Source organism: Carcharhinus amblyrhynchos, chromosome 6 (genome assembly GCF_965287045.1).
Source record: "Carcharhinus amblyrhynchos chromosome 6, sCarAmb.v2.hapA, whole genome shotgun sequence".
In the NCBI taxonomy this organism is placed as follows: domain Eukaryota; kingdom Metazoa; phylum Chordata; class Chondrichthyes; order Carcharhiniformes; family Carcharhinidae; genus Carcharhinus; species Carcharhinus amblyrhynchos.
In genome coordinates, this window is record NC_137329.1 from 56,018,480 (window position 1) to 56,137,673 (window position 119,194).

The window sequence follows — 119,194 nt, forward strand, 5'->3', positions numbered from 1 at the left end:
AAATGGCTGATCCTGGGAATCACTGTCATCTGCTTATCAGAATGCCTCGCAAACACTAACGTCAGAAACGTTTAAAGCCATCGAGTTTGGTTTCTGAACCAATTCCTTTCAGTCTGTGTCCTTTCAAAATCAAATACCAGTGCTCAACCTTTCCCAGAGCATTAGGGGCAAGGAACGGCCCTCAGTCACCTCAGAAAGCACACGTGTAGAAGTTTATAAAAAGATTTTATTGAAAAAACCTCTAGTCCAAGATCTCTTCAGTGAATGTCAAACATTTAGGACAGGAAATGCATTATTTTTCATGAACTACATTGTGCCTTCCAAATCTCCAAATCATGGCTTTGAAAAAGGAAAAGGGGATTTCAGAGTTTAGTTGTGCTACATTTTGTCACATCATTGTCAGAGTTACAATGCAATCCCCCTGTCAGGAATACAATATTGTCAGCAAAGCAAAATGGCCGTTTCTCTTCTGATCAACCAACCAACACAAGGTGTAGCTCAAATCTAAAACAGGTTACCTGTTCTTGCAAAAAGAATGCATTCAGCGCACATAGGCTGGGGAAACTAAAGGCCTAGAATTCTGCAAAGGCAGGCGATGTCGGCATTTTGAATGTGGTTAAAAAGGGACGAGATACACGATAATAACACCACTACAAGCCTAGAGATTTGCAAGGCATTCTACATGGAAATTATATAGTTGCAGAAATGTACTGTACACATGCCAAAGTCTCAGGTTTATAAGCAATAAGAGACTAAAAAAAAAGCAACCATTTTAAAAAGGCAGTTCTTTTACATTAAATTCTACAGATTAGAAGATTACAACAAAGCTTGGTGAAAGGTATTTTGGTGAGGGGTGGCTGTATAGATTGTGCTGCAGCTCAGATCGACAAGAAGGTGGGTTATACTGTCAAGTTGCTAGGAACTTCTCACATGCCCTTCTTTCCCTTCTTACCTGTTCAAAAAGATAGAAAACAGCAAGATTGTTACATACATGTTCACAAGTCAACATTGTCTTTTTCGCTCATGAGACTTCTTACCTTTTGGAGCACATGACAACCTCGCCCAGACTGTCAAGTTAATCAGTGCCGAACATTCTTCTGCCAAATTTTTCCACCCCTTTCTCCCTGAAACTAAAGAATCTGAGCATTGTGCACACTCCACAAATCCATTTGCCACAGTTTTTCCCATTCAGTAGGATTTCTGGTGGTAGCATTCCTGCCGCTGAACCAGAAGCTCTGGGTTCGAGTTCCACCCCAAGACTTCATGGCCAAGAAAGGCGCTTTCATAACACGGGCAAACAAGTTGTGCGTCAAACTACAAATCCTTCCAAACACACCAATGGCTGGTGGTAAGAGCGGGAGAGACTCCTTGGTGGACGACACTTGATGTGAATTGAGGCCCCTCAAGCTAAAAGCTACTGGTAAGAGATGAGTGACTTGTTCGGGAAATTACTAGCCATGGAAACAGACAAAAGTTTGCCTCAATACACCATAAGATCAATAGAATGGAATTTCCCATTCACTTAATCTATCAACATCTCTTTGTAATGTTTCACTTCCATACAGGTGAATAATTGGTGTCCTGGCAGCAGCGATATCTTTGTTCTGTGCCAGTCCACCCTACCATCAGCCACCACATCAACCCACTGGCTGCTGGGCGACTGGCTGACTGCCTGGAGTATGACTTCAGTGTCCAACCCAGTCACACGCAACATGCACTTAATGAGGGCCAATGCAACAGAGCAGATTGTTGGGACACTGAAGCAGCACTTCCATTTTACTGGACCTGCTCATAAAGAGCCCTGCCGTGTTTTCCAGGTGTGTTGCCCTCGTTCATCAGATCGGCTGCATTCTGCACGTCCTCGCCACGGTAAGGGGATTGCTTTTGCCAACAAGTGTACAGCGAGCAGCTGAGGAGGCGGTGGAGCAAGAGGAAGATGGAGGCCACCTACATAGCACCTCTCAGGCCAGGGTTTTCCACCATCTATTCATCTGGGATGGTGTGGTGGTCAGCACTACTGCCTCACGGAGCCAGGGACCTGAGTTCAATTCCTGGCTTGGGTCACTATCTGCGCAGAGTCTGCACATTCTCCCCGTATCTGCGTTGGTTTTCTACGGGTGCTCCCAGTTTCCTCCCACAGTCCAAAGATGTGTGCATTAGGTGCACTGGCCATGCTAAATTCTCCCTCAGTGTACTCGAACAGGCACCGGAGTGTGGCAACTAGGGGATTTTCACAGTAACTTCATTGCAGAGTTAATGTAAACCTATTTGTGACTAATAAATAAACTTTAACTCCATCCGACTGTGACCACATGTGCAGTTTGCCATTCACCAAGAATTACCTTCTCTCTGCTTCTCATCAACGCAGAATTCTCTTGGTCACAATGGTGAAATAAAAGTAATTAAAACCATTCCAAATCAACATTATCCAACATTCCAAACCAAATCACCCTTGTGTGTGTTGCTAAGTGCCTGTCTTGCTATGCCTTTGCTTTACCTCATTCTCCTATGCAATGCTAACCCAGTGCCTGCAGCGGGGTTGATGGAATGGAAACTGATCCTGGAATGAAAATTCATCCCCTGGAATTTAAGGGGTGAACTGCGAGGAGAGGCAAACTAGGTTTTATTCCCCAGAATTCAGATAGCTAAGGGGTCATTTGATCGAATGATTTAAAATATTGAGAACCAATAGAGATGACAAAGAGAAACTATTTTCACTGGTTGGGGAATCTAGGACTTGGGGTCATAATGTAAATACTCCAATCAGATTTAAGAAACACTTCACACTAAAATACTGGTAGAAGTTTGCGATTCTCTGTCACAATTATCCGTTAATACTTATCTCAAGACCCTGGGTGAGTGTGAGTTAGTTTTTTTTTAGATTACATATGAGTCACAAGTAGGCTTACATTAACACTGCAATGAAGTTACTGTGAAAATCCCCTAGTTGCCACACTTCGGCACCTGTTCGGATACACTGAGGGAGAATTTAGCATGGCCAATGCACCTAACCAGCACGTCTTTCTGACTGTGGGAGGAAACCGGAGCACCCGGAAGAAACCCAAGCACACACATGAAGAATGTGCAAACTCCACACAGACAGCAACCCAAGCCGTGAATCAAACTCAGGCCCCCGGTGTGCTCTGAGGTAGCAGTGTTAAGCACTGTGCCACCATGTTGCCCCCCCACTCCCCCCAGCTCAGAAAGGCTTCAGCCCATTCAGTCTGCACTGACAATAACTACCATTAAAAATCCCATTTTCCAGCACTTGTCCCATATCCTTGAATGTTGTGATATTTCAAGTTCTCACCCAAATGCTTTTTAAAGGTTGTCTCTGGCCTCCACTATCTTCCCAGGCAGTGCATCCCAGATTCCCACCTCCTTTCGAGTAATTTATCTCAAATTCCCTCTGAATCTCCCACCCCTCATCCTAAAACTCTGCCCCTTCATAATTTCATCCCCTTTATTCTGCTTACCAAAATGGAATGTCTCATTTATCAATACTGAAATTCATTTGCCAATTATGTGACCATGTTGCAAGTTTGTTCAGATCTGCTTATAATTTGTTGCAACATTTCTCAGTACTGACTATACAACCACATCCTCCCCAGCACCCCAGACCAAATGGTGTCATCTGCAAATATAGAAGTTGTGATTCCAAGGTCCAAATCATTAATATCAATTGTGAACAGCAGCGATCCCAGCACTGGTCCTTGAGGAACACCATTTCCCACCTGAACACGCTGAATAACTATCCCTTACTCCCATTCTACTTTCTGCCTTGAATCCAGCCTGTAGTCTGCATTCTCTGACATTTATCATTAGCCTATCATGTGCATTCACAAATCTATTGTATTCAGTCCTGGATCTATTCTGTATGTGCATCCACCTTAAGCCTGCACTTCCTGCATCAACTCACAAAGATTTTTGAAGTAGAGAGTGAATCCAGGTCAGATTTGGTCATTTATTGCCATTTTCCAGCACATATTCAGTTCAGTATCTGGACTCCTTACCACCTTCACAGAGCTACCCATGAAGACACAACCCCGAGCATTATCTTGCCAGGTCAACATATCTATTTTTAGCAACCAAAATTAGCTACCACATTAGAACTATACTGAGCGAAGAAGGGCAGGCAAGGAATTCCCAAGGCTCTCTTTGGCTATGAAGAAGTACCTATTCAAACTTTTCTCCTGCTGCACCCTCTACAGACTATGCACGAAGAGGTCAATCTCTCCAGGTGGAATCCATCTGTAAGGCTGTCTTTGCTGTCTTTTCTTGACAGGATTCAGGACAAAGCAGCCCGCTTGTTTGGTACCACCTTCAACATTCACTTTCTCTATGCTGGTGGTGGAGTGGCAGCAGTGTGTACCTCTCCAAGATGCACTGCAGTGACTCACCGAGGCTCATTCGACAGCACCTTCCAAACCTACAACCATTACCATCTAGAAGGACAAGGGCAGCGGATACCTGGGAACACCACCTGCAAGTTCTCCTCCAAAGGGGAACTTACCACCCTGACTTGGAACTATACTGCCATTCCTTCACTGTCACTGGGTTAAAATACTGGAACTCCTTAGCAGCACTGTGGAATGCATCTATACTTCAGGTGACTGCAGTGGTTCAAGAAGGCAACTCACCACCACCTTCTGAAGGACAATTAGGGATGGGCAATAAATGGTGGCCAGCTAACTACGTCCACATCTCGTGAAAAAGAAGTTAAGAAGACCTGAGGGAAGACTATGCCAATATTGATCCCGTGTATTTACACAAGTTGGAAATGTTTTCGAGGATATTTTCTTCATTAACTTTCACTCCCCCAACATCAACATGTGGCGTTGCTGATCATTCCTGGAAAGGGTTGCATAAGTAGTACTGCTCTCACCCAAGTTGTTTATGTGAGCATGACGTTTGATATCCGATAGCACCTCGCTCTTTGATGGCTTCTCAGTTAACTCCATTTCTGTCCTTCCCACCTCCCTTGGTATTCTTTAGTTTTACCTCCCCGTGTGACCAGAAAATCAAGGGTCATCTTCAGATTTACCTATGGTGGACCGTTTAGTTCTTGACTGGGTACATTTGAGAAAACGGGCATCCGTACAGTTCATACGGACTGTTGGGCGAAACCACAAAATCTTTCCCTGAAATTTACACAGGCTATCACCATCCTCAGCATGATTTCAGATGAAGGAGTGTTCTATTCGATCTTCCGCCTGGCTGAGTAAGTCACATTCCTCACTGAATTCAAAAGGTGGGAGTAACCATCATCAAATATACAGGAGAGTGTGGATACAATTTATAAAGCACTCTAGGTAGACCAACAACTTAGGCACACAAGAACAGCCATTATTCCTTCACAATTACTTTCTTTAAGATGGTGTTCAGCTGCTGGTTTAAAGACAGGACCCCTAGTTATCATGTGACTGGCACAGATCCTGAAGTTTCACTTTTTAAGTTGCAATTGCCCAAAAGCTTGCAGATACTGACAAGAGGTAGTTGGCCATTTAATTCCTCTCTCTAAGAGAGGTACTGACCTTTTGATTTTGACTTGGATTTATCACAGGACTTTGTGACCTTCACTGACTGCTCACACTCAGCGTTGAAGAGTGCCTTCTTTAGGGTTCCATTGCGGGTTTTTAAGCCGGTCTCGGTGTCACATTCACCCCAGTTTCCAAACTTGTACTTGCAGTCACCTGTAAAGATATGTTGAAGTCAGAAACACAAACAAATGATGCTTTCAGTCCTTTGTTTCTGAGGGTCAGTAAATTAAGTTAAGGAGCTCTCCAAACTGGCTGGTACCTAAAAGGCATCTAAGTCTAATAGTCCAAATTCAGTCTTTGGCCAGTAACACTTTTACTGATTCGGATTTTCATTCTTCTTGTCTCCTGCCTAACATGAAATGCAAATGGATGTATAGAAGCAAAAAAAGAACGGGCGAGATTTTCTGGCTCTGAGTGCGGCGGGCATTGTTGCAGGCGGGACCGGAAATTTTAGAGAGCTGTTGACTTACAATGCCTCTCCAAATTTTCCCACCCTACCAACAACAATGCCCGCTGCTGTCAGCGCCATAAAGTCCCACCAAGACATGCATTTATATGGTTCTTTGCATGACCACTGGATGTCCCAAAGACAGCAAATGCCTTCGCAAGTGTAGCCACTGTTGTAATGAGGGGACTAGGCAGCTAATTTGTGCACAGCAAGCTCCCACAAACAGCAATGTGATAATTGTGGTATAAGGGTGTGGCACATATAGGGTTAATGTGGGGCTCTGTACAGTACTGCCCATGCAATGATACAAGGAAGCACATGATCATATCCAGGATCAATTTAATGTTGGATGGAGCCATGTGCACCAGCCAGCATGTAGATAGCTCCTAGCATGTATCCTTTACTGTATATTTGGAAATCAAAGTCAATAAAGATTTATAGTTAAAGTGCATATGCCTATAAAAACCTACTGAACTGTAGCCAACACCCTACCACAATAAATGATCAGATAATTGTTTTTTGTGATCCTGATTGACGGATAGATGCTGGCCAGGAACTGGGGAAAATTTCCCTTGCTTTTGAGATAGTACCATAGAATCTTTCACATCCAGAGCAGGCTGCTGGGGCCTCGGTTTGACATCTTGTCCAAAAGCCAGCACCGCCATCAATGTAGCAGAACTCCAGCATCAGCCTTCATTTGTGTGTCCAAGTCATGGAGTGGGACTTGAATCTGGAACCTTGTGGCTCAGAGGCGAGAGTGCAACCGATCATAACAAGGGAGAAATTAAGGCAATTCATGCACAAAAGGGAGCAGGGATGAAAGAATGGAAGCCTGACCTGTGAGGAAAAGAGTGTGTGAAAAAGAAGTGAGAACATAGAATGCCAAAGAGACGAATGATTTCAATAATTTACTAATGACTATATATGTGTGTATATATAAGTGAATGTATGAGTAACCTGCATAATTGAAATGTAGAAATAATAAAAGCAATTTTCTTACAGACAAGAAAAAAAGTGTAATGATAGCCTAAAATTACCCCATTACAGTAACTGCCATGCATTGAACACTCGGCTCAAAGTTGTTCTGTTCCAGGAGTGAGCAATTTAAAATAGCCAATGAAAGTTTTGCACTGGAAATAATGTACAATAGACGTCTATGACTCTGTAATAGAAACCAGATGGTTAAGTGCATCCATGAACATATGGCTTTAGTATACTAAAACACATTTTTACTTTGAGTAAAGGAGCCAGGGGCAACTAATCCAATAATAAAGTGCGCCACACGGTACTTGATGCATTTCTGTGCCTCCGGAATAATCATTAGGTTATTAGGGGGATTCCTGTGGCTCTTTTCACCCCACTGTAGCCTGTTAAATATTGCCATAGGCTATGGGTTGGGATCATTCCCACAGCGGACACGGGATCTATGTTTTTTTTACTGAGTGAGGGCAGATAGATAACAATAAAGGGTCACTAAAAAAGATGATGCGATATTAAACTCAACTCTAAGAACAAAATGCTCACCTCCAAATTGCTTCTTCCAGTTACAAGGCACTTTGCACTTCACAATCTTGGTCTCCTCCTTCTCCTTACAGGTTCCCTCACGAAGTCCAGTACCACAGTCACCAGAGGCCGGCTCACATGTTCCCCACTGCCATTCTTTGCAGGCTGAGCTAGATTTCTTCCCTTTCTCTGCAACAGAATATGATTACTGTCAGAGGATACGCACTTCAGGGAAAAGGTGGTGAATGGAAGGGAAAGAGATTCACATTTCTGAAAGAAATGGCGGAGGTGATAGTGGATGCCTTGGTGGTTATTTTCCAGACGTCGCTGGATTCCGGGGAAGTGCCGGATGATTGGAAAACGGCTAATGTTACGCCGTTGTTTAAGAAGGGTGCCAGGCAAAAGGCGGGGAGTTATAGGCCGGTTAGTTTAACGTCTGTGGTAGGTAAAATGTTAGAATCCGTCATTAAGGAGGAAATTGCGAGGCATCTTGAAGGGAATTGCTTGATACGGCAGACGCAGCACGGTTTCATTAAAGGGAAGTCGTGTCTGACAAATTTACTGGAGTTCTATGAGGATGTGTCTAGGGCGGTGGATAGAGGAGAGCCAGTGGATGTGGCCTTTCTAGATTTTCAGAAGGCGTTTGACAAAGTACCTCACAAGAGGTTATTGCAGAAGGTCGAGGGACATGGAGATGGGGGTAGGGTGTTAGCGTGGATAGAGGATTGGTTGTCAAATAGGAGGCAGAGAGTGGGGGTCAACGGGTGCTATTCGGATTGGCGGATGGTGACTAGTGGAGTGCCCCAGGGGTCGGTGCTGGGGCCTCAGCTTTTTACCATTTATATAGATGATCTGGAGGAGGGAACCGAGTGTAGGGTGTCGAAATTTGCTGATGACACCAAGATTGGGGGAACGGCAAATTGTGCGGAGGGTGTGGAGAGTCTACAGAAGGATCTAGATAGGCTGGGCGAATGGGCCAGGAAATGGCAAATGGAATTTAATGTTGGCAAATGTGAGGTGGTCCACTTTGGTAGGAAGAATGGTAGGAAGGACTATTACTTACGGGGCGAAAAACTGCAGCAGGCGACGGTGCAGAGGGACCTCGGGGTCCTTGTGCATGAGTCACAAAAACCCAGCTCGCAGGTGCAGCAGGTGGTCAGGAAGGTGAATGGGATGCTGGCCTTCATAGAGAGGGGGATTGAATATAAAAGTAGGGAGGTCTTGCTGCAGCTGTATAGGGCATTGGTGAGGCCGCAGCTGGAGTACTGTGTTCAGTTTTGGGCGCCGCACCTGCGCAAAGATATTTTGGCCTTGGAGGGAGTGCAGAGGAGGTTTACTAGGCTGATACCGGAGTTGAGGGGGTTGAGCTATGAGGAGAGGCTGAATAAACTGGGCTTGTACTCGTTAGAGTTTAGAAGAATGAGGGGAGATCTCATTGAGACGTATAAAATGATGAATGGGATGGATAGGATAGAGGTGGAGAGACTCTTCCCGCTCAAAAAAGACAGTAGGACTAGGGGGCACAGCCTCAAGATAAAGGGGGGGCGTTTTAGAACGGAGTTGAGGAAGAACTTCTTCACTCAAAGGGTGGTGAATCTCTGGAATTCTCTGCCCGTTGAAGTGGTGGAGGCTGCCTCGATAAATATTTTTAAGACGCGGATTGATGGGTTTTTGATAAGAGAGGGGATTAAGGGTTATGGGGAGAAAGCGGGAAAGTGGAACTGAGCAGCGACAGAGCAGCCATGATCTTATGGAATGGCGGGGCAGGCTCAAAGGGCTAGATGGCCTACTCCTGCTCCTATTTCTTATGTTCTTATGTTCTAGTTCAAAGCCCAGTCTTTAGCATTGGCTCTAAATTTACAAGTAGTTGGACTCTAACTTTCTTCTGCAGTTTGAGTACATGACTCATATGGAACACAAAAATCAGATAAGAAGCCAGGCCATTCAGCCCATTTTGGGCTATCAACATGGTTATGAACCAAGGCCACTCAGCCCATTTTGGGCTATCCACATAGTTATGAACCAAGGCCACTCAGCCCATTTTGTGTCATCCATACAGATATGTAGCCAGGCCATTCGGTCCATTTTGCATCATCAATGTGGATATGAAACCAGGCCACTTGGCCTATTTTGGGCCATCACAGAGATGCAAAGGAAGGCCATCCAACATACATTGAGTCCATCGAGAAGGAACATGCAAATCCAATGTGACACAGTCTCCTTCACCCTACCTGGAAGTGTGCTCCATATGCTGAAGCTTGGTTTCAGAATTAGTCTCTGGAGAATGTACAATTTTATTTCACAAAAAGCATCCCATAAAAGCCTGAGGCCTTTCTGACGCCATTTGGTTTAAAAAGACCTCACAATTATAGTCACATCTATTCAAAAGTCCTTTTATTTTTCTGCTACTCTTTTGACTAGTTTGATAATCACTTCTGCCCACTGCATCTCACGCCCAGCTCTTGCAGAGAATGCGATAAAGCAAAGCTCCAAATGGCCAACCACAAACTCATAGTCACATTAACTCTTAACCAAGATACAAAAGAAAATAATTCAAGAAACTAGGGGTGGGTGTGACATTGTTCATTTGAGCTTAACAAAAAATCGGTGATTCGAATGGCCATTAGTTGAATTTGTTGAAGAAATGAGTAGAGCATGATGGTAGCATTATAGAAATTGTTTACCTGAATTTCCAGAAGGCCTCTGATTAAGTGTCACACTGAAGACTATTAACAAACACAAGACTTCCTTTCTTTTTATGAGACTGATACACAGGTTCTTGAGTCACTATTTGTGTGGAGTTTGCACATTCTCCCCATGTGTCTGCGTGGGTTTCCTCCAGGTGTTCCAGTTTACTCCCACAGTCCAGAGATGCGCTAGTTAGGTGATTTGTTGATGGTAAATTGCCCCTTAGTGTCAGGGGGACTAGCTAGTGTAAATACATGGGGTTATGGGGATAGGGCCTGGGTGGGATTGTGGTCAGTGCAGACTCAATTGGCCAAATGGCCTCCTTCTGGACTTTAGCATTCTATGACATGGTGTAATGTGGGTCATCGTGAGTCTACAACATAAGAACACAAGAAATAGGAGCAGGAGTAGGCCATCTAGCCCTTTGAGCCTGCCCCGCCATTCAATAAGATCATGGCTGATCTGTCGCTGCTCAGTTCCACATTCCCGCCCTCTCCCCATAACCCTTAATCCCCTCTCTTATCAAAAACCTATCAACCCGCGTCTTAAAAATATTTAGCGAGGCAGCCTCCACCACTTCAACGGGCAGAGAATTCCAGAGATTCACCAGCCTTTGAGTGAAGAAGTTCCTCCTCAACTCCGTTCTAAACCGCCCCCCCTTTATCTTGAGGCTATGCCCCCTAGTCCTACTATCCTTTCTGAGCGGGAAGAGTCTCTCCACCTCTATCTTATCCATCCCATTCATCATCTTATACGTCTCAATGAGATCTCCCCTCATTCTTCTAAACTCTAATGAGTACAAGCCTAGTTTATTCAGCCTCTCCTCATAGCTCAACCCCCTCAACTCTGGCATCAGCCTAGTAAACCTCCTCTGCACTCCCTCCAAGGCCAAAATATCCTTGCGTAAGTACGGCGCCCAAAACTGCACACAGTACTCCAGCTGCGGCCTCACCAATGCCCTATATAGCCGCAGCAAGACCTCCCTACTTTTATATTCAATTCCCCTCGCTATGAAGGCCAGCATCCCATTCGCCTTCCTGGCCACCTGCAGGCTGGGTTTTTGCGACTCATGCACAAGGACCCTGAGGTCCCTCTGCACCGTCGCCTGCTGCAGTTTTTCTCCACGTAAGTAATAATCCTTCCTACCATTATTCCTACCAAAGTGGACCACCTCGCACTTGCCAACATTAAATTCCATTTGCCATTTCCTGGCCCATTCGCCCAGCCTATCTAGATCCTTCTGTAGACTCTCCCCACCCTCCGCACAATTTGCCTTTCCACCAATTTATTTTACATTTCTGCTGATTTTGATTTCTGTTACAGTTGGCCTGCCCATGACCCCAGAGGGTTAATGGGGTTGCAACTCATTAGCCCCTCAGGAGTAAAGGATGTGGTCTATTTCATCTGCGTGCCTGTTCACCTGGCAGTAAGGATATTCCAGTAGCAAGCAATCAAGAACTAACATCAAAGTAAATCAAAGAAAAAGTTTAATAAAGAAACTTCATTACACCATCACTTGGGCCACGCCCTGGGCCAAAAGTGCTCCCATCTGATCTTATCTGTGCGCATTGCCAATTTAACTGTCCTATCATACTCCTTAAAAGTGCAAACTGAGTTCAGTCTCTGAGGGAGACAGCCAAATAACAGATAGGAGTCCACTGTTATCATTTGTCAAGTGCCATGGAAACGCTTCCTTTGTCGCAGACATCAAACAGAGCAGGTAGCAGCTCTATTACTCCCCAGCTCAGTGACTGATAGTTACCATCACACCAGCTATCAGTGAACATCCAGACCTAGAGCTATTTATAATGGAAACAGCAAGAGGCAACCAGTAAGGAGAAAAGTGGTAGCACAGTGGGATTGTCACTGAACTAGTAATCCTAAAATCAGGGGGTAATGCTCTGGGAGTCAAACCCCAGCACACAGAGAGTGAAATTTGAATTCAATAAAAATCTGGAATAAAACCATTGTCGATTGTCATTAAAAAAAAACTTATGGTTCATTAATGCCCTGTTAGGGAAGATAATGTGTCACTCTCTTATATGGTCTGGCCTACATGTGACTCCAGATCCACAGCAAAGTGATTGGTTCTGAAATGACTCAGCAATTAGGGATGGGCAATAAATGCTGGCCCAGCCTGCCATGTCAATGAATAAAAAAAAAGAGGTGACCACTTCTCAGCAACGTGCAATAAGCATTGAGCTGCCACCTCAGATCACCGTGCAAGTGGCACTGGGCTCCCACCTCAGAGCACCATGCAAGTTGCATCGAGCTTCCAAGTTGGTAGTTCCAGTGTTGTAACCTGCTTTCGGTCCTGAGTTGAGGGTCGAGCTGCCATTAATCTTTTGCTCCACATGAGCAGCCAGCATCTAGCCATCAGGAAAAGCTCAGGATTAAGAGAAAGGGGGTCGCATTTAGGCCTCGAGTGGAATCTCAGGCGTTAAATCCAAACTTTACTTTTCACTGCCGAACAGGGGTTGATTAAAATGGTGTCCTTGTTGAGTTGAGATAACAATAGCCTGGATTTTAGCAGCAATGATTGGGGGTAGTGCTTGACAATACTACCACAAGGTGGGAGAACAGTTTTGGAATGAAACACTGCTCAAGAAGCAGATCAAGGATCCACATTTCCAGGTTTAACCAAAACGTTTCCTCACGTCAACACTGGAGCCCAAATTTGGAACATGCACAGCACACTTCCCTAATCTGATTTAGCTGTTACATCTCACTCACCTTTCTTGTTCTTGCCAGCTTCAGAGCACCCTGTCATCAGGACAACAAACAGCACGAGTACCAGCAAGAAAAGGACACGCAGCTGCATTCTGGGAAGGAAAGAAACGATACAGCGTCATTGCCTTATTGATTCATAGGATATGGCTTCAGTCATGTCAATCTAGTGCAATGACGGAGGACATTTTCATTGCATTAGGGGCACGATCAAGTGGAAATGTTTGCCTTTCTCTGAACAGTGAAAATCTTGCAACACTTTCTGAAGTGTATGGGTAACAAGGGGAACAGGGGAATTAGGAGCGGGAGTAGGCAATTGAACCCTTTGAGCCCACTCTGACATTTAACATGATTATGGCTGATCTTATCCTGGTTTTAACTCCACTTTCCTGCCTGCTCCCCCCTGCGTCCTTTATCCCACTTTCCATCAGAAGTCTATCTACCTCATCTGAGCCTGTTGACTGATTCTGTCCCCACTGCACTCTGGGGCAGAGAGTTCCACAGATTCACAACCCTCTGAGAGAAGTAGTTTCTCCTCATCAGTTATAAACCTGCCTCCTCTTACTCTATTCTGTTCAATAATCACATCTACATCTATTCAACAAGCACCTTATCAATCCCTTTCAGCATTTTCCATACCTCAATCAAATCCCCCCTCATTCTTCTGAGCTCCAGCAAGTACAAGCCCGAGTTATTCAACTGCTCCTCACATGACAGCCCTTTCATGCCTGGAGTCGATCTGGTGAACCTCCTCTGAACTGCCTCCAGTGGCACCACATCCTGCCTCAGGCAAGGAGAGCAAAACTGGACACAACACGCCAGCTGTGGTCTTACCAACATCCTGTGCAATTGTCACAAAACTCTTTACTTTTAAAAGTGGTGGTAAAATGGTAACGTCACTGGACTAGCAATCCAGAGGCCTACATCAATCCTCATGTGTTCAAATTCCACCATGGCACCTGGTGCAATTTAAATTCAATTGACAAATCTGGAATTAAAAGTGAGTCGCCAGTAATGGTAACCATGAAACCGCTGTCGTTAAAAGTTCATGTAGCTCACAAATGACCTTTTAGGGAAGGAAATCTTTACCTGGTTTAGCCTGCATGAAAAACTTTAGACACACAACAATATGGCTGCCTCTGAGATGGCCTGGCAAACTGTTCAGTTGGATCGAACCGTTACCAAGCCTAAAAGGAATGAGACTGAATGGACCATCTGTCATTAACCTAGGCACCAGACAGAACAATGTCAAAACCAATCCTGTTGACCCTGCAAAGTCCCCCTTATGGATGTGGGTTTGTGACAAAATTGGGTGCACTGTTCCACAGGCTAGCAAGCTTGACATAGTCACATTCACCTCAGACAATGTTACAGACACCACCAGATCTATGTCTTATTGCACTGGCAGGATAGACCCAATGGAGGCAGAAGCACAGTGCTATATAGTTGGAAGCGAGTTGCTCTGGGAGTCCTCAACATTGACTGTGAACCTCATGAAGTCTCAGGGCACCAGGTCAAACATGATTACCACGTACTGTTCCCCCCTCAGCTGATGAATCAATACTCCTCCACATTGAATACCACTTGGAAAAATTGGTATCTAGGGCATAGAACATATTCTGGATGGGGACTTCAATGTCCATCAGCAATTGTGGCTTAATAGCACCACAGCAGACAAAGCTGGTTGATCCTAAAGGACATAGCTGCCAGACCGGGACTGTAGCAGATGGCAAGGGAACCAACAAGAAGGAAAAACATTTTTGACCCCATCCTCACAAACCTACTTAGCACAGACGTATCTTGTCAATGACAGTATTAGTAAGAGTGACCACCGCACAGTCCTTGTGGAAACAAAGTTCTGCCTTCTCACTGATGATACCCTCTATCATGCTGTGTGGCACTACCACCAAATGGTAGTGCTAAATGGAATAGACTTTGAACGGATCATGCAACTCAAGACTGGGCATCCATGAAGCACTGTGGGCCACCAGCAGCACCAGGCATACCTAAAAACGTGTCAATCTGGTGAAGCTACAACACAGACTCTCTGCATGCCAGTAGAGAGAGCTAAGCAATTCTATAACCAACGCATCAGATCTAAGCTCTGTCGTCTTGCTACACCCAGTCGTGAATGGTGGTGGACTCACTGGAGGGGGAAGTTCCACAAAGATCCCAATCCTCAATGATGGAGGAGCCCAGCACATCAATGCAAAAGATAAGGCTGAAGCATTTACAACAATCTTCAACCAGAAGGCTAGATGGTCCATCTCAGTCTCCCAGCATCACGTGCCAGTCTTCAGCAAATTTGATTCACTCTATGTGACATCAAGAAATGGCTGAAGGCACTGGATACTGCAAAGACTATGGGCCCAGACAATATTCCAGCAACAGTACTGAAGACTTGTATTCCAGAACTTGCTGCACCCCTAGCTAAGTTGGCCCCAGTGAAAACTACCCATCAATGTGGAACATCGTCTAGGTAGGTCCTGTACACAAGAAACAGGACAAATCCAATTACCACCCCATCAGTCTCTCCATCATCAACGCTATCAAGTGACACTTACTCAGCAACAATCCGCTCATCTGTAAACCTGCCGGAACTGGTGAAGGGCCATCCAGACTCGAAACGTTGGCTCTGTTCTCTCTCCACAGATGCTGTGAGACCTGCAATTTTCCAGCATTTTCTGTTTTCCTCTCAGATTCCAGCATCCGCAGTAAATTGCTTTTCTCCTTTTCTCCACGTGGCTGAGTCCACCAATACTCTGGATGAAGTTTTCCAAAGTCTGCATCCTACCTTTTCACAACCGGATATCAGCATCACATTTCACTCCAGCCAGTTCAATATCAACAACTCCCTGATGAGAATTGTTTCATTCGGAGAAAACCAGTCTATATTTAAGACTATATTTCAGATTTGCTGAGAATCATTGCATTTGAACCTTCTGCGAGACCGATTGGACTTTTTAAAAAAAATATTTAACTGACAAAAGCCCAGCTGGGCCTCTTGGTTTAAATGGTCAGTAAGTTCCGTAAGAAACTAAGAAAAGCTTATTAGATTTCAAGAGCAGTTTACACTGAGCAACAGCCTTACTTTTGCACCACAAGTGGTCAGAATTTACAATGGACTTTCATTGGTGGCCATTACAATGCCACCCAGAAAGCAGGGTTCACAACAGAGCTTGCCAACTTTTCAGCTCGTAAAGAATTCTTCTTTCAGCCCAGATCAAATGAACAGCAAGTCTCCTGACTTTGTGCAGAGGGATATATTCCACTGATCCAAAGTAGTCATTATGCTGAATGACAGGTGATAAATTCAGCTACCCCGATACGCAAGTGGAGTCTCTCTCCACATACAACACTGAATGCATAATTGCCAGTAAATGACACAGAGTACTGAGGTCGCCAATAAACTACCAACAATTGCCGTCTGTACCACTTCACACAATGACTGCACTGATTGTCCCCGAAACACCTGGAAGTGGATAAACGACAGCTCAGACGCTGGAAACGGATCCTTTCAAAATTAGCCCATCTGCATCTTTGTCAGTAAAGCTGACACTAATCGTTCTTGCGGACATGAAGGACATTTAATCAGCAGTCGCAGCCGATAGGCTTTATGAAGAATGTAGCTGAACTGCCAGGTCTCCCCTCTGCATGTCAATGCCGAACAAGTCCCTGTTGTTCAGAAGGAATCCAGAACAAGACCAGTTTGGCAGCAGTCAACTCCTGATTCCTCCTCTTAAAAAGGAGCCGATTCAACACATCACACTAGTTAAAGTTTTCAAGTTTATTTATTAGTGTCACAAATAGGCTTACATTAACACTGCAATGAAGTTCCCATGAAAATCCCCTAGTCACCACACTCTAGTACCTGTTGGAGATTTGAGAGAGAATTTAGCATGGCCAATGTACCTAACCAGGACGCCTTTCAGACAGAGGGAGGAAACCCATGCAGACACGGGGAGAACATGCAGACTCTGCACAGTGACCCAAGCCAGGAATTGAACCTGAGATCCTGGCACTGTGAGGCAGCAGTGCTAACCACTCTGCCACTTTTCCACCCACTACAACTTGCATCACTCCTTTCGCCTGTTGATATGTTTCAATGATTTCGACCAGAAGTCCCAACAGAGCAACAGGCAGTATTTTGGGGAGGGGGTAAGAAGACAATTCCCCTCCCTCACTCATATTAATGAAGAAAGGAAGGCTGACAAGTTGCCTTGTTCAAATGATCAGAGAAGCAAATAATAGAAAAGGGGGCCAGAAAGGTAACTCACAGTTAAAAATTCATGATCCTTTCTCCAACTCCTTCTCCTTCCTTTCTTCTTCCTTCCTACCAGGCCACTCACCATCCTGACTTGGAAATATATTGCCACTTCTTCGTAGTCGCTGGGTCAAAACCCTGAAATTCCCTCCTAACAGCATTGTGGGTCAACCCACGGTACTTGGACTGCAACGATTCAAGAAGGCAGCTCACCACGACCTTCTCACGAGCAACCAGCGATGGGCAATAAATGCTGGCCAGCCAGCAATGCCCATGTCCCAAGAATGAATAAAGAAAACTGGAAACCAGGCCACTTATGGACTCGATGGCATTTGGTTTTCAAACTACAGGACTCACAGTCTCGGCATCATTCTTGCTAATAGTCAAACCTTTTAAGTCATGTAGTTTGCCATTTTGGCACAATAAGTGTCCAATTTTAACCCAACATACCACAATGGGAACGAAGGATTTTTACTTCAGTCGCCTGTCTTATATGTCACTCAATTTTCACGCCCCTATTCCATGCAAACTGTTTCCAAGGTGAACCTGTCCCATTCTCACTGGGAGGAATAAGTTCAAATCAGAACAGTGCCAGTGGGCTGTGTACTAAGCACTTACTTTTCTCTTCATTTTTAGGCACAGCAACATCTCTGACCTCAGGCCATGCAAACAAAGATGTACCGTGCAGAGGATGGAAGATTGGCGCCAGGAGAAGCCTAAGGAGAATCAGTCTGCCTGCTCCTCCAAAAGAAATGGATGCAGAATAGAGGGAGGTTCAAAATACCATGCAGCGAGGATAGTAAAGAATGTGTTCGTCACATATATTCTTGGAAATATTGTCATCATTGGCAAAGCTGCCATTTATTGCTCAACTCTTGATGGTGATGGTGGGTCATCTTCTTTGGACACCGCAGTTCAGGTGCTGAAACTATTCGCCCAGTAATATTAGATAGGGCATTCCAGGTTAAAGATATTGAGGGCAAAGGGGCTTTGTTGACTTGCTGCATTTTGTAGATAGGGAACACTATAATCCTGATCTGCTGATGGTCGTGGAAATTCATGTTTAAACTGCAGGATGATGATGACTGCAATTATAAGGTTGCACAAGGTGCAGAACAGCAAACTTGGAGACCAATGTTAGGCATGCCAGTTTGGGGAAATCAAAACTAAAAGATCATCAACCTCAAACGTTAACTTGGTTTCTCTCTCCACAGATGATGCTAGTGCTGCTAAATGCCATCAAACCATAGAATCCCTCCAATGCCATTCAGCCCATTGGGTCTACACCAACTCTCCATCCAGGTCCTCCTCTATACCTACCCAAACAATATCCTTGACTGAACTGGTTCCAAACCTTTTGCATTAAATACTGTGACCAGCACAAGAGACAAGAGAACCTTTTCGTCGTCCCAGTCAGTATTTATTCCACGACTGCTACCATCTAGAAGGACAAGGGTAGCAGCTTTATAGAAACACCAGCATTTGCAAGTTCCCTTCCAAGGCAGTCACCATCCTGACTTGGAAATATAATCGCAGTTCCTTTGCACTCATTGGATAAAAATCCTGGGACTCCCTCCCTGTGGGTACACCTACACTGCATGGACTGCAACAGTTCAACAAGGCAGTTCATTACCACTCTCTCAAAGTCAATTAAAGATGGGTGATTAATGCCTGCAACACTCACAGCCCATGAACAAATAAATATATTTATCCCTTGGTATCAGCTAAATGGATATGATCGTTATCACATGACTTTGAGAGATCTTGCTGTGTACAAATTGGCTGCTGCATTTCCTACATGACGACAGTGAGTTTACCTCTGAACTATTTCACTGATTGTCAGGTTCACAGCACTTTGGGGCGGCACGATAGCACAGTGGTTTGCATTGGTGCTTCACAGCGCCAGGAACTCAGGTTGTTCCCAGCTTGGGTCACTGTCTGTGCGGAGTCTGAATGTTCTCTCCATGTCTACGTGTGTTTCCTCCAGGTGCTCTGTTTCCTCCCACAGCCCAAAAGACGTGCTGGTTAGGTGGATTGGTCATGCTAAATTTTCCTTCAGTGTACCAGAACAAGGCGCCGGAGTGTGGCAACTAGGGGATTTTCATAATAACGTCATTGCCGCCTTAATGTCAGCCGATTTGCATCACTAATAAATAAAACTTTGAAACATTTTGGGATGTCCTTAGGTCATTGTTTTTCTTCGTCCTCTTTCTTGCCCATCACCCTACCCTACCCCATTCAATGGGTAATTATGAATCATTGGTTAAAAACATGAAATAGGTTTACAATGACGTGATTATCAGTATACACAACAGAGTGAGCCAGCAGCGGGGGTGTTTGTACAAACAGATCCAGGACCAAACCCCCAAGGCAGCAAAACCATCACCAATCGATCTAAACTCTGATTATCAACACAACATACAGTCCAGACTGTACGACCAAATTCCTTGGTGTCTCCTCCTCCATTTCTCTCTCTCTCTCCCCCCCACCAAGCCACTTTGTCAAATTCTAAAAGTTTCCTTTCTTAAAACAAGCCTTGCAGCAAAACGCTCAACAGCTGTGACCCCTGAACCCTCTCCCCCTGGCTTTTTCCCACATGTCGGACATGATGGCAGTTTGCGCTCGTTAAGGCTGGAAATAAAAGGCAATAGAGAATTTGAAACGCCTGAATTGCAGGGCAGGAAGGTAGTATCCATCACTAATAGGACTGCCTGTGGCAACGGGGTTACCTCCATCCTCCCTCCTCATACCCCTAACACCCCCCCTACTGTTTCCAGTGTCAACTGTTATCATTTAACAGATACTGTTCACTGCAGATCCTTAACACTTTGGACTGGAACGTAATGCTGAGTACAAAAGGGTAATCATGAAAGGCATTTAGCAAGGCCAACCTTACCGCACACTGATCCTGTTCTCCATGTAGCAACTGGACATTAACTCTTGAAGTGCTAACTGTATATGTTATGTCCGCCCCAGATGCGCAAAATATCAGAATTTACATGAAACGTACAACTACTTGAGTGTCATATAGATTATGCATGAATCTAATCCTCTCCCCTGCAGATTCTTAACACACAAGATCACACACAGTGACAGCCTGTGTTCTGCAGCCATCTAACGCTGCATTCCAAAGAAAGACCAAACTTGCATTTATACTGCTGCACTTTTCACGACATTACAACAACATGAAGTGCTTTTGACGTGCAGTCACTGTTGTAATGTAGGGAGCGTGACAGACAATTTTGCCCAGCAAGCTCCCACAAAAAAGGGTAATGAGATATTGGCCAGCTCATGTGTTTTGTTGATGTTGCTTGAGGGATCAACATTGGCCAGGGCATCAGGACATACTCCTTAAGAATGGGATCTTTCACCTCCACTTGAGGGGACAGTCGGAACCTTGGGTTTGAAAGACGGCACCTACAACAATGCAGTACTTCCCTCCGAACTGGCGAATCCGCCCGGAAAGAAACTTGGAATCTTGTTAAGGCTGTAAGATTCTTGCCGGTTCCACAGTGTCAGCTGGCTGAGACAGCCAACGTTCTCAGGAGTGGGCATTTCTTAAAAGTTGCACTTCTATCAGTGTTTTCAGTGAAGGCTTGTGCAGGACCAGGGGCATATTTCGGATACAAGGGAAGATGCACGTGACTGCAGATTGTTTGAAAATTGCATTTTTAGGATAAGAGTGTCACTGGCAAGGTCAGCATTCATCATCCATCCTAAGTTGCCCTTTAGAGAAGTGGCACCTTCATACAGTTCATGTGGTGAAACACTCCCCTCAGAGCTGCAAAGCACATCGTTCCAGGAGTTTGGTCCAGCCAAGATGAAGTTCTTTTAGTTTGTTTATTAATGTTACAAGTAGGCTTACATTAACACTGCAATGAAGTTACTGTGAAAATCCCCTTGTTGCCACACTCTGGCGCCTGTTCAGGTACACTGAGGGAGAATTTAGTATGGCCAATGCATCTAATCAGTACGCCTTTCAGACTGTGGAAGGAAACTGGAGCACCTGGAGGAAACCCACACAGACATGGGGAGAATGTGTAGACTCCCCACAGGAGGTGACCCAAGCCAGGAATCAAACCCAGGTCCTTGGCGCTGTGAGGCAGCAGTGCACCACTGTGCCACCCTAAAAGACGTGGAAAATGTCTGTGTACTTCAACACTCCTGTGTTTGTATAATCATTCTTGTTTACCAGTTTGGGGAAAAACAACACGTTTATTTACAAGTAAAAGCTTTACACAGACTTGCAGCTCTCAAGAAGGTTCTCGAACAGAAACCACTGCTTCCCAAGCTGATTCCCTGAACCTCACCACTCCCTGATTGGCACTCATGATCATGTGATCCTTACACTGCGTTCTGATCCTTAAAGGGACAATCACCACAACTTGTGAGGAAAATTTCACCACCAGATGTAGTCAGTTAGTGAGCTGGATCAGTGTTATTCTACCATATGTATAAGCTATCTTTATTTCCTGAGCCTGCCAATGGATTGTTATACAGAAAGACCCGAAAAAATGGCTTGTATATGACGTATTTTGTTGCTCCTCTCTGGGCTTTGTGAGACACGGAACTTGTAAGAGTTGTTCACCAATGTGAAAAATGCAATGGAGTCTGTCAATGTTGGCTTTCTGAGAGCCATAAAGCCTACAAGAAGTTTGGAGCCTAAATAGGGCCTCAAGTTTCTTTTGAAAACAACACAGAATGGCTCGAAGAGTCACAATTTTCCGAGAACAGGCTGCCCATCACTCAGTTAGCTGTAAGGATAGTATTTCCAAGTCTAAGAGAGGAGCTTTGTTTCTTAATTATTCATGGGACATGGGCATCGCTGACTAGCCAGCATTTACTGCCCATCCCTAGTTGCCCTTGAGAAGGTGGTGGTGAGCTGCAATCCATGTGCTGTGGGTTGACCCACAATGCCATTAGGGTGGGAATTCCAGGATTTTGACCCTGTGACTGCGAAGAAATGGCGATATATTTCCAAGTCAGCATGGCGAGTGGCTTGGAGGGGAACTGGCAGGTGGTGGTGTTCCCATTTACCTGCTGCCCTTGTCCTTCTAACTAGAAATGGTCATGGGTTTGGAAGGTGCTGTCTAAGGATCTTTGGTGAATTGTTGCAGTGCATCTTGTAGATAGTAACACTGCTGCTATTCAGCGTTGGTGGTGGAGGGATTGAATGTTTGTAGATGTGGTGTCAATGAAGCAGGCTGCTTTATCCTGGATGGTGTCAAGCTTCTTGAATATTGTTGGAGCTGCACCCATCCAGGCAAGTGGTGAGTATTCCATCACAGCCCTGACTTAGCCTTGTAGATGGTGGATATGCTCTGGGGAGTCAGGTGGTGTACTTGCTGCAGTATTCCTAGCCTCTGACCTCCCCTTGTAGCCACTATGTTTATGTGATGAGTCCAGTCGAGTTCCTGGTCAATGGTAACCCCAAGGATGTTGATAGTGGAAGATTCAGTGGTGGTAACATCATTAAATGTTAAGGGGCGATGGTTGGACTGTCTCTTATTGGTGATGGTCATTGCCTGGCATTTGTATGATGCAAATGTTACTTGCCACCTGTCAGCCCAAGTCTACATATTGTCCAGGTTTTGTTGCATTTGAACATGGACTCCTTCAGTATCTGAGAAGTCGCAAATGGTGCTGAACATTGTGCAACCATTGGCGAACATCCCCACTTCTGACCTTATGATGGAGGGATGGTCATCGATGAAGCAGCTGAAGACTGTTGGGTCTAGGACACTACCCTGAGAGACTCCTGCAGTGATGTCCTGGAGCTGAGATGACTGACCCTTGACAACCATCTTCCTATGTAACAGGTATGACTCCAACCAGTGGAGAGTTTGCCCCCAATACCCATTGGTTGCAGTTTTGCTAGGACTCCTTGATGCAACACTTGGTCAAATGCAGGCCTGTTGGCAAGGGCTGACACTCTTGAGCTCCACTTGAACTCATTTTGAACCTCTCTGTCCAATTGGAGGAGACAAACATTGAAACAGTCAGGGGGCAATTTTCAATGAATACTTTAGGTGTTAAAGATTCTCTGCAATGCCCAGCTTTGGGTTTTAAATTGCTGGTTCAGCTGATGTTTTAACACAAATCACCACCTTGGTAAAGTAAGAAGTCTCACAACACCAGGTTAAAGTCCATTCAACTGATGAAGGAACACACTCTGAAAGCTTGTAATTCCAAATAAACCTGTTGGACTTCAACCTAGCATTGAGAGACTTCTTACTATGCCCACCCCAGTCCAACACTGGCATCTCCACACCTTGGTAAAGGAACTGAAGCCTGCATCAGAGGCCTGTTGAATAGCTGAGCTCCTAACAATCATTATAGAGGCAGCATAGCATCCTGACGGCTAGTATGTCTCCTAAAGCCCTCTCGACTGGCTGTCTGGAAATAAACATGGTGTTGATATCAATTTCCAGCCATATTTAAAGGGATACTCACCATTTTATGTTCATCTGCAGCTGTGGTCTCAAAGACATCAGAAGACTTTGAGACATTTTGTCAAGACTTCGCCAAAACTCAAACAACATTTATTCCAAAAATGCCTGAGGATTTCACCTAAAAAGATACGCCACCTGACTGGATATCTTATAGGAGTCACCAGCAGAAAGGATGTATGATTGGAGACACCAGCATCTTGCTAGGTGGGTCCTGTGGTCCGGATGAAGAATGGGAGATGAATATAAGGACAAGCCAACACCAGTTGAGCCAAGAGGTGATATCCTTCCCTCTTGTTGGTACAGGGCAACCCTCCTTCACCACGATCTCCAGTGTCCCTAACCTCTGCGGCCTCTCCTTTGGACCCTGAGCCATCCAGCAACACGTTGGGTGGGTTCTTCCGGCAATGCTCATCCCAAGATTGGAAAATTCTGCCTGAGGTCAATGGATCTTTGCATGGCCCTGTCTTGCCCACTACGATTCCCGTGGTTGGCAAATGTTACCCGTTGTGTGTCAGCCAGCACGTTGGAAGTGCTGTTCCTATTTTCTATGTTTCCATCGAATGGGATGACGCAGATGAAAGAATATGGGCAGGAAAGATGGGATCTGGCTATTGAGTTGGATGATCAGCCATGATCAGAGTGAATAGTGGAACAGGCTCAAAGGGCTGGATGACCTATTCCTGTTCCTACTTTTTATGTTCCACAAAAAAAAAGTCTAACGAGTGTTGAACTTGCAGGTTAATGCATCTCCAAGTAAGTTCAAATGAAGGTAATCAGCAATTATTACCATAATTATGTACTAAATTCAGACATTCAAACAGGCGTATCTTATTAGCATTGCACACATTTAGCGATTGTTTTCACCTCTTGGCCTAAAAAAGCCCCTTTTGTTCCGACCGAACCTTTCCTTCCGTGGTAAGAATCAAAAATAAATAGTAATCTGATCTTTCTCCTGAAGCTCAGTGGCAGAGATCAAATGGTGCAGATGGAAAACATGTTCAGTGGCTGATCACGCTGCAACTTATCTTCCAGATTCAATAATCAACAGCATGCTGTGTGACCGGGTGTCACAGCTGGATTGGAGTTCCGACACATCCATATCCGAGACCCTCAAGATGTTTCGGAGTGGGGGGGGGCAACATTCTTACCACCATACGCAGCTAGCTGCCTGAGGCCGAGTAACAGCTGGGACAGATGCTTTCAAGGAGCAAGGCTCCGGCTTCAAATGAAAGGCAGGCTGTCTTTTCTTAAATTCTTGACGCACAAAATATGGAACAACTTTATCACATGATTATCTTTAAATATACGGTTTGGGTGTCTTTCTTGCAAAGCAATTAACAGCTCATAAATCAGTTCAGCACACCACTAGTTTTGAAGTGGTTTGGTTCGTATATTGGCTTGGGGTGTTCGAATAGGATAATAAAGCCAACTCCTTCAATCTGATCTACCATTCAATTAAATCAGGGCTGACTGAGGCTCAGTTTCATTCACTGCCTTGGTTCAATATCCCATTATGACATTACCTGATAACTATTCATCAAATAAAAGCAAAAATACCTCAGATGCTAAAGACCTGAAGTGAAATCAGAAAGTGCCGGAAACACTCAGCAGGTCTAGCAGCATCTGTGGAGAAAGAAACAGAGCAGTATTTTGCATTTACCTTAAATGTTTCAAGTCAGAGATGACTCTTGTCGAAAGACTCTGTTTCTCTCACCAGAGATGCTGCCAGACCTGCTGAGTTTTTCTGACGATCGATCAATCTCAGTTTATTTTCCCCCAGCTCCAGCAGCTTTTTGGGTTCCAGTGTTCCGGATTTCCATTACCCTTTGTTTGACGATGTGCTACATTATGGGCAGGATTTTCTGGCCATGTGCACCCCAACACTGGAAAATCCTGTCCAAGGTGAACGGAGCTTTGCATGGTCCACCCCTGCCCCCCCCAACCTTACCTGATACAATTACCGTAACGGACAGGATGGGAAAATTGCCCCCTTTGTTTGGTCACTGGATGTGGGCGTCACTGGCTAGGCCAGCATTTATAGCCCACCTTTAATTGCCATTGAGAAGGTAAGTTGAGCTGTCTTCTTGAATCGCCGTAGGATACGCCCACAGTGCTGTTAGGAGGGAATTCCTGGATTTTGACCCAATGGTAGTGAAGGAACAGTGATACATTTCCAAGTCAGGATGGTGTGTGTCTTGGAGGGGAACTTGCAGGCAATGGTGTTCCCATGCTGCCCTTGTCCTTCTGCAAAGTAGGGAGCATGGGTTTGGAAGGAGCTATCGAAAGAGCATTGGCGAGTTCTTCTGTTCTATTTTTCCTGAAAAATCCTTTGCTACCTTTCAGCCAACTGGGATCAAAATTGGGAGAGATGCAAAATGGACACTTGCTATTAATGATTCAAACAATGTCATCATGATGGATCCAAACTGTTGATTCTGTTTTATTCATTAGGCCAGCATTTATCACCCTTCCTAATTCCCCTTGAGAAATTGCTGGCGTGCTGCCTTTTTGAATATCACACAAGGAGGCCATCATTTCCGAGGGTAGTTAAGAGTCAACCACATTGTTGTGTGGCAGGAGTCACATGTAGGACATACATAGGACAGGTTATTTCCTTCCCTAAAGGACAGCTGGATTTGTACAACAATTCAATTGTTATACAATCACCATTACCAAGACGAGCTTCTAATTCTGGGCTGCTTTCACTGACTGAATTTAAATTTCCCAATTGCAGCGGTGGGATTTAAGCTCACATTGCCTGATCAATAAGGGACCTGGCTTTCAAGTCCAGTGACGTTATTACTGGTCCACTGCATCAATTACGCAGGCAGACCTGCAAATCAAGTCAAACTACAAGGGCTTTATTCCGCAAGAATATTTGAATTAGGGGCCTCTCAAAGGGCAATGGACATTACAATTATAGACCTGATTGGTTTGCAAACACAAGTAAAACCATCAGATATCCCCAAGGTTGCTGCTCACATTTAGTAATTTATGTTAGAAATGATTAATATTTGAATTGACTGATCATCGATTAAGTTTAGTTTCACCTTCAAGAATGTTCACTTCAATAATCAAAAAACATTGACATATAAATGCAGATCAACACATCTACAACAATTTGCATTGATACAGTGCTTTTAATGTAATAAGAATATTCCCACCTAAGCACTTCATAGAAACATTATAAAATAAATTTTGTCCCAGAGTCACATAGGGAGCTAATAAGATAGTCAAAAACTTGGTCAAGGTTTCAAAGGAGGAATGAGAGGCATGAGTGCGCAGAGGTTACGGGAGGAAATTCCAGCACTTGGGGTGCAGGCACAGCCAGCACTGGTGTATTTTTCAGTGCGTTGCACAGTTAGTTCTACTTGAAGCTGGTGTACTTAGTCCCTGTCTGTGTCCCTCTGACACAGCTTGCTTGGCCAGGTCCCCGGGCAGCGGCAGGCACAAGGTAGTCTGGATCTCCCGGCAGCTGACGGTGCCAGATGGGAAGCCTCGTCCGCCACACGCTGGTGTGAGTGATTAAAATCAGGGATGTTCAAGTAGTCAGAAGTGTAGATATTGCAGAGGGTTGTCAGGTCGGAGGAAATTACAGAGTTAAAGAAAGGTAGGGTACTTGTAAACAAGGATGAAAATTTTAAAAGCAACACCTTGCTTAACTAGGAGACAACGCAGATCAGAGAGCACAGTGTTGACGAGTGAACAGGATTTTGTGCGAGTTATAACACAAGCAGCAGCGTTTTCGACGACCTCAGTTTTACAGAGGGGAGAATTCAGTTACGCTTTGGAGTTGTGGAGTCTAGTGGCAACAAAGGTATGGATGAGGACTTCTGTAGAAGATGAACTGAATCAGGTAATTGAGAGGTGGAAATAGGGACTGTTACTGATGGCATGTGGTTGGCAGCTCACTCTTGGGTCAAAAGGTGACGTTCCAAGGTTGCACCTCAGACAATTTCCAGGGAGAGGAATGGAGGCAGTGGCTAGAGAAGGGAGTTTATCACAGAGGCAGAAAACAAAGGGCTTCAGGCTTCCCAATATTTAACTGGAAGGCCAGTACTTGATGTTGAATAAACAGTCTGACAATTTAGAGACACTAAAGCCTCGCGTTTCTAAATCCATAAGAGGCTACAGTCAAAATTACTGAAAATGATTACCAAGATTTTAAACTCCAGGATGAAAATACCTCTGTTAAAAGTGATATCCACCACCACTCATCCATTCCCTGAAGTAAGACAAGTCTTCACAGCTTGGTGAATACCCAAATGTTATGTCTTGTGGGCTTTCTCACAAGAGGATAAACTTATGGAGCTGAATTTTCCAGCCTTTCCTGCCAGCAGGATTTCCCGATCCTGCCAAATGTGACGGGTTCCCTAGCAGCTAGACAGGCGAGTCATACAAAACACCAGACAGACAGACAGACAGACAATCAGCAAGACCGGAAGATCCCATCGGCAGTCAGTGGCGATCCAGCTCCACCACTGGAAAACACATCGCAGGGGGACTGGAAAATCTCATACATTGTTGATGTTTTCTACATTTTCTTTACTCCAGAATGTTAAATGTACATGTTTGTATGAAAATGCCTTCCATCCAAGAACCAGTTTACAAAATGACATCTATATTTTGCATAATGTCATTTCGCATAGCGAACCTTGCATTTTACAAGAATTGTTAAGAGAAGTTTCTGTATTTCATTGAACCGGTTCCATTTTGTGTTCATTTCTCATTGCTGAATGAGAGGTGATCAGTTTATAATCACTGTATAGTGGAGACCTTAATCCATCTTTCAAACCAGAGCATCGACTAGACCACCTCTGGGCTAGAATACAACATTGAACTCCTATCCCATCCCCATTCTGCTCGGTGAGGAGATCATTCCTGCAAGGCTGTAGCTCTGCTCAGAGTCCTACAGCGCTTGGGAAGGTAATAAGGCATCAGGAGTATCGCTTTCAGCTTTTCCTCTTCTTCATCTTTTAAAATAATCCAGCAAGGGAAACAAGGGCAACTTGGATGTGGACAGAATGTTTGATACATGATTAGTTCTCAGTTTAAAGCCTAGGAATGGTATTCTCTGACCTAATTTGTCCCCACCCCATTGCCAATGAGAACGGAAAATTTGGCACTCAACCAAAACTTAATTCACTGCAGCAGGACCGGAGAACACCAGCCAGGGATGAGATCGGAGATTTCTGGCGTTGACGTCCAATGTGAGAAACAAAGAAATTAGTTGCATGTGGACACTCCAGAGAAACCTCAACTGGAGTCAGCCAACCTGCCAGAGATCCCGAAGTGTGATACAATAAGGATCAAAGGTCTAAAAAATAATCTTTTTTATCTGCAATGTCATGGCTTCACTTATTAGGTGGCATCTCCAGAACCTATAAAATGAGGCTACACTGCCATAGTGCATGGGTGGTATTAGAATGAATGGTGCAAGGATAGGACTTCTGTAAAGGGCCAGCAACTGAGAGAAACAGATAAAACATTAGTGAAATTAGCCACTGCTAACAGTGAGGAGGTAAAGTCAAAACATTGTCTGCTTGGGAAAGATGAGAAGCCCTACAAAGCCACAGCATCAGTGGCGCGCGCGCGCGTGTGTGTGTGTGTGTGTGTGTGTGTGTCTCGGTTTTGCAGAACAGAGCACAACAATGGACACTAAACATTCCTACTTAGCTCATCGGTGGTAGATGATGAAGGTGGCAAAGGCAGCAATGCAGCCTTTGTTAATGAGTACACAGCTATGAAGAACTGAAGTTAAAGTCCAACAGGTTTCTTTGGCAGCAAATGCCACTAGCTTTCGGAGCGTTGCTCCTTCGTCAGTGTTTGTGAACAGAACTCCCACTCACCTGACGAAGGAGCAGTCCTCCAAAAGCTAGTGGCTTGTGCTACCAAATAAACCTGTTGGACTTTAACCTGGTGTTGTGAGACTTCTTACTGTATTTACAACAGTGATGATATTTCTGTTGCTCTTTATTTATCATATGATGCTTTAAGAAAGTCTTGAGGTTGAGTATAATGCTGTTCCTCCCTTTCATTCTTGGCATCTGCCCATTGCCAGCTAGCCATGTTTTAAAAATAAGCTGGTTCATTGAGATGTGGGCCAGAATTTTATGCCATGCCTTATTGACAGCAGGGAGTGGGGAGGGAGATGGGCATGTGTAAAATGATTCTATATGAGCAGACACTCCAAGTCCATCATTGGAAGTGAGCTACATGGAAGCACTGCACACTTTGGGGAGGGAGCAACATTGGTATCAGTGCAGACATCTGTGGAAAAATGTAACTCACAGAAAAATAGTCACAGATTCCTTCATTGGTAACTAGATTTTTGGTACAAATCTTTTGATACAGCTCTGGTTTGCTAACTTGTGCCAAAATGTGTTCAAAGTCTAAACCATTAAACCAGCTGATAGCAAGGATACATGAAAAAAGCAAAACTCAAACCAAATCATAACTATGGTTTTAGAGGTCAAACTCTTTGGTCACTGAGAGGCCAGTGATAATGGTTGGTCTGGTCACTTAGCCTTTTCCTCTCAGCCTATAAAATTCCTTTGAGCATTGTGGACAATCCTTATCAAGACTACAGTTGGTGCATCAAAGCAGTCCTGTCACATTTCATTATGCAATGCAACAACTTAAATTTACAAAGAGCAACAATGTAACTGGCAAGCCAATGCGAACATTCACAGCAATCTCTAGGCTGCAGGCTTTCAGGAAAAACAGATTGCAACAAATATTGTGCTGTCAACTATTAAGGTGACAAAAATGCCACAGGTATAATTTAGGAAGCTTAAAGTATGAGCAATGCTTCCAACTAAGTCGACCAACACCAATAACAGGCCTAAAGGGTCTCACGCTCTATATCTCCAAACATTTGATGCCAGCCACCAAATGTGATATTTATATACAATACGCATGTCAAACTGTGCTCCCCAATGGGGACATTTGACTAACTTCTGGCAAAAGAGTTCACTACACTAGAACTAAATCCAAAATGACAATCTGTGCTCAAAATTGGTTCCCCTGCCCCACACCCAATTTCCTCATGTTTACAACTTGATTGGCCCCCCGCTTCTCCCTTTTCAGCAAATACACCCTTACTCCAAATACAGGACCAGTAACCTGGTCAAATTTTATAGGCGGACAGGAATCTGGCATGCAACTGCTGCACATTTGCATCAGCCCTCAATATCTCAGCAAAAATAACTCACATGGTGCTGCACAAGTTGAAAATCAAATTGAGTATCATTGTTCAATTGAGGCTTTAGATGATTATTTCAATAGAAACAATGTGCAGGGGCACATAGAAAAGGCAGAAGAATTTGGATGGCACGGTGGCACAGTGGTTGGCACAGCTGCCTTACAGCTCCAAGGACCTGGGTTCGATTCTGGGCTTGGGTCACTGTCTGTGTGGAGTTTGCACATTCTCTCTGTGTCTGCAGGGTTTCCTCCGTTTGCTCCGGTTTCCTCCCACAGTCCAAAGGTGTGCTGGTTGGTTGATTGGCCATGCTAAATTGCCCCTTAGTGTCCTGAGATGTGTAGGTTAGAGGGATTAGTGGGGGTAAGGCCTAGGTGGGATTGTTGTCAGCGCAGACTTGATGGGCCGAATGGCCTCCTTCTGCACTGTAGGGTTTCTATGAATTACACTATGTCAGAATACTCAGGTGGAGAGCTGGTGCAGACACGATGGACCAAATGGTCTCCTTCTGCACCTTATTAATTCTGTGATTCTGCAGAACTTCAAGTAATCTTTCTCAGAGGCTACTTTAACAGTTTTACACCCAACCTTTACAGATATAACATGATCAGACACGTATGTATCAACTACAGCTCAGCCTTCAACACTATTATTCCTATGAAACTGATCTCCAAATTCCGTGGTCTGGGGCTCGGCTCCTCCCTTTGCGACTGGATTCTAACTTCCAATCCCACAGAACGCAATCAGTAAGGATAGACAACAATACCGCCTCCACAATTACCCTCAACACCAGTACTCTACAAAGCTGTGTCCTCAGCCCTTCACTATACTCTTTATACACCCATGACTGTGTGACCAAATCCCCCTCTATTTTCAAGTTTGCTGATGTCACCACCGTAGTGGGTTGGCTCTCAAACAATGAGAAGATGGAGTACAGAAAAGGGACAGAGAACGCGATGAACTGGTGCAATGACATTAATCTCTCCGTCAACGCCAACAAAACAAAGGAGATAGTAATCGACCTCAGGAAGCATAATGAAGAACAGAACCCCATCTACGTCAATGGGGACGAAGTAGAAATGGCAAGAAGTTTTTATGTGTCTAGATCATCAACTACCTGTCCTGATGCCCCCATGCTGATGCTATAATTAAGAAAACCCACAAGCGTCTCTACTTTCTCAGAAGACTAAGGAAATTTGGCATGTCCACTCTGGCTCTCACCAACTTTTACAGATACCCCATAGAAAGCATTCTTTCTGGCTGTATCACAACATAGTATGGCTCCTGCTCTGCCCAAGACCACAAGAAACTACCAAGGGTCATGAACAAAGCTCTGTCCATCACTCAAACCACTCATTGACACTGTCTACACTTCCTGCTGCCTCAGAAAAGCAGCCAACATAACGAAGAACCCCACACACACAGGCCTTCTTCCGTTGGGAAAAAGATACAAAAGTCTGAAGTCACGTACCAACTGACTCAAAAACAGGTTCTTTCCTGCTGCCATCAGACTATTGAATGAACCTGCCTTGCATTAAATTGAGCTTTCTCTACACCCTAGCTATGACTGTAACATTACATTCTGCACTCTCTCCTTTCCTTCTGTATGAACGATATGCTTTGTCTGTATCGCACGCAAGAAACAATACTTTTCACTCTTTCCAATACATGGGACAATAATAAATCAAATCAACATGGGCAGACATCACATGGTGAAACATCAGAGCTAAGAATGGAAGAGAAAGCAGAATGTAAAACAAAATGCTCCAGAGTAGAACCGGGTGGTAGATCAATGCTTTTCACTCAGCAACTCCAGGAGAAGAGTTTTCTTGTGAAGATCCTGCATGGGATAAGGGGAAGGAAGAATGTCACAAATGTGAAAGCAAAGAGGAGAAGGAAGGTAGCAGACAGGGATGGCATTATCAGTATGTCCACTGGATACCATGATTATTACATTGACTTCCTTATCTAACCACAAGAGGACTACTTTCCCACAGCACAGTAGTCACAAATGAATATTTCAGATCATGGAGCATAGCGCATATGTCTCAAATACAATTGTTAATCATCCTTTAACCAAGAAAAAACTTGCACCAGGCAACAACGTGAAAAGTTGCTCTATGGGAAAATTATCAGTGGGATTTACTTTTACTGATTAGCACCCTTCCTACACGTTGGGGTGAATTGTTTTACTTTCAAAGGACTGAACAAATACTGTAGTGGGTTGCTCATTCATTCTAGACACTGCATGGCTTTGGTTTCCATTGACTTCAAGGGATAAGTATAAAAGTAGGTGGTGGCGTGTTAGTTCTCTCAGGGAGTCCAGGTTACCATGACAACATGGATTTTTGCTTACATGCTGTAGACTAGAGCTATGGAAAGTGATACTAGAGGCTTCAGAATTCTTTCCATCAAATGGCTAACCAGGAGTCGCTCCCGCTCTTACTGCCTCACATTGGGGTAACTGGAAAGAATTGCAGATTGGTTGCACTCTGAACACACCTTCCTCAGCCATCAGGTCCTGGGGTGGGACTCGAACCTGGGGTTTTAGTCAGGGACTGTTTGGCAGTGCAGTCCTCCAGGAGCAAGGTGTAAATCATTTGTAGGATTTGGTCATTGCTGACAAGGCCAGCATTATTACCCACCCCTCATGGAGGTGATGGCAAGCCACCTCATTGAACCACTGCAGTCTGTGATGACATTAAGTAAAGAATTCCAGGATTTTGACCCAGCAACATAGAAGCAAGATAGTTCCAAGTCAGCCCGGTGTGCAACTTCGAACCATAGAATCCCTATAGTGCAGAAAAAGGCCATTTGACCCATCTAGTCTACATTATCTCCCTGAAAAAAACATCTTACCCATGTCTACGATCCTGCCCTATCCCTTTATTCCTATGCATTCACCATGGCTGATCCACCTAACACTTGGGACACTAAGGGGCAATTTAGCATGGCCCATCAACCTAACCTGCACATCTTTGGAGTGTGGGAGGAAACCGGAGCACCTGGAGGAAACCCATGCAAACACAGAGAGAATGTGCAAACTCCACCTCGTCACCCGAGAATGAAATTGAACTCAGGTCCCTGGCGTTGTGAGGCAGTAGTGCTAACCACTGTGCCATCACGTAGAGGAATTTGGAAATGTTAATGTTCGATTCTGTTGACTACCCTTGTCCTTCTAGATGGTAGAGGTCTGGGTGGTACTACCAAAGAAATCTCAGCGAGTTGTTGCAGTGCATTTTGCAGATGATATACTCTGAAGCCGTGTTACATCAATGATAGAGCGAATGAATTTTTAATTTGGTGGAAGGCACACTGATCAAGTGAGTTGGTTTGTCCTTGATGGTGTTCAGCTTCTTTAGTGTTTCTGGAGTTGCACTCAGCCAGGCAAATGGAAAGTATTCCAATACACTCCTGACTTGTATTTTATCAATGATGGGCAGGCTTTAGGGGGTCAGGATGTAAACCTATCGCCACAGAATTCCCAGCCTCTGACCTGCTCTTGTATGTTTTTGGTTGTTAACTTTCTGGTCAATAGTAAACCCCCAAATGTTGATGGGAGCAATGGTAATGCCAATAAACATCAAGTGGAGGTAATTAGATTCTCTGTTGTTGAAGATGGTTATAGTTTGATACTGGAATTGACTGATGTCAATTCTGAATGATGTCCAGGCCTTGCTCCATATGGACATGGGCTGCTTTAGTACACTAGAAGTCGCAAATGGTGAAGATTGTGCAATCATCAGTGACCATCCTCACTTCTGACCTTAAGGAAGGAAGGTTGTTGATGAAACAGTTGAAGATGGCTGGGCCTAGGACACTAGTCTGAGAAAGTCCTGCATTGATGTCCTGGAGCCAAAATGATTAATCTCCAGCTACCAAAACCATCTTGCTTTGTGCCAAGTATGACTCCAGTTGGGAGGTTTTCCCCCTGAATGCACCGACTTCAAATTTTACTTAAGCTCTTTTTTGCCACACGTGACGAAATGGCATGATAACGTCAAGGGATTGACTTAAAAGTGAAATTTCACCGCATTGACTCATATTGAACCACAAACTCTGAGATCTCAGATACATCTCACTCTTCAGGGTAACCTGGATTCTAAGCAAATGTAGGCTGTTCAACTGACTGCAAGGATGGGGGCAGCAGGGGAGGAGAAAAGCAGAAAAAAAAACTAATTTTATTCACACCCACATATTCAATCCAGAACAACCATAGTCAGGTTGCAGGCCTGGAGTCACATGTCGACCAGACCAGGTAAGGACGGTGGATTTCCTTCCTTAAAAGGGGCATAAGTGAACAAGATGGATTTTTACAACAATCAACAATGGTTTCATGATCACCATCACTATGATAAGCTTTTCAATTCCAGATTATTTATTGAATTTAAATTCTCTGCTTTGGTGGGATTTAAGTTTATTTATTAGTATCACAAGTAGGTAAGGCCACACATGGAATATAGTGTTCAATTCTGGTCACCACACTGCCAGAAGGATGTAGAACTTTGGAGAGGGTAGAGAAAAGATTTACCAGGACGTTGCCCGGTATGGAGGGCATTAGCTATGGAGGAGAGGTTGGAGAAACTTGGTTTGTTCTCATTGGAGTGATGGAGGTTGAGGGGCGACCTGATAGAAGTCTACAAGATTATGAGAGGCATGGACAGAGTGGATAGTCAGAAGCTTTTTCCCAGGGTGGAAGAGTCAATTACTATGGGGCACAGATATAAGATGCGAAAGACAAAGTTTAAAAGGGGATGTACGAGGCAAATTTTTTACATAGAGAGCAGTGGATGCCTGGAACTCGTTGCCAAGGGAGGTAGTGGAAGTGGGTATAGTGGTGATTTTTAAGAGATGTCTTGACAAATACAATAGAATGGGAATAGAGGGATTATGGTCCCCAAAAGGGAAGAGGGTTTTAGTTAGTCGGGCAGAATGGTCGGTGTAGGCTTGGAGGGCTGAAGGGCCTGTTCCTGTGCTGTAATTTTCTTTGTTCTTTCGGCTTACATTAACACTACAATGAAGTTACTGTGAAAATCCCCTAGTCACCTCATTTCTTGTGGGTACACTGAGGGAGAATTTAGCATGGCCAATGCATGTAACCTTTGGACTGTGGGAGGAAACTGGAGCACCTGGAGCTAAGCCACACAGACACAGGATGAACATGCAGACTTTGCACAGACAGTACCTAAGCCGGGAATCGAACCCAGGCCCCTGGTGCTGTGAGGCAGCAGCACTAACCACTGTGCCACCGTGACGCCATTTTTTGAACCTTTATTGCTAGAACAAGATTAGATTACCAGTCCTGTGATATATCACCATTACATCCCACCCTCAAGACAACCATCTACAGCCAAGGAAGACCTAATTAGAGCCTTGAATCTGATCCAACCCTTTCAATAAATCACTGTTTCTACTAACCTCACCCCTGCCATGGGTTACACTGTTGTGAAGAGTGATGCCTTTGGCTGACCCCAGTTAGATCAGCTCCAATATGTCAAAGAGGCAATGATATTTGAAACATTTCAGGGGGCATTTTTATAAGAAGATAACATCGGGGTAGGGAGGAGCTGAATAAACTTTGACAGAACAATTTCATCAGAAGAGCTTCAAAGGGGCCTGAAATTATTTTAAACCCATCCCCTTCAAATTCTATTGTCCATGAACTCCCATTGCGGAATCGTTTCAAAGAAAACCCTGGAAGTGGTTCAGAAGTGCTTATTAAAAGCACATTTTGATGAACTCCCCATTATTTTTTCTAAATTCCTGAGAATAAAAGTGTCCTTTCTATTCAATCACTCCTCATTGGACATTACTTTTATACTAGTTGCTGGGCTTTGAAAGAGTAACTGATCTTGCTGCTTGCAATCAGCTCTGCCGAGCCTGTAGGTCCAGCATCACATACAGAGCCATTCATTCCAAAAATCACCTCGCTAACATTCCTGCAAATGCATAACTCATCCATTATCAGTACTTTGCAGACACACATTAAATCACTTCCAGGAATTTACTTCCAGAAGTATAAACAGCAACCAAACTTAAAAACTATACCTTCAGTTCACTTAATGGGAGAATTGAGAGAAAACAAAGCACTCTTCCATCACTCCGTCAGCTTTTATAGAGACATTACAATGCACTTACATCATCCCACATTGAGTCATATAGAACATAAGAACTAGGAGCAGGAGGAGGCAATTCAACCCCTTGAGCTTTGTTTTTATTCATTTGTGGGATTTACCATTTATATAGATGATCTGGAGGAGGGAACCGAGTGCAGGGTGTCGAAATTTGCTGATGACACCAAGATTGGTGGAACGGCAAATTGTGCAGAGGGTGTGGAGAGTCTGCAGAAGGATCTAGATAGGCTGGGCGAATGGGCCAGGAAATGGCAAATGGAATTTAATGTTGGCAAGTGTGAGGTGGTCCACTTTGGTAGGAAGAATGGTAGGAAGGACTATTACTTACGGGGCGAAAAACTGCAGCAGGCGACGGTGCAGAGGGACCTCGGGGTCCTTGTGCATGAGTCACAAAAACCCAGCTTGCAGGTACAGCAGGTGGTCAGGAAGGCGAATGGGATGCTGGCCTTCATAGCGAGGGGGATTGAATATAAAAGTAGGGAGGTCTTGCTGCAGCTGTATAGGGCATTGGTGAGGCCGCAGCTGGAGTACTGTGTGCAGTTTTGGGCGCCGCACCTGCGCAAGGATATTTTGGCCCTGGAGGGAGTGCAGAGGAGGTTTACTAGGCTGATACCGGAGTTGAGGGGGTTGAGCTATGAGGAGAGGCTGAATAAACTAGGCTTGTACTCGCTAGAGTTTAGAAGAATGAGGGGAGATCTCATTGAGACGTATAAGATGATGAATGGGATGGATAGGATAGAGGTGGAGAGACTCTTCCCGCTCAAAAAAGACAGTAGGACTAGGGGGCACAGCCTCAAGATAAAGGGGGGGCGGTTTAGAACAGAGTTGAGGAGGAACTTCTTCACTCAAAGGGTGGTGAATCTCTGGAATTCTCTGCCCGTTGAAGTGGTGGAGGCTGCCTCGCTAAATATTTTTAAGAAGCGGGTTGATGGGTTCTTGATAAGAGAGGGGATTAAGGGTTATGGGGAGAGGGCGGGAAAGTGGAACTGAGCCACGACAGATCAGCCATGATCTTATTGAATGGCGGGGCAGGCTCGAAGGGCTAGATGGCCTACTCCTGCTCCTATTTCTTATGTTCTTATGTTCTTATATGGGCATCGCTGGCTGGTTAGCACTTATTGTCCTTGGAGGACAGTTGAGAGTCAATCACATTGCTGGAGTTCTGGAGTCACATGTAGGCCAGACCAGGTAAGGACAGCAGATTTCTTTCTCTAAAAGGACATTAGTGAACCACGGAGCTTTCCGACAATGGTTTCATGGTCATCAGTAGATTTCTAATTCCAGATATTTTTTATTGAATTCAAATTCCACCATCTGCTGTGGCAGGATTCGCATGTGGCTCCCCGGAACATGAGCAGAGTTTCTGGATTAATAGTCCAATGAAAATACCGCTTCTCTGGGGACACAAATTCAAATCTGCCAAGGCAGATGGTGGGATTTGAATTCAACAAGAAAAGAGAGCCTGCTTCGCCATTCAATACGAAGACGGCTGGTCTTGACTCAGCCTCAATTTCACTTTCCTGCCCATTCTCCATAACCCTTCAACCCATTACTAATCAAAAATCTGTCCATCCCCTTAAATTTACTCAAAATCCCGGCATCCACCACACTCTGAGATACTAAATTCCACAGATTCAAGACCCTTTGAGAGTAATAGTTTCTCCTCATCTCTGCCAATCCTTATCCTAAAACTATGACCCCTCATTCTAATTGCCCCACACAAGACAATATCCTCTCTATGGCACAATGGTTAGCACTGTTGCCTCACTGCACTGGGGACCTGGACTCAATTCTTGGCTTGGGTCACTGTCTGTGTGGAATCTGCATGTTCTCTCCGTGTCTGTGTGGGTTTCCTCCAGGTGATCCAGTTTCCTCCCACAGTCTGAAAGACATGTTGGTTAGGTAGATTGAGGGAGAATTTAGCATGGCCAGTGTACCCAAACAGATGCCGGAGTGTGGTGAATAGAGAATTTTCATAATAACTTCATTGCAGTGTTAATGCAAACCTACTCGTGACTAATTAATAAATTTTAACTTTACCCTGTCAATCCCTTTTAACATCTTATATATCTCCATTAGATCTCCACTGATTCTTCTAAACTCTAGAAGAGAATAGGCCTAAACTACTCAACCTCTCTTCATAAGACAAGCTCCTCATCTCTGGAATCAATCTAATGAACCTACTGAAGAGCAATGAATGCTCAGGAAGGCACAGGGAGATCTCCGTTGGGAAAGAAGGGAACTGGGACTCAGGAAAACAGAGATGTGTTGGTTTGAACAGTGTAGGGAGGCTTGCTGGACTTCATCGAGGAGGGAGAGGAATATTAGGAGTGTGAATTGCATGTGAAAATAGCATTTCTGCAAAGGGTGAGAAGTTAGTTGAATGTGAAATGATGGCTGTCAAGTTAGTTGCTTTCTTGATCAGGTGTAAATTCAAATGTCACGTCCCCTATTCATTGTGAAAGATCAAGAGACCTAAATTAACTGGAATGCATCCTTTTTAAACACGAACATTCAAGGCCTGCTGGTGGGATGTATGTGCTTGACCCCAGCCCTAGAAATATTAGTGTCAATTTTGCCCTTTACCATCAACTGGATTTCAGCATTCTGGCTACTTACTTTGTTTAAAGAAATGTTAGTTGTACCCACAGTTCAAGTTCAGTTAATGATGTGTTCTCTCCCATGTCATGAGCTTGAAATGAATGTTCATTCTTCAGTGGTCAGGTTTTCATAAAATCTCTTCTGGAGCAGAAAGAGGTCATTCAGCCCATCGAGTCTGCACTGATTCTCCAACAGAGCATTCCACTCAGGCCCTATCCTCATAGCCCCACATATTTACCCTACTAATTCCCCTAACCTACATAAATTTGGACACTAAGGAGCAATATAGCATGGCCAATCCACTTAACCTATGTGTCTTTGGAGTGTGGGAGGAAACTGGAGAGAACGTGCAAACTCCACACAGACTGTCATCCAAGGCTGGAATCAAATTAGGGTCCCTGGCACTGTGAGGCAGCAGCGCTAACAACTGTGCTACCACGGAGGACAATTCTGTTAAGCTATTGTGACAAAAGGAGATGGCAGCCTAATGGTAGTGTGACTGGACTATTAACCTGGCAGCCTAATGGTGGTGTGACTGGACTAGTAATCCTGAGAACCAGGATAAAGCTCTGGGGGCATGGGTTCAAATCTCACTGCAGTGTCTACTGGAATTTGAATCCAGTTAACAAAACTCTGGAATTGAAAGCTGGCATCAGGAATGGTGAAACTATTGTGAAACATCATTTCAAACAAAAAGTTCCCCAATTATCCTTGAGGGAAGAAAATCTGGCCGACATGTGACTTAACTGCCCTCTGAAATGGTGTGACAAGTCACTCGGCTCAGGGGTAGTTAGGGATGCTGGCCTGTCAGTGATGTTCTTTCATGGGGATGTAGACAAAGAGAAAGCCAGTTTTCTGGACCAGCCTAAATGGAGTTCAGCATAGAAGCACAAATTCACATCAGCACTTAGGATTAACAAAGAGAGACAGCCCCAATCAGTGTTCAAGGGTTTCTGCTGGGAAAGAAAATGTGAAAGCTCAGAGCTCAGTTTACTGAACCGTGCCCTGAAAGAGAATCAGTGTAAGAGTGGGGAGTAGAATATCTAATTACACGAGGGTTTAAGTACAGGTCAACCAAAGAGCAGAACGACAATTGTTTATGGCCTTGAAACGAATACTGAAAGGGAAATTTGAGGGGGAAGATAAGGACTTAATAACAAATGGCTGACACAGTAGTCAAACTGAGTTGCATTTTGTGATACTCAAATTAAATTTATGTACAGCTGTGGTGGTATGCGAAAATGAAGGGGGCAGAAGGGGTACAAATCAAGTGTTTCCCAACATTTGATCCATCTGAACTGTTTTAATTATGCGCCAATGTGCATCCAGCTATCAGGTCCTCAGCCCTTTCACCTAGTCAAGTAAATCTTCCAAGCATTCAATGGAGTTAGCCACTGTAAACAATTGGCAAAACCCCAGCTGGCCAGATCCTCCCACTACACAAATCTTAACAGTCCTGTTTAAAATGAAGGACATGTCACGGTTTGAAATAATGTTAATGGGCAGTCAACTCTGAACTCGCATTCTTCCTTCTCCTACCACCCACCACCCCCTCTGCTCCCCACCACCCCTCCCCATCTCCCCCAGGACCACAACATCTCTTTGTGCAAATTGGTGAGTTAGCCTGTTGCGCTTACACAAATTCCTGCACTGCTGGCTTGAAGCACCCACACAGCTCCATCAGAACTGAGTACCGGGATGCCTCTCTGTGAGGCCTCAGATTTTTTTTTTAAGAGAGAGGAAGGTTACTCTTTAAGTTATAGTTCACAGCAACAAACTGATGTGGTGTTTCGGAAAATAGCCTAGTGGCGTGTAAATGTGTCAAACAGTTTTAAATGAAACAAAAAGAGAAGTTGTGTTCAAGGAAATAAGCCCTCATGAATGCCACCTTTTGGCTGTGTTCCTTCAAGGGCTGTGTATTTTTTTAAATCCCCGCTGACTTGTTTCCAGTAATGGTTTTAGTATTTTCATTTACCAAGAACGGCCCTTTCTCCTTAAAACAAATGTGTTTGAATGGGAATAGAGTGCACTTCTAAATATGCCTTGGAGGGCATATCTTTATTTCTAAGCCTGGAAGAGAGATTGCTCACTAATTAAGGCACAGAAACTAATACAGTACAATTCTCAGATGCCAATCTTGCTATCCTTGAAGAGAAAAAAGTTGATGAGATGGTTTCAACATTAAATCTTACCAAGATCCAAGGAAACCTGTTGATGGGATCCATTTTTCACTTGTCCGAGAAAATGAGACTACAGAATTCAGCAAAGTTTATGCTAAAGTCTCCTTTTAAAGGAGGGTGCTTTGACTTGAGACTAAAGTGCCAACCATAATTTATATCCATTGTGAACATGTTTGAATACCAGAGGCACTTTGGCACAAAAGATACTGACATCAATCCATATTCACTTCAAGTTTGATCTGCTCTGTCCTATTTCCTGGTGGCTTATAGTCAGGGGAGGGGAGGGAGGCGTCGGTAGAAAGGGGAACAGTAAGAAAGCCTTTTGTAGCTCAGCAGCTCTGCATTTCTGTTTACATTGAGTTGGGCTGTCATGGACATTAATTTATTGAACCCAAAACAGTGGCAGACCCCAGACTCAGTGTCCAATCCATTAATAAACTAAAGCTGACAAAAAAGGGAGCAATTCTTCATGAGCTGATTTGATTTGGTGCTCCTTCTCACGGTCTGTGTGCTTTTTGCATCTTTCCCAGCTCTATGGTCTTCCATTCACCCACTGCTTCTAGTCACCTTCCTGGTCCCAAATCAACCAACACTCCAGCCTGAACGTTCAGGTGAACAGGGTGGCGTACTTTAACAGAATTTATCAAGCTCAATTGTATGTACACACACAACCTTACTAAAGATATTTACATCATAGGGAGAGATAGTATCTGGGTGCTGTTCTCCTCCATAATATTGTAATCAACTTTTTCATGTAAAGAATCTGTAACTACTTCTGTGGTACAACTTCTGTTCAGTGCAGAATGAGATTTCTCTCGGCCTCTCTCTCTTCATTCACTTTTAAATTAATGACCTCCTTCCACAAGCCAGAAGAAGTAATCTTTTTCAAACCACTTTATCAAAACCCTTCATCACATCCTTGAGCCTTCTCTTCGAGTGAAAATAATCCTGGGGGATAATTAACATCCCCCTCAACTTTTCTTACATAAGAATATAGTCAAAATGACGGATAGTCAATCCCATCCAATTGGAATGCTTCGTGCACACAATACATAACCCGCCTTCCAAACCAAAGGCCTGTAATCTCCTCAGAGATAAACAATGGAAAATAAATACAGAAAGAAGCTTAGTCAGCTGGTTTGTTTGATGTGCATCCAGCAGCAGGAGATATTTTCCTCAGGCACAGATTACGAGATGCATTGGATTCATCAAATGATGTTGGCCATTACAAGCCAACACCCTACCATCCAAGTAATGGGGAACCATTATGGGAATTGAGGTTTCAGCCCTACTCAAACATCAAGTGTTGCCCGATGCCTCACTGCAACGTTAATTATTATCTTGTTGCTTTTTGAAAGATAAAGGCGTTTGAGTGTGTACGGTTTACCGACTACAGCCAAACTGGCTGTATTCCCAAGTGCTGTTGTCTCTTCACCTTCTCAGGAAATAAATTTATGGAATTTTTTTTCCACTTGCGCTCAAAAATGAGGGAAAATGATGAGGGATTAGAGTTATCGACTGGGCCAGGCCTAACACTCTAAACCACTTCCTGTGTAATCAGATCAGCTGGATAGGAAAGTAGTGTGAATAATCGAGCCATATTACTGATGGTAGTGGCCTTTCATATGGATGAATTGTGTTCCTGCTGAGGAGATCTAGCTTTAATCTCTTTTAGCAGTGATGCGATAGCTGAATTTAAAGGAACACGCATTCATCTATTTGGTCTGCACAGCACTGCGTGAACTTTTAATGAATATTCTGGGATAGATGGTAAAAGAACACTGATCTGTAGAAACTGCATTTGTTTTAAAAAGGTTTATCCAAGAAAAGCCGGGCCTTTCAGCAAAATTCACCGAAAGCTACATTTTCTAGCCAAGCAACGTGCAACTTGGAGAGCAGCAGGGGGCCACTTTAATCTTCACTTGTGTATACTTTCCACTGCGACTCAACGAACAGACTAAGCAGCAGTCCTTGAAGACAATCCCTGCTGAGTGGCTGCACTCAGAAGCTTGCTCGTTTACCTCCATGAAGCAAATGGTGGGTGGCTGGGAGGTGGAGGAGATGAAGGAAAATGAGGGATAAACAGAAGCCAGCTTTCACTAAAGTTTACATTTATTTATTCATGTCACAAGTAGGTTTACATTAACACCACAATGAAATTACTGTGAAAATTAGCACGGCCAACGCATCTAGCCAGCACATCTTTCGGACTGTGGGAGGAAACTAGAGCACGAGGAAGAAACCCATGCAGACATGGGGAGAACACGCAGACTCTGCACAGACAGTGACCCCAGCCAGGAATTGAACCTAGGTCCCTGGTGCTGTGAGGCAGCAGTGCTAACCACTGTGCTACCCAATATGCCAAGCAAATTCATCACTAGCTGATGTGACAACAGCCTTAGTGCAGGCATAAAGTTAACAAGTAAGACACACAAAAGCGTTCTTCACCCAGAACCTTACAGATGAATGGTAGGGTGGACAGGGGTTGGAGGGGTTTGCAGGAAAAAGAAAGGTTGGCTAATACACAAGATGCTGCAACTTATGGAGCACCATATACATTCAAACTAAAAAAAGGTTTGTCACAGCTTACACTGGAAGAAGCTTCTATTATTGACAGCGACTGTTCCCACAACTGAAAGAAGTAATCAGATGTAGTTTGAGCTGGACTCAGAAGGCCACTGCTGACTTTCTGCTACCATTGACACACAGCAGTAAAGTTTCACATCAGGTACTAATCGCAGAGGGAGACTGTAATCCAGAAATAATCAATTCCAATATTACGATGGCAAGTTTTAAAATTTACTTCAATAAATCTGGCAAAACCCCTCACTAGTTGGCTAATGTTAACCTGGGAAGGAAGCCTTCTGACCCTAACTGGTATGACCTTAATGTGTACCCATTGTCCACAGTGGCTCGTTCCTCATGAACTCAAGGTAGCAAGAGTTGGATATTAAATGCAGCCCCATCAGTGCCCTCCACAACTCAGGACTAAAGACAAAGAATATCAAATCTTTATTCCTCCTCACCAGAAACTATTCTCTGTCAGGCATTATGGGTATGGTGCTGCTGCAGTTATTTTACTGGACCAGATATCTAGAGGCCTAGTCTAGTGGTCCAGTGAATGGGAGCTCACAAATGCAAATAAGAATTGGAATTCAATTTTCATTCAATCAGAAATGGAGAGCTGGCTATAAGTAAAAGTGACCAGAAAACCTTTGAACTGTCATAAGCTTGTTTGCTAAAATTCTCTATGGTAGGATAGCAACTGGTCTTAGCTGGTCTGAATATATAAGTGTTGTCTGATGCCAATGTGGTTGAAACTTCCTTTTGAAGTGGCCTAGTGAGCCATTCAGTTGTTCTCAAACTGCTAACTCTGGGCAACTAAGGATGGACAATCAATGCCTTTTGGACAAGTTGCTTCTCAGTCTTTTGGCTAAGAACAGTGGCAGATCAATCCCAAGGTGGGATGCAATTCCTCATCATGTCAGCTTGGATCTTGTTTGTCTGTTTTATGGGGACCTTGAATTGGATTCAATTGGAATTTGAATTTTTTGGGGGGGGCAAGCAAGGAACGGATATGGGTTTGCCTGGTCCATTCTGAGCACTGGCTTTGTAACTTTAAGGATTGAGTGAATTTTTTTTTAAAAAACAGTGCTAGTCCCGATAGTGGCATAAATTCTAAGGACACATTTAGACAAATAGTTTTGACTTACTTCAGAAATGCTGACACCCCCTCCTATTACCTTTAGATGTACAGCCAATGAAAGAGGCACCAACAGTAACTCGCAAAACAAGAATTTGGTGAATATATGACAAGGATGCTAGGAGGATTTGCAAACCATTAGAAAATTGAATTGCAACTGATTTGTGCAGATCTGATTCAGGTGAAAGGAGGTATTTTAAAAGAATGCGTTGGTCAGTGACCATTTCCCTTTACACCACTTTGCTCTCTTTATTCACTGGGTTGTACATCAGAAGACCCATCTATATTTTCTCAGCATTAACAATCAGAATCACAGAGAACAGCACAGTCTGAATGACCCCCTGTGCTGTTCCCCGTGATTAATACCACCGACCGCTCACCTTCCAACATACTCTTATGCACTACTCTTCTAGAAGGAAATGAGCTGTGTGCACTCATCTGAGATTTGTACACCCTGCTCTCAGTAAGAGCTACTCACTCGTCATTCAAATAAAAAATTACAATTGAAGCCCTTCACCTTTTTTTGGTGGGGTAAGGGGCAGGATTAGCACAATATTGTCCACATTTCTTGAAAAGGACGCAGCCAACCATTTGGATGGGGCTCGTTCTTTAAGGATGGCGACCTTTGAAGTTTGACTTGAGCTTTCTCCTTTTTAATGAAAATCTGGGGAGATTAGTTCTACGTCAGTATGTGCAGTTCACCTTTGTGCGTTCACATAAAGAATCCCACAAACTGAGTGCTGCACTGTAAGACACCACTGCGGGGCAATGGTTTACAAAATACAAAACGGAAACAGGACCAGCAAAATTCTTTTCTAAATGATTTTTGTAAAAATCATACAGGACAAACATGACACAGAAAATATTGCAATTGAAAGATTGGTAAACGCTCCAATCTTTGAAATAAAGTTCCTTTTGAACCATTTTGTGAAGTAAAATCTGCACCAGTCCAAGACAAGACTCTAATTTGAAATGAGACAAATAAGGTCATTTTAACTGGGTCAATCACATCACCATTCTCGTAAATCAGTAAATTGAATCAACCTCTTAAAATAGAGCCTCTGGCAAGATGCAACAAAGTAAGGAAGTCGGGTGATCACCATGCTGAGGAGAGCATTTGAAGTTAAGGAGGTATTTATGATTTTTGATTAAAAACTTCAATTAGCGAAGCAGTCATGTTTCAAATGTTATTTTTTCAAGGATTAGCTCAAAAAGCTCAGCAAGTCTCCGCTGAATAGATCTTAAGAAGCTACCTACTCAGAGGTACAAAGCAAAGCACAGCTCAGCAGAGGCAGGCGGGTGGACACACGGGTGGGTGGTGTCATTGATCTGCGTCATAGTTCAAACTGGGATCCCAGTAAACATCAATCTATCTTAAATGTTCCTCTTCCATTATTTCCATGAAACAGAAAATTAGCGTAGACCAATTTCAACCCTGAACCTTTCTTAAACTTTTCAACTTGAAGATATAAATGACACATACAAAAAAAAACTTTCCTTTTTGGGAGGCTTTCTCAGCGTAGATCCTTCAATCAGTTATGAGTTTTGCATAGATATGCAGTTAGCTTAGGAAAGCTTTCAATATTCCATAATTCTACCACCACCTTCCCAAGCCCTCCCTCCCGCAAACCCTGCACACAATTCAGCTCAGTAAGCCTCATGGAAATGCAAAAAGCTTTAGAGTTGCTTTGTCTTTAATATGCCCCCAACTCAGGCCCTTTTTATTTCTCAACTGCAGGCCTCGGGGGCTGCAAAGAATAGATATTTCAACTTTCTGTCTCTCTCTCTGAGATACAATGTGACAGCGCCAAGCTGGAAAAGCTACTTTTAACCGTAAGGCCACTGCCAGCACAGTTAATTTTGAGTGTCTGGAAACCAGCACCAGGGAAACCTTGATACAGATGAAAACCATTTCACGCTCAAAGGAGTTCTCTAATCTGGAGACTGTCAGGAGTATATTCAAGCACACAGTCAATTATATTACAATAGTCACTTTTAATTAACTTCAGAATCAACAGGACAAAATGACAGTCAACCCTTTCATATCTGCTCAAAGTTCGATTTCAGAAGAGTTAATCGTACCACACCAGCCTTGAGCAATGGCACAAGATTTTAGTGGGAGGACCACTGTTATTTTAATCTCCTTTTAAGGCTGCTTCTTCCCTCCATGCGGATGGCAAATTTAAAGAGGTCAAAATTAAATGAGCACAAAAACAGTAACTGCCCCTTGGGGGCATATTTCAAGTTAATGACTCAGGGAAAAATAAGCACCCAGACATGATTAGATAAAAGATGGAAAAGCAAGCATTCACCATTAAGTACCAGGGTAAGGGGCATTTTACACTACTCTGTATCCAGAAGGCAGTACGTCTGCAAAAACTATTTTAAAAGATCAAACACACTGCCAGAGGCAAAAGTGCACCATGTCAAAGTGCAAACAGGATGGGATATGCAAAGACACTGGGCAAAATCAGAACCAGCCAAGTAACTCCCCATTACAGCACAATTCAACATAGTACAAGGTTTCATAGAATCCCTATAGTATAGAAAGAGGACATTCAGCCCATTGAGTCTGTACTGACCACAATCCCACCTAGTATCTACTCCCATAACCCCACACCATTACCCTGCTAATCCCCCTCACAGAAGAGTCAATTTAGCATGGCAATCAACCTAACCCACACATCTTTGGACTGTGGGAAGAAACTGGAGCACCCGGAGGAAACGCACACAGTCATGGGGAGAAAATGCAAACTCCATACAGACAGTAACCCAAGGCCAGAATTGAATCCGGGGCCTTGAGGCTGTGAGGAGCTGTACTTATCACTGTACCACCTTGCCTCCCAGTATGAGGTTCACAGCCATATCACTATGATAAGTGGGTACCGTGCATGAAGGGTCCCTGAATGGAAGATCCCAGCCGCCTGTCTCAAGTGCAGTGGAAAGCTGTGCCAGGGTTTTCTGCCGAGGTTACAATGGGAAAATCCCTGAAGAAATTCCAGGGTGTTATTTTTTTGAAGTACGACAGAGAAATAGAAATAAGTCTGCGGATGAGACAAGAAGGCATGCAATCCTCTCCAGTCTGAACCCAAAACAAAATGACTGAACTATCCAGAATAATATTGATAAATTTCCATTCCACATGGGACTACATAGGGCAACAAGTGAGGTGTTCAGTGTTAGTACCTCTCGTTGGGTGTAATACTGGAGGTTTCATTTAGTGACCCCTGCTTCCAATTGCCCCACCCAGTCAAGCATTCTTCTGTTCCTAATCTGATATATTCATAATCTAACAAGCAAAATGCTAAAAGAAAATTGAAAACTAACAACACAATTTATTTTAATGCACCAATGATTCCCCCTTCCCATTCTCCCAGGTTGCTTGCAACAATGTCTGGAAGATTCATTTTCAATTCCAGGGGACTTCAAGGATATCCTTGAAGATTGGAGACTCTGAGTACTTTGGGAAGGCATTGGCCTAGTGGTATTATCTCCAGACTATTAATCCAGGAACTCAGTGAATGCCCTGGGGACCCGGGTTCGAATCCCCCACCATGCAGATGGTGGAATTTGAATTCAATAAAAAAAATCTGGAATTAAGAATTTACTGATGACCATGAAACCATTGTCGATTATCAGGAAAAACCTACCTGGTTAGGGAAGGAAATCTGCCATCTTTACCTGGTCTGGCCTACATGTGACTCCAGAGCTGCAACCATGTGGATGATTCTCAACTGCCCTCTAAAATGCCCTTGCAAGCCACTCAGGTCAAAGCCAACTAGGGATGGGCAATAAATGCATATCCCATGATTGAATTTTAAAAAACTAGGAAAACTGGTGCATTGGGATCGTGTTGATTCCAACTCCTCTGGATAGTCAATCCACCCATTGGTTCCCTCACGCTGGGCATTCGTGCATTTAATTTAGACATCAAGAGAGAAGCCAGATTCACAGCAATGCTACACCCCACAAAGCAAGGCCTCAGTAGTCATGCACAGGAAGGGGCAATTTCAGACCTAAACAAACAAACAGTCATTGCAAGTTGCAGCCTGCATTGGTAATGAGAACAATTTTAATAAAGCTTAATTCGCGGTTTCAACTGCAGGTCCTGGTTAATCATTCACTGAACAAATCAAGTAAAATAAAACAGACCATACATTAAGCAAAGTGCACGGATTTCAAAAGCATCCTGCTGTCTCCCCAGGGAGACATTTAGTGGTGAATTGCCGAAAGTGATGTACTGAGCATCAAAAGCCAGACAACAGGGAATAATGGATAATTGGACTCAGCCAAGAGAAAAAAACCTGCAGTTCCTCTCGCTTGGTGTCATTAACTCGGGATAGGTCAAAGTGGCAGCTCGTGTCCAAACATCTATCTACAAAATTATAATCAATCAACTGAGGTTCTCAGGCCAATGCTCCTCAATAAATGGCTGTTCACGCTCGATGTTATTTGGATTGAGATGATCTGACAGCAAGATTTGGTATATTCCTAGTTGAAGAAAAACATGACCGCTCTCTAGATCAACTCTTGAATTCCCTCAACGTATGCGCAAAGTAGGGCAGCACAGTGGCACAGTGGTTAGCCCTGCTACCTCACAGCACCAGGGACCCAGGTTCAATTCCCAGCTTGGGTCACTGTCTGTGTGAAGTTTGCACATTCTCTCCGTGTCTGCATGGGTTTCCTCCGGGTGCTCTGGTTTCCTTCTACAGTCTGAAAGACATGCTGGTTAGGTGCGTCGGCCATGATAAATTCTCCCTCAGTGTACCCGAACAGGTACTGGAGTGTGGCGACTTGGGGATCTTCACAGTAACTTCATTGGAAGTCAGTACCTGATGCAGCTGTGTAACCTTTCCAGCCAAGTTAGTGAGGTGTATTATTCCACTGACAATTTTTCAAAAAATACTTCAATGAGGAGATTCAGCACACCAAATATTACGATAAACTTATTACAAGTTAGCAGAACTAACAGTGCGAAAGGTAGGTTGTGATTATCTGCCTCAGATCTACGTGAATACTACGATCGACCATTAGTAATAAATAAGGAAGTTAATGGGGAGGCCTGATTTCTAATAAAGTGATGTGACAAGGTGTGCTAGCTACACTATGGGTATAGTAGACTAAAAAACTGTACTGGTGTGTAAAGTTTCCAAGTTCCTTCTTTGCTCAAATGAAGATATAGAACTGTACAAGGAAAAAGGGGGTTATCAGTTTTATTGGGCAGGATTTAATGCCATCCCATGTGGCGAGTTAGTGGCGGGGGGGCATTTAATCAGGTAGGAGAATGGCAGATCAGAACCCTGCCATCTTCCTGTCTCTGCCCTGATTAAGTCTGCGCCAGGAAGGCCTATAAAAAGAGGTAATTAATGCCCAATTAAGGGCCTCATCCCAGCAGCAGGCAGAAGATTCGCCATAAGGAAAGCTTGTATTCGCTAGCAGTGCGGCGCAGGTCCCTTGTTTTCATGTAGTCAGTGAGCGATTGAGGGCCCCAGCATTGAGAAGAGGGTTCCCATTGAGAGCGACACCCTGTTGCCAATCCCTTCCCCATACCTTCCATTCCACGACTATATTCCCACCATCACTCACTTGTGCCTGGGTCCCTCCTCAGTCCGAGGCCCTGGGTGGCTGTCCGACACGCAGCAGCTTCCCTGGTAGTACTGCAGAGTACAGGAAAAAAAACAGCTGGCCTGCGAATGGCTGGCAGTTCTCAGTGAGCGTGTCTTCAACCACAAATCCCGGAGAAGATTAGGGTGCCATAGTGGCACAGTGATTAGCACTGCTGCCTCACTGCACCAGGGACACAGGTTCAATTCCAGCCTTGGGTCACTGCCTGTATGGAATTTACACATTCTCCCCGTGTCTGTGTGGGTTTCCTCGCACAGTCCAAAGATGTGCAGGTTAGGTTGACTGGCCATCCTAAGTTGACCTTCGTGTCAGGGGATTAACAGGGTATGTATGTGGGTTATGGGAATAGAACCTAGGAGGCATTGTGGTTGGTGCAGACTTGATAGGCCGAATGGCCTCCTTCTGCACTGTAAAGATTCTAATGTCTAGCTAAGTACCTGACTGACACTTAACAGGGTGGACTTTCCCTCAAAAGGTGGCAATGGTGGACTCTCGCTTCCTTTCCAAACAGTGAGCGAGCCCCCCATCGCCTCCATTAAATTCAAAACTAATTCCACTCCCTACCCTCTCCACATAGCCCTGCAAATTCCTTTGTTTCCAATGCTCATCTCAATTTTCCTTTTGCCTCTACACCCAATGCAATTACACTCCAATTAACATTCTAGTGATAACACCACTAGGCCAGATTCTCTGGTGCCGCTGCAGTGAATGGAGTTTTGGTTGACAGCCAAATTCTCCATTCCTGTTGGGGGAAGAGGGGGAGGGTGGGAATGGATAAGATCGGAGATTTCTGCCCTTCGTTTCTCTTCTATAATGGGGTTATCTAAACACTCAGATTGTGCTCTGTGGCCTAACTAGGCACAGATGTATCCTTTCATCATGTACTTTACGGTCTAAAATGTTATTGGTCTTTTAAGATTTTATCTGACTATGGGCATCCTTTCACAAAATTACACATTTGGACCCGTGGATCTCTATTCCTCCACATGCTACAGCACCCTCCCATTGAAGGACTTTGGAAAGATATATTGGAGTCTTTTGATAAGAAAAACACCAGACTGTGCTTAGCTTTAGCTATATCCTATCCAACACGAGTCATGCGTCAGCCATAGCTTGGTTTCTGCCAGCCCTCTCATCCAAGTCACAAGACTGCTGATTTGAGTCTCACTCCAGGGACCACAGACATCAAGGCTAACATGCCAGTGCAGAACTGAGGGAACGCTGCACCTTCGGAGATGACACCTTTTGGATGAAATGTTAAAGCAAGGCCCCATCTGCCCTCTCGAGTGGGTATAAAAATCCCAAATGGTACTATTTCAAAGATTAAAAGAGTCGTCCTTGGAGTCTTGGCCAATATTTATCTTTCAATCAACATTACAAAGACAGTTTATTCAATTATTAGCTCCTTGTGGCATATTGGAGCTTGCTATGCTGCAAATCAGTTACTGCATTTCCATTTAATTGACCGTAAAGCACTTAGGGATGGCTTGAAGTCATGAAACGTGAGCCTTTGTTTTGGCTGGAAGACCTATGCGATATTAGTTACTGAGGAGTGCCCGACTGTGCAGCAGCTACCTGGGCAGGTAAGAGCTACTGCAATTCACAAAAATGAAAGGAATGGGGAAAAGGCTGAAACAACACTTCACCCAAATGGTTGTGACTCACACTGAACCAACAGCCATTTAAGATCCCATCCAAGGCCAATGGAGAATGCCATTCTGAGAGCTTCACCCACCCCAATTCTAGGGTGGGTGAAGCGGTAAAATTCTGGCCCTAGAGTGGGCACTGCTGATGAACTTAATCCTATCTTCAGCCCACAATGCACACAGCAGGGCCAGTGCAAGAACATTAGGCACCCTGTGTAAGTCTACATCCTTGCACGCATCACAACCACCAATGCCACATGACCCATTTATTTACTTCTCAGGGACCTTATATTAACAAACAAGTACACGCATTAACAAACTCATGTGCCTAGAGAAATACGAGGCTCCTTTAGTAACAAAAAGTATTTTCAATTAAGGACCATTTTCTCCAAAATGATTCTATGAAGCATATCCACACAATAAAAGAGAGTCAGTGACCAGCAATGCAATGGACACGGTACAACAAAAAAACTGATGAAAGAAGCTGTTAAACTTCGAAGCTAATTAAAGCATGATTCCAGATTCAGATTTTGAAGCTACTTTTATATGTGCTAGTGCTGCCAACACCCAACATACTTGTCAACCGGCATTATTAATGGGCTGTAAAAGCAATTTAAACATGCCTCAGGAGATAATGTCTTGGGTTTTACCTTAGTCTCACTCATAAACGAAATTTCCTAGCAATAATAACAGCAAGGAAGATACTACCTAAATATTAATGAGAGTAATAACCAAAGTCACTGACAATTTACTGAACTCAGTAACTGATTGTTGAAAACGATACTTCAAAATGAAGGCAGAAAGTGGGTGCTCCCAGCACTCAGTCCACCCGGAGAGTTGCTTCAACATTAACAAGAGGGCTCACTCCAAGAATAAGTAGCCACTGTGGCCACAGACTGCGACATTGCTATATGACAAGGGTAAGGTTCCTCAGGGGGTTGAGAGCGGGGTGGTGAACTTCCCACTTCAGCCACTGCTTTGGGCGGTTTGGTAGCTGGTGAGAAAGCCCCCTGAGACCAGCCAAGAGCAGTGATTGAAGGAATAGCAGGCAGGGGGGAGATGGAGCTACAGCTACTGATCACCAGGCTTGCAGTTATAGAGCCCCACAATCTCATCACTATTGGATCAGACAAGATGAGGAGAGAAATTCATTGATATCAACAAAGGACACATCACAGTCAGCTTACCCTCCCACCACCTCCCCACTTGGGAAGCCGACTTGCGCCATGCAAGCATGCCTCACAGGCGCAACACGCTCCAGGCCGGCTGAATTGGTGAAGAGTGGGACCTCCACCCCTCACTGCAGAAGAAATCCTACTAAGGGGTGAAGGTCCCACTCTCCAACTCAAAGCGTTCAACAGTGGACATGGTTGGGACTGTAACCAAGAGTCACATAATCCCTACAGTACAGGAGATCATTCGGCCCATCGAATCTGTGCTGACCATAGTCCCAGGATCCAATCCCAAGAAGAAGGTCCAATGGGTCCCGGAATGAGGTATGTCCAGAGAATTAGGCAGTGAGGGTTTGGCCAGAGGGCAAGTGGATGGGTTAAGGACCATGACATTGTTTATCATACATCCACTGAGGCATTGCAGCTAACTACATTTACTGGGTAGAGGCGCTAAGGTGATGCCATCTCTATGTGTCTTGTGAAGTCACTCTAAGTGCTTCAGTGTAGTCACAGAATCATCCTGAAGTGCAGTCAACCATTTCACCCAATAAGTCTGCACCAGCTCACCAACACAGCTTCTTTCCCATGTCCATCCCTGCCCTATTCCCTGAACCTCATGTATTTACCCCATTAATCCTCTTAACTTACACACCTTGGGACACTAAGGGGCAATTTAGCATAGCCAATCCAGCTAACTAGCACATCTTTGGAATGTGGGAGGAAAACAGAGCACCCAGGAGAAACACACGCAGACACGGGGGAGAACATGCAAACTCCACCCCACACAGACAGTCACCAAAGGTTGGAATCAAACCCCGGTCCCTGATGCTGTGAGACAGCAGTGCTAACCCACAGTGTCACCTTTCCACTCTGTGAATAGGCAGCAAACACTACTTTTTTCTGGAGAAAGCCCACGGTAGGCCATCCATTCCAGGGTCAGCTAACAGTTGGGCAGCATTTACAGAGCTCCCACTCACCTGACATCGATGTGATGTCTCTGCTGAGGTGCAGGGACTGTACCATGCAGCCACAACCCCATAAATGAGACTTGCTGAACGAGCACTCTTTATATCCATGTGGGTGGCCCTACACATCTCCGACTCCACACTAATTCCATTGTCGTCCATCACAATTCCTATTATAGCACCACCTCCAACTCCAATGCACCCCGGACCAAAAATCAGAAGCTCAGGGCCACTTTTATGAACATCGGGTTACAGGAACTCTAGAGCTCCCCCAACTCTGAACACCTGATGTTAAGAGCGAAAATTCAGGCTAAAGTTTCTTTGGTACTAAAAGCGACAGCAACACGGGAACAGGCCATTTCACCTAAAAGCCTGATACATCATGCAGTGAGGCCATGGTTGATCTACAACCTAACTCCATATATCTGTTTTTGCCCCATATCCCCTTAAACCTGGGGCTAACAAAAATCTATCAGCCTCGGATTTATAGTTAAGAACTGGTCGGGCATTTCCACAGTGAGTTCCGAACTTCTATCATTCTTTGCAGGTAGAAGTGTTCCTGACTGCTGTCTGTAATGTTGAGGCTAGATTCACTAACTAACAGAAGTAGCTTTTTCTCTATCCACTCTCCATCTGTTCCCCGAAATATCCTACAAACTTTGATCAATGCACCCTTTAACCTACTGAATTCCAGGGAATACAACCTTTGGCTCTCGCCATTCTTCAGAGTTCAGAGAGCTGACCTCTACAAAAGCACACCTGAAACAAGTTAAACAGCTTCAAGAATGAACAAAAGACCCCATTGGCTAAAGCGCAACCTGAGACTGACACCACCTGATGTGGCTGCTCCCACTTTGTTGACCGTGACTTTGTAACGTGGCTTGTTCTGGGAAATAACTGACTCGGCTGGCTTCACCCTTGCGCCTAGTGATATTTTATCATTCCTGCACTGAATGCAATCCAGCAACTTTTAATATCTGCATTCTCCTCCACTACACCTCCAAATGAAAAAAACATACATTAAATAGTAAGGAGCTCGAGCCCCAGAAGAACTTTTAAAACAAATCATTAAACACTGAGTCCCAGACCACCGATACCCAACTCTGGGGGTACGAACTACCTAATGTCAGAGCAACTCCAGTTTCTGTTACGCATCGCTGTCTCTTGGTACAAGGAGGAGGTGGGGGATTGTCGTGGAAACATACAAGGACAAAACCCATTTTCTAGCCGCTTTGTACAACAATAAAAAGATTTCAACAAAAGACATCCGTCTGCCTGTCATTTTAACACTTTTCTCGACAACTGAAAGGCAAATCAGACACCAAAAGTGTGATTCAAATCCTCACAGCTGCAATTTTCACCATTTCTGACCAGTAAATTAAAGAAAGACTATGTTGTTGGGTATGTGACCTCAAATGATTATAATCACACCACTTTTGTATGTGCACTTTTAACCTTTTTGTGTGTTTGTTGATGAAGCAGGGAGACAAAGTGGAGTGTGTGAGTGTTTTCTGATTGTCATGAGTGCTTTGTTACCTTGGTTACCATGGTAGTAAACGTTTGCTAAATAAATATACACATGTGCAGTATACTTCCAGGACTGTAAGATTGTAAGGGAACAAAATTAATCTATTTGCTTAAATGTCAGCATAGCAATTACTATGGCTAGTCAGTGCCTTTTAATGAGCAACACTGGGTTAAATGAAGGTGTCAGCTATTACAGTACTGCCCTGGTTGAGATGAGTTGTTTAAACTACTTCGGAGACAGGTTGTTGCAATGGTTTCTCAAAACTGGAACCTATGTCATTCAAACATACAAATTGGGAACAGAGGCCATTCAGCCCTTCGAGCCTGCTCTGCCATTTAGTAAGAACATGATCTGATTGTGGTCTCAACTCCACTTTCCTACCTCCCCACGACCTTACCCCTGCACCCTTTAACTCTCGTCAATCAAGAATCAAATTCAGCCTTAAAAATATTCAGTGGTCCAGCCTTCACTGCTCTCTGAGAAAGAGAATTCCACAAATTAACAACCTTCCAAGGAGAAAAAAAGTCTCCTCGCCTCCATCTTAAAGGAAGACTCCATTCAAGTCCATTTCTATGTAGATCTGTGAAAGATATTCCAACTCTCACTCTGGGGGCTCTCACACTATAAATGCAGAGGTACTTTTATTTGGGTAGTTGTAAATCATTTGGTCTTTTGAAAAAGGGTATCAATGGGGATTACACACAGCGCAAATGGCAGATATATCTCACCTGCAGTACATTATTGGCCCTCTCCACTTTCACGAGTCTTATTTCAAATCTAGATTCAGAAACTCAGGGCAGAATTGAATGCTTTTCCTTCAGACAGGTTTGGTGGGGGGGGTGGTCAGGGATATTTAATCAGGTCAGAGGGTTTCGGGACCCCACCACCTTTCTAGCTTTTCCCTGACTGAGTCTAGGGTGGGAAAGCATGTGGACAGCCTTTTCACCCGCTCCTTATGGAAGCCCCTTGCCCACTTAAAAGGTCTCATCCTGTTACCATTGGTTTTCAAACAGTGGCAAGTGGCACAGTTGCTACATTGGGAGCCTGAAAAACAAAGCGTGGTGTGTTTGCTTGAGTTCTTGGGAGGTTGGGGGAGGGGGTGAGTGTCTTGTTGTCAGCCTCTCAGCAGCTAAAGAAAGGAGCCCGCAATGGGAAAGGGGCTGGGTCACTGACAGTCACTCTCCTGCCCTTGACTACGATGCCCCCCCTCCCAACTATGCAATGAACTCCACTCCACTACCTCCATCTCATCCTCACTCACCAGTGGCCTGGATCCGTCGTTGATTCTGAGTCTTTAGGGCTGTGTCACCAGGGGCTTCCACTGCAAACCCCAATGGCCCTGATGGCAGTGAACAGCTGCTAGCACCTCTCTGTCCCAGGTGCCCTTAAGAAGGGCCTGTTGCTGGCCACTTAAGCCTTTCACTCAGCCAGCCTTCTCCAAAAAGGTGAAGGAAGGCTCTCACCAGCTCTCTGGCTGGTGGCAAAGGACGCTGTCACTTGGATTAAATTTTGCTCTCAATCTCGTAGTAGCCATACAAGTTTTGTGATGCTTACAAGCATTGGAAAAAATTTGGCAAATCCAATAATTCACCATTTAAATGCCAGAATTTGGATTATAACAGAAAGCCAAAAGCAAATTCAAAGGAAATATTTTTGCCCAGAGAGTCATCATAATCTGGAACTCACAATCGAAAAGAATAGTTCAGATGACGAACATAGATGCATTTAAGAGCGCATTATCGGGACAAATACATGAAGGAGAAAGAAATGGCGGGGGGGTGGAAAAATGTGTTGTTGGGTTTAGAAAAATAAATTGGGAGGACCATCAAGACGGGCATGGAACTGTCAGGCTGAATGGCCTGTTTCCGTCCTGTAAATACTATTTAATATTAAGTAAAAGAAGGTTAAAGGCCATGGCCAGATACATTGTCAAACAACAAGTCTTAGCTTTTGGGTCCTGCACCAAGAATAGATCTGAGGGTAGGAGTGTATGATTCACCTTAGCCTCCTGTTAAGGTCCCTGCCATCAAAAATGCCAGACTTCAGTCAATTTGATTCACTCTTCATAATAGCAAGGAACAGCTGTGCATACTGGATGAAACAAAGGCAATGATCCTTGACAACATCACCACTACAGTGCTAAAGACTTGTGCTCCAGAATTAGACATGCCTCTATCCAAGCTGTTTTAATACAGTTACATACAGGCATCTACCTGGAAATTGCCCAGGTATGTCCAATCCAAAAAAAAAACTGGACCAAACCAATCCGGCCAATGACCATCCCATCAGTCTGCTCATGGCTCCAGATCTCATTACGGCTTTGGTTCAAAACATGGACAAAGAAACTGAAAGAGGTGAGGTTAAAGTGGCTGCCATTGACATCAAGGAAGCATTTGACAAGAGTGTGGAATCAAGGAACCTCAGTAAAATTGATGTCAATGGGATTGAAAGGGTAAAGGCTCCCCTTGCTGGAATCATATCCACTACAAAAGGAAGATGGTTGCATTTGTTGGAGACCAATTGTCTCAGCTCCAGGACATTTCTGCAGAAGTTCCCCAGGCCACTCTTGGCCCAACCATCTTCAGCTGTTTTACCAATGGTTTTCCCTGTAACTGAAGATCAGAGACATCTCTTCAGACAATGGCTGTTTAAATGACTAGAACACATGTTGATAGTCTTCCTGCAATACACAAGGGATAGTTTTCCTTAGCAGTGACGATGCTCCAGCAATGTTAGGTATGTAAAATGCTAAGGAATCAAACAATTCAAGGCAACCCTGCAAGCCCTCTCTGCCCTCGGGCGTGGGCATGTGTTATACACCATTGAGTCTGCCTGCTAAAAGATGGATCCCGACACTCAAATAAATTAGACCCAAAAAGGTTAAGGTGACTCACATTCACCTGACATTTCCTGCTGTTGAAGACAAGTCCTTCATGACAAGCTGCTGCCGTTCATGAGTTTAGATTTCAATCATGCTCCTCGGTTTTGCAATCAATACAATAATCAGTGATGCATATACATCTAGGGATATATTCTGTAATTCTGCTGCTGCAACATACACTGATTAATAATCAACCAAAAGCAACATCTTACCAATGGTGTCTTGAAATGTAGTGATCTCTTGAGATCCCTCTGCCAAAACAGCCAACCAACATTTGTGCTTGGCGTCAAATCTGGAGATTAACTTCTCTCCTAGGAATAATGGAATCTTGTGCAGGCATATCTTTAGGGTGAGATTTGGACATCTTGTGAATGGCAAAGCCACATTATGCAATCTTTTTAATCACGCATGAGATAAAGTTTATGAATAATGCTGTACACTCCATACCATCCAACTCACTCATGCGCTTCTCCTGTATACACAGTAATCATTCCAGGAGAATCGATTGACAGGATTCCATTATGTCAAGAGATGTGGTACAGCATCACCTCTGAAATTTCCTATTGGGTCAAATCGAGGAGATTTTCACAGTAACTTTACTGCAGTGTTAATGTAAGCCTACTTGTGACACTAACAAATAAACTTATCTGTCTGGATATATCTGTCGTAGGTCAAGGACTGAGCGATGTGATTATTTTTGGTATTTTCTACCATAATTGGTGCATTGGTAATTTTGTGTAGGCTCAACGTTGTCCCGTACACACCGGTAACCCTGTTCTTGCTGGTTCACTCATTGTCAAACAGGTAAAATGCCTGTGGTTTCCATGCAGTATTATTGAGGCCATAGTCAGTTGGGCTGAAGATTTTATCATTGATTTCCTCTGACCCAAATATACATCATTCTGGATTCTGATGGGTGAGATATTCATTTTTGCCCCCTTCGGCTGGGAGCACAAGTTTGCTGCTTTTCTTCAGGCAGATGATGCAGGAAGTAGCAAAAACCTCTAACTGTTCGACTTCATTCACAAACTGTGTCACATTCATGGAGTGAAAAGCATGTTCACTTTCCGGCTGAAGATTTCTCCACGCTGAATCTTCACCAGGTCTGTTTGCCCGCTAACTTCACTTATCTGGGTCGCCAGCACACTCCAGTATGCTGCGTACTGCTGGTTTGACTGCATGTTATTGTAATCTCCGGTCACACCTCCGGAACCACAATTCCAACACTGGGCTCTCCAATGTTCTCTTCAATCAGCTTACAAAAAGGTCTTGGAAAACAGGGCAGCTTTGCAGTGGGTACAGGGCACTACGCTCCCCGCATGGTTTGCTTGCTTTGTGTATCCTGGTTACCACATCAACACTGGTAGCTGTACCTGATGAGTGCAGGAATTGTTACCCAGCCATTTTCCGCCATCGTTTCATATTATGTCAATATTGTGACCTTTCTTTTTTTTCCAAAAGGTCTTTTTGGAAGGCTTCAAACAACATTGAAGCTATAACAAGCTCTATTATCCATTCAGACAACTCAGCTTCTGCAACATCACAGTCCTTGCCCTTATCAAGGTGCTTGAATGATCGATTGATTCTTGACTGTCAGTCTGAAGTTCACCTTTACATGAAGCTGACCCTTCAGCACGTTCCACAGCTTGGCAGGAAACTTCTGATCCTCCTCAAACAGGTCCAAAATGTGGTCTCCATGCAATCCCCCATTTCCAGTAGCTTTCTTTTATTTTCTCTTTTTGTTTATCTGGTTCTGTGACGGATAAATCTATAGCATAATTCCACCCTGTTTCAAAGAGTCTAATTTCAGATATAGGACGTCTTCGCCTTCCGATTCACGCTGGGAAATTTGGTGATCACCTTCCTGCTGTTCCTTATATTTTACAAACGCTCTGGACATGTAGGGGATTTGTAAGCTCTCTACTCCAAGGAGAGATTCATCAATGCAACTGCCGGTTTTTAAATTCCATTTCCTCTTTTTTCTGAATGTGGTTCAGGCTTCTGCCACACTCATCCCAATGTGCTGATTTTCTACTTGCACATTTTTGCCTTTTACATGGGAATGAAATCTGAGGATGTCACAATGGCCCCGTAGCTTTCCTGTTTGATTCAAAAACTTACTGTACAACTCGACTCTGAACTGATTCATTGCTTCCATTCACCACTAATCTGGCTATGTCACAAATCAAGTACTAAAGTACTATCAATAGAGGGACTCTGCTTCCAGGGGGTTTTATGTACGTACAGCCTCTGTATTGCATCAAATCTTGTCAGGCTTCCTCCTGTTGTCTTCAAACTCATATCGCTGCCACCATGTTGTGTTTCTGGCTCCTTGATTGAAACTCACCAATCTCACACACAGCATTAGGAAACTATAAGTAGGTTTGAAGACTGTAACTAATATATACACACATTACAAGATAGCTCAACAAAATGATATACTCTACAAATTCAAAAACCACCATTACTCACGGCCCTGTAGCTGCAACCATTCACACACACCATTAACTGGCTGCTCGTCACATACTGCTGTACACCCCGATTCTTTGATTATTTGCATATTCATTAAAATGACACAAAAGGCATGTTCACTGATGAATGCATAGCATTTAGTCCCATTTGTAACTCGAGAAGCCTATGCCTACAAGCAGAAAGGCCTGGACAGCATTCAGATTTGGATGGTATGGAGCAAATAACGTTCACAGTATGTAAGTATCAAGCAATGACCACCTCCAACAAGGGAGTTTAAACATCTCCTCTTGATATTCAATGGTATTTCCATTACTACTTCTTCACTCTGGGGGCACCACTAGCCAGAAACTAGGTGAACCACATTAGTATTGTGGCTGCAAAAGCAGCTCGGAGGCTGGATATTCTACAGTAAGTAAATCATCTCCTTACTCCCAAAGCCTGCCCACAAGGCACAAGTCAGAAGTGCGGTGGAATACTCTACACTTGCCTGGCTGAGTACAACTGCAATAACATACAGGAAGCTCAACACCATCCAAAACAAAGCAGCCCTCTTGACTGGTGCCTCATTTGTCTCCATGAAAGTTCACTCCCTCCAAGAGTGATACCAGTACCATCTACAAAATGCACTGCAACAACTCAATAAGTCTCTTCCGACAGTACCTCCCAAACTGACAACCTCTACCACCCTGAAGAACAAGATGCAAGCAAACATCACCACTTCGAAGTTCCACTCACCGTCCTGACTTCATTGTCACTGAGTCAACATACTGGAACTCTCTCCCTTAACGACACTGTGGGTGTGCCTACATCACATGGACTGTGGTGGTTCAAGAAGGTGGCTCACCACCAACTTCTCAAGGGCAATTAGGGATTGACAATAAATGCTGTCTTGACAGCAAAACTCATAGCCCATCAAGCTGTTCTTCAAAGAGAAAAAGGAGCAGAGGAAATGATCTGCTTGAGTTCTACCTACCTGAAGGGTTTCACTGAACTTGAGTGATATACAAGTTATAAAGTGGGGTAAGCCAAGGTGTGAAGTACAATAATTGCAGCCATTATCCAGCTATTCACTGCCATTTCTGCCTCAGTTTAAGATTTTGAAACAGCGATGGTCGTCACCTTTTTAAAACTCAGGATGAAACAGCATTTTGTAATATACCAAGCATTAGAATCTTTTAGTTTGAGTAAATCCCTCAGTAAAAACTCACAATAACTCTCCAAATCTGGTGGCACCATGGTTAGCACTGCTGCCTCACAGTTCCAGGGACCCAAGTTCAACTTCCAGCTTGGGTCACTGTCTGTGTGGAGTCTGCACATTCTCCCCATGTCAGTGTGGGTTTCCTCCAGGAGCTCAGGTTTCCTTCCACAGTCCAAAAGACGTGCTAGTTAGGTGGATTGCCCGTGCTAAGTTCTCTCTGTGTACCCATATAGAGTTTGGCGACGAGGGGATTTTCACAGTAACTTCTTTAGTGTTAATGTCAACCTATTTGTGACACTAATAAATAAACTTAAAATTTCTTTAGAGACCTGGGGAACATTACGATCAGAGAAATGCTTCCCAAGTGGAAAGCTTTCATAGCTCCTTTTCTCCGAGAAGTTTTACTGACTCCAGTGCTTCTGAAGAGCAATTTGATTTTCCTCAGCAAGGATCAATAATTCCCCCATGAGACTTGGTTTTGCTTTTCTTTTAAATCAAGCCCCCACCATACCACTGATGTCAACGCCAACCTTTCAACCTTAAGCCTGGCTTTATGAGAGAAAGCACTTTCGTTCCAAGGCAGACATAAACAAAAGACTCGAAGAGAGAACTGCACACAGGCAATCTGAAAGTACCAGCGCTGATGGGAACAGGACTTTAAAAGGGGCCGAGGGTCAGCTGGAAAATCTCTTCCAAGACGGCTCACCAATTTGTAAACACAGAGACATGTATTATGACAATAGGATGAATCACTCGCAAGCCCCAGACACTTACAAAAATACACCGCAGACATTCTGACATTTCCACATTCGAGTCAAAGTCAAGCCTAATGCCTACTATCCCAAGGGCCTGGCTGGATCCAAAAAAACTCCCAATATGTCAGCAGCATTCTTTCACCAAGAATTTCTTCCTTTATTATCACAAGGATAAGATCTTGTGGGGAGGCCTATTGCTGAGATGAGTTGGCAAATTAGTTGTAATTGTATATTCAGACAAAATATGTGTCGTGATAAAGTTCATCCAACACATTGAAAGTTAAATGCATCCATGGGGTGCAGAATTGTTAACCGTCTAGTGGTTCTGTTTTACATGGAATTCAAGTCAGAGCTGCTGGGGCCCTTTCTCACTTTTTTTTTGTCCAAGATGGCACCGGAGCGAGGCAACTTCTAACAAGTTGTGCCCAGCATACCCTCTATCTTTTACTCTCGTTCTAAGCTTTTCAAACTCTATTCTTTTAAACTCTCTAACAAGCTTTAATTCAAGCTCTTACAGATTTGATGCCATCAGAATTTTGAATGAATCTATCTCATATTAAGTTGATCTTCCTCTTCACCCCAGCTATGATTGCAACACCACATTCTGCAGCCTTTCCTTTCCTTCTCAATGTACGGTATGCTTTGTCTGTATAGTATGCAAGAAACAATACTTTTCACTGTGTACTAAAACATGTGACAATAATAAATCAAAATCGCTAAGGCAACTCTTCTTGCTAAGTCCATCAGTCTGCGTCCAACCCCCCTGACCATTGAACCCTTTATCAATTGTCCACAACACCCACCTTTGGAAGTTGTTTTCAAACACACAAAGGATAAATGTGAGGCAAACCCTCTTAGCTGCCTAGACCTACAACTTTTTTCCACGGCATAAATAATTCTGATAACAGACCATTTGTTGCAATCTACAGGGAGGCAATGGTTAGTGAACTGAGTTTCCAAGCAACGGAGCTTTTTTTTCCCTTTAAAAAAACCTAGTTTTCAGCAGTAAAGTATCCCAGGTGCCATATAATGGACGAAGAAACAAAGCAGATTTCAAAGTAAACATGTCATCCATTACACTGATGTTAAAGCACTGCCAGTACACAACACAGTTATCTTCACTGCTCCTTAAAGTTGGGTCCCATCACAAATCTAAGAGTCAGAACTCCTCTGAGCACAACCAGCAACAGGACAGACCAGTTGGGTCAAATGTCCTGTTTCTATATTATGCACTATGTAAAGAACAAAAATTTGAAGAAAAGATTTGGAGTTATCACAGTAGTTGATGCAATATCTCCACCTGGTATATGGGGGTCTACATGATCTAAGAGGCAATCCAGCAGACAGCCCTTTTGCTTGTGGCTGTGTGAGAGTAAGGTTCAGAATTACAGATTCAATGTGTGTGTATGTGTTTGTGTGTGTGGGGCGGGGGGGGGTGGTGGTGGGATGCAGAACAGCTTCATTTTGCTCGTTGGCATACATTTTGGTGCAAGGAGCTTGTGCATGACCCAGTTAGTCAGGTCTGCTTCAATCCGGCTCAAACTTGTATTCCCTTTTTGCAGTCGATTAGTCGGGAGTTTCAATTTGCTGGCGAGAAACGCAAAAACCTAACATTGTTATCCGAACTTGGAAGATAACGTAAGAATGAACCAACAGGGCAGTAAACACCAACAAATTCAACATTCAAGTTCCATTTGAGGATTTTCAGATGTTAAAAATCTGGTAAAATTTCAGAGGAAGTCAGTGGATTTCTGTTCACTTTTTTTAAGCTATAAAGTTATATCTTTATAACAAGTTCCCAATGTCAACTGTGTAACTTTAATTTTTTCCACAGTGGTGGGGGGGAAACAAACCTTGTCTCCCTCAACCACCTCCAAAAATCTCATTCTCACAAACAGCATTTATACATCCACCTGTTCAATTATAGCCAGAGAGAAAATGTACAAGTAGTTTAAAATGTAGTACTTAATTAATCACAAGCCCTTGAGATTAATTTGACATAAAGCTGCAATTCTTTTGAAAAAGGCTATTGCAGTTACTCACTAAAGCCATGCATTCAAAGCTTTCATTATCTTCTGTCTTCCTTTGCTAAGTGAAGTCTATATCTTTGTAGCTTGCACCTCTTAAAATGTAACTTCACCAGCCACAAAGGCAAACTTTTCAGTGTTACAGCAAAGCATCAATCATATCACATTAGAAAACTCACAAAGGAACACCAATTATTTCCTATTTCGTATCAATGGCCCCATTGCTAAAGTACTTCATTTGGTTGTAAAGCACTTCAGAAGATCCTGAAGATGTGAAAGGCAGTATATAAAAGCAAATCTTTCTTTATGTTACATGAGCAAGCCTCAGTGCCATTTGAATAGAGAAACCCACGGCAACAGCTCTGCAAGAAGCCTGAATTATTTTAAACAGTGCATTCTCAGAATCACTGCCCACTGCTGAAAGAGCTTTCAGCTTCCCATGACATCCACTTCCCTTCTCATTTCCAATCAAATGGCTAAGATGGGTTCATATCAGCTCCCCTGGTCTGCACAGTGATCTGAGTCAGGGCAACATTGGGGTAGAGTGGTTAGTGTACCTATGGGTGTCAAAGTGGGGTAAAAGAAGGCTCCCATTGATGATTGCTACCCAATAACATTACTGAAAAGTACAAGTGCTGGCAGGACTTGGCTCCACTGTGTGTAATCTACACTGAATGATTAGCTTCTGGCAGCAAGCCTTACCCCAGCAGGAGGGTAATCCTTAGTGGGGTGAGGGCAAAGGGGAGGGGGGAGGGGAGGCATTAAACAAAACTTGATTTTTCTTCAGCTAACTACACCCCAAACTGGCTTACACATAATTAAATTATTTATTTGTGAAAGTGTAGTCAAGGTTTCTGCATAGGCAGCTGCTGCAGCCCAAAGTGTCCAGTGAGTTCCTGCCATCAGGCATAATAATGGCCAGTTCATCTGTTACTGATGGATGTTTATTTTCTTCTCTCTGTGAATCTTCCTCTGAAACCAGCAGCACCTCACTCATCCAGTGGAGTGAAACATCAAAGATGTTTATGTTTCTGGTCACTTAAATGCATGAAGAAAGCAGCATCCATTTCAAACCAATCTCCACATTCCTTTGTTCATTACAGAGCTCTAACACTCAGTGACACAGCCCATTCTCTGCCCTTGCTGTGATATGTTGTCCCAGGCCTAGGTCGAATCCTGTGCCAACTCCTGCACTTAAGTCACTGATCTTCACTACTCTCCATCCATCTTCATGATTTGTTTCCCATCCCCTCCAGTTGCTTTCTCCTCCTCTCCATGTATTACCTCTCTTGTTATCTGCCTTCTTCCTCTTCTTTGTCTCACTCATCTATTTGTCTCTCCTTTCCATTTGTTTCTCCTCTATGTCCCTTTCCCCTCTATCCCCTTTCTCAGCTATTCTCTTTCTCCTCTGTACCCGCTTTCCCCTCTATGCCCCCTTTCCCCTCTATTGCCCTCACTGGCAGGCTGGCATTAACCTGCTCCCAAACTGCAATGTTATTGGAGGCAGCTTTCCGGCTAGCTGGGGTCCAAGGTCTGTGGGCCAGGGTCACCAAATCAAGCCTCAGGAGCTCAACGAGTTGATGACTTTGGACAAATCCATCAGCGACTCAGAGCAGGGACTCCCTGCGCATCCCCCTCCTCTCCATTCCCCGGGTGTAGCAGAGCAACTGGACGGCGGTGCCGGATGGAGGGTACTGGTGGCAGAGGCATCGGGACTGCTGACCTGAGTCAAATGAACCACTGCCCCTCAGTTCCATACCAAACCAGACCCAGATCCAAACTCTCCATCTTCTGTCCCTTTCCTAGACCCCAACCCCCAATCTAATATCCCTAAACTCCCCAATACCACCGCAAACTCCCCATCTAAAACCCCAAAACATTCCCACCTAATACCCCCACACTCCCCCACCTAACACCCCCACAACTCCCCCACCTATAGCCTCAATCCACCAACTACTATCCCCAAACCTCCTAATACCCCCAAACTCCCCCTAACTAATACTCCCAAACTCTCCATGAAATACCCCCAAAACTCCCCCCATCTAATACCCCCAAAACTCCCCCCTTCCATAACTCCACCTCAAACCATTCCATGCAAAGTCCTAGCACTCTGCTTGCAGTCTCGCCGCCACCCCTTCATTCATCTCAACACCAACAGCTTGATCGATTGAACCCGAATACCCATTCGTCCAGCACTCAATCTCTCTCATCCTTCTCCCTACACCAACCCATTTCTCTCTTCTCACCCTCCTCTAGCACCTTACTAACTTTGTTCATCAGTTCAATCGGGTAAGTGTTCCCATCAGAGCCATCCCACTCCAGCACGGAAAAAGACTAAAGCTCTTCCACATGTCACTTCTTTCCCTCTTATTCATACAGCGATTGGTAAGTGCCCCCCTCCCTCCCCAGTACCCCACTGCCTTGACGAGGCTGAGAGATAATGCATTACCATCCGCGACCCCTTCTCAGGGTATCCATCCATCCGTCTCCCAGTTTTCCCAGGGCACCTTCCCATTGAAACTTCCAATCCCACATGGATTCAATCCAATTCCATTGTTCAAACTCCAACCCCCCGGGATCGCTCCTTGGAAATACAGAACTGGGAATTGTTGCAGAGTTCTCTTGTGTCCCTAAAGTCCTCTGTTCCCACCCCCCACCTCCCCAAAGCCACAATGTAACCCGTGCAATCCCCAGTCTCATGGGTCAGGTTCTGTAATTTTGTTTAAAAGCTTGAAGATGCAGCAAGGGACCGACATTCCAATCAAATATAAAACCATCCACTCGATCACTGACTTACTTGTAAGGGTTTCTGGTGCTGTGCTTCAGTTCAGGATCTCTGCAGTCTCTCCTTCCTTCTCTCTCTCTCTGCAGTCTCTCCAAGTCTTTTGTAACTAATTGAAGCTGAGAAATAACATTTAAATTACCCCGACAGCGACGTCACGCTCACGTGACGGAAACACCTTTCAAAATAATGGATTGCAAAGTTGAGCAAAATGCTGTGAGAGTTGCTGTGGACGCAGCCTTTGATTAGGCTGCAGAGATATAGCTTTCATTTGATATTTCTGACCATTACATTGCATCTGACCTGACCCCCGCTTCACTTTCTTTATCTTGTTCCAAGACACACAAGGTCGCAATGTTGTAGTTCGAAGAGGGGGTGTACTTCGTGCAGCCTTCACAAGTTGGTAGTGGGGGAGGTGAGGAATTCACAACATTTGGATCCGTTGGTGCACTGATAGTGAAGTGTTCTGGACTAACAAAAGATTATGAAGTGATGAGTACATCAGCCTAACTCAGAGAGTAACATTCTGGCTTCTCTCTCTGGAAGGCTGAGGGTTCAAACTTTACTCCAGACACCTGAATGCCTAATCTGGGCTATCCTCTGATGAAATACTGAGGGAGTCCTGCACTGTTGTTGAGTGCAGTCTCACACCAGATAGGAAAGTAAGCTCCAACCTCCTTGCTTTCATGGAATCCTTACGGTGCAGAAGGAGGCCATTTGGCCCATTGAGTCTGCACCAACAACTGTCCCACCCAAGCTCTCTTCCACCTTCTTCTGTCAGGAAAAAGATACAAGAGTCTGAGATCATGTATCAGTTGACTCAAAAACAGCTTCTTCCCTGCTGCCATCAGACTTTTAAATGGACGTACCTTGCGTTAAGTTGATCATTATCTGCCCTAGCTATGACCTTAATGGCCTGGATGGCCATAAAACATTAGACAGGGGTTGTGGGTGGAGGGGGGGACTGGTGGTGTTGAGATGGCGGCGTGGGCTCATTGGGCCGAAGGGCCTGTTTCCCGGGCTGATTTTGTTCTTTAACAGCATGTTCTGCACTCCTTCCTTATGTACAGTATACTTTGTCAGTATAGTGTGCAAGAAACAATACTTTTCACTGTATACTAATACAATTGACAATAATAAATTAACCCCATGTATTTGACACCAAGGGACAATTTATTATGGCCAGATCAACTAACTTACACATCTTTGGACTGTGGTACGAAACCGGAGCACCTGGAGGAAGCCCAGGTAGAGACACAACACAAACTTGCAAATTTCACACAATCAGTCACCTGATGCCAGAATTGAACCCAGGTCCTTGGCGCTGCTAACCACTCTGCCACCATGCCTTCCTTTCAACCCTCCCAAGTGTTTGTGAAATATCCCAAGGCATTTTTCGAGGAAGGGTAACAGAGTTCCCCTTTATGCTCTGGCTAATGTTTTATCCCTCAGCCAATCTCACTCTCTCAGGTTATCTGTTTGAGTATCTCCTTATAGTTACACTTCCTACATTCCAACAGTGACTGCACTTCAAATATGCACTTCACTGTCTGGAGAGTCTGAGGTTGGGAAAAGTGGATAAATTTATGTCCTTTCCCTTTCCTACTGGGAGAGGGGAAAATTAACTTATAGAATGGTTACAGCACACAAGGAGGCTATTCAACCCATTGTATGTGTGTGGACTCTCTCAAGGGACAATTCAACCTTGTGCCATTCCACCGCCTTCTCCCCATAGCTCTGCACATTTTTTTTTCCTTTTGAAAATGATAATCCCTTTTGAATGCCTTGATTGAACCTACCTTCACCACACCCACAGGCAATGTCTTTCAGATGGAGTATTGGCCACATCTTCACAACCCAATTCACACTGGTTCAATATGGGGTGTTTGTATTAACCCTCAGCCAGTGATAAGTGTAAGGCACAGACAGCATTAAGAAAAGACAATGTGGAAAAACTTTTCTTTTGTTATGAAGTATTTTGAATGGTAAAATATGGCACTCATGGAAAGAGGAAGAATAGCGTTGGGTAGTTACCCATAGCACGATCCTTTGCTCTCTGTGAATGGTTACTGCAAGCTACATTCCAGTGTACTTGGGTATCATTGATCCAATTGTAATTCCTGCCCAACACCTGGACCCCAAATGCAACCTCCCTCAGTTAATCCAGTTGGGTTCAGAAGCTCAGATGTATGTTTAACAGTGGTTTGGATGCCTAACCAATGGATAGTAAACCTTAGGGAAAACGAAAGGATTTAATTTGATTTATTATTGTCACATGTACTGATGTACAGTGAAAAGTATTATTTCTTGTGCGCTGTACTTTCAAAACATACCATCATAGAGGAGGAAAGGAGAGGGTGCAGAATTAGTGTTACAGTTATAGTTGGAATGTAGAGAAAGAACAACTTAAGGTAAGGTAGGTCCATTCAAATGTCTGATAGGAGCAGGGAGGAAGTTGTTCTTGAGTCGGTTGGTATGTGACCTCAGACTTCTGTATCTTTTTCCCGACAGAAGAAGGTGGAAGAGTAAACCTGGGGTACATGGGGTCCTTGATAATGCTGGCTGCTTTCCCAAGGCAGTGGGATGTGTAGACAGAATCAGTGGATGGGAGGCTGGTTTGTGTGTTGGAACGCTAAGGAGTGTCCACTTGGGTTATTTCCTGTTGGGTGACTTAGCTCCATCGTCAATCCTTAAATTTCACAACTAAAACCAAGCTTTTTACATTTTGGTTAATGGCTTCTTGTTGTTTGACTCCAATTGTATCTCTCTGACACTAGTATTTGCACACTCATTCCTTCTAGGTGAATGGTTAGAGTAGTCTGGTTGGGTTCTGTATTGTAGAGCACTCTACCTGTTTGGCAGTTTAGATCAAATCTGTTACCATTAATTTGGTATTGAGGGCTTATGAATCATTTCCATGAAAGTGATTATTCGTACTATATAAAAAAAGGAAAACTTGCAACTAAAAAGCACCTTTCACAAGCTCTGGATGCTCTAAACTGCTTTACAGCCAATGAAATGCTGTCTTTTTTTGAAGTGCACTCATTACTGTATTGTAGAAAGCACAGCAGACAAATTGGACATAACAATTTGTCCTGCAAAATAGACTGAGAAAATGGCCAGATAATCCTTTTTAGTGATGTTGGTTGAAGGATAAAGGTTGGACTGGACACGAGGGAGATTTCCCCTGCTCTTCTTCAAATTGTGCAGTGGAATCTTTTACTGACTGCTTTCTTAACCTGTCCAGCCACCTTCAATGATTTATGCACATATACACCAAAGTCCCTTTGCTCCTGTCCTCTTTTAGAGTTGAACCTTTTCTTTCATATATTATCCCCATTTTCTTCCTACAGAAATAAATCACCTCATACTACTCCATGTTGAACTTCATCTGCCACCTGTCTGCCCAACTTGTCTATGTCTTTTTGAGGTTCTACACTACCTTCTTCACAGTTCACAATGCTTCCAAGTTTTGTATCATCCACAAACTTTGAAATTGTGTCCTGTACACCAAGTTCTATGTGATTAAAAATATTAGGAAAAGCATGGGTCCCACCACTAACCCCCAGGGAAGTCCACTACAAACCTTCCTCCTTAACCGCTGACTGGCACAGTGACACAGTGGTTAGCACTTCTGCCTTACAGCATTAGGGACCTAGGTTCAATTCTGGCCTTGGGTGACTGACTGTGAGGAGTTTGCAAGTTCTCCCCATATCTGCGTGGGTTTCCTTCCACACTCCAAAGATGTGCAGATTAGGTGGATAGGCCATGCTAAATTGCCCCTTAGTATCCCAAAATGTGTAGGTTAGGTAGATTCAGCATGGTGAATGCATGGGGACAGGGTGGAGGGGTGGGCATGAGTTGAATGCTCTTTCGGAGAGTTGGTGCAGATTTAACGGGCCAAATGACCTCCTTATGCATTGTAGGGATTCTGTGGTTCCATGGTACCCTACTGACATTCAGGCACTTTTGTATCCATGTTTATTCCATGAGTGACAACTTTGATCACAAGTCTGTTATGTGGCATCATTTTGAATATCTTTTGAAAGTCCATGTACACCACATCAACAGCATTATCCTCACTGACCCTTTCCGTTATCTCCTCAAAAGCACCAGCAAGTTAGCCAAGCATGGGCTGGAATTCTTTGGTCAGTCTCACCCTGCTGCCACTGCCAGTGAGAACGGAGAATTTGGCGCTCAGCCAAATCTCTGTTCACTACCGCAGGACCAGAGAATCCCAGCCGTGAGTCAGGTTAGAGAATCTGACCCATGGTATTTGCTTAAGAAATCCATATTGGCTTTTCTTAATGAACCTACGCCTGTCAATGTGACTATTAATTTTGTTCTTGTTTCTTCCCCACTGTAGAAGTTAAGGTGACTAACCTTGCTCCCTCTTTTGAACAAGGGTGTAACATTTCCAATCTCCAGTCCTTCAGAACCGCTCCTGAGTTTAAGGAAGACTGAGAAATTATGGCCAGTGCCTCCACAATTTCCCCTCTCGCCACCTTCAGTATCTCATCGGTGTCTTGTCAATTATAAGTACAAATATCCAATACTTACTCCTTTTCAATTTCAAACTCATCTAGTGTCTGAATTATCTTACCTTTCACTATGGTTTGGGTAGCGTCTTTTTCCCTTGGTAAAGAGAGATTCAAAATATTTATTTACTACCTCAGCCAATACTCCTTTCTCCATGTGCTTTCTTCTTTTTGGTCCCTACTCAGCCTTAGTCCATTTACCACTCTTTTACTAATAATGTGCATAGTAAACTTTGGGATTCCTTTTTATGTTAGCTGCTAGTCATTTTTCATATTCCCTTTTTGATCCTCTTATTTGTTTCTTCATCTCTCCTCTGAACTTTCTTTATTCAGCTTGGTTTTCAACTATATTTTCTACTTGGCACCTGTCATAAGCACATTTTTCTTCTTTATCTTAATTACCATCTCCTTTGTCACCCAGGGAGATCCTACTTTTCCCTGTAGGCAGACATACCTTGACAATGCTCAAACCATCTCTTCTTTGTCAGTAGCCCAGTAGGGTAGCACGGTGGCACAGTGGTTAGCACTGCTGCCTCAGAGCACCAGGGACCAGGGTTCAAATCCTGGCTTGGGTCACTATCTTTGCAGAGTCTGCATGTTCTCCCTGTGTCTGTGTGCTCCAGTTTCCCTCCACAGTCTGAAAGATCTGCTGGTTAGTTGCATTGGCCATGCTAAGTTCTCCCTCAGTGTACCTGAACAGGCACTGGAGTGTGGTGACTAGGGGATTTTCACAGTAACTTCACTGCAGTGTGAATGTAAGCCTACTTGTGACACTAATAAATAAATGATCAACAACCATTTTCCCTTACCAACCTTTGACTCAAATCTATTTGGTCCAGATACGTTCTTACAACTTTTGACTGTGCAGCACACCATCATGACTATCATGCGATATCTGTCTGGATTTTGGGATCGAGTGTCTGCAATGGAACTTGAAGTTATGACCTTTTGTTTCAGACAGGAGAGCCATAGGGGACACGGCAGAAGACTTGGAATGGCTGGCAAGGGTAAACCCAATGGCTGAGTGTAAACAATCTCAAAAGTTTTTTTTGATCTATAGCCTATGTTAAACTGGTTAATCATATCTAAGATGGTACAGGGGGCCATAGATCCTTGATTTTCAAATGCTTTTAGGTAGGGCAGTTCATGTGTAGATGCCAAGTGGTTAAGGGTCTGAATGGCCTTTTGGCACCTTGCAGAAAATCCACTAAATTTATCCATTTTACAGGATGTGGGTGTCACTGATTAGGCCAGCATTGATTGCCCATCCATCCATAAGTTGCCCTTCAGAAATTGATGGGGAGTCCCCTTCTTGAACCACTGCTGTTCCTGGATTGCTGTTAGGGAGGGATTTCCAGGATTTTGACCCAGCGACAGTGAAGGAACAGCGATATATTTCCAAGTCAGGATGGTGAGTGACTTGGAGGGGAATGTTCGGGTGGTGTTGCTCCCGGGCTTCTGCGGCTCTTGTCCTTCCAGATGGCAGTGTTTGTGGGTTTGGAAGATGCTGCCTAAGGAACAGTAGTGAGTTCCTGCAATGCATATTGCAGATGGTACACACGGCTGCCACTGTTCGTCAGTGGTGGAGGAATTGAATCATAGAATCATAGAAACTCTACAGTGCAAAAGGAGGCATTCAGCCCATTAAGTCTGCACCGATAATAATCCCACCCAGGCCCTATCTCCGCTTAGTTACCTGCTGATCCCGTTAATCTTTAACATCCCAGGACACTAAGGGTTAATTTAGCACGTCCAATCAACCTAACCCACACATCTTTGGCCTGTAGGAGGAAACTGGAGCACCCAGAGGAAACCCACGCAGACACAGAGAGAACGTGCAAACTCCCCACAGACAATGACAGGCCGAAATTGAACCCAGGCCTCTGGAGCTGTAAGGCAACAGTGCTAACCACTGTGCCACCGAATGTTTGTGGGAGGGGTAGCAATCAAGAGGGCTGCTTTGTTCTAGATAGTTTTGAGCTTCTTGAATGTTGCTGGAGCTGCACTCATCCAGGCAAGTTACATGTTCCATGATTTCATACTCCTTTAACCTATGAATCATGTCAACAATGAACTGCTGGCAATACCTTTTATTTCAAGTGTTCAGTAAAATGGATGACAGTAATAATTGGTGTTAGGTCTGCCTCTCTGAAGGCAGTTTTAAAAGAAACCCCTGTTCTCAGTATATGTATGTTACTGACAAAGCCCCACTTATTACCTCATACAACATTAACTGTGTGGACTGGAGTTATGTGGAGACAGCAGAGAGGGACATAAGTATTTAAGCCTTCCCAATTGGTGTATTTCCTTCCCTAAAGGACATTAAAGAACCAGCTGGAATTTATATAACAATCTGGCATCTTTCATGCTCTTTTCGCTGTACACTGAATTCAATTTTCACAACATGTCAGCACCAAAAACTATTAAACCACACCTTACATACCAAACCCAGAAACACTTAGTCAAAGTTGGAATTGATTAAGTGGCCACAGAAGAGAAAGGTCCTGATAACCTTCCTCTGCAAGAAATTCAGTTTATATTGACTCTTCATGGACATCCTCAGGGGGTCACACACGGATCTGCAATCCAGCACACTGGCTCTGAGCTTTGGAGGTCACTGCCAGTGTGAGATATAAATAAGGCACTAAGTCTCACTGATAGGTGCCCATCCATCAACGGTTTCATTAGGTTGCATTAAAGGCAAGAGGATAACTAGGGAGAGGGTAGGACCACACAAGGATAAAGAAGTGAACTTGTGCTTGGTGGGAGAGGATGTGGGCAAGATCCTAAATTAATACTTTGTGTTGGTATTCACCAAGGAGAAGGGCTTTTTGAGTTCAAGGAAGCAATGGTGTTGGGTCTCTTGAAAAGCATTGAGGTGGATAAGTCCCAAGGTCCCGATGGGATCTATTCCAGGTTATTGAGAGAGGCAATAGAGGAGTTTGCTTGGGCCCTACAAAGATCTCTGTGTCCTTGTTAGCCACTGAAGAGGTCTCGGAGGACTGCCAAGTAGCTAATGTTGTTCCGCTGTTCAAGAAAGGAAACAGGAATAATCCAGGAAATTATAGATGAGTGAGTCTCACGTCAGTGGTTGGAAAGCCATCGGAGAGGATTCTTAGGGATAGGATTTATATGCATTTGAAAAAGCATGGCCTAATTAGGGAAGTCAGCATGGCTTTGTGTGGGATAAGTCATGTCTTACTAACTTGATTGATTTTTTTTCGAGGAGGTGATGAAGGTGATTGATAAGGGTAGAGCAGTGGATGTTATCTACATGGATTTTTGTAAGGCTTTCGACAAAGTGCCCCATGGTAGGCTCATCCAGAAGATTAAGATGCATGGGATCCATGGCAACTTGGTCACTTGGATTCAGAATTGGCTTGCCCGTGGAAGTCAGAGAGTAGTGGTGGAAGGGTGTTTTTCTGGCTGGAGGTCCGTGACTAGTGGTGTTCCACAGGGATCTGTACTGGGACCTTTGCTGTTTGTGCTATATACAAATAACTTAAATGAAAATGTAGATAGTGGGTTAGTAAATTTGCAGACAACACAAAGATAGGTAGAGTTGTGGATAGTGTAAGAGGCTGTCAAAAGGTACAGTGGGACATAGTTCAGTTGCTGATATGCGCGGAGAAATGGCTGGTGGAATTTAATCCAGGCAAGTGTGAGGTGCTGCACTTCGGGAGATCGAATGTTTAAGGTAAATATACAGTTAATGGCAGAACCCTGAACAGCATTGATGTACAGAGGAATCTTGGGGTTCAAATCTATAGCTCCATGAAAGTGGTCATACAAGTAGATAGGGTGGTAAAGAAGGCTTATTCAATGCTTGCCTTTGTTGGTCGGGGCAGTGAGTACAAGAGTCAGGATGTCATGTTGCAGCTTTCTAAAACTTTAGTTCGGCCGTCCTTAAGAGCATTGCGTTCAATTCTGGACACCACATTACCGGAAGGATGTGGAAGCTTTGGAGAGGGTGCATAAAAGGTTTACCAGGATGCTGCTGGATTAGAAGGAATGTGCTATAAGAAAAGCGTGGACAAACTAGGGTTGTTTCTCTGGAGTGGTAGAGACTGAGGGGAAACCTGATAGAAGTTTATAAAGTTATGAGAGGCATCAATAGCTTTGACAGTTGGAATCTTTTTTCCAGAGTTGAAATGTCTAATACTAGGAGGCACGCACTTATGATGAGAGAGGGAAAGTTCAAAGGAGATTTGAGGGGCAAGTTTTTTACACAGAGAGTGGGAGCTGTCTGGAACGCGCTGCCAGGGTTGGTGGTGGAGGCAGGTACGATAGGGGTGTTTAAAGAGCTTTTAGATAAGCACATTAATATACAACGAACAGAAGGATATGAACCAAATGCAAACAGCAGGGATTAGTTTAATTTGGCATCACGTTCAGCACAACATTGTGGGCCAAAGGGCCTGTTCTTACACTGTACTGTTCTATGTTCTTGGGTGCTAGATGCAGCACAGATTAGTAACTGTATTACTTTGTGTGCTGACAGGAGTTTTGGGTTGGTCAAGCAAATCACAATTGTTTGTAAAGGAGACAGGGTCATTGGAATGAGAAAATATCGATGCCTTGGATATCTAGCTGAAGGTTCACAGGATCAAGGCATCCCTGGTGGCCCTGCCTACCTGAAGGTTTCTCTCATCTAGTTCCACATCCTTGTTCTGTGCCTCACAAGGCTCCTCAACAGACCCATCACTGAAAGCATCCTCCCTGGTCTGTGGAGCTACCCCGCTTTCCTCAGCCTCCAGAGTCCCCCCTCACCAGCAGCAGGTTGGACAGGGCGCAGCATGACAGGCTCTTTTCCTCTGAAAACTGTAAAATTACACTTCTATCTCATCATTTTAGGCTCATGTATGTAGCAGGTTCCCTGTATCTGTGACAGGTGCAAACCTCTTCTCATCTTGACTACTTAATCCTGTAACCTATGACCAGTTTTGCTGACCACAAGAAATGATTATATATTGTGAAACAAACGTAGGGAACCTTTGATCTTTTATTTATATCTTCCTACCGATTTAAAGGTCATTCCCATCTGGTCAGCAGAGTGATTTAGAAGAGTTTGATCACAGCCAGTAGCACTGCCACTCAGTGCCTGACTGATCCATTCTTTACCATTAACTATCACCTTACTGAAAACCGATGAAAAGTGTGGTTATCAGGGCACAAAACAAAATGGTTCCATTTTACTCAGACTATTTTATTTTTCATCACCCCCATTCCTCTTGTTTCCCTCTTTCCTGAATGTAGGCCTCCTTGGACATTCCTCAGATACATAGGTCGGAGTTTCCTGTGCAATCAGATGGAATTGTGTTGGATGAAGGAGTGAAACCGTACAATGAGATTAACTGTCACTCCACCAGTCTGGCCACATGCCCACACTCTCTCTCTTCCTCTTAACACCTCACACACATTGTCTTTCTCCCCCACCCCTCGCATACTCTTTCTCTTCACCTCAACCCCTCACACACCCTTTCCCTCTCCCACCACCCCCCACACACTCTCTCTTTTCCCCTCAACCCTTCACACACTCACTCTCTCTTCCCCACCACCCCCAAACACACACACCCTTCCCCCCACCCCTCACATTCATTCTCTCTCCCCCACCCCTCACACACTCTCTTCTCTTCAACCCCTCACACACTCTTTCCCTCTCCCACCACCCCCCACACACTCTCTCTTTTCCCCTCAACCCTTCACACACTCACTCTCTCTTCCCCACCACCCCCAAACACACACACCCTTCCCCCCATCCCTCACATTCATTCTTTCTTCCCCCCCCATGCCTCATACACTCTCTCTTTCTCAATCGTCACACTCACTCTATCGCTCTGCCACCACCAATGGTGTAATCAGCAATTTTGAGATGCAGAAGCTGCAAGAAATGTTTTGGCCATATAGTTTCTCAACCTTCTATTACATTGCTTTCCTATGTTTAATCATTTGTGTGCCCAAATGTTAATGAAACTATGTTTTTAACTGAAGAATATTAGCGCCAGTAGGCATTTTATTTCGAACCATGAATCATTGAATCATGAGTCTTTAGCATAGCTGGGATTTCATTATGCAATAGTTTCATTATATAATTCAAATCTGATATAAAAATGAATTAAAGAGCTTTATTTACATGATATGGAACAAAACTGGGGAAACAGAGTTAAGATACAGATCAGCCAAAATGGCAGAACAAGCTCAAGGGGCTGAATGGCTAATTTGTTTGCATGTTCCTATCTAGATATCCATGAATGGGGCTCGGCACATAGAATGATAGAATCCCTACAGTGTGGAAGGAGACCAACGAGTCTGTACTGACACTCCAACGGAGCATCTTATCCAGGTCCTCTCCCCTGTTCCAGCCCTGTAACCTCACACATTTATCATGGCTAATCCATCTAACTTGCACATCTTGGGACACTAAGGGAGAATTTAGCATGGCCAATCCACCAAACTGGCACAACTGAACAGTGGGAGGAAATCGGAGCACCCAAAGGAAACCTATGCAAGTACAGGGAGAACATGCAAACTCCACACACAGTGTGGAATAGATCCCTGGTGCTGTGAGGTAGCACTGTACCACCTTGCCACTCCACATGTAAAGCATTCACACACCAAACCCTCTCTTACGTCAATTCAAACTAGTCCAGATTTCAAAGAACTATTAGTCAACTAAATGAACGGTTAACATAATACCGCACTGATTTTCTCCAATATTCCAGGTTAAGTGCTATCAGGTCCAGTAACCTGATCAATCTTCACTGCCTCAAACCAAACAAAGGCCATTTAGCATGGCGAATCAACCTAACCAAACATCTTTGGAGTGTGAGAGGAAACTGGAGCACCAGGAGGAAACCCAAGCAGACACAGGGAGAACGCGCAGACTCAGTGCAGACAAAGCCACGAATTGAACACAGGTTCCTGGTGCTGTGAGGCCCTGGATGGATTTTTTTCTATTCCATCAAACACCATCAAACACTTTTAACAAATAGAGAAGTATGGGAAATAGGATGATGAAGGAGATGAGCATCAACTTCAGGAAACCTAGTGGAGGATATGGCCCTGTCTACATCAATGGGGATGAAGTGAAAATGGTCACAAGCTTCAGGTTTCTGTCTGTCCAGATCACCAACAACCTCTCCTGGTCCATGCACACCAACAACCTCTCCTGGTCCACGCACACCAATGCTATATTTAAGAAAGCCCACCTACACTCTACCTTCTCAAAAGCTGAGGAAATTTGACATTTCCACTACAACTCTCACCAATTTTTACAGATGCACCATAGAAAGCATCCTTCACAGCTTGGTATGACTCTTGCTTTGACCAAGACCTCATGAAACTACAAAGAGTTTTGAACATAGTCCAATCCATCACACAAATCAGCCACACATCCATTGACTCCACTACACTTCCTGCTGCCTCAGAAAAGCAGCCAGCATAAGTAAGGACTCCATGCATTCCAGACATACTCTCTTACACCTTCTTCCGGCGAGAAAAAATTACAAAAATCTGAGATCACATACTAACGACTCAAAAACAGATTCTTCCCTGCTGCCATCAGACTTTTGAATGGACCTACCACATATTAAGTTGACCTTACACCACACACTAGCTATGACTGTAAAACTATATTCTCCACCCTCTCCTTTCCTTCTCTTCTATGAACTCCATGAATAGTATGTTTTGTCTGTATAGTGCACAAAAAATAATACCTTTCACTGCATCCCAATACATGTGACAATAATAAATCAAATCAAATCAAATGAAACGTGGATCGTTTTTTCTGAGATCTGTGCAATTACAATGATAGACTGAGTAGCTTCCTACTGTTCTGTAGAATTCTACAGTTCCCACATGGAAATCCCATATCAGAATCCATTACTTCCTAGCACATTGAGTAGCAAACAAATTCTTGCTCTACCTTCAACTATCTTTTCCCCTCCCATGCTGTCTATTGAATAAGCGTAACACACTCTAATTTCTGATCAATTATCAGCATTTTAAATCTACATAGCTAATTTTATGTATTATGATTATGTTTCAAATCGGATAAATGATGTTAATGACAAAACTTCTGGGGTCGAAAAAAACTCTGTACTCTTAGATAATTTTGCTTAATGTGAGCCAAGTCCTGATCCTTATAAAATGTTTATTAGGTTGAGAAGCCTAAAGAGATCACAGCTCTGATGCTGAAAATCTATAATAAAAGCTATTGCATTGATTTACTCCTGATTGCAATACCAGAAAGGGAGAAAGGACCTTAATCGAAGGGAATATGGGTTTAAAGTGGACTGGCTTGGCATCAGCTCAGTGCCAGGGTGAGGGATTTCACTGCAGGGTGTGCTTCTTTATCCTGGTGAGTCGGTGGTACACTCCCGTATCCCACATCCTACTGTGATGGTGGCTTGCTCCTTGAACACTTCCAGTAGCCAACTTCATTACAATGCCAGGGAGTACCTCCCTGAATGGAGGCTGCTGTCAGAATCAGCTCACTGTCGAATGAGTCTGGATAGAAAAAGGTCACCACATGCATACACATATATGTACACTCATTCTGTCACTCCCAAAAATGTTTTCTTACAGCAGAATGGGGTTGGGTGATGGGATGTGGAGATGAAGGGAGGGATGGGGTGAAGGAAGTGGCATGGGTGGTGAAACAGGGCGATGGAATTAAAGGATGGAGTGGTGTGAAGGATGGGGGGTGGGGGGAAGGATTGCATAGAGTGAGAGATGGAGGGCATGGGGTGGGAGATGGGGCGCACTGGTGTGAGGGAAGGGGGATGGGAATGAAGGAGGGTTTTGGGATGAAGAGGTGATGGGGTGAAGGTGGAGGTTTGAGGTCGAGGGAGTTAAACATCTGTGATCCTGCTTGCTATAGCAATGGACTGGGATGCTGATTATCCAATCACCAGCTTGCACTGGTAAATTATTTGATCAACCAGGCCCAGTTGACATGGCTTTAAAGCAATTTGAAAGTCTGCCTCAGTCACAAACTCCTCCTCACTCGGGACATCGGCTAACAGAGACACAGGAAGAGGACTTCTCCGCCTTGGTTTCAGGGCTAGCCTCAAAGCAAGGTCTCAAGATAATAAGCATGTACCTACCTTAAAAGAGAAGCCATGCATGTCTGAGTATACATTATGATCCCTCTGGTTATTCAAGTATCGCCAAGAAGACAGTCAAAAAAGACAGTAGGACTAGGGGGCACAGCCTCAAGATAAAGGGGAGGCGGTTTAGAACGGAGTTGAGGAGGAACTTCTTCACTCAAAGGGTGGTGAATCTCTGGAATTCTCTGCCCGTTGAAGTGGTGGAGGCTGCCTCGCTAAATATTTTTAAGAAGCAGGTTGATGGGTTCTTGATAAGAGAGGGGATTAAGGGTTATGGGGAGAGGGCGGGAAAGTGGAACTGAGCCACGACAGATCAGCCATGATCTTATTGAATGGCGGGGCAGGCTCGAAGGGCTAGATGGCCTACTCCTGCTCCTATTTCTTATGTTCTTATGTTCTTATGTTTAAGAAACTAGATTGGAGTGGAGGGCCAGAATTTTACACTCCCCCCACTCCCCTCAATTTCTAGGCTGGTGAGCAGTTGATGACTCAAGACCCCAATTAGCCTCACTCACGACCCCCTCAAAGACTCCCTAGCCTCCTTATTCCCTTACCTCTTACCTGTCCTCCAGCTCCCAGGACTTAGTTCCAGAGAGCTTCCTCCACTGCCTCTTCCATGATGTGGAGATGCCGGCATTGGACTGGGGTAAACACAGTAAGAAGCCTCATAACACCAGGTTAAAGTCCAACAGGTTTATTTGGTCGCACATGCCACTTGCTTTCGGACTGCTGCTCCTTCATCAGGTGAGTGGAAGTTCTGTTCACAAACAGGGCATATAAAGACACAAACTCAATTTACAAAATAATGGTTGGAATGCGAGTCTTTACAGGTAATCAAGTCTTAAAGATACAGACAATGTGAGTGGAGAGAGAGTTAAGCACAGGTTAAAGGGATGTGTATTTTCTACAGCCAGGACAGTTAGTGAGATTTTGCACGCCATTGCACAACTGTGCCTGGAGGACTGACAGCTGCTGGCCTATCTGATTGGTTGGCAGCTCTCCAAGGTGGGGTTTGCTCCTGAGTGAGGGGCAGGAGCCCTATCTTCTGCCAATCAACACTCCGTTAGAGTGTAATATGGAAACAAGGCTGCCGGAGTTAGCAGGGCTCTTAATCACATTTTGATTTAATGTTTGACGTTTCATTTTTGATTTGTCCTTGTTCTGGGCAGTTCCCCTTGAAGGGTCTGCCCCTTTTATTTTGTCCCTCTGTTTATTTCATTTAGTTTATATCTGTTGCACAGTAGAGTGGAGTTGGCAGGGATGGCAAGGGGCCAGGATCCTGTCATCCAAAAAATTCAGCCCATGAACTCATAATTCTCAAACTGATACCAAAGAGGAATCACAACATTAGGAAGCATAAGGTGTGCTTTCTCTCTCACACACACACACACACACACACACACACATACACACACTGGCTGGCAAGGATATTGTGGTTTTACTCAAGTTATTGTTAGAAAGCTGTAGAAGTTGCTTTCATTTGGTATTGTGAGTTGGAGTTTTGGGAATTGCTGAATGCAGAAGGGGTTTGTCAATAATAGGAAGACTGCATTGGGTGTTTGAGATGGTCTCCCCGATGATGGTAGGACACATTTTTCTTTCAGGCAGCAGTGCTTCTTCCCCCCCCATTCCACAGCCTTTTCGTACTCTGATGTGTGTAATGGTCCTCTTCCTCTGGATCTGCTACATTGTTAATCTCCATTAGGCAAAGTTATGTAACATAAACCAAATTATGTAACCAAAAAAACAAGCATTCTTAAAACCATTGCCAGCTTTAATGGTCTCAGATTAATCCAGGCACCTGAATGTAGAGTGAAAAATACCATTAGGACATCCAGTCATGACTGGTTGCTGCATAGCCCTCATTAAAACACTGCTCAGCCCATCTCCTGGGAAACATCAACCATAGTCTCAGAGGGCAACATTAATCAGTACCAACTGGCACTAAGCTAGCAAGCTTATTTAGATAGATCACAAACATTAGCCTGATACTGAAAATGCAAAAATCCACAGTAGTGAAGCAAACTGTTCTCTATTAACGTTAAAATTAAGAGCCTGGATTTTAATCGCACTGTAATTGCCAGCATTAAATTAACACTGATTTAAAATCTTTATAAGGGTGGATTATTTAAATGAGAGTAGATGGATCTTTACTCAGCATCTAATCAGCCTGGTTCCTGACCTGGCTATGTTAGCCGCTGACCCTGGGTGCACAACATGGGAAATTCATTTCATTTCACAGCACTGGCATGTCTCATTACAATGAGCACAGAACTTCATCCAAAAGCTATATATACATTTTGTCTTCATCTTTCAGTAGATGTACAGAGACAAGCCACAGAACAAGACAGCAAAGTGCAGAGTAGCACAATGTGTGCAATGAATGAAACAACAATTACTTGGCAGAAACTTGAGAAGACAATGAGAACAAATTGTGCTTCCAATTGGTGTGTGTGAAACAGGAAGGAATGTTGGCGAGGGGTGCATGTTGGTATAGGGTTTACAGGTGGTATGGTGAGGAACACATCACATAACATTATAAAATGTGGAACAGCAGCCCATCTTATATCACAGGCTACTGTGTACATCAAAGTGCCAAATTATGAGATATAGTAAATGGAGAAAGCCATATGCAATGGAAGAGAAAGGTGCCAGAAGTTGAAGTCCTGAAAGTTTATTCTTATAATCAGCTGTACCTGTTGTTTAAATATCAGAGTTATTGTTTGAGATTACATTTGTCTTTCGTACTGTGGGACAGACTTTAGCTGCTGTGCACACTGGGGTTAGCTTTAATCTAATTCATTGAGGGGTTCAGTCTGCCTGTTAATTTAAACCCTACCTGGTTTTATTCCCATTGGTGTGAATCTCCGGATTAGGTTAAAATTGCACGCACTGTCTCATGTAGGCGACACCTTTGCATAGCTGCACTGGAAACTGGGCTGTGGGGGAACAAGTTCAAAAGCCCTTTATTTCCTTTTCATTCCACTTTATAAGGAGAATTTGGTCAGCTCCTTGAATCTTGAAATCACTGTTCCTCGGAACAGCTCTTTGAGTTGGAAGAAATCCCCATGGGTTGTGCCTGTGTTGAGCTCCTTTGGTGTATTACACGTTGGGCTAAACCCATTAAGGAAGTTTATTGACTGTGTGGTAAGTAAAAAGTAACTTATATTCATTCAATACTTTTCACAACCTCAAGATATTCAATGGCATGTTGTAACCAATTAATTTTCTTATGAAGTGCTGTCACTTTTATAAGATAGGAAGGATGACAGTTATATTGCTTGCAGCAATATACTTCAAATAGCTATATGCTAAGATCTATTAGTAAGGAAGTTTTACAATGAATGTAAGGAAGTATGGCACAATTAGAAGAAATCAGCATGGTTTTACTACAGGGAAATCCTGGTTGATAAATTTATTAGTTTTTTTTTTGAGGATGCACCGAGTAGGGTAAATAATAGAGAACCAGTAGATGTAGTATACCAGTACTTAGGTTTCAAAAAGGCTTTTGGTAACGTGTCACACAAAAGGTGTCACACAAGATAAAGGCCATAGCTTTTGGGGTGATATATCAGCATAGATAGAGGGTTGGTTTATAGACATTGCTTAATTGTGTGATTGTGTGGGCATGATGACATGGCTGTTAACTTACACTGTCTATTACAAAGGTCCTCAATTGCTCTTACATGCTATGCCTGTAGCCACTCAGGAGTAATCTCCACGACCCTCCCACATATCGCATATCACTACCAGTGCATAGACCATTTGGCAATATGTGAATAGATGCACATTCTCCATACAGGAATGGATAAATGGAGCATTTTTAAGTTGGTCGGCTGTGACTGCAAGGATCAGTGTTGGTGCCTCAACTGTTGACAGTCCATATTCATGACTTAGATAAAGAGACAAAGTGTAACATATCTAGATTTGCTGACAATACAAAGCTAGGTGGGAATGCAAGCTGTGAGGAGGATACAGCATCTGTAAAGGGACATAGACAGATTAAGTGAGTGAGCATCAAGGTAGCAGGTCGAGTATAATGTGGGGGAGTGCAAGCTTTTTCACTTTGGTCTTGAGAATAGAGAAAGCGAATATTTTTTTAAATACCTGAAACTTATAAATTTTGATGTTTAGAAAAACTTGCATGTACTCCTACAAAGAACACAAAAAATTAACATGCAGGTACTACAAGGAATTAGGAAAGCAAATGGTATGTTGGCCTTCATTGCAAAGTGATTGGAGTACAGAATAAAAGAAATTTGCTTCAATAGTATGAGGCTTTGGTTAAGACCACACCAGCTATGTTTCATGCAGATTTGGTCTCCTTGTTTAAGGATATATTGGCATTGGGGATGTTAGAGTGAAGTTTCATTAGGTTGTCACTAGGATGAGAGTGTTGTCCTCTTTTGCGAGACTGAGTAAATTAGATCAAAGTCTTGGGAGTTTAGAAGAATGAAAGATGATCTCATTGAAACATTGACGATATTGGGCAGGATGTTCCTCTGTTTCACAATGGCAGGAAGTGGCATGCTGCCCGCTGGTGGTGGGATCTTATGATCCTACCATTATCAATGAGGTTTCCTTTGAACACATCCCTTGCTGCTGGGAAACCCGCTGTGGGGGTGCACCGTCGGTGGGATCTTAAACGGTGGCAAGATTCTGGTGTATGAAAAACTTGACAGGGTAGTTACTGAGAGGTTGCTTCCTCTGGCTGGGGACTCTAGGATAGGACACAGGTTCAGGACAAAAGATTGATCATTTAGGTTTGAGAGGAGGAGAAATTTCTTCACTCAAAGAGTTGTAGAATCTTTGGAATCTCCATCACCGAATGTATTTAAAGTGAAAATGGACATGTTTTTGTGTCCAGACTTTCACTGCTGTGTCAGGCGATTTTCCAGCTCAGCAAACCCAACCTTTAAAAATGTCTACCCGCAGGTCAGATTTCTAAGTGGGGGAAGGGGTGGGCTGAAACAGGAATCGGGCTGGTGGCCCTGGGTCAAATGCATAGGTTGCTGGGTTTAGAGGCAGGCTGGGAGCATGGCCTCTGTGTTCCAGCACTGTGCTCACGTAAATTCAAAATAATGCAACAAAAAACGTATCTTCAACCCTCACCCATCACCCTCACAAACTCCTTATGCCAATCTATGCCAACTTATCCACCCATGCCCAAGGTCCCTCATACCCCTATGCTCCACCTACCTCCATTTTCTCATACCCCCTTCCAGTTTACTGCCTCTCTCTCCACTGCCAATTGCCCCCATAGCCCCCATGCCAACTTAGTGCCTTTCTACCCACCCCCCATTTCCCCATGCCCCACTGCCAAGTTATTTTCCCTGCTCCAATTTTCTATGTCTTTATAGGATACGGAGGAAAAGTGGGATCAAGCTATTGATGATTTGCCATGAATACAACAAATGGTGGAGCAGTCATGAAGAGCTGAATGGTCTATTCCCGCTCCTATTTTCTATGTTTAACCATTACCAATTAACCACACAACCCCAATGCGAGCCTAGTGCCTGCCTAACCATTACCTATTGTTCCATGTCCCAATGCTAAGTTAATTCCCCTCTACTCACTTCACATTGTTCCTATAATCCCTTGGTCAACTTATGTCAACCTGTGATCCCATCCACCCTTGCCTTTACCTCTCCTATGCCAACTCACCTTGGGCAGTTCCTTGACATGTTTGACACTTCCTGGACAGTGTTGACAGTTTTAACACTTTCTTGACAGGTATGAAGCCGGGCAGTTGTTTAACATTTCCTTGACAGCTCTTTGACAGCTTGACAGTTACAGTGAGTTTGTGCATACAAAGTGAAGTATCATGTTCACTTTTAGCACTCAAAGGATGCCTTATCTCATCCAAAGATGTTCTAAGTGGGCATCCAAATGGGGTACTCTGGCTATCCAAATACATCCACCAAGTTCAGACCTCCTCTTTCCTATTCTAATCTGCACAGTTCAGATTCCACACTCCTGTTCTTACAAAATCCCTCTACATGAAGGCTGCAGGATGACTCAAATGGCCAACTGCCTCTGTGAATTACATATGTGAGAGCACTGGCCCAGCTCCAATTCTGCTCCAGTGAAAATGGGAAATGTTGAGCTCAGGGATGGGACTTAAAATTTTCATCCATTTTCACAACTATGGAGGGGCTCTCCATTGTGGTGAAAATCCAGGCTGTGGTATCTCGGGTATCATTGGATATGGGGAGTAGGCAGGCTTGACAGGCTGTATGATTTACTCTAGCTCGCATTTCTTATGTTCTTGTGTCAGTGAATGCATCTTCAATTGCCACATCTAACTGACAGCACCATAAGCCTCACATTCTATCAATGCGCCACATTCCTATTACTCACCTTTCAACAGTCACTATCAACATGACTCACACTTAACATCCAGAGCTAAATATCACCTTCACGCTCTTAACACTGCTACAGTCCTCACACCCACAGCTGACAGCTTGCACACCCTGTTGACTATTCAGCCACAATAGCCACATCAGCTAAACAGATCCCACCACACTCAGCAACGTATTTCACTCTTTCTTGCAGTCATCCACAACTATTGTCAAAGGCAGTGACTGAAAGGAATTGGCATGCCTGAATCCCCCACCCCCACATTGGAGAAGACAGTCTTTGTAATGCTCTAGGCTGATTTCACAGCCATAAGTGGAGCTGAAGTGATTGCAGATAGCTGTATCCTCATATCTAATCTTTCTCCTAATCGTACACTCTCTTCTGATTTATAAACTCAGATAGTTTAATCATGCAACTCTGACTTCCTCCCCACCATCCTCCCCATATCCCCGCTGCCCTTCCTACACCACAAGAATTTACTTATGATACACAGATGTGCCATTTGTCCAGACAGTGGAGGAACATCAAGGAAAGCATGATGATGAAGATCACTTGACTCCACATTCATAAGAACATAACATAAGAACATAAGAACGTAAGAACATAAGAAATAGGAGCAGGAGTAGGCCATCTAGCCCTTCGAGCCTGCCCCGCCATTCAATAAGATCATGGCTGATCTGTCGCTGCTCAGTTCCACTTTCCCGCCCTCTCCCCATAACCCTTAATCCCCTCTCTTATCAAAAACCCATCAACCCGCGTCTTAAAAATATTTAGCAAGGCAGCCTCCACCACTTCAACGGGCAGAGAATTCCAGAGATTCACCACCCTTTGAGTGAAGAAGTTCCTCCTCAACTCTGTTCTAAACCGCCCCCCCCCCTTTATCTTGAGGCTGTGCCCCCTAGTCCTACTGTCCTTTCTGAGCAGGAAGAGTCTCTCCACCTCTATCCTATCCATCCCATTCATCATCTTATATGTCTCAATGAGATCTCCCCTCGTTCTTCTAAACTCTAATGAGTACAAGCCCAGTTTATTCAGCCTCTCCTCATAGCTCAACCCCCTCAACTCCGGTATCAGCCTAGTAAACCTCCTCTGCACTCCCTCCAAGGCCAAAATATCCTTGCGTAAGTGCGGCACCAAAACTGCACACAGTACTCCAGCTGCGGCCTCACCAATGCCCTATACAGCCGCAGCAAGACCTCCCTACTTCACAGCCAGCACTCACATATTGATAGTGTGTGTCTCTTAGAGAATAGATTGAATGCTGGGCCTGCGTATGGTGAGACATGGGGCACAAGTGGACTGAGGCCAGAGCAGAGGGCAAAGAGAGCATAGCTTGCGGGAGGATGAAGTCAGACGGGTTCTATTAAAAGAGACTCAGATGAGAACTTTGACGAGACAATCTTAGCACAACAAAAATCTGGCAATGTTGGCCAGCCTCCCAAAAAGTCTATGGTTAATGTCAAGGAGCGTGAAGGAGTCCAAACCAATTCAACACAGGGTCTTGTGCAGAGCTTGGAGCCCATCCTTTCCAGCATGGGTGTCACAGCTAAATCTATTAGCACACCCTAAAACAATGGAAGACACATGATGTAGCAATTGATGTCTAATTTCTCAACCAAACTGCCACTTTGCCAGTACTCTGTGGCCTTGCTGTGCTGAGCTAGTCAATCTATTCTAAGGTCATGCAGTTTCAAGCCAAGATTTTAAAATTATTCTGCAAGGCCACCCCAATCCATAAGTTTACAAATCCTGTTGACAATACTATAAACTTATTCCTTTAATCCAATACAATCTTTTACTTATCTCATCAACCACATATCGACTATTTTTCTGTGGGGTTTTTATTCCTCAAGGGAATGTACATTTATTGCAAATTCTGAACTGTTCCTTTAAATGTTACCATTGCTTATCTGCCATCATATATTTTAATTTATTTTCCCAATCTATCTTAGCCAACTCGATCTTGATACCGCTGCAGTTTTCTTTGTTCAGATTTAAGACCCTTGTTTTGGATTTAATCCAATTGCTTTCAAACTCAATATAAAATTCCATTGTTTTACGGTCACATTTCCCCAGAGGCTCATTCGCTGCAATGTTAGTAATTCATCCTGCTCATTACACAAAAGGAGATCTAAAATAGCCTGTTCCCTAGATGGTTGCTCAACAGGCTGATCTAGGAAACTATCTTGTATACATTCTGCAATCTCATCCTCCATATTATTAATGCAAATTTGGTTTGTCCTGTCCATATGAAGAAAGATTTGCATTTATACATCACTTTTCACAATTATCAGACCCTTCCAAAGTATTTTTGATGTTTTAAAGTTAATTTATTAGTGTCGCAGATAGGCTTACATTAACACAGCAAGGAGGTTACTGTGAAAATCCCTGAGTCTCCACACTCCGACCCTTGTTTGGGTAATACTGAGGGAGAATTTAGCATGGCCAATGCATCTAACCAGCACATCTTTCAGACTGTGGGAGGAAACCAGAACACCCGGAGGAAACCCATGCAGACACAGAGAGAACTCCGCAGAGACAGTGACCCAAGCTGGGAATTAAACCCAGGTCAATGGCATTGTGAGGCAGCAGTGCTAACTGTGTTGTCACTCCTGTGGTATAAGAAATGCAGCAATCAATGTGCAGAAAGCAAACTCCCACAAACAGCAATGAGATAATAAACAGTTAATTTGTTTCTTTTGGATATTGATTGGGTGATAAATATTGCCCAGGACACCAAGATAACACGCCATCTCTTCTTCAAAATAGTGCCATGGGATATTTTATATCCCCCCTGGCAGGTAGATGGGGCCTAGGTTTAGAAAGATGCCACCTTCTACACTGAAGCACTCCCTCAGTACTGCACTGGAGTGTCAGCCTAGATTTTTGCAATCAAAACCTGCAATGGGACTTGAATCCAGAACCTTGTGATTCAGATGCAACAGCACTACTAACTGAGCCACAGCTGAAGATTGAAGTCAGCCTAATTATCATATTAGCTTTGTTATGTGCAGATCTAATTTCTTAATTTATACCCTGCCTGACACTATGATTACTGTCTGGGGGCTTATGAATTAGTAATACCAACATTTTCTGCCCTGTGTTGTTTCTTAGCTCCAAACAAACTGATTCTTCAACTTGACTTTCCAAATTAAGATTTGCTTCCTCCACTGCCTTTATCTCGCCTTTTCTACTTTGCCTTTCTCTTCTAAAAGTCAAGATTCTTGCAGCATTTAATTCCCACTTTTGGACATACTACAACAATTAAATTAAATCAATCCCATTTATTAACATCTCTGCTTTTAATTCATTTTATTTTGCTGCAAAAGCTTCATGCATTCAGATGTAGCTTCAACTATTTTTCCTTGATGCCACATTATTCATGAATACCTTATTACCTTTGCTATGCTCTCTGCCACTTCCTGACCCACTTCTTGTTACCAAATCATCACTCTGTTCACTATCTTTAACATTACTTTTATTGCTTTTGAATTTGCCCGTACCTCAATCTTCCTATCTTTTCTTCATTAGTTTAAAGCCATATTCACTGCCATAGTTATTCAATTAGTCAGGAAACTCCTCTCAGTGGAGCTTGTCCCAACAAAGCAGCTCCTTCTTTCCCAGTCTTGTTGCCAGTGTCCCTTAAATAAAACCTCTTCCTCCCATACCACTCTTTCAAATACACTGAATCATACAGTCATAGAGTCCGTATAGTGCAGGAGGTCATTTGGTCCATTGAGTCTGCACCGAATCTCAGACAGAGCATCCTACCCAGGCACTATCCTATAACCCACATATTTGCACCACTAATCCCTCTAGTCTACTTATCTTGAGACACAAAGAGACAATTTAGCATGGCCAATCCACCTAACCTGCACATCTTTGGACTGTGGGAGGAAACCCATGCAGACATGGGGGAAAATGCAAACTCCACACAGTCATCCCAGGCCGGAATTGAACCCAGTTCCCTGCTGCTGTGAGAAAGCAATGCTAACCACTGTGCCATCATGCTGCTAATTTATTTCTCACAATGCTCATTGGCATGTAATTCAGGTAACAATCCAGGGATTATTACCTGTGAGGTTCTGCATTTTAACTTTGATTCTGGCTCTATAAGCATCCTGCGCAGAATTCTGTTCCTTCATTATACCCATGTTGCCCATTCCTACATGGTTCGTGGCAACTGAATCCTTTCCCCCTCACCCTATGTCCTTCTCTAATTCTAAGATTTCCTTAACAGTAGTAGATTCTTTCCACTTAGTAGATTAGTAGATTCCACTTAATAGTAGATTCTTTCCACTTAGAAAGAAAACTAGAACTAGAGGGCACAGCCTCAAAATAAGGGGGGGGTCAGCTTCAATCAGAGTTGAGGAGGAACTTCTTCTCTCAGAGGGTAGTGAATCTCTGGAATTCTCTGCCCATTGACGTGGTGGAGGCTACCTCGTTGAATATGATTAAATCACGGGTAGATAGATTTCTGATCGATAAGGAAATTAAGGGTTATGGGGAGCAGGCGGGTAAGTGGAACTGATCCACTTCATATCAGCCATGATCTTATTGAATGGTGGGGCAGGCTCGAAGGGCTAGATGGCCTACTCCTGCTCCTATTTCTTTTATGTTCTTATGTTCTTAACCCAGGTACCAGGTAGGCAACGTAACCTCTGGAACTGCTGGTCTTATTTGCAGATAATAGTACCTAGCATTCTGGCTACATTATCCATCACCCGTATGACATTCCTTTATACTTCCAAACCTTTGACGGCCTCCCACAGCACGGTGCTATGGTTAGTTTGATTATCAGCCCTGCAGGATTTGCCTTCATCCACACAGGCAGCGAGAACCTTGTACTTGCCACGCAATGGCAAAGGCTGAGGCTCCTCCAGCACAATCACTGTACCTGCCCAATTTGCAGCCGCTCCCTCCTGCCCGTGATCATTAACCTGTATCAAAGTATTGAGTTAATTCTTCTCATCTTTCATGCCCCACAATGTCTATGCCTCAGACTCCAAATCAACAACTCTGAGCTGCGGTTTTGCACAATGCAGACAATGATGATAAATATAGTTGTTTGGGATTGCACCACAAATTGCATATGCTACCAGTAAAGCACACCATCCCTAATTAACCAATCTATACTCAATTTTAAAAAATTGATGTATTCAATCAATTCAGCCTGCTTTCATTTTTAACTCAATTTTTGATCCACTTTAAATTACAGGCTGTTTTTAAATTCCGTATTTAGCAGTAAGGTATCATTAGCTCTTCGTTTGCTGTGACAACACTTTGCGATTATTTTTCTTCCATTTTACGCAGAGACCTGTAGCTGCTCAATACCTCCACTCCCTTTTTCCATTGTTGTTCCTCTGGAGTCCAACCGCTTTTACTCTTGTGGTTGGTACAGACTTGATGGGCCGAATGGCCTCCTTACGTACTGTGCTATGATTAAAGCTTATAAAACAGTCTTTTGGGTGGGTGCCCCATGGCAGGACGCAGCCATACAGGGTAGTAATACTGTTGGTATGTGGTCGCACCAGAATAAGAAAGAGGAGTCACCTGAAAGGTATTACATTTGGTTACTCTTTGTTTCATGAAGTCAAAGAGTCATTGCAGCACAGGAGATCATTCGGCCCACAGAGCCCATGTTGTCCCTCTGTCAAGCAGTCCAGTAGGTTCCATTCCCCCTCTCTATTCCTCTGGCCCAGCCAGTTTGTTTCCCTCACGTTCCTTTTGAAATCATTGATTGCCTCCGCTTCTTCCACCCACCTAGGCAGTAAATTCCAGTATATTACCACACGCTAAGTAGGAAAAGTTCTTCCTCACATCCTCCCTGTAACTTTTGCCCAAAATTCAGCTCACATGAACAGCTTTGTTTGATCCACCTTAACTAAACTTGTTGTCTTGTACACCTTGAACAGATCTCCCTTCAACCACCTTCGCTCCAGGGAGAACAACCCGAGCACCTCTAATTCTTCCTTGAGGTTAAATGTCCCTGTCCCCGTGCAACTGTGTTCAAAGAATTTTCCTGACATGATTAGAATCATAGAACCCCTACAGTGCAGAAAAAGGCCATTCGGCCCATCAAGTCTGCACCGACTCTCTGTCAGAGTGCCTTTCCAGGCTGTTGTGCCGATCCTATTCCCATAACCCCATAATGGCTATTCTATCTAACCCACAGATATTGAGACTCGAGGGGGTAATTTCACATGGCCAACCTACCTAACCTGCACATCTTTGGATGAAAGGGATGGCATTCATATGAGTTGGATTAACATCAAGATGAATGATGGAATGTTGCATTAGGCAATGTACATATCAGGAGGTTCGTTGTGTTGTGTTGGTTGGGTCACTTAGGTGAGGATCTCATCATTGGGAGCCTGCTGTCTGTCCCCACTGCCTATATGTGGGGTTCAGTAGGAATACCTTCCAACTTCTTATCTTCATCTTGCTCCACTGTGACGGGTGAAACTCCCCTTCCAATTATAACATGCTATTGATTTGGTAATTGACAATGTGGGGTGGAGGGTTGGGGGGTGGGGTGGGGAGACAGTGGACACAGTGAGCTACATTGTCCTAAAATGTTCCTGGCTTGTCCAGACTTCTGAAGTGTTACTTCGAGGTACTTACTGCCCATCTAATAATGATTTCTGATGGCCACATGGAGCCTCCTTGTTTGCACAACTATAGGCATCAAGGACCAGAGCTGAAGGGAGGTAGCTTTGGATTCTTTACTCTTGCAAATGCTCCAGACATGGTGGACAAATTTGGATATCGTGAAGACTGCTCCTTGAGAAACTGAGATCTACTCATATGGGCAGAGCAAACCAATACATTAATGAAACAAAAAGTTTTAAAAATTCTTTCATGGGATGTGGGCGTCACTGGCCTTGTGTTTCATGAATGCAACAGGATTGTGTCTGGGGAGCCATTGGTGTCAAGAATGACATGTTGTACTTTGGGGAGTCCTGACATTTGAAAAAGTGCAGATCCTGCCAGAGCCAATGACAGTGCTGCCTCTATGGTGAAGGCTGTCTGAAGATTCTCAGAGGTGACATAGATTGATTGCTGCCTCCCGAGTGAAGAGTAGCATCAAAGGTTTGACATTCAAATACAACCACTTTGCTGCTTGAGACCTCTTGGTAAAACACCAAGTTCCCATTTTAAGTGCTGACTTCCTGCCAGCCAAGAATGTGTTAATTTTTCTGTGGATAAACTCTGGGCACATCATGTTCCAATGAAGATTATGGGAAATGGTGAAGGAGTTAACATTCATTCCACTATATGATGATGTTGTGTCTTTGGGAAATGTATCTTAATCATGTTTCTTGCATGATGTCTCTAGCAGTCCCAGGCATTTTATCAGAGCCATTGTGTCTACAAACAGTACTCTCTATTGTTACTGAAGCAATCTCATTGATACCATAGAACTTACTGCGGATGCTGGAATTGAAGCAGTAGAATTGATACCATGTTTGTTTTAATCTGAACTAATGCAGTGTTCTGGCGTTTTAGTGTTCCCCTGGGATTGCACGGCAGAGCTTGAGTGGGATGATTGACAGGTCAGGTCATATGACTGGGGACAGCTAGGCTTTCACAGAGACTTCCAGCTTAGTTACTGTTTTCAGGTTCTGTTTGGAGTTGAGAGAGAGCAGTGTCTTTTTTCCCCTCTCTGGAGTTGGAGTTTCTGCTATCTGAGTGTTGCTGTTTTGTCAGCTACAAAGAAAGAGGTCTCCTTTCATGTCTCTGAAGTCTGAAGACTGGAAGCTGCTAGCAATTCAGTTTATTTATCTGTTTTGCAAACTTGAGGATTTATCCTTCTCTGAAAACTGTTGTTTGGATTTCTATCCATAGGTGTTAAAAGTTGGAAATCTAGTATCAGGTGAGCATTCTTGTTTTAGTGCTAACTAAATCTTACAAAGGGTGTATATCTATGGGGTATTGCTTTAAATTGGAACAACAGAGATAGCTAGCTGTTGAGAATTATACTTCACAGAATCATAGAAACCCTACAGCACAGAAAGAGGTCATCAGCCCATTGAGCCAGCACCAACCACAATTCCACCCAGGCCCCACCCTCACATCCTTACATATTTACCCACTAATCCCTCTAACCTACGCATCTCAGGACACTAAGGGACAATTTTGGCATGGCCAATCAACCTAACCCGCACATCTTTGGACTGTGGGAGGAAACCAGAGCACCCGGAGAAAACGCATGCAGACACGAGGAGAATGTGCAAACTCCACACAGACAGCGACCCAAGCAGGAACCAAACACAGGTCCCTGGCGCTGTGAAGCAGCAGTGCTAACCATTGTGCTACCATGCCACCCTTTGTCAACTTAATTGATTCTTAATATATGTGTTATGTGTTCTTAAGTAAACTTTGTTTGATAAAAGCAGTGAAATACCTTATGCTCACTCAAGCAAAGGGTCGAGGCTAATTTCACAAAACACCTTGGAGTTTCTGGTCTGGGTCTTAACACTGTGGTGAAATGCCATATTTTTAAAAGGTCTGGAATAACCATGATGCACAAGGACTCAACAGATGAAAACTAAACAAAATAATTTAGTGTGAGACTAATATACTGGGCAGAAGGATGAATGTAAGGGGTGGCACGGTGGTTAGCACTGCTGCCTCACAGCTTCAAGAATCCAAGTTCAATTCCAGCCTTGGGTGACTGTGTAGAGTTGGCACATTTCCCCCGTGTCTGTGTGGGCTTCCTCCAGTTGCTCCGGTTTCCTCCCACAGTCCAAAGTTGTGCAGGTTAGGTGGATTGGCCATGCTGAATTGCCCCTTAGTGACTGAGGGATTAGCAGGGTAAACACATGGGGTTATGGGGATAGGTCCTGGGTGGGATTGTTGTTTGGCTCGATGGACCAAATTGTCTCCTTGTGCACTGTAGGGATTCTATGACTTTACTCTCCAACTCTCAGGTTTCAACCGAGTGACAGCCCACGCTCTCCACCACAACTGGCCCAGATTTACACACTCCGCTGTGATAGGCCCACAGGGCCACGTGACCAGCAATTGCTCCCCCCTTGAAGGGGCCACACTACCACAAGGTTCTTTCTTCTTGGGTGCCTGGACATTTGTAAGGTCCAGGCTGATCAATCACTGCTTGATTTGTTGACCCTCCCTCATCCACAACATCTGATCCACTCCTGTTGACTGAAAAATATATCCATTTATTTTCTGCTGCTTCACTGTCGTAAGACTCAGTCCTATGTACGACTGATCGACCCAGTCAGCTGACTGAGTGCAGGCAGGACCTTCCAGTCACACTCACCCCAAAACCGGGAAATCCTGCTTGAGGTCAACAGACCTTTGCATGGTCCGCCCTTGCCGGCTGTGATTCTCGTGGTGGGTGGGATGGGAAAATACCTCCTGTATCTCTGATTTAAACAAATGAATCACCCCTGGCTTGTTCATTTCTATCCATTTACATCAGTATTATATTACATGCAATGTAAGAATAGTATGCCATGCTGTTTTGCATACAGTCTGTAACAGCACTAATTTAACTCATTTGATAGCCTGATAAAAAGACATTTGATCTGTGTCTGTGAATTCACTGACACCTGTGTATCTGTGACTACTCCGATAACTTGACAAGAATGGAATGTTAAGAGATTGTTTCTTAACCACCAATAAAATGGATGTTCCTCCTGCAAATATTTGTCTATTTTATTGATTGGAGCTAATGATTAACTGGGAGCCGATGTGGATTGATATTCTTTGGAGCAGTGTTATCTATGCTTACATGGTCTGTACAACTGTGTTGAAAGAAAGTTTTCCCCTTACTTTATGCTCCATACATTCAAAGAGATCTAAGGCGGAATGACATCAGAAAGATATGGAGACAAGTCGCAAGACTTGTTTTTCAAGGCATGAGACTTTGCATTGCATGAGGAACACAAAGAGGAGCTATGTGGGTGGTACGATGGCACGGTGGTTAACACTGCTGCCTCACAGCACCAGGAAACCAGGTTTGATTCCCAGCTTGGGTGACTGTCTGTGTGGAGTCTGCACATTCTCCCCGTGTCTGCATGGGTTTCCTCTACGTGCTCCGGTTTCCTCCCACAGTCCAAAAGACATGCTGGTTAGGTAAATCGGCCATGCTAAATTCTCCCTCAGCGTATCTATACAGGTACTGGAGTGTGACGACTAGGGGAATTTCACAGTGACTTCATTGCACTGTTGATGTGTACTTGTGACGCCAGTAAATAAAAAACGCTCATACAAATGGAAGGGACTAAAACAAGAATCTAGATGGATTCTAAAACAATTGGAATCAAGATGGCTTAAATTGAGGGACATCTGTCCAAACTTTAGGCAAGTTGGGTTTGGATTCTCTGTTCAGCAAAAACAAGTGAGCAAAAATGAATGTGGAGACACAAAGAAAATTCTGAAGTGGCACAATCCTAACCCAGCTATTAGTTGGTCAAATGGATATCCTGGCTGCATGAGGGCGGTATAAGGAAGTTGAAACTCCAGGATATCCTTCCCAAAGCAGTGTACAATACTTGGCAAGGGATGCCAGTGAGACCTCTGAAAACCACCTACCCAGATTTAGAAACAAATACATGACAAAATTACACACTTTAATGAAGCTGGCAAGTTAATGCCACTTGGTACTACTACCTTTTGTCAGATAGATGGCCCAAGATTCCATGCCACACAATTTCTCTGCCAACCTCTTTCATAGTTACTGCTGGTCCATGCCAAGGCTTCACACCATGCTATAGCTACTTGGGGTTACATTGCATGAACACCCATACTTGGGCATCACATATATTGAAGCGCTAATGTGCAATGGATAGCTTTGCCACAATTTGAAAATGTTTCGCACATCAAGTCATTGTAGCTGACCCTATCAGCATGATGCAAGGTTACTTGATAACACCCAGGTTGGGCTGCAGGATTGGCACATGTCTGTCACAGTCTATGTCCTTCTTCAATTTGCAAATTATCAAAGCTATTTCAGTGTTCCCATGAAAAAGCCATCCACAGTACAAAGAAATCAGACATAGGCCGTAATTTTACCATCTTGCCCGCCATGGGAATTGAAGTGTCGAAGTGGGCAAGAGGTCTGTTGATCTCGGATGGGATTTTACAGTTTCAGAATGAGTGAGGCCATAATATCCTGCCCAGTGAGTGCAGAAATAGAGTGCATCAAAGCTATCCTGCGGAATAATTACTATCCTGATCAGATCATTGTTTTATTGTGCGTGCCATAGAAACTTGTAAATTGGCAGTATCAAATCTGACAAGTGCCTCAATGACCCCAGAAAGGCAAAGTGTTTCAAAGCTTTGAACAACAGCGAGGCAAGATGTTTCCTGCTGCTACTATGTAATGGCAATGTAATATTTCCCACCAATTGGATGCAATCATGAATCCTAAGGTATATTCTGCTGACCGCACAATGAATCAATGTCATGCATGAATTTTAGTTCCCATGATCTGTCAGTTATAGAGGCTGTATGTCCCAATCATCATGTTCCTTCAGCTGATCACATCAGCAGAGTATAGATTGTAATTAACCAGCCCATGCTTACAAAATCCAAAACAAAATGTCGATTGCTAGATGGGATTCCATGATTGGGTAGCACTTGTTAAACAATCCTGAGTGTGCTAACAGCTACACTTAAGATTATCGCCAGAATTCTACCACCCTGCCCGCCACAGGAATCGGAACAGGTGAGGGGTGGACATTGGGAAGGTTTGTTGACCTGGAGTAGGATTTTCTGATCTTGGGTTGAGCGAGGCTGTAAAATCCCACCCAATGAGTTAAGTTTGTAACATGACTCATTTACTTTTATTAGAAAATGACACACATTCATGCACAGGGTCTCTACAAACAACAGCAATAACACTGCTGCCTCACAGCTTGAGGACCTGGGTTCAATTCCGGCCTCGGGTGGCTGATTGTGTGGTGTTTGCATATTCTGCCCGTGGCTGTTTGGGTTTCCACCTGGTGGTCTGGTTTCCTCCCACAGTCCAAAGATGGGTAGGTTGGGTTGATTGGCCATGATAAATTGCCCTTAGTGTTCAATGATGTGTAGATTTGGTGGATTATCCATGGTAAACACCCAAGGATAGAGCAGAAGGCAGGGCCTGGGTGGAATGCTCTTTCGGAGTCATTGCATTTTTGACCAATAGTAACTCCACAGCCAACATCTATTCACTGTGACATTGTTATTTCATAGAACCATAAAATCACTACAGTGCAGAAGAGGCCATTCAGCCCACCGAGTCTGCACCGATGCTCTTACCCAAGCCCTCTTCCTGTAAACCCACACATTTGCCATGGTTCACTCCCTTCACCTCCACAATGGGTAAAAGATAAATAATTATCTGCTGATGCTGGATATATATTTACCTTAGAATAGATTGAAGAATCATAGAAATCAATAAAAACAAGGAGGTGCAATTTACCCATGCAATTTAGCATGGGCAATCCACTTAACCTGCACACCTTTGGACTGTGGGAGGTAACCAGAGCACCCGGAGGAAACCCACACAGACACAGAGAGATTGTGTAAACCCCACACAGTGACCTAAGCCAGGAATCGAACCAGGGTTCCTGGCGCTGTGTGGCAGCAGTGCTAACCACTCTGAAGTTAGAGAGATCGTTATTGTCTGCCTGCTCTCTTCTCAGCATTACCCTTTCTATACTCCAGCTAGTCCTTCTCTCCCAGTAGTGCTCAGTCTCCTACCAGTCTCCCACCTTCTATTTCTCTCATTGCTTGGGGATGACAAGGGGTTTCCTTTTGGATGAGAGTTAGTGGACAAGCTCAGAATCATCTGCTCCCTGCCTGGCTCTTTTCCTTCTTATCAGCAAGGGTATGGAAGTTTTGAACTCCTCGAGGAGAATTGTTCCACAAAGGATTTTGTAATTGGCTTTAATTTTAAGCCCCCATACCTATCAGCTGTTCAAATTCCAGGTATGTCCGACCAGGTCATGACCTGAGTGCGTGGAATTTCTGATGGTAAGCATCCCAACACTAATTTGTACCCAATTAAAATAACCTTTTTAGCTGCCTCATAGCTTGTTGCGCTTCCTTCAGGCAAGAGGGAGTAAACATTGTGAGCTTCTCCTGTCAGCTTACTATGCAACAGCGGAGTCCAATGTTGGCTGGTCCCCCTAACTGCTGTGTTAACCTTTCAAAAGAGATAAAGAACTGGAGTGTTTCATAGAATCACAGAATCTCTATGGTGCAGAAGGTGCCTACTCAGCCCATCGAGTCTGCACCAACAACAATCCCACCCAAACCCTATCCGCGTAACCCCACATATTTATCTTGCTCATCCCCTGATACTAAGGAGGAATTTAACAGAGCCAATCAACCTAACCTGCACATCTTTGGAGTGTGGGAGGAAACTGGAGCACCTGGAGGAAACCCATGCAGGCACGGAGAGAACATGCAGAACTCGACACAGTGACCCGGGACCAGAATTGAATCCGGGTCCCTGGCACTGTGATGCAGTAGTGCTAATCACTGTGCCAGCATGCCACCCTTTATAGTGTGACGTATAATTTTTACTCCAAGATTAAGCATAGTCCAGTTATGTTCATTCTGCAAATGGGAGTAAAACTTAATGAAAGGGAGCAAAGCCCAGGGAAGATTAAGCTCACCTTCAATAAAATTCAAACATCCCCTATAGCTGAGTTTAGGTTGAAATTATAACGACGCCACAGGGTACATTATCTGAACTGGGTGGATGCCTGGTGTAATCCAGAGAGGGGGACAGGAGTTCCCTCCTGATTTTGTACAAAGCTGAACCCCCTCAGGCCATCTGAGAATGGTTCCGAGCAGAGCTGATGTGTTCTTAGTCAAGAAAACAAGGCGCAAAAGATCAGATATGTTCCCTCATCCCGCCACCAGCCACCACCGCACCCCCCCCCCCCTCCCCGATTCAAGAGGGACACCAGGCTGACAACAGGTCACTCCTGTCAAGAAAGGGAGAATAACCTTTGAGGGGAGTTGATTTGGAAGGGGGGAGGGGGGAGGAAGGGGTATGTGAGGATGTTGGAGGTGTGTTGGGTTGGAGGGGGTGGCTGATGTTGAACAGATGGAAGTTTGGGGCAGTAAAGAGAAAGAAGCCCGAAAACAATGCCTAAACACAGGCTGAGAACTGAGTAAGATTGATTTACTCACTTTTTCTCCTACTGCACTACAATAAGGAAAATTAAACACAATCCCGCGGACCCCCCTCCCCCCCAATACCCAACCCCTCAATCTGGCCAAATTAAAAGAACAAAGCAAATAGCTGCCCTAATTTGAACGGGAAGTAATTGTGCTGGACAGTCTCACAATGGGAGCAATGTTTCTCACGTCTCCTGCATCACAAGCAGCCCAGCGCATGTGAAAGTTGCTGATTTCTCCTGTGCTGGGAGGTTGGGGGTGGGGAGGGAGGGGGGGAGGGGAAGGGAAGAGGCGGTCAGGGAGGTGGACATTATTACTTTTCAAAAGCTTTCACTCCTTTCCCCCTTCCCGCAATCCCTTCTTTTGACAGACTCACAATGCGGTACTGACAAATCTACACTAACTGCACCGGGGAAGCAGAATAGGCAAGTCATGTATGAGACGTCCTGGTTTTGTTGTTAATGAGCGCTCTGGAAATGATCGATCAGAAGGTTTACTTTCACGGGGAGCACTGCACAGACTCGGGAATCCACTCAGGGGGACCGCTCACTTACCAGAGGGGGTGCAAGTTGCTTCACTGTCAACTAGACCACCGCGAGCATGTTCCCCGAAATGGCAAATTGGTGATAGGAGCTCAAGGGGTGCTTTATTTTTTTGAAGGCGAATCCCACATGTGCAACATATACACCTAATTTTGCCCTTAACAGGAAGATCAGGACATTAATGTATTTGACACTTGGCATGGTAGCATGGTGGTTAGCACTGCTGCTTCACAGCAGCAGGGACACGGATTCAATTCCAGGTCACTGTCTGTGTGGAGTTTGCACATTCTCCCCGTGTTTACATGGGTTTCCTCTGGGTGCTCTGGTTTTCTCCCACTCCAAAGATGTACGGGTTAGGTTGATTAGCGATGCTAAATTGCTCTTATTGTGTGTTGGGGACTAGTAGGCTGGTCAATGTCCAGTTTATTATAGGAAGTTGGTGGTGGGCCTTCTCAAATTCTCACCATTGTTGTGGTGATGGTTCTCCCACAGTGGAGGTAGTGAGGACACTTCAGTATTTTGACCCAATAATGAGAAAGTTTGTCCACGTCAGGATAGTGCCTGATTTTATGAGGAACTTGCAGGTGATGGTGCTTCTTTGGCATTGTTACTCGTGTCCTCCTCAGTAGGAGAGATCACAGCAGCATATGAGGTGTTTTTGAAGGAATCATGCTGTAGTACATCTGATAGAGGATGCTTTGTGGAATCGTGGTGTGGTGAGGGAGGGGCAAGATATTCTACTTCAAGGATGAACAGAAGTGTATCATTATTCTGGGTTTGACATTACAAAGACTTCCTCCTACCACCATGTATTACAAAAGGAAATATTTGCATTAATATGGAATCTTTCACGACTTCATGAAGTATTAACAGCAATTGAAATATTTTTAAAATTGCAGTCAACATTAAGAGACAGTCCCCACAGTGCACAAAGAGGCCATTTGGCTGATCAAATCTGCAACAACTCTCTGGAAGATCATCTAGCCCAGGCCCAACAGTCTCCACAGTGACTCAATGGACTCTGTGAGCCCTCTGCTGAATTTTGTCAGGGTCACTCATCAATGATGTGGGTCATTCATTGGGGTGCACCACAGCTGCAATTCAGGTACCCTGCAGTGCCCCACTGGTGCCAATTTGCTGCATAAAGACCTTGACCAGAGCAGAAGTGGTTGGAGAGTGCCCACTGTTGGTGTGGCAGGTTAAAGCTGGTGGATATGCTGTGGGATCTGTGATGAGGAATTGGTTTTTAATGGTGGCGTGTTAATTCCATTCCTGCTGCCATAGGGTCTCTATTGTTATTCCTTGGCATGATTCCTTAGCCACAAAGGATAGGAGGTGAGCAGCAGATGATTGATAATGTCCTCATGTAACGGCAGACTTGGATTGATGTAAACCTTCTCTGGGAACTTTCTTATTGGAATCTCCCAATGCAATAATGCATATCATCTCAGGCATCCTCTGATCAACTTAATTATCCTGGTGCCCAAACCCAGGCAATATCCCATCCCCTTACATAAAGAGGGAGATTGCGACAAGAAAGCTCCTGGAGAAGGTTGTTTCCATGACAAATACTGACCACCATACTGAGAACTCCCTTGCCCTTCTTCAGAATAGTGCCATTGGATCTTTTACATTCACCCGAGAAGGCAGAAGGGGCCTTGGTGTAAGGTCTCACCTGAAAGACAGTACCTTTGACTGTGCGGTGTTCTAATATCATGTCAGTAGAGTATAACCTGAATTTTGGGCTCAGGTCTCTGGAGTGGAACTTGAACCCATAATCTCCTGACCAAGTTTTATCAACTGAGCCATGACTGGCACTGTTCTAGTTGGCATCTGGGTCTGAAGAGGCAGCATTTATATGAATTTGCAGGAGATGGGGAAGAAAAACACTGAGTCAGAGCAAGAGGCCAATGGGTTAAAGTGAGTGATTTAACACAAAGTGGTCTGGCCATCAGAAGAAACATTTTCAACTTTGAAAGGTTCAGAGAGAATTCACATACAATGAATTACTTCAAACAGCAATAAGGGCAAGATGAAACAAACTTTGCACACAGCAAGATGACATGCAAAAAAAAATGGAGATAAATGGATTTTCCAACCTGCTTGTGACAGTGGTGGAAGCTTGTCATTGACTTCCAGTGGGATCTTCCCGTCCTGCTGACGACAATGGCCTTTGCATTGTTCACCAGCTGCGCTACTGGTAAACCCACAGCAGGCGGGGGGAGTGGGGAGGGAGGCGCTTTTGGCAGGACCAGAAGATTCCGCTGGTCAGAAGGGCCAGAAAATCCTCACCCCTTATCATTAGTGTCAGTTGAGAAGGAAATGTTGACTGAGAAACCCAGAGAACACCCTGTTCTTCATAGTACTGTGCATCTTTTAACATCACCCTGAAACGCTGCCACAGGCAGACAGGGGCTGGTTTGAGGATCTCTTCAGTGTGTTGTGACCTGATGCATTATTTAACAAAAATTTGGGATTTTAGCCAGGATACTAGGGGATGGCACAGAGCAGAAGTTAGACATTTAAGACCTGTGTCCAAGGATGTCATTTCTGCATGTCTCCTTACAGCTGGATGCATTGGAGAAGAATTAGTGAAAGCCTGGGGACTAGGGGACTCACTGGCTCACCCACAGAGACAAACCGCTTTAGTGCATGAGGTAAGATTAGTTGACGGCGAGAAAGGAAGGTAAAAATCATAATTCGTTGTACAAACATAAATAAATGATTCGAACCAATGGCATTCTAGATGTCTAATAGTAAAAGTTAAGAATATTCTTATCCACAAGTTATTACAAATCATAGAATCATTGAATCTCTACAGTCAGAAGGAGGCCATTCAGCCCATTGAGTCTGCACAAAGTCTCTGACAAAGCATCCCACCCAGGCCCTAATAGCTGTAATAAATAAGTTTAATCAACATCAAATAAAAAATTACCATCTAAATTAAACTGCTGCTTTTTCTTTGTTCTCACCACATTTTAACTGAATAGATAACTTTTTCTTGGAAATAATTTGACTTTCAGTGACTTCTAAACAGCCATTTGTGCTTACTCATGCTACATCTCATGTCAAACGAGACAATATGTTTGGAGCACTGTGACTGGACAAGCAATGCTGCTAAAATACCTTTCTGTCGCAGTGTGACATAGCATCACATTGGTCACGGAGGCACTTAAGAACACAAGAACTTGTAGTAACATGAAATTTCATTAGATCCATATAATGTTTCTTTAATTTGATCTCAACTCGACCCATTTTCTTCCAACTTCCCCCTAATCAATTCCCTCTTCGGATACACCTAGTTATCTTTGAATCCCAATTACACTATCAGCAGTAACAGCCTTTCCTTACAACTTATTCCAAATCTCTATTAGCCCTTCCATGTCGAAAGGTTTTGCATGACTTCCTAATTTTAAGCTTCTTTCAATATTAGAATTCACTAGAAGCATTAGAATCTTTCACTATTTGCCTGGATTAATTTTGTCAATTTCTTTCTTAACCCTGGGCTCTTCCTTCTGGAATCTTCTTTTTCTTTAAAAAACCCCTTAAAGTGTGTGATTTCTGGGAGAAATGAAAGGCTATATTGTGGATTCCTGCAGCTTTTGGTTCAACTGAAAATTTTCCTGTAGAAATTCATCAAAATAAATGAAATTGTATGTAATTCAAAAGCTTGTTAATCTGTAATATCTTCAAAAAAGCCACAGCAGTTTGTCAGACTCAATCATATCCTTCTGAATCCTTGTCTTCTGCTTCTTATTAAGTTAAGATATTCCACTGGCATCACCTTTGAGTGATTTACAAAGGGGCATACAAAGAACAACACAGCACGGGAAACAGCACAGGAAACAGGCCCTTCGGCCCAACGAGCCCGCGCCGCCGTCCCACTGTCTCAGTGACCTATTCATGATTTTAGTCTACGCCTAATGTGCGAGGATCAGGGAGGTCCAATTTAGGGACAATTTAGTACCCAATCAATCAGCCTAAAAGCACATCTTTGGGGATGTGGGAGGAAACCGGAGCACCCGGAGGAAACCCATTGATTTCCATTGTTAAACCTGCTGTTTAAGTTACACTGTATATGGTGATACTAAAGTCCTGGCAGAATGGAGGCAATTGGGTAGCTGTCCCATCAAATATGTATGGAGTTGGCAGTGTAGATTTCATGTACACCATTCACATTATGGAGAAATAATCCTGCTGTCATAATTAATGGGAGACTCAGTTATGGGTTCAGAGTTTCTCGCAATTAAAATCTCAAGTCCTGTTCCACCTCCACAGTGCTGTCAGCATTCACTCTGTTGATGGCCCATATTTCGCCCTTGCGTCTAAATAATTGGCAAATTAGTTCGGGTGGATATGAAGGAATCCATGACAATATTATTGTCAATCAACATCACTGTCATGATGATATAAAGCATGAATATGTAATATTACTCTTTAATTTCACTGTCTGGTCAAATACATATTTAACTTCTGTAAAAGGATTTTCTAGAACAACGGAGACACTAAGATGGCTGCCACAAGTCACCTGACTCATGTGGTATTACAAGTTGATCAGTTTCTCTAAGTTTCCAATGTGGATTACAATTAGGACATGTCAAGACAGACCTGTGAAATTTCACACCTGTTGATGTCAATAATGACTTCAAATATGAACTGAAACTTGTAAGTGGCCCTCACTATTTGCATTTCCATAATTTGCAGGGACAGAAAGTCTACCGGGATAATGACTATATAGAAGGTGCTGATATGTTCTTCCTAGCTCATCTTTGAGAAGAATGGCTTATTCCAAAGTGATGGCTGGGACATGAAAACAATTAATCACCTAGGCCATAAACACAACAGCCAAGGTCTATGTAGACATGAGCTAATTCATTTTCTTCAGTGGAATATCCCACTCATTCTCTGACTATTCTCAAGTTCAAGTTATCTCTGATACATTTGGAATCCATCACAGTGCTAGACAATGTAACTTGAAAGGAACCACAAGTACAATAACACTGACTTTTGGAAAAGATGGATTATAGTTTAAACTACAGTATAAATATCGGCTTCAGTGCACTAGAATTTAAAGACCACTGTGAAAATCTGCTTCAGCTACAAACATCACTGGGGGACTCATGAACAGTGAACTTTCTTTTTTTGCCTTTTATCACTGAATCTTAATTTGCCCTCCTCTACTATATAATCAGAGAATCCCAACAAAGCAGAAAGAGAACATACAGCCGATTGAGTGTACTGACCCTCCAAAGGAACCCCCCACCCAAGCTCTCCCCTCTGCCCTATCCCCATAAAAATACACATTTATCATGGCTAATCCACATAACTTACACACCTTTGGACACCAAGGAACAATTTAGCATGATCAATCTATCTAACTTGAACATCTTTGGACTATGGGAGGAAACCAGAGCATCCAGAGAACGTGCAAACTCACGTAGACAGTCATCCAAGGCCGCAATTGAACCTGGGTCTCTGACACTGTAACAGAGTACTGTCCCAACCATAACGTGCAATTTTGTAAGCTTGCGTGTATGTATATGTTGTGAAGTTTGGGATGTTGGGTGTGATTTTATTGTTATAAAAATGAATAACCTTTGCGTTTAAACGGAAGAAAACCTATCAGGTGGAGTTCTTTGTAATCAGCACTTTAACTGTTAATGACACACACTGAATTAATCTCTTTAAATTACAAAACCTTGTTACAAGCAGTTGTGGAGTGGGAGAGAAAAGGCGAGTCCAACAATCCATCCTCACCCAGGCACGGCAATCACTAATGAACAGATTATCTAGTCATCATCACATTGCTGTTTGTGGGAGCTTGCTGTGTGCAAATTGGTTGTGACATTACAAACATTTACTACATTGCAACAGTGACTACACTTCAAAAATACTTCATTGGCTATATAGCATTTTCAGATTTTTTTTTGGTGGTGAACAGCGCTCATTCGTGACCATGCAAGCCTTTCTTTCTAATCACGTATGTTCCTTACAATGATTGCAACTTGTAATCTGGTCTCCTTTTCCATTGCATTGACAGTATGAGAAGCAAGTTATACACTTGGACAATTACTCTGATGTTTCTTTGATAAAGCAGGAAATGAATGATTGTAGTTGTGACTCCTTCAAAATATTTTTAGCAACCAGTGTTATTAGAAACCTGATTGAAAGACCATGGCTGTAATTTTATCTCCCCACCCACAATGAGAATGAGAACAGGTGAGAGGCACAGCATGGGAAGGTCTGTTGACTTTGGGCAGGATTTTATGGTTTCACGATGAGTGAGGTCATAAAATCCCACCCCTTGTCTCTTTGTGTATGAACAGCAACAATATTGAAAGGACCAGGAGGGAAAATGAGAGAAGTCCATTTGCGTTGATGGAGTGATGCCCAACTTCAGGTTAGCTCAGTTGGCTGGACAGCTGTTTCATGATGCAGAGTGACGTCAATTGCGTGGGTTCAATTCCGATACCAGCTGAGGTTATTCATGAAGGTCCACCTTCTCAACCTTGCCCCTTGCCTGAGCCATGATGATCCTCAGGTTAAATCGCCACCAGTCAGCTCCCCCCTTAAAGAGAGGCCTACGATCATCTGGGACAATGGCGACTTTACTCTAGAAACCTACAGAGGGGTAAACTTGGAGGCAGAAGGGATACAGCAGTTTTCAGGTCTATTCCTATAAAACAGGAAGGTGGAATTAGAGTAGAGATTGATCTAATGGGATTGTACTGAATGGGAGTCAACGAAAAGCATTTAGTCCGTTTGGACAGTGAAATTGATCAGGTAAGATTTAGTAAGTTGAAATCCTATGCAATGAGAATGAAGGGAAAAGGCTATTAAAAATCTAGTATTGGGTGTCACGGTGGCATGGTGGTTAGCACTGCAGGCTCACCACACCAGGGATCCAGTTTCAATTCCAGCCTTGGTGATTGTCTATGTGCAGTTTGCAAGTTCTCCCTGTGTCAGTGTGGGTTTCCTCCCAGGGTCCAATGATGTGCAGGTTAGGCAGATTGGCCATGCTAAATTAAACCTTAGTGTCCCAAGATGTGTAGGTTAGATGGGTAATTCATGGCAATGTGCACAGGGTTAGTGGGTACAGCAGAAGGAAAGGCCAAGGTGGGATTCTCTTTTGGAGAGTCGGTGCAAATACTTTTGACATTGGAGGAATCTATGGTTCTATCATGTAACAATGCAAACTTGAAATAATATCAGTGAATGGGAAGGATCCATTCTATAGGAACTCTAATCGCCATTACTTCAGTAACACAAGTTGGAAATAAACATTTTTGAAAATATATAGATTTTGAGACCTCTGGACAATTAAAATCTGAAAAATATTCCAAGAAACATGCTACCACAAACTCATGTTGGGACAATACTGACAGGCACATGATACCCATGTGGGCACAGTAAATAATCTAGTTTTGTGAATTCTCCTTCAACATCAACTTGCATTTAGATTTTTAAAATGTTACTGTTTTTGTGAATGATTTTTCTCCCCTCTGATCCTTTCGTGAAGCTTTTACCTTCACAATGGGCTGCAGGTCCATTACTGCTGCCCTCCTCTGACCTGAACTCTGTGGCCATTATTCATATATAGGCATGGATGGTGAGTTTGATAGGTTTCTGACCATGAATGATACCACAGTAGGCATCAATTCTGTACAAATAGACACACTCGCCTCCAGGGTGGATCACTGGATAATTATCAGGAGCAGGGTTCTTGGCTTGCATTCCCAGCGGCTCATTTGTACATATTGATGATTTTTACTTCAGGGGCTCAGTCACATGGAGTATAGGCAGGAATACAGGAGAACTGGCAGTATGGCCAGCTGAATCTCTCCCTGTCTCTCTCTCACACACACACACACACACACACACACACGTTCTCTCCCTGTCTCTCTCTCACACACACACACACACACACACACACACACACGTTCTCTCCCTGTCTCTCTCTCTCACACACACACACACACTCTCCCTCTCTCTTACACATACACTCTCTCTCTCACACACACTCTCCCACTTGCACACTCTCCTTCCCTCTCTCACATACACTCTCCTCTCTCTCACACACACTCCCCCCTCACACATGCATTCCCCCGTCTCACACACAGTCCTTCTCACACACACACACCCTCCTCCTCACACAATTTCTCCCTCTTGCACACTCTCTCTCCCTGTCTTTCACACACACACACTCTCCCCCCCCTCTCACACACACACACACACTCTCCCCCCCCTCCTCACACACACACACACACTCTCCCCCCCTCCTCACACACACACACTCTCCCCCCCTCCTCACACACACACACTCTCCCCCCCTCCTCACACACACACACTCTCCCCCCCCTCTCACACACACACACACACACACACACTCTCCCCCCCCTCTCACACACAAACACACTCTCCCCCCCCTCTCACACACACACACACTCTCCCCCCCCTCTCACACACACACACACACACACACACTCTCCCCCCCCTCTCACACACAAACACACTCTCCCCCCCCTCTCACACACACACACACACTCTCCCCCCCCCTCACACACACACACACACTCTCCCCCCCCTCTCACACACACACACACACACACTCTCCCCCCCCCTCACACACAAACACACTCTCACCCCCCTCTCACACACACACACACTCTCCCCCCCCTCTCACACACACACACACTCTCCCCCCCCTCTCACACACACACACACACACTCTCCCCCCCCTCACACACACACACACACACACTCTCCCCCCCCTCACACACACACTCTCCCCCCCCTCACACACACACTCTCCCCCCCCTCACACACACACTCTCCCCCCCTCTCACACACACACACACACACTCTCCCCCCCCTCACACACACACTCTCCCCCCCCCTCACACACACACTCTCCCCCCCCTCACACACACACTCTCCCCCCCCTCACACACACTCTCCCCCCCTCTCACACACACACACACTCTCCCCCCCTCACACACACTCCCCCCCTCTCACACACACACTCCCCCCCTCTCACACACACACACACACACTCTCCCCCCCCTCACACACACACTCTCCCCCCCCTCACACACACACTCTCCCCCCCCTCACACACACACTCTCCCCCCCTCTCACACACACACACACACACTCTCCCCCCCCTCACACACACACTCTCCCCCCCCTCACACACACACTCTCCCCCCCCTCACACACACTCTCCCCCCCCTCTCACACACACACACACTCTCCCCCCCTCACACACACTCCCCCCCTCTCACACACACACTCCCCCCCTCTCACACACACACTCTCCCCCCCCTCTCACACACACACTCTCCCCCCCCTCTCACACACACACATACTCTCCCCCCCCTACACACACACACACACACACACTCTCCCCCCCCTCACACACACACTCTCCCCCCCTCTCACACACACACACACTCTCCCCCCCCTCACACACACACTCTCCCCCCCCTTAAAACACACACACACACTCTCCCCCCCTCACACACACACACACACTCTCCCCCCCCCTCACACACACACACACACACTCTCCCCCCGCCTCACACACACACACACTCTCCCCCCCTCTCACACACACACACACTCTCCCCCCCTCTCACACACACACACACTCTCCCCCCCTCTCACACACACACTCTCCCCCCCTCTCTCACACACACTCTCCCCCCCTCTCTCACACACACTCTCCCCCCCTCTCTCACACACACTCTCCCCCCCTCTCTCACACACACACACACACACTCTCCCCCCCTCTCACACACACACACTCTCCCCCCCTCACACACACACACACTCTCCCCCCCTCACACACACACACTCTCCCCCCCCCTCACACACACACACACACTCTCCCCCCCTCTCACACACACACTCTCCCCCCCTCTCTCACACACACTCTCCCCCCCTCTCTCACACACACACACACACACACTCTCCCCCCCTCTCACACACACACACTCTCCCCCCTCTCACACACACACACTCTCCCCCCCTCTCACACACACACTCTCCCCCCCCCTCACACACACACACTCTCCCCCCTCTCACACACACACACTCTCCCCCCCTCTCACACACACACTCTCCCCCCCCCTCACACACACACACACACACACACACACACACTCTCCCCCCCTCTCACACACACACACACACACACTGTCCCCCCCCCCCCAACACACACACACACACTCTCCCCCCCTCTCACACACACACTCTCCCCCCCCCCTCACACACACACACACACACACACACACACACTCTCCCCCCCTCTCACACACACACACACACACACTCTCCCCCCCCTCACACACACACTCTCCCCCCCCCTCACACACACACACTCTCCCCCCCCTCACACACACACACTCTCCCCCCCCTCACACACACACACTCTCCCCCCCCTCACACACACACACTCTCCCCCCCCTCACACACACACACTCTCCCCCCCTCTCACACACACACACACACTCTCCCCCCACCCCCCACACACACACTCTCCCCCCACCCCCCACACACACACACACACTCTCCCCCCCTCTCACACACACACACACACGCTCTCCCCCCCCTCACACACACACACTCTCCCCCCCTCTCACACACACACGCTCTCCCCCCCCCTCACACACACACACACTCTCCCCCCCTCTCACACACACACACTCTCCCCCCCCCTCACACACGCACACTCTCCCCCCCCCTCACACACACACACTCTCCCCCCCCCTCACACACACACACTCTCCCCCCCCCCTCACACACACACACTCTCCCCCCACCCCCCACACACACACTCTCCCCCCCCTCTCACACACACACACACACACTCTCTCCCCCTCTCACACACACACACACACACACTCTCCCCCCCTCTCACACACACACACACACACACGCTCTCCCCCCCCTCACACACACACACTCTCCCCCCCTCTCACACACACACGCTCTCCCCCCCCTCACACACACACACTCTCCCCCCCTCTCACACACACACACTCTCCCCCCCCTCACACACACACGCTCTCCCCCCCCCTCACACACACACGCTCTCCCCCCCCCTCACACACACACGCTCTCCCCCCCCCTCACACACACACGCTCTCCCCCCCCTCACACACACACACTCTCCCCCCCCTCACACACACACACTCTCCCCCCCCCTCACACACACACACTCTCCCCCCCCTCACACACACACTCTCCCCCCCCTCACACACACACACTCTCCCCCCCCTCACACACACACACTCTCCCCCCCCTCTCACACACGCACACTCTCCCCCCCCCTCACACACACACACTCTCCCCCCACCCCCCACACACACACTCTCCCCCCACCCCCCACACACACACTCTCCCCCCCCTCTCACACACACACACACACACTCTCTCCCCCTCTCACACACACACACACACACACTCTCCCCCCCCTCACACACACACTCTCCCCCCCCTCACACACACACACTCTCCCCCCACCCCCCACACACACACTCTCCCCCCCCTCTCACACACACACACACACACTCTCTCCCCCTCTCACACACACACACACACACACTCTCCCCCCCTCTCACACACACACACACACACACGCTCTCCCCCCCCTCACACACACACACTCTCCCCCCCTCTCACACACACACGCTCTCCCCCCCCTCACACACACACGCTCTCCCCCCCCTCACACACACACACTCTCCCCCCCTCTCACACACACACACTCTCCCCCCCTCTCACACACACACACTCTCCCCCCCCTCACACACACACGCTCTCCCCCCCCCTCACACACACACGCTCTCCCCCCCCTCACACACACACGCTCTCCCCCCCCCTCACACACACACGCTCTCCCCCCCCTCACACACACACACTCTCCCCCCCCTCACACACACACACTCTCCCCCCCCCTCACACACACACACTCTCCCCCCCCTCACACACACACTCTCCCCCCCCTCACACACACACACTCTCCCCCCCCTCACACACACACACTCTCCCCCCCCTCTCACACACGCACACTCTCCCCCCCCCTCACACACACACACTCTCCCCCCACCCCCCACACACACACTCTCCCCCCACCCCCCACACACACACTCTCCCCCCCCTCTCACACACACACACACACACTCTCTCCCCCTCTCACACACACACACACACACACTCTCCCCCCCCACACACACACACTCTCCCCCCCCTCACACACACACACTCTCCCCCCCCTCACACACACACACTCTCCCCCCCTCTCACACACACACACACTCCCCCCCCTCACACTCCACACTCTACCCCCCTCTCCCACACACACTCTAACCTCCCGCTCACACTCCACTCTCCCCCCCTCTCACACACACACACACTCCCCCCCCTCACACTCCACACTCTACCCCCCTCTCCCACACACACTCTAACCTCCCGCTCACACTCCACTCTCCCCCCCCAGTCACATACACTCTCCCTCTCTCACATACACACACATGCACGCTGAAATTTTGCTGCCGTTTATGTTGATGGTATCTTAAGCTTCTGTAGATGGCATACCCCGCCACAGGGTTCCTGGCAGTGAATGGCGTGCTCAACGGGAAACCCCAGTATTCCAATCTGGACATAGACTGCTTTAGTAGCTGAGATGAATGGTATTGAACATTGTGCAGTCATCAGCAAACATCCTCATTTCTTACCTCATGATGGAGGGAAGACAATTGATGCAGCAGCTGAAGATGGTTGTTACTGGAAAACTAACCAGACAAACTCCTGCAGTGATGTCTTGGGCCTGAGATATTTGACCTCCAATAACCATCTTCCTTTATGATAAGTATGATCCAGCCAGAAATGTCTCCGATTCCCATTAATTAATTGGTCGTGGGATCACTTAGCTTTGTCCAATCAGCAGCAGAACTCCTGATGCCCTGAGAATTCATGGGGTCAAGGGTCAAAGTTGAGGCCTCCAAAGGCCACACCATTCTGGCCGTATAGCATTGTGTCTACCATAGGATTTGAGAAGGGAGGAGTTTGGGAATGTCGGCTGCTCGATGTGATTTTGTGAATATGACTGTCCGTGAGTCAGTTCTCCCAATGTTGGCACAAGTCCCGAGATGTTAGTGAGGGGGCTTTGTCAACTGGGCAGAGCATGCCCTTGTCATGTCCGAATCAAGTGCAAATTGATACGAGGTGATCCATTCAATTTTATTCTTACTATGCTCCTCTGTGGTATAACTCAGTGGTTCGCTGGATTATTTTTAAGAGTCAACCACTCTGCTGTGGCTCTGCAGTTACTTACATGCCAAACGATGTATGGACAACAGGTTTCCTTCCCTGAGGGAGATTAGTGAGTCCATCCAGCCTGATTGTGGAAGGCACTATCACAAAGAATAGTTGAGTGAACTAACCTTAATGCATTTCAGGGGAAGTTTGAAAAGATGATGAGGCAGGAAGGATTAGAAGCAATGATTGATAGAATTAGTTGAAGATGGGCGACAGGCTCTTGGGGAGTATAACTTCTAGCTTAGACCAGTTGGACTGAATGTAGATTTTGGGTGGGATTTTACAGCTTTCGTCAACAGACCTTTCCATTCTCGTGGCAGGCAGCCCAGTAAAATTCTGGTCTTTGAGTCAGTCTTTTTTTTGTTCATGGGAAGTAGATACCACTGACTGGGTCAGCATTTACTGCCCATCCCTAATTGCCTCTGGAGGGCAGTTAAGAGTCAACCACATTGCTGTGGCTCTGGAGTCACATGTCAGCCAGACCAGGTAAGGACGGCAGGTTTTCTTCCTTAAGGACATTAGTGAACCAGATGGGTTTTTAACAACAATGGTTTCATGGTAATTCCAGATTTTTTAAAATTCAAATAAATTACTATTCCAGTGAGAATACCAATATGCCACCATCTTTCTTCGTTCTCCGAAGTTATGTCAACCAACTGGGAGAGCTGCCTGCGGCAACTCCGTCTCTCCTCCAGAAGATCTACCTACATGTATGACACTCATAAACGCAGCTCCAGATGTGTGAAGTTGGTTACAAACAACCTAGATTTGACCATAACTGACTTCCAATGTTGATAGTAGGAGGAGGCCTGTTTTCTGTGATTTTGGAAGAGGTGAGGAAATACATCTTAAAAGGGAGTCGGTCTCAGCAGAAACATTTTGTCAGTATAAACTGACGGAAAACAATTATGTCAGCTTATGTTGGCTTGACTCTTTATGCTTCTTTTTATTGGTCCAGTCTGATGCAAATACAATCAAATCCATTTAGATGCAACCCATTAAATGGACATTTATACCAAGTCCCAGCTTGTTAATCACTTAGTCAGCAAAGGGGCTGCCAATCTCACACAACCAGCATAAGTGCTACATTTTATCCATTGGACCCCATTATGACATTAACTGCCCCATCTGCTATCTCCAGAGTCATCTCTGGTGCCCCTTGGTGCTTTTCTCTTGTTCCCATTGTAAATGGGCATCTGGAGGGCAGGAGGAATGCCTTGAAGATGCCATTTTGTTCCATCCCCTCTTTATTGCCCCATGGGAAATGGCAGCCTGCTAAAAAATCACCAAAATACCCACTACTAACCTGTCAGCTACATGACAGCCAAATTCAAATCAAATCATGTACAGGTCGCTGTTTAGGGATGAAGGGTGGGAATTTCTGCTGATTTTTCCCCTCCCTAGTATAGGGGCACTGATCTTCTGGTCTGGCTGCCTCAGTACCATAAGGAGTGAGAGACTGGCACTGTACTTCAGGATGCAGGCACGATGTTTCCTCTGACTGGATAGGGGGCGGGGAGGGGTGGTCTAGAACAAGAGAGGGTCATAGTCTCAGGGTATGGGTTAGGACTGAGGAGAAATTTCTTCACTTGGAGGGTGGTGAACCTGTGGAATTCGCTATCACAGAAGGCTGTGGAGGGCAAGTTGCTGAATATGTTTAAGGAGGAAATAGATGAATTTCCAGATGCTAAATGTGTCAAGGGATATGGGGGAAGCGCAGGAGTACGATGTTGAGTTAAAGAACCATCTACGTTCATGCTGAATGCTGGTATAGGGTCAAAGGGCTGGAAGGCCTACTCTTGTTCTTATTTTCTATATTACTGTTAAGTGAGGGGGCGGGGGGGAAGGTTGCACATTCTAAAAAAGTGTGGGATAAAATGATTAGTCATTCCTGCGCAGAGCTCTTCCATCAAACTGCTACATGAAAGTCCAGTAGGTCTAAGCATTCATGTCAGGAAATGTTACCATCATCTGAATGATTCGCTCCCTTTGGTCATCTGGTTGCTGCAAATTTTGCGTTCATACAAATGACAGGAAGTAATGCTGGGGAATGGGACATCAGGTATCAGCACCTCCCCCACTTTCCCTCAGTTATAGCAGTAGGCCATGCTAAAAGAAGCCCCTTGCCACTCTTCCACCCCCTCCTCCCCACCCCCTCCCCAGCAGCCACCCCACCCACCTGAAATGTGCTTCAGCTCCCAGGTCACAATTGCTCGCCTCGCTTATGCTTGGATCAGACTCCACCTGCCCCTCACCCAATTCCCATAGCAACCATCCAATGGCCTTGTATGAGTAAGATTCCTCATTTGTACTGTGGATAAAGGAACAGCATTGAGATGAAGGTCTGCACTGGATGGATATTAACTCGGGAATACAGCAGAGGAGATTTTATAGAATCCCTACAGTGCAGAAGAAGGCCATTCGGCCCATTGAGTCTACACTGACCATAATCCCACCCAGCCTCTATTGCCGTAACCCCACACATTTACCCTGCTAATCCTGCTGGCACCACAAGGCAGCAATGCAAACTGCTTTGCCACTGTGCCATTTTAATAGACTGAATGTGATGGATCCCAGGGATATCACCCAATGCACAGGCCCTCAGCCCCAGCTGAATTGACTGGATCCCCATTTTCCAGCTGTTCAAATCTCTGGGAATGGGCACCTCTTTTGCTTGTGCC

The 119,194-nt window shown here is 44.6% G+C and overlaps 1 protein-coding gene across 1 annotated transcript; it reads right to left on the minus strand.

Moving 5' to 3' along the window:
- Positions 1-208: 208 nt before the first annotated feature.
- mdka (midkine a) lies at positions 209-68,659 on the minus strand. The gene is made up of 5 exons (XM_080190492.1): positions 68,508-68,659; positions 12,913-13,001; positions 7,513-7,680; positions 5,535-5,693; positions 209-952 (listed from the first exon to the last, which is right to left on the minus strand). The coding sequence occupies exons 2-5, from the start codon at positions 12,998-13,000 to the stop codon at positions 927-929; spliced, it is 441 nt and encodes a 146-aa protein (XP_080046618.1). The 5' UTR covers position 13,001; positions 68,508-68,659; the 3' UTR covers positions 209-926.
- Between the last annotated feature and the right edge of the window lie 50,535 nt (positions 68,660-119,194).

Coding starts and splice junctions, on each gene's coding strand:
- mdka (XM_080190492.1), bottom strand. CDS start 13,000: ATGCAGCTGCGTGTCCTTTTCTTGCTGGTACTCGTGCTGTTTGTTGTC. Junction 7,681..12,912: donor AGCTGGCAAGAACAAGAAAG/GTGAGTGAGATG, acceptor ATTCTGTTGCAG/AGAAAGGGAAGAAATCTAGC. Junction 5,694..7,512: donor CTGGAAGAAGCAATTTGGAG/GTGAGCATTTTG, acceptor ATATCTTTACAG/GTGACTGCAAGTACAAGTTT.